At 38.5% G+C, this 144,179-nt stretch overlaps 1 protein-coding gene across 3 annotated transcripts; it reads left to right on the forward strand.

The window, feature by feature from the left end:
* Nucleotides 1–10,908: 10,908 nt before the first annotated feature.
* On the forward strand, nt 10,909–95,396 carry STAM (signal transducing adaptor molecule). Of its 3 annotated transcripts, none has more exons than XM_066384518.1 (14): nt 10,909–11,065; nt 42,222–42,306; nt 66,894–66,969; nt 67,051–67,146; nt 69,593–69,739; nt 74,843–74,933; nt 77,517–77,709; nt 78,947–79,041; nt 83,565–83,653; nt 85,776–85,863; nt 86,308–86,362; nt 87,320–87,473; nt 89,195–89,370; nt 94,106–95,396. In XM_066384518.1, the coding sequence occupies exons 2-14, from the start codon at nt 42,239–42,241 to the stop codon at nt 94,329–94,331; spliced, it is 1,554 nt and encodes a 517-aa protein (XP_066240615.1). In that variant the 5' UTR covers nt 10,909–11,065; nt 42,222–42,238; the 3' UTR covers nt 94,332–95,396. The 3 variants fall into 3 exon arrangements, with proteins under 3 accessions (XP_066240615.1, XP_066240613.1, XP_066240614.1); XM_066384516.1 differs by lacking the exon at nt 10,909–11,065 and adding an exon at nt 11,185–11,460; XM_066384517.1 differs by lacking the exons at nt 10,909–11,065; nt 42,222–42,306 and adding an exon at nt 11,185–11,460.
* Nucleotides 95,397–144,179: the final 48,783 nt, after the last annotated feature.

Consider the following 144,179-nt stretch of genomic DNA (forward strand, 5'->3'; position numbering starts at 1 on the left):
TACTTTTAAATGATCACCTAAAATATTTCATCAAACCTATAAACTGTTGCAAAGGTTATATTTTATGGCTATTTCAACAGCTTTATTAAGGTATAATTGACATCCATAATTTGCACATATTTAAATTGTAGAATCTGATAAATACTGGCATATATATATATTTATTGATACACTCATAAAACTATTGTCACTGTCAAAGTAATGAATTAGCCCATTAACCGCCCCTACCCCTCCCAGTATCCTCATATTCCTTTGGAATAGCAAGAAAATCCATCAGGCTATAAGTTAATTTTGTTGAAGTGTTTTTTTTTTTTTGTATTTCTCTGAAGTGAGAAGCAGGGAGACAGAGAGACAGACTTCCGCATGTGCCCAACTGGGATTCACCTGGCATGCCTCCCAGGGGGCGATGCTCTGCCCATCTGGGGTTTTGCTCTGTTGCAACCAGAGCCACTTTAGCACCTGAGGTAGAGGCCATGGAGCCATCCTCAGTGTCCGGGCCAACTTTGTTCCATTGGAGCCTTGGCTGAGGGAGGAGAAGAGAGAGATCAAGAAAAAGGAGAAGGGGTGGGGTGGAGAAGCAGATGGGCACTTCTCCTGTGTGCCCTGGCTGGGAATCGAACCTGGGACTTCCACATGCCAGGCTGATGCTCTACTGCTGAACCAGCCAGCCAGGTCCTTGTTGAAGTTTCTTTAAAAAAGAAATTACAGGCCCTGGCACGTTGGCTCAATGGTAGAGCGTTGGCCTGGCATGCCGGAATCCCGGGTTTGATTCTCGGCCAGGACACACAGGGGAGGCGCCCATCTGCTTCTCTACCCCTCCTCCTCTCCTTCCTCTCTGTCTCTCTCTTCCCCTCCTGCAGCAGAGGCTCCATTGGAGCGAGGTTGGCCCGGGCGCTGAGGATGGCTCTGTGGCCTCTGCCTCAGGCGCTAGAATGGCTCTGGTTGCAACAGAGCAACGCCCCAGAGGGGCAGAGCATCGCCCCCTGGTGGACATGCCAGGTGGATCCTGGTTGGGTGCATGCAGGAGTCTGTCTGACTCCCTCCCCGTTTCCAACTTCAGAAAAATAAAAAAAATAAAAAAATAAAAAAATTACATTTGTTTATAAAAATAGAGTTATTCAAGTTAACTATTTCTTTCATGAGCTGTAGTAGTTTGTGACTTTCAAGGGATTTTCTATTTCCATTAAGTTATCCAAATTGTAAGTATAAAGTAGTTATAATATTTCCTTGTTATCCTTTTAATATCTGTAGTATCTATAGTGATATAACCTCTCAATTATTTTTTATGCCTTGTCATACCACCAATTCAAGCAAAACAATATAACATGCTGCCACTTTTTATGGACTTCTCTCATTCTTCAGTCTGACTATATATTGATAGTTTTGTCGATTTTCCTTCTTCTTCTTCTCCCCCCTCCCCGCCTTTTTTTTAGAGGCAGGGAGAGACAGAAACACTGAGCTGCTCCTGTATATGTACCCTGACTGGGAAATTGAACTGGCAATTTCTATACTCTGGGATGATGCTCCAGAGCTATCTGGTCACGGCTTTCAATTTTCTTTTACTTCCTCAAAAAAACTAGCTTTTAACCTGACCAGACGATGCTGCAGTGGATAGAGCATCAGACTGGGATGCAGAGGACCAGGTTCGAAACCGCATGTTTGCAGGCTTGAGCACGGGCTCATCTGGCTTGAGTGCAGGCTCTCTGGCTTGAGTGTGGGATCATAGATATGACCCCATGGTCACTGGCTTGAGCCTAAAGGTCGCTGGCTTGAAGCCCAAGGTTGCTGGTGTGAGCCCAGAATCGCTGACTTGGGCAAGGGGTCACTTGCTCTGCTGTAGCCCCCCACCCCCACTCAAGGCACATATGAGAAAGCAATCAATGAACACTGAGGAGCTGCAACAAAGAACCGCAACGAAGAATTGATGCTTCTCATCTCTCCCTTCCTGTCTCTCCCTCTCTCTCTCTCTCTCTCGCTCTCTCTCTGTCACACACACCAAAAACAACAACAAAAAACAAGATTTAGTTTTATTTTTTCTGTTATTGTTTTTCATGTTTTCCTTTCTGATATTTATTATTTCCTGTGTTCTGCTTACTATGGGTTTTTTTAAATTTTATTTTATTTATTCATTTTTAGAGAGGAGAGAGAGACAGAGGGGGAGTGAGAGGAGAGAGAGACAGAGAGAGAGAAGGGGGGAGGAGCTGGAAGCATCAACTCCCATATGTGTCTTGACCAGGCAAGCCCAGGGTTTCGAACCGGCGACCTCAGCATTTCCAGGTCAACGCTTTATCCATTGCGCCACCACAGGTCAGACCCTGCTTACTATGGGTTTTATTTGCTTTTTTTTCCTGAATTCTTAAACTGAAAGCTGAGATAATTGATTTGAAACCTTTCTTTTTTTCTAGTATATATATATTTAAAATATTGATTTAACTACTTGTGGCACATTTTGACATGCTGTTTTCACTTTCATTTCACTCAAAATACTTTCTAATTTCCATTTTTATTTCTCCTTTGGGTTATTTAGAAGTGTGTTATTTAGTTACAAAATATTTGGGGACTTTTAAATATCCTTCTGTACTTATTAATTTGTTTTAGTCAGAGAACATACTTCATATGACTTGAATTCTTTAAATGTATTGAGATTTGTTTAACAGCCTATTCTCTATCTTGATAAATATGTCACATGCACTTGAAAAGTATATGAATTCAACTTTTTAAAAAAATTTTATTTTATTTTTACAGAGACAGAGAGAGAGTTAGAGAGAGGGATAGATAGGAACAGACAGACAGGAACGGAGAGAGATGAAAAGAATCAATCATCAGTTTTTTGTTGCGACACCTTAGTTGTTCATTGATTGCTTTCTCATATGTGCCTTGACCACGGGCCTTCAGCAGACCGAGTAATCCTTTGCTCGAGCCAGCAACCTTGGGTCCAAGCTGGTGAGCTTTGCTCAAACCAGATGAGCCTGCGCTCAAGCTGGCAACCGTGGGGTCTCGAACCTGAGTCCTCCGCATCCCAGTCTGCAGCTCCATCCACTGCGCCACGGTGTGGTCAGGCTGAATTCAACTTTTATTGGACAGTATTCTATTAGTTTCAATTAAGTCAAGTGGATTGAGTGTATTGTTCAAGTCTTCTACACTGATTTTCTGTCTACTTGTTATATCACTCTTGAGACAGGGGAGTTGAAATTTCCAACTATAAACATGGAGTCATCAATTTTTGTTTCATGTTCTTTGAAGTTCTGTTGGTATATGCAAAACTATATAGATTTTTCATCTTCACTTGATTATTTGACCCCATTTTCATTATAAAATGACATTCTGTATATCTGGTAATATTCTTTGATTTGAAGCCTACTGTGATATTCATATAGCTAATCCAGATTTCTTTTGATTAGTGTTTGCATGGTAGATCTTTATATACCACAATCTAGTTTTATATTTAAAGTAGGTTTTTTTATAGATAACCTGGTAATTTTTGTTTGGATGTCAGATATTGTACATCTATCTTCTCAGGTGATGTATATTTTTTGTTTTGTTTTATATTTTTATTTATTCATTTTAGAGAGGGAGAAGAGAGAGAGAGAGAGAGAGAAGGAGGGGAGGGGCAGGAAACATCAACTCCCATATGTGCCTTGACCAGGCTAGCCCAGGGTTTTGAACCAGCAACCTCAGTGTTCCAGGTTGATGCTTTATCCACTGCACCACCACAGGTCAGGCTCAGGTGATGTATATTTTTGTGTTCCAACATATCTCCAGAATCTTGCCCTGGAAACTCTAACAGCCATGGCCTCTCTGGACTCTCAGCTCTATTTCCTCTCTGGAAGACTGATGCTCTATACCATGGCCTGGAAAATCTATCCAGGCAGTGAGCTAGGTTACTTATGAGGCTCACGGCAGTGTGTTCCATCTCTAAATGATCACTGTCCTTCATTGCCTGATGTCTAGTATTATGGGAACTATTTTCCTTATATTTTGTCCAGTTTTTCAGTCAGGAGAACAGATCTATTCTCTGCTACTCCATCTGGTCAAAGACAAAGCCTGAAATATACATTCTTCTTATTTATTTATTTTCTTGACTTTAACACCGTTGTAATATTGAATAGTAGTGTGAAAATGGGCACTCTTGTGTTGCTGGTTATCATAAAAACACCATTTTCTTTTGCCATTAAGATGTTAGTGCATAGTCTTTTGAAGATGCCCTTTGACAGGTTTAGAAAGGTTTCTTCTTCTTCTTCTTCTTTTTTTTTAACAGAGACAGAGAGAGTCAGAGAGAGGGATAGACAGGAACAGACAGACAGGAACGAAGAGAGATGAGAAGCATCAATCATTAGTTTTTTGTTGCACATTGCAACACCTTAATTATTCATTGATTGCGTTCTCATATGTGCCTTGACTGCGGGCCTTCAGCAGAGGGAGTAACCCCTTGCTCAAGCCAGCGACCTTGGGTCCAAGCTGGTGAGCTTTTTGCTCAAACCAGATGAGCTCTCGCTCAAGCTGGTGACCTTGGGTTCTCAAACCTGGGTCTTCCGCATCCCAGTCCGATGCTCTATCCACTGCGCCACCACCCAGTCAGGCTCTTCTTCTTCTTTTTAAAAAATTTTTATTTATTGACTCTAATGAGAGAGATACAGGGACATGTTCCCGTATGTGCCCTGATGGGCATCAAACCTGCAACCAACTGAGCTATCCGGCCAGGGAAGAAGGGTTTCTTCTACTCTTAGTTTGGTAAGAGTTTTTAATCACAAAGACTTTTGAATTTTGTCAAATATTTTCCAGCACCTGTAAGATTGTCATATGGTTTTTCTCTTACATTCTGTTAATAAGGTGAACTGTGTTAATTTTCAAAAGCTAAAGTAATTTCGTATTTCTGGGATGCACTCTACTTGATCATGATGTATTATTATTTTTATATATTGTTATGAATTTCTATTTTAAAGGATTATTACATTTAGGTTAATGAAGGATATTGTTTGAAATTTTCTTACAATATTTTTGTTTGATTTTGGTATCAGAGTAATAAAATGGATAAAAAATTGTGGCCCTGGCCAATTGGCCCAGTGGTAGAGTGTTGGCCCGGCATGTGGATATCCTGGGTTTGATTCCTGGTCAGGGCACACAGGAGAAGCACCCATCTGCCTCTCCACCACCCCCCTTACCTCTCTCTTTCTCTCTCCCTCTCCTGCAACCATGGCTCCGATTGGAGCGAGTTGGCCCCTGGTGCTGAGGATGGCTCCATGGCCTCCGCCTCAGGCACTAAGAAGAGCTTGGTTGTTAAGCAACAGAGCAATGCCCCTGTTGAGCAGAGCACTGCCCCTCTTGGGCTTGCTGGGTGGATCCCAGTTGAGGTGCATGCAGGAGTCTGTCTCTGCCTCCCTTCCTCTAAAACTGAGAGTAGAAAAAAAAAGAACAAAAAAAAATTGTTCCCTCTTGATGTATTTTCTAAAAGATTTTGTATAGGTTTGATAACATTCCTTCCTTACAAGTTTGATAGAATTAACTATTGAATTCATGGGCCTGGATATTTTTGTGGAATGTTTTAAACTAATAATTTAATTTGTTATTGCTATGCATCCTTTCAGGTTTACTGTTTCTTCTTGACTGAGTTGTGGTCATTTGTATCTTTCAAATATATTTTTTTTGTACTTCACCTATGTTGTCATGTTTATTGGCATGTCTTTAAAAAGAATATTCCTTTATGAATGTTTTTTTTTAAAAAGATGCTCAACGTCTTTATTTTTTATTTTATTTATTTATTCATTTTAGAGAGGTGAGAGAGAGAGAAAGAGAAAGAGAGAAAGAGAAGTGGGGGAGGAGCAGTAAGCATCAGCTCCCATATGTGCCTTGAACAGGCAAGCCCAGGGTTTCGAACCGGTGACCTCAGCGTTCCAGGTCAACACTTTATCCACTGCGCCACCATAGATCAGGTTATAAATGCTTTAATATAACCAGTTTCCCCAAAAATAAGATATCCCTTGAAAATAAGACCTAGTGCAATTTTTTTCAAGCTTAGAAATATAAGGCCTCCCCTGAAAATAAGACCTAGCGCGTCTTTAGGAGCAAAAATTAATATAAGACAGTCTTATTTTCGGGGAAACAGGGTAGATTGTTGTACATGGAAATAGAGTCACAAGAAATTCTTGATGGAATTCAGAGTTTGGCTGGTTATGCTGATGTTTGTGATGACATGACTACAGTATATTAATAAATGTTGATTTTTTGTTCAACAATAAATGTGAATTCTTGTTCATGGAAAAATAAGACATCCCCTGAAAATAAGACCCAGTGCGTCTTTAGGAGCAAAAATTAATATAAGACACTCTTATTTTCAGGGAAACATGGTAATACCTACAATGTTTAAATTACAGAATCTATAGTCACATTGTTTCTTTCATTCATGATGTTAGCAATTTGTGTGCTCCCTCTTTATCTTTTAATATATTTTTTCAATCTTATTGATCTTTGTAAGGATTAAATTTTTTTAAATTTATTGATTTTAGTGATAGAGAAAGAGAGTGAGATGGGAACATTGAGCTTTGGGATGATGCTTTAACCAACCAACCTATACAGCCAGTGCTAAATTTTAGTTTAATTAATTTTCGCCATTGTTTTTATTTTGATTTGATATTATCTATATTATTTCCTTTTTCTATTTATCTGAGTTATTTTTTAGCTTCTTAAAGAGGAAGCATAGATCACTGATGTTAGATTTTCCTTTTGTAACTAATGTTTAATGCTTGAAGTATTCCTCTATGCTAGCAATTTTCAACCCTTTTCATCTCATGGCACATGTAAACAAACTAATAAAATTCTGTGCACAACAAAAAAAATATATTTTATTGCTGATATGACAAAAAATAGATATAATTTTGAATAATTTACAAAAAAAAATAACAACAGTAATTATCTACCCTGTTTGCTTCAATGTGACTTTCAAAAAAAAATCACGTTCATATACCTGTACATAAGAATTTGGGGTACCAAGAATTGACAAATCGGATGCAACCTTATTATGTAACATGATATGAGACAAGCACTACAAAACCAGGTGCAACTCTACCCAGGTCAGGGGCATCACCTGTATTTTTAAAGATGTTTTTGCTGATAGAGATATCTAGGCTGACAATTTGTAAGTTCAGGACTTGAAAAGTTACTGTTCCACTGTTATTTTTGATTTTGCATAGTTTGATTAGAAGTCTACTGTAATTTTTACTTTTATTTATTAATAATGTCTTTTCATTTTTTTTCTCTTTTTAAGTGAGGGGAGGGGGAGATAGGCAGACTCCTGCATGGGCCCCAACCAGGATCCATTTGGCAACCTCTGTCTGAGGGGTCGGAGGTTAAGAGAAGCAGATGGTTGCTTCTCATGTGTGCCCTGACTGGGGATCTAACCTGGGGCGTCTATACTATAAAAGGAATAAATTTCTGTTGTTTAAGCCACACAGTTTATGATCTTTTCCAACCTGATTAATATACCTACTTTTCTCCCAACCATTCTCCAAACCTCTGCTGAAATGATTTTTCTAGGACACTAATCTGATTGTGTCATTGCTATGAAATCCTTCAATTTCAGTCATTCAATACATATTTATTAACTCCTTCTGTGTGCCAGATAACCATTCTAAATGCTGGAAACATCACAGAGATAAGAGCTCTATGTGCAATAACCTTTTTTGAGTATATCCTATGAGAAGTACAATCATTAAGTAAATAATTTAATTAACTATATGATTACAAGTGTGCATATTAGTCTCCTGCCTTTAGGATTAAACCCTAATTCTTTAGTATTACATTCTTACTGAACTGGTCTCTGAGTACTCTGAGTACTTCCTCATCTCCTTACAGCCTTTTTTTTTTTTTTTTTTTTTTTTTGACAGAGAGAGAGAGAGAAAGTCAGAGAGAGGAATAGATAGGGACAGACTGGAAAGGAAGGGAGAGATGAGAAGCATCAGTTCTTTGTTGTGGCACTTTAGTTGTTCATTGATTGCTTTCTCATATGTGCCTTGACAGGGGGCTCCAGTCAAGCAAGTGACCCCTTGCTCAAGCCAGCAATCTTGGGCTGGAGCTGGTGAGCCTGTGCTCAAACCAGATGAGCCTGTGCTCAAGCGGGCGACCTCGGGGTTTTGAACCTGGGACCTCCGCATCCCAGTCTGATGCTCTATCCACTGCACCATCGCCTGGTCAGGCCAGTCTTTTTTCATACCCTCTACTTCAGTTTTTCTGATGCCCCATACTTTACATGGCTTCAAATGAGTAACTCTTTCTGCCTTTCCTGCTCTGATTCTATACCTTCTGTAAACCTCTACTCATATTTCATTTTTCAGAAGCCTTTCCTGACCCAGTGCCTGACTGATAATAGGTACATAATGAATATTTGTTAATGCTTGATTACTGGTCACCTCTATCATAGCCCTTAATGGTTTTAAATTTGTTCCAGATGGTTTCACTACATAAAATGACCCTGCACTTGGTGTCTTACAAATCAGAAATGTGGTCAGAGCTCCACAGCACAGCTCACCTTTCTTCTGCAGGGTCAGGAGGGGTGGCTCAAAGGCTGGGATTACTACACCTAAGCTGCAATCTTTTGAAAACTTACACACCTAACATGCCTGGAAATTGATGCTGGCAATTGGTTGAGTCATTGAGGTCATGAGCCAGAACTGCCACATGGGACCTGCTGTCTGTTTGGTTCCTCCCAGCATGTTGGACTAAGCATTTCAAGAGACAGGAAAAGGAAACTACCACTGGCAACCTCTGTGCTTCAGGACGATGCTCCGGGCTAGTATTTCAAAATTAAGGATAGAATTTAGTAAACACATATTACAGAAATATTTGAATGTGAAATTGATATATACTCTCTACAGCGTTTTTTTAAAACTATGGTAATACTAAAAGTGAAACTCCTGCAACTTCACTGTTTTAAGGGATAATAATGAAAAGCTAACCTCAAACTACAAACCCATTTCACTTTTTATATTTGGCTTACATGTTAAACATAACAATAATGTTAAAAAGTTTACATTTAAACATATTTATTTTTCATAGCTTATTACTCATTAAGCCCCCAAATAGCTAAAGCATACTTTAGGTCAAAATATATAGATAATGCTATCAAGAATAATAGTTGTTATTCCTTTACTATTCCCAGTGCTCATAAATTGATAATCAAGGCTTGAACTGTTTGAGCAAAAGCTTATTGCTGGCAACAGAATAATTTATCCTCATCACTGAACCACAAAGCATATCTAAGTGCATTTCAATAAACATTTGGCTGTGATACAGGGTGATTATAATAATGTTCCCGACTCTGCTCAGGAACATGAGGTGGACAAGTTGTCACCTGATTCTGTCAGCCCAGTAATCAAGAACCAGTTTTTGAGAGAGAATGCTCTGGTTCATATACCAATAGTGATGTTTTGGAAGAACTTTATGCTATTATAATGAAACACAAGCAAGGTTTATGGTACTGGCTCCTCAAAATGTTGAGAACCAGTGGTACATACTATGTTTTTTTTTTTACATTGTGTTTTTACTTTTTTTCTGCTTTTAAGAGAAAACTGGCACATCATGAAAATATTTGGAAAACATAACATGCATAAAGAACTAAAAACTCTCCCAAATCTTATCACTCAGAATCATGTCATAATATTCTCATGTATTTCTTTTCAGACTTTAAAAATCTGGGTTATTTTCTAATTCTGCATGATTTTGTAAACTGCTTTTAAAAACTGATGTATTTACGTCTTTCTAGGTCAGTAAAGTATCGATCTACATTATCACCTTTAATAACTTGGGAGTCTTTACATCATGTCTACTGTAATTTACTTGACCAATACTAATCATAACTATTGCTTATACTTATGTGTCGTTTACTATGTGCTAGGCATCTAAGGGTTTCACTTGTATTAATCCATTTATCTTCACAACCCTATTATTTTTCCTGTTACTTACAGAAGAGAGAACTGGGGCACCAAGAGGGTAATTTGTCCAATCTCTTAATGTTGGACATTCTAATGGTTAACAATGCTTTGATAATATAAGCAATGTTGTTATGAATATCTTTGTTCATTTTCTTAAAGAATGTCTTTAGACCAAATAGAATTGCTTGGTCAAAGGTGTTCACATTTCTAAAAGCTTTGGTTACATATTCCAAATATTTCCTTTACGAAAAATATATTAATTTACAGTAAATTCAACAATGTGAGTGTATGATTCCCTACATTCCTAATTGTTCTTTTAATGATAAAAATGTACCTAAATGCATTTTTACTTTTAGAAATGGAACTTCATTTTGAATGGACTTTTGTAAGCACTCTGTATACCATTAATCATACTAATATTGTTGTTGACTCTGTAAATATGTACATGCTACTTTTGGAAATGCTCTACTGTTTGGATATAATTTGCATAATTTCGATTCACATGCAAGATGCTCTATTCCAACAAGCACGCAGAATCTAGTTGATGCTCCTTAAAATTTCTACATACTTTTTATTGTTAAATAAATTTATAAATAAAATTACTAAACATTTTAAGTGAACAGAAATCACTAATCAATTTCTAGCTCCATATTTCTTTTTTCTTTTTGGTCGGTTTAGGAACACATTCTTGGTTGTGAAACTTATTTTCCGATCAACAGACCGCTTAGGGATTGCAGTGAGTACCGACGAGCGCCCCGTTCGGAGCTGGGCTTCAGGGGAGCCCGGGAGGGGCCCTCAGCTCAGCCCTCTCCGAGGGCGCCGCGCGCCCTGCCACTCCCCCTCCTTAGGGATTCCAGCCAGCCTGCTCAGCTCACATGACTTCAAGCATTTCCCGTCACCTCAGACAGCAAATTACTCATAGCCTTTTCACCTTGATGACTCCAAACAGGAGAATTCCCACCCCCTCCACAGAAACGACAGTTATGACAACCGACAGAGAGGAACAACAGGTCTTGCCGCACACAAACGCGACCCTTCCTCCCAGTCTCTGATTCACTCCTGGGGATGCTCGTCGGCCTCGGCGCGCCTGGAGGACCCTGTCCTCGGGAGACTGCCCGCCAAGGCCGAGGCGGACAACGTGGGTATTACTGCTACTCTCCTGTATGACTAATCAAAAGAGGAGGCGGGCGGAGGCGGTGCTTCGGCTGGGCCTGTTCTGGTGGGGCAGGTTCTGGTCAGGCAGCGCTGAGGTCACCCGGATTCCCGACAGGCTCCACGCGGGGGCTTTCTCGGTTGCTTTGCTGTTGCCGCCGCTACCGTCGCTTTCCCCGCTGCCGCCGCGGTCGCTGACGCTGGGTGAGACGAGGACCTGTCGCGGACCCGGTAGTGTCCGTGTCCGTTGCTGTTTTTGCCTGAGGTGTCTTCCTCTCTCCGTCACACCCTGACTCGCGTGGTGTCGACGGGGAGTCCCTGCGGACACCTCGGCACGCAGTGGAGATGCCTCTCTTTGCCACCAATCCCTTCGACCAGGATGTCGGTAAGAGCTCGTGCTGCCCCCGGTGCACTCGCCCCCGGACTGCAAGCCCGCTCTGCCCCGCGCTCTGCGTGCCTTCTGGAGCCCCTGGAGCCCCGGGCCAGGGCCAAGCTGGTCCCCTTAACCCAGGCTCCTTGAGAGTTCGGAGGAGGCTGTGGGCTTGGGGTAGCCTCTTTGGAAGAAATGGGACTCAGAGAGTTTGCCGAATGGGCCTTGAGCTGGGACCAGAGGTTTGGAAAGAAGTGCTGGAAGGGTTGCTGTTGAGAGCTTCGGAGGAACAGCCGGGTAGTATTTGGTATTGGGGGGACGGTGCTTCTGGAAAAAGGCTGAGAACTGAGGAGCATCGTCTAGGGTAGGATTATAAACCCTATCATGAAGTGTTTCCCTGGACAGATGTTAATTTAAGTGTCTGGAACTGGAAGAATGTTTTAGGTTAGGTTCCTTAAACAGGACTTTAAAAAATCTATTTTTTTACTAGCGGGAGGAGAGCCTCTGTTTAAGGCAGACCCCTAAGAAGCGTTGGGAGGTGAAAATGGCATAGTTGGCAACGGCTCAGAGGGAGTTGAGGACCTGAGCCACTGGACTGTCTGGTTTAGAGTAGGTCTCTACTTTAAAAAGTGTGGACGAGGATCTTGAATCTGAAAATGCTAATTTGTTTTTAACTTGAAATGCTATTTCTTTTTCTCTTTTTGGTTTTCTGAAGTATTGGTAGTAAGCACTGATCATACCAATTCAACAGATTAGTTTTTTAAAAAAATAAATCTTTTTTTGGTTTAAGGGTAACAACTACTGGAGTTTGGGTTTCCCGGAGGAGAATTTGGGGTGTTTGAATGTAGTTAGGAACTACCGTGGCACACAGGTGTGGAGTGAAAGCAAGCCAAATACCGTTTCCCTTAAGGCAGAATTAGTAACTATTTAAGAAGGATAAAGACAGCTTTAAATGGAAGTGCTTGTATATTTTAATTGTGAATAATGGGTGTCAGATTTTGCTTTTTGTAACCCTATGTCACAGCATATCGCTTAAGCTTGGAGATTGGGGCTAAGACTAGAAAAGGGTTCAGTCTTATATCTGCCTCTTCCTAGCTGGAAGTTACTTAAGTTCTTTGAGTCCCAATATCCTCATCTTTAAAGAGTGAAAAACATATTCTGTTTGTGATTAAATGGAATAATATGTGTAGAGGGCGTACTACAGTGCCTTTATACAGTAGGCACTTACTACATGATAGCTTTTTTTGTTTGAGTTTAAATGAATTTCCTGAATACTAATTGTGGATTCTACTTTAGAGATCACCAATAATACTTGTAAATAATTAGTTGGAGGCTCTGGCTGGTTTGCTCAGTGGGTATAGTGCCGGCCCCATCATGGTTTGATTCCTGATCAGGGCACACAGAAGAAGCTACCATCTACTTCTCTCCCTCTTCCACAACCAGTGGCTTGATTGGCTCAAGCAGTGAGGATAACTTGGTTGGGGTTGGTTGGAGTGAGACAGCCTCAGGTGCTAAAAATAGCTCTGTTGATTTGAGCATCTGCTGGAGCCTGGAGTTGATGGTGAATCCCAGTCTGGTACATGCGGGAGTCTGTCTCACTATCTCCCCTACTATCACTTAAAAATAATAATAATTAGTTGGAAATTAAATTTAATTTACTATACACTTAGCACACACTACTTTCAGGACACTGTTCAGTGACATAAAAAATAGAGTTACCGCCTGACCTGTGATGGTGCAGTGGATAAAGCGTCAACCTGGAACCTTGAGGTTGCCGGTTCGAAACCCTGGGCTTGCCCGGTTCAGGGCACATATGGGAGTTTGATGCTTTCTGCTCCTCCCCCTCCCCTTCTCTCTCTCTCTCTCTCTCTCTCTCTCTCTCTCTCTCCCCTCCCCTCCTCCCTCTCTAAAATGAATAAAGTCTTTAAAAAAATAAAATAAAATAAATGATACTTTAAAAAAAATAGAGTTACCAATAAGACGTAATTGCTGCTCTTAAGCAGTTTCACAATTTATGACATTAGTTTCTAGGGCAAATGCTTAAATAAAGCAATTTAATACCTGCTTCTTTTGTTTCCAGTATCTTTATCTAGCTTTTGTATGATGTAGCTTCCAACTACCCAATCATCTTTATATCCTACAACGTTTTCAATGCACATTTCCATTGGATTCAGATAAATTTCTTAAAGTCAGATCCTGTCTCACTCAGTACCTACAACACCCAGTTCACAGCAGGGTCTTTCTTGCCTTTATATGTTTGCCTCTGTTGTTTTTTCTACCTTTCTACATATCCTCATGAGTAAAGGCCTACTCAGAATCCAACTCATTATACCTGAATCATTTTCTGATTACTTTAGCCTAGGGTTTTTCAGTAGCAACACTATTAACGGTTTGGACCAGATAAATGTCTTTGTGCACTGTCCTTTGCAGTGTAAGGTGTTTAGCAGCATCCCTGACATATAACCACTAGATGCCAGTGGCATCCCCTCACCCAATAATGATTTAAAAGATTTCCAAAAATTGCTTAAGATCCCAAAGGCCCACAAAGTAGCTCCCAGTTGAGAACCACTGCTCTTGCTCACTGTAATCTATTCAAAACTCCTACAACACCTTTTGTCTTTAGTGTTATATTCTGTGTTAAGTTCCTTAATTATTTTATTGGTTGCTACATAATTGGTGCTTATAAATAGTTGTTGAATTGAGAATGTATCACTCCTGTTAGTAAATTTCTTGAATGTAGGAACTTTATTTTACACCAGAGGGCTTACTTTTTTTAAAAAAAATTTATTTATTGATTTTAGAGAGAGGAAAGAGAGAGAGAGAGAATGGGGAGGAGAAAGGGGAAGAATCAACTGGTAGTAGTTGTTTCATGTATGGGCCTTGACCAGGCAAGCCTGGGATTTTGAACCAGTGACATCAGCATTCCAGGTCGATGCTTTATCCACTGTGTGACCACAGGTCAGGCAAAGGCTTACTTTTTAAAAAATTTTTTTTATTTAATTAATTGTATTTACATAGATTCTAGGGTCACCCCGAATGCATCCCCCCTTCCCCCATTCCCCTCAACATCTCCCTTGTCCCCCTCCCTTCAGTGCCCTCCCCCCTTCCCTTCAGGTTTATCCCATCCTATCATCCCCTTTCCCTCTGTCCTCTTTTCCTCTGGTCCCTTTGATCCCTCCTCTGTCTCAATTCTGTTCCTCAGTTCACATTATTCCTTGGATTCCTCAAATTAGTGAGGTCATATGATATTTGTCTTTCTCTGCCTGGCTTATTGCACTCAACATAATAGTTTCCAGGTCCCTCCATATTGTTGCAAAAGGTAATATTTCCTTCCTTTTCATAGCCTCATAGTATTCAATTGTATATATGTACCACAGCTTTTTAATCCACTTGTCCACTGATGGACACTAAAGAGGACGTACAGATGGCAAATAGGCATATGAAAAAATGTTCAACATCACTAATCATTAGAGAAATGCAAATTAAAACCACAATGAGATATCACCTCACACCAGTCAGAATGGCGCTCATTAACAAAACAGCACACGATAGGTGCTGGTGAGGATGTAGAGAAAGGGAAACCCTCCTGCACTGCTGGTGGGAATGCAGACTGGTGCAGCCACTGTGGAAAACAGTATGGAGATTCCTCAAAAAATTAGAGATAGAACTGCCCTTTGACCCAGCCATCCCACTTATAGGAATATATCCCAAGGACACCATATCACCGACTGAAAAAAAGAAATGTACCCCCATGTTCATGGCAGCATTGTTCACAATACTGAAGATCTGGAAAGGCTTACTTTTTATAGTTGGTCAGGTTTTGGGTATTTGGATCAATACTCTTCTCATGATCCAAGTATCAAAATATCATGAAAGGTTATCTGAGAACACCCATCAGAGACTGCCAATAAATAGCCCTTGGAAAGAGTCCAGTTCAGTGGACTCTTTTTTGGGCCACGGACCGGTTTAATGTCAGGAAATATTGTCACGGACTGGCCTTTAGGGTGGGATGGATAAATGTATCACATGATTGAGACAAGCATCAAGAGTGAGTCTTAGACAGATGTAACAGAAGGAATCTGGTCTTTTAAATTTTTTTTTATTTTTCTGAAGTTGGAAACAGGGAGGCAGTCAGACAGACTCCCGCATGCGCCCTACTGGGATCCACCAGCACGCCCACCAGGGAGCGATGCTTTGCCCATCTGGGGTGTCGCTCTGTTGCAACCAGAGCCATTCTAGCACCTGAGGCAGAGGCCACAGAGCCATCCTCAGCGCCCGGGCCAACTTTGCTCCAATGGAGCCTTGGCTGAGGAAGGGGAAGAGAGAGACAGAGAGGAAGGAGAAGGGGAGGGGTGGAGAAGCAAATGGGCGCTTCTCCTGTGTGCCCTGCTGGGAATCGAAATCTTGTCATTTTTTTAAAATAAAACATCATTCAGACTTAAATATAAATAAAACAAAAATAATGTAAGTTATTTATTTTTTCTCTGCGGACCGGTAGCAAATGGCCCACGGACCGGTACTGGTCTGCGGCCCGGGGGTTGGGGACCACTGCTCCAGTGGACTCCCATGTTAAACTTTTTTACTAGAATAATATATAGAATATAGTATGTAGAATATGTATATTTATCAATATTCCTTCTCACTTTATTCATCAGTGAGTATGTCAGTGATATTAAAGTACTTCCACTAAATCATGTGATATAGTTATTTACTATTTAACATCAGTATATAGTCTCCAAAATTATCTTCTACTTTACTCATAAACTGATATGGTGAATCAGAAATTCATGAACAGATTTATGTAATAAAACATTTCATATAAAGAAGCAAAATACTGTCAATAACTTTTCCTTTGAATAAATGTCTGAACATGTTATTGGAATGTGAGCTCCATGAGGACAGGGATTTTTGTGTGGTTCAGTGTAGTGTGTCTGACACTAATAAACATTCAGTTAAGCAATTATTAAATAAATGAATCTCATTTTGATATTATATTTCTTGCGAAGTTCAACTCTTGAATTATAAAGATAACTTATTCCATCAAGCTTTTATTTCAAAGTCCCTAGTGACTTCCATCTTGCCAAATCCAGCGATCAATCACTAGGCCATTTCTTTCTTGATCTCTTAGCATTCCTCTTTGATATACTTTATTGACTTGGTTTCTAAGACAACAAATTTTTTCTGCTTAGCCTTTTTCAAAATTTTTTTGGCTTCTTTCTGTGACTTTCACAAGTCAAATTGAGCTTGGAGCTCAGATCTAGAACTTTGAAATTATTTTTCCCTTTAGAGTCTTAGAAAATGATTTAGCTTAGCTTTAAGAATTCTTTTTTCTTAGCCCTGACCAGATAGCTCAGTTGGTTAGAACGTTGTGCCAATACACCAAGGTGGTGGGTTCAATCCCTGGTGAGGGTACATACAAGGACCAGTGAGGGCATAAGTCAGTGGAACAACAGATTGATGTTTCTCTCTCTCTCTCCACCTCTCTCTCCTCCCCTCTTTTCCCCATCTCTCTTCTTTCCACACTCTAAAATTAACTTAAAAAATGATTTTTTAATTACATTTATTGGATTGACATTGGTTAATAAGATTATATGGATTTCAAATGTAGATTTCTGTGATACATGATTTGTATATTGCATTGTGTGCCCACCGCTCAAAGTCAAATTATCTTTTATTACCATATATTTGTATCCCTTTATCCTTTATTATTATTATTATTTTTTTTTACAGAGCAGAGAGAGAGTCAGAGAGAGATAGACAGGGACAGACAGCAATGGAGAGATGCGAAGCATCAATCATCAGTTTTTCGTTGCAACACCTTAGTTGTTCATTGATTGCCCTCTCATATGTGCCTTGACTGTGGGCCTTCAGCAGACTGAGTAACCCCTTGCTCGAGCCAGCGACCTTGGGTCCAAGCTGGTGAGCTTTTGCTCAAACCAGATGAGCCCACGCTCAAGCTGGCGACCTTGGGCTCTCGAACCTGGGTCCTCGGCATTGCAGTTCAACGCTCTATGCACTGCGCCACCGCCTGGTCAGGCTCCCTTTATCCTTTACTATCCCCCAACGCCTTTTCCTTCTGGTAGCCACCATACTGTTGTCTATGTCTAAGAGTTTCAGTTTTATATCCCGCATATGAGTGAAATTATATGTTTTGTGTGTGTGTGTGTGTGTGTGTGTGTGTGTGTGTGTGTGTTTACTTTATTGATTTTAGAGAGAAAGGAAGGGAGAGAGAAAAACAGGAACATCAATCTATTCCCATATGTGCCCTGACCAGGGATCTAATCAGCAACCTTTGCACTTCTGGACGACGCTCTGATCATTTGAGCTATCCAGCCAGAGCGGTTTTTTACTTTCTCTGACTTATTTTGCTTAGCATCATTTTCTCAAGGTTCACCCATGTTGCCGCAAATGGCACTACAGGAAGTTCCCAGGTTATGAAAGAGAGTCTGTAGGTTTGTTCTTAAGTTTAATTTATATGTAAGTTGGAACAGGTACATTTACCTGTTAAATGCAACTAGGACAGATGTTTGTCTTAACACAGTATTTATTTTTAGCTTTCTGTGCATATAAATACTTAAACATTTTCAAATTAAAAAAAAATAGATTTGAGAGAGAGATAGAAAGGGAGAGAGAGAGAGATGAGAGGCATCAACTCACAGTGGCTTCACTTTAGTTGTTGATTGATTGCTTCTCATATGTGCCTTGACCTTGGGGCTCAAACTGAACCAGTGACACCTTGCTTAAGCAGCGACCTTAGGGTTTCAAACCAAGGACCTTAATTGTCCCAGGTCAACGTTCAATTCACTGTGCCACCATTGGTGAGGCAATACTTAAACATTTTTAAATACAACTTTAAACAATCTGGATGATGCAGAAGATGATGGACTTGTTGGAGAGGATGGGACTGGTGTTAGAGACGCAGGGTTTTATTCTGCTGTTGGAGTCAGTTTCTTTTTAATTTTATTTATTTATTTATTTTTTACAGAGACAGAGAGTGAGTCAGAGAGAGGGATAGACAGGGACAGACAGACAGGAACAGAGAGAGATGAGAAGCATCAATCATTAGTTTTTCATTGCGCGTTGCAATACCTTAGTTGTTCATTGATTGCTTTCTCATATGTGCCTTGACCACGGGCCTTCAGCAGACCGAGTAACCCCTTGCTGGAGCCAGCGACCCTGGGTTCAAGCTGGTGGGCCTTTCCTCAAACCAGATGAGCCCGCACTCAAGCTGGCGACCTCGGGGTCTCGAACCTGGATCCTCTGCATCCCAGTCCAATGCTCTATCCACTGCGCCACCGCCTGGTCAGGCTGGAGTCAGTTTCTTAAAGTAACATCAAGGGAGGTTTGTACAAAGCTTTTCATTTTCTCATCACGAATGGCCCTGTAGCATCTCAGGCTTTCTGTGACTGTTCAGTAAACTCTGGTGAAACTCTGTATCAGGCAGGATCTTGTTCCTCTAATTTCTGCTTCAATGAGACAAAAAGCATCAGCTAACTCTTTTGCTGAACACTTTTTTGGTTCTGGAGTTTCTAGGTCCCTATTTTCTTTCCTAAATGCTGTCATCTGCTGCTCTGAGTTCCATAAGGTCTTCATTGGTGAGTTATTTGCCATGCGAGCCAAGTTAAGTAACTATGATATCATTTTCACTAATGTCCAACTGTAGTGATCACCAACAGCCCTTGTGTCACTCCTTTCGTAAGTATGAATTGTACGTAAGTCAGATGTTTGTAACTCGGACTTACTGTATTTCATCTTTCCTACGGCTGAATCATATTCCACAGTATATATGTACCATATCATCTTTATCCAGTCCTCTATTGAAGGACACTTTGGTTGTCTCTGTGTCTTGGCCATTGTGAATAGTGCTGCACTGAACATAGTAGTAGTGCACATGGTCTCTCTTTTTTAAGTATTTCTTTCTTGAGCTGTTGTTTACCAATATCTTCTCCCGTTTGGTTTGTTGTCTTTTTGTTTTGTTGGTTTCTTTTGCTGTGCAGAAACTTTTTAGCTTGATATAGTCCATTTTTTAATTTTTGTCTTTACTTCCCTTGCCTTTGGAGTCAAATTTGTAAAATCTCTAAGACTATAAAAAGTTTAGTACCTGTGTTTTGTGTAGGTTTTTGTTTTAGAGCTTATATTTAGGTCTTTGATTCATTTTGAATTAATTCTTATACATGGGTCACATTGTCTGATTGTTTCATTCTTTTGCATGTGGCTTTCCAGTTTTCCCAGCACTATTTATTGAAGAAGCTTTCTTTTCTCCATTTTGTTTTTGACTCCTTTGTCAAAGATTCTTTGCTTGTATACATGTGTTTTTAATTTTGAGCTCTTAGTTCTGTTCCATTGGTCTGTGTGTATGTTATTCTGTCAGTACTATGCTGTTTTGATTATTGTTGCTCTGTGGTTTAATTTGAAGTTAGATAGTCTGATTCCTTTGGCTTTGGCTATTTGGGATCTTTTGTGGTTCCATACACATCTGATGTTTTTTGTTTTGTTTCTCTAAAAAATGACATTGGGGTTTGTTTGTTTGTTTTGACATTGGGGTTTTGATGGGGATTACATTAAATCTGTATATTGCTTTGGGTAATATAGATATTTTAAGTAGGTTGAGTCTTCCAATCCATGAATACAGAATATCTTTCCATTTCATTGTATTTTTCAGTCTCTTTTAATAATGCTTTGTAGTTTTCTGTATGTACTTATTCCTAGGTATTTTATTTTTTTGATTGCAATTATTAAGAAATTGTTTCTTTCTTTTCTATTTCTGAAGTTTTATTGTTAGTATATAGAAAAGCAGTGTATATTTGTACATTGATTTTGTATTCTGCAACTTAACTGCATTTCTTTATTGTTTATAATAGGTTTTTTTAAAAAAAAAACACGATTTATTGATTTTACAGAGACAGGAGAGAAAGGAGAGCATGGAATGGGAAGTAACAACTCATAGTTGCTTCATGTTAGTTGTTCATTGCTTGCTTGCTGTATGTGCCTTGACCAGGGAAGCCCAGGGTTTTGAACCAGCAACCTTGGCATTCCAAGCCAAAGGTTTATCCTCTGCGCCACCACAGGCCAGGCTATAATGTTTTTTGAAGGAGTCTGTAGAGTTTTTTATATATAGAATCATGTCACTTGTAAAAAGTGACATTTCTTCCTTCTCAATTTGGATGCCTTTTATTTTTTTCTCTTGCCTTATTGTTCTGGCTACAATTTCTGGAACTGTGTAGAATAAGAGTGGTGAGAGTGGATATCCTTGTCTTGTTCCTGATTTTAGAGGAAAAACTTTCTATTTTTCATCATTGAGTGTGATATTGGCTGAGGTTCCTCACATATGGTCTTTATTATGTTGAGGTACTTCCATTCTGTATCCATTTCATTGAGTGTTTTAATCATAAGTGGATATTGTATCTTATTAAATGCTTTTCTGCATCTAAGGAGAAGATCATATGATTTTAATCCTTTGTTTTGTTGATGTGGTGTATCACATCTATGAAGTTGCATGTGTTGAATCATCCTTGTGCCCCTGGAATGAACCCAACTTGATCATGATTATTTTTTTAAATGTATTTTTGTATTAGGTTATCTAGTATTTTGTTTAGGATTTTTGCATTTGTAGTCATCAGAGGTATGGGTCTTTAGTGTGTGTTGTGTGTATGTGTTATCCTTGCCAGGTTTTGGTATCATAGTTATGTTGGCCTCATAAAATTCATAAAATGTGTTAGGAATTATTGCCTCCTCAATTTTTTGGAAGAGTGTGAGGAGAATAAGAATCAAATCTTATTCACTAGTGAGGCCATCTTGTCCTGGATTTTTATATTTTGGGAGTTTTTTTTTTTAAGGTGAGAGGAAATGAGATAGTGAGGCAGACTCCCACATGCACCCAGACCAGGATCCACCTGGCAATCCAGTATTGAGCTATTTTTTTTTTACAGAGACAGAGAGAGAGTCAGAGAGAGGGATAGACAGGGACAGACAGACAGGAACAGAGAGATGAGAAGCATCAATCATTTGTTTTTTGTTGCGCGTTGCAACACCTTAGTTGTTCATTGATTGCTTTCTCATATGTGCCTTGACCGTGGGCCTTCAGCAGACCGAATAACTCCTTGCTTGAGCCAGCGACCTTGGATCCAAGCTGGTGAGCTTTTTGCTCAAACCAGATGAGCCCGCGCTCAAGCTAGTGACCTTAGGGTCTCGAACCTGGGTCCTCCGCATCCCAGTCCGATGCTCTAGCCACTGTGCCACCGCCTGGTCAGGCGATTGAACTATTTTTAGCACCTGAGGCTGAAGCGCTCCATTGGAGCTATTCTTCCGGGTTTCACGGGAGAACCAGTTGTGTGTGGGAGGAAAAGGGAGAGAAGCAGATGGTCACTTCTCCTGTGTTTCCTGACCGGTAAGTGAACCGGGATGTCCATACACCAGGCTGATGCCACTGGCTAGGCCTTTTGGAGGTTTTTGATAGCTGTTTCTATTTCCTCACTGTGTATCGGTCTATTTAGTGTTTCCAGTTCTCCATGATTCAATCTAGGAAGGGTATATATTTCTAGGAACTTATCCATTTCTTCTGGGTTATTGAATTTGATTATTGAATTCAGATTCTGGAGCTACACTGCCTGAATTCATTTCCCAGGTTTGCTGCTACCAGTAATACAATTTTTTGTCTAGTTGCTTAGATATCTGTGCCTCAGTTATCTTATTTTTAATATGGAATATAGAGATAGTAATAGTTCTTAGTTTCTTTCTGCAGACTTGCTCATTTTTCATCATTACCCATTTACTGTTTCCCCATGTATAAGACACATCTTTTTTTCTGGAAAAAAAATTGGGGTCTAGGTCTAAAAACTGGGTGCATCTTATATAGTGGTTATATATATATATATATATTTTTTTTTTACTTGCATTTCCCACTTTTTTGCACTTGTTTTTGTGCTCATTGAAGACAGTGACTTGTCATCAGACACAGATGAGGACAACAATCTTATGGATGGGAGTTTTGACAGTGATGAGGAGTTGTGTGAATTTTATGATGAATAAAACTTGAGTTCAATAACTTTATGTACTACATTTTTTTCAAATTTTGGGCCCCAAAATTAAGGTGTGTCTTATACCTGGGAGCTTCTTATACATGGGGAAATACGGTAAGTAGATGGCACCATTGATATTTCCTGTCACTCATATCTATTGTCTAGGAGTCATCACTGATTTCTCTTTTTCCTTCACACTCCATATCCATTCTATCAGAAAGATCTTTTTGCTCTACTTTAAAAATATATCCAGAACCTCATTACTTCTTACCTCACCACTATTATCTCACTCCAGTCATCATTACCTCTTTCTTAGACTATGGCAAAAGTCTTATATTAGGCTTCTTTGTCATCTGTAGTCAGTTCTCATTTACAAAGGTCAAGGATCTTTGAAAGATGTCATATAATGTTACCTGCTCAGCACCCTCCAGGATCTTCCCATTCCACTTACAGGGAAGTGCAAATTCCTTATTGTGGGGCACTGTCAGCCCCCTTCCTCTGTCTCTGATGTGATTAGGATCTCTACTCTCTCTCATTCTAAGCCTTTTGGGTCTAACACTCCATGCTCTCTTCCCTGTATCTCTGTTGTGCTGTTTTCTTTGCCAGGGAGGGTCTTCACCACATCATTCAAGACTGTTCAAATTAGTTTCTAAGAGAGGCTTTCCCTAATTACCTTCTGTGAAAAAAATATTCATCTTTACCCACTCACTGTTACCTTGTTGTTGTTTTTTTTTAGTATTCAATTACCTGAGATTGGTTAGTTGATTGATGATTGATTGATTGTGTGGAATGTAAACTCCATAAGGATAACAACTTTTCATTTCTGTTCCTAGTACCTTAGGGACAGTGCCTGGTACATATATTTCTAGATCTCCAGTGTTGTATTTCTATTCAGTGTTCTGTTAGTACCTACAAAAAACTCAAATCTGTCAAAAAACTGAACTTACCATCCCAGTTTGGTTCTTTCTTCATTATTTGGTAATTTTATAATGTTCTAGTTATTTTGACTGGAAACCCAAGAGGCATTTTAAATCATTCCCCTGCCTCTGCTTAGTCATCAAGTTTTGTTTTTATAATAGTACATTTGCATTCCTGGTCAGATTACTTTGGACCAGTTTGTAGCCTATAGAATTGGACATATTTTTCCTTCGGTTTGCTTTGTCCACATGGCATCATCACACACCACAGCCAGATTAGTCTTAATAAATGTTAATTTCCCATTATTCTCCTGCAGTGTGGTGTAGTGGAAGGACTTTAGGCTTTAGGTTTAAATTGCAGCTGCAGCATTTGCTAGTAGTAAGTGGGCAAAGTATATACTTCGGCAAGTATAGAACCCTCTGCATTCCCTTTCCACCTTTGTAAATAGGAATAAAAATATTTACCTCATGAAGCTGCTATGAGTAACACTTAGAAAAACACTGACATTCTATTTTCTGGAGTTGAATATGCTTCAGATACCTTAAATTCAGCATGTTTCGAATCATATTCAAAGTTTAATTTCTAGTATGCTTTTCTTCTGTCCTAATGACTGGTTCCTTAGTTTACTTAGATATGTATGTCAAGAATGTGGGGGTCGTTCTTGACTTCTGTAGTTGTAGTTCTCTACATCCTAAACATATACTGTCTTCTGTATGCCAGGTACACTGAATGTGCCTTCAAGGATTTTGCTGTTGCTGTGGTCTGTATACTTTCTTTTCCTGATAGATTGGCTCCTTTTTAACTCATCAGCCCCCCTGTCCACTACTTTTCCTCAAAGCATATTTTATTCCTTGTTGGTTGTATGCCACTGCTTTTTCAGAAGTGGATCCTCCAGCCTGACATACTCTTCTCTTCATTAGTCCTCATTAGTGTTGTTTTAAGGAGTCATTGGATATGAAACAGTTAGCACATTACCTTGAATATAATAATTAATGGATACATTTTAGTTCCTCTTATAATGAAGTTTGAAATAGTGATGCCTTTGAATACTACTTGGATTGTGAGGAGTGGAATCAATTGCTATCAAAAGAAACTCGGGAGAAAGGTGAAAAAATCAGAATGTGGATATGTTAAATGTCTGCTATTCACTGGGTTGAGAAATTGTATTCATTGTTTCTTCTGTGCCCATTTTACCTATCATGTAAGCTATTCTTATTAATGCTTTTAGTTTTTAATTTCTGTTTTGTGCTTTTCTCTGAGATGCAACCATGCTGTTCCTTTGACACCTGTTTCTTTCTGACTAGTAGAGCTTCAGATTGCTTTTCTTTGTAGACATACTTTCCAGTTGTCAGGAGGGACAGGGAATTAGAAGAGACATTTTTGAAAAATTGATTCTCATAGTCTCAAAAAAGAGGGTAATTTCTTTAAGACTGCTTTCTTCATTGCCCATTTTGATGAGCATCTTCAAGCTGATTGAATGATATTTTTTTTCCTGAGCCTGAACATGGTAGGTAATCATCCTGTCAGTTTTTCAGCTACCTAAACCTTTGTTAGTCATAAATTTTGAGAAAAACGTAAATAAGCTGGTCAGACAAAAGTTTGTCAATCCATTTAGGCTAGTTAAATTTATATGAGGCTGTGTGAGTTATTTTCTGGACATTGCTAGGCAAATTTATCAGTCTCCTCTAATTGTGTAAGGATAATCTGAGGATAAAATGAGATCATTAAGAAGTTTTGAATCCTTTAGAAGCAAGTATTTTATTTTTGTCACTTTTCCCTTCCACACAAACCCTTTTTTACCTTAGAAAGTAAACAGTTTTGACTTAATTTGCTATTCACAAAACCATGTTGAACTGCTGCTAGTAGTTTATAGTCTTCTGATTAAAAAAAACAACTTGTTTTATAACAGAGGAATTTCCCTACTGTGCTTGCTGATCTTGAGGTAGCATCAATAAATGATGTTGACAGTTTTAGAGTTCTGAATAGGTTGCACTTCTGATCTGTATATATATGTTTGAGGAAGATACTGATACTGTTTATGTCTAGGAAGATAATGAAGGTAGATCCTGAGTATTCACATAATTATCTAATGGCTATATAAGACATTCCTGGATATGACTTAATTCAGGAACTTTAAAAATATACTTAGTTATGATAATAGGCAACTTTTATTTGATCAAACATAAGTGTGTCATTTCTAGTTAACTATTAAACATTAAGTTTTAATAAGCGTAGCCGTTATGCTTTTAAATAAGGTGATAGGTTTTAATTTTTAAGTATGTTCATTTATTTATTTATTGTATTTTTCTGAAGTGAGAAGCAGGGAGTCAGAGAGACAGACTCCTGGATGCGCCTGTCCGGGACCCACCCGGCAAGCCCATCGGGGGCGATGCTCTGCCCATCTGGGGCGTTGCTTCACTGCAACTGGAGCCATTCTGGCACCTGAGGTGGAGGCCATGGAGCCATCCTTAGTGCCTGGGCCAACTTTGCTTTAGTGGAGCCTCAGCTCCAGTGGAGGGGAAGAGAGAAATAGAGAGAAAGGAGGGAGTGAAGGGTGGAGAAGCAGATAAGTGCTTTTCCTGTGTGCCCTGACTGGGAATTGAACCTGGGACATCCACATGCTGGGCTGATGCTTTACTATTCAGCCAACCGGACAGGGCCATTAAGTGTGTTCTTTAAAAAAAAATTGTACACATCTTCTTTATCCAGTCATCTATTGATGGGCTTTTTGGTTGTTTCCATGTCCTGGCCACTGTGAACAATGCTGCAATAAACATGGGGCTGCATGTATACACTATGGAATACTACTCAGCCATAAGAAATGATGACATCGGAACATTTACAGCAAAATGGTGGGATCTTGATAACATGATACGAAGCGAAATAAGTAAATCAGAAAAAACCAGGAACTGTATTATTCCATATGTAGGTGGGACATAATAGTGAAACTAAGAGACATTGATAAGAGTGTGGTGGTTACGGGGGGGGGGGAGAGGGGAATGGGAGAGGGAAAGGGGGTGGGGAGGGGCACAAAGAAAACAAGATAGAAGGTGACAGAGGACAATCTGACTTTGGGTGGTGGGTATGCAACATAATTGAACGACAAGATAACCTGGACTTGTTATCTTTGAATATATGTATCCTGATTTATTGATGTCACCCCATTAAAAAAATAAAATTATTATAAAAAAAAATTGTACACTATGCTTTTAAAAATGTCTGTCAGTAGGGTTATAAATTAATTATTTAAAGGCACTAACAGATCAAAGTGAAACTGAAAATAATCCGTGTTTGTACTGCCTGTCACCACTTCAGCCAAATAAATAGAAACAGGGATTGAATCTTTTATGGGCGCTTAATTCAGATAGCCAGTGATATGAGGAGATGAGGGTTATGTTCCCATAGCCATCTTCCATCTCCTATCCTGAGCCAGCCTTTTATTTATAAGGGTAAGAAAAGGATAGATAAGCGTTTTGGAATTTCAAGGGAGAATAAATTCGATCATAGTCAAAGTTAAATGGATGAATATCAGCGGTGTTCTGTCCTTGGAGCACAAAGGCTTTGCTTGCAGAGCCCTGGGGCACAAAAGTGGCTTTCTTGCAGATCTCGTTAAGTCTTATAGGCACATTTAGGTATCCCAGTTCCTGGGACACATTTTTATTTGCATTAACCATTAAGCCTATTGATTATAACTAAAGCCATTATTATTTAAGCTAAAATTTTAACTCTTGAGTTCCCCCTATCAAAAGTAAACTTGCTTTCTTTTTCTAAGAAGTAAATATTAGACTGGAGAATATTGTTCAGGATCACTTACTCTGTCTTCTTGGGCTTCAGAGGGGTTGAGGGTAAATGGGTTAGGGATATGAGACTCAGTTATTGATAGAACACTTAGACTTGGAGTTGCTTTACATATAATAATAATTATTATTATTTGTGTGTGTGACAGAGACAGAGAGAGAGACAGATAAGGACAGACAGACAGGAAGGGAAAGAGATGAGAAACATCAGTTCTTCATTGTGGCACCTTAGTTGTTCATTGATTGTTTTCTCATATGTGCCTTGACTTGGGAGGGGGGACTATAGCAGACCGAGTGACCCCTTGCTCAAGCCAGCGACTTTGAGTTCAAGCTAGTGAGCTATGCTCAAAGCAGATGAGCTTGCGCTCAAGCCGGTGACCTCAGGGTTTCGAACCTGGGTCCTCTGCATCCCAGTCCGGTGCTGTATTCACTGCGCCACCACCTGGTCAGGCTACATATATTATTTTTTAAGGTAAGATTTTTCCATTAATGAGAATGCAGAATGGTAAAGAATTTGAATGGTCTTGATTTCCATTTCTTGCGGGAAGCCTCTAAATTCTTGGAATTTTCTGAGTGATAGGAGCATCTTATGCATGGTAGGTTCCTGGTACTTAGCATGGGGACTGGCCACTCTAGAAGGAATCTCCTTGTGATTACATAGTGGGGTCTTTGAGTCACATGATACCAGCTTTGCCAGAAGCAGGGAGGGGACTGGAGATAGAAATTCAGGAGGTCAGTCATGATTTAATAAGGAAACTCCAGTAAACACTCTGGAAACTAAAGCTCAGTTGAGATTCTTGGTTGGTGATAAGTGGCAAAATGGCGCTAGAATGTTGCCAGTGATTGGACCTCAGTTCAGCAGCCTCAGTACTTGAGTTCTGTCTAAGAAAGAAATCGGAACCAAAACTCAGATGCAAGCAGAAGTTCATTTAGAAAATCACAGAGGTAGAAGAAGTGAGTTGTGGAGGAAGTGAGCCAGCTGGGCTGCATGGGCTCAGGAAATAAGTTAGAGGCAGAAGAAGACCCCTTGGACCTTAGGAGAAAGAAATCAAACTGACAGGGCTAAAGGAAGAAGGGGAGGTGGGGTGGCGGGGAGAAAGAGAGCCTTCATCTTAAAGGGTATTTTTATTTAATTTTCAATTTATTGATTTTAGAGCAAGAGGAACGGGGAGACAGACAGACAGAAATAGCAATCTGTTTTATGTGCTCTGACTGGGGATCAAACTGGCAGTCTTTGCATTATCAGGGCGATACTGTAACCAACCGAGCTATCTGGCTAGGGCTTGAGGGTTTTTAAAAGTGGGGATTTCAGGGGAGAGTTTGGGAGAGGATGATTCATCAGCTTTCCAGGTGTGTGCTTTTAGGATTGTGGTCTCCACTGATTGGTCAGTGCTAGAGGAGGGGTCATATGTCATAGCAGCTGTTCCTGATGTCAGCCACAGTGTAGCTCTGTCTGGCATTGCTGTTTTTCTGGACCTGGACCTGAAACAACTGAGGCCTAAATGTCATTTCTAGCTTGATCAAAACTGTGTCTTTGGTCAGCAGACCTGAGGCTTTGTTTTTAAGATTATTTGATGTGGGCCAGAACTTCATTGTCCTGAGGTCTTAATGCTAAAGGGAGTGGTCCTGCAGGGGCTTTGTATGGGTGTCATAGGAGGCTATTCTCTGGCCCCCTTGTTTGCCTCTAAAGTGTTCTATCACGTTACTGTACTAACAGCATGCTATGTGAATAAGAGTCAGGGGAGGGTCTAAACCACATGACCGGTGATGTGAAAGGTCACAGGGTCTATATTGCATGCCCAGTGATAATGCCATGCGAGGAAAGGTCATCCTGGGAGTGAGGTTCTTGTTTTCTCAATTGTGTCCTTGCTATGGTCCTGGGACTTTCTGTTCTTGTGACATTCCATACCTGGCCTATTGTTCCTACTCTGTTCATTCCTGTCTAACTGCCTACTGCAGCAGTAAACTTGGATGTACCAGGAGGGTGATGCATCTGAGGGCACAGGAGATTTCCTGGCAACTGGGAACTTCCCAGGGCTAGCCCTATGCATTTCTTCATTGCCTGGTTCTGATTTGTGTCTTTTCTAATAAAACTAATCTTAAGTGCTTTCCTGAGTTCTGTGAGTTATTATAGTGATTTATTGAGCTTGAGGGGATAGTGAGAACCTGTGAATTCGTAGCCAGTTGGTCAGAAGTGCATGTGGCTTATTACTGTTGTCTGAGGTGAGGGGAGACTGGTTGAGTTTCAAGCTCTCAGCTGTGAAGTCTGCATTGACACTAGGTATCAGAATTACATTGTAGAGGTTTTCTGCATGGAAAAGTAAAAATTGAAAACCAGTGTAGTTATTAAAAGTTTCTATGTTTCTGTGACTTTTATAAATTCATATGGAAGTTACTAGTATTTATTGAACTCAGAGATTGAAAGCATGGATATTGAAAGAATTACCCTAAGCAGAAATCGGTATTATTTTTAAGGGGTTTACAATGTATTATGGAAGTTTGGACAGCAGCAGATAAATTTGACTCAGTTATCCTGTTTGCTCCCACTGAACAAAATTAAACACCATTTCGACATTTGGTTTCCAAGTAACCTATTTAGTTTACAGAGTAAACTTAGTTTTTCATATTTTCTTCCTTCTTTCCCTCTTAAAAACGGTTTTTATATATTGGCTATAGATTTTTTTTTTTTAAAGTCCAGCTCTGATAACATTATTTCTTTGTATAAAATTCTTTCTTAGCTGTCTGATGTTTTTTGAATTAATACAAACACTTCAACTGGTATTTTAGGTCTTAGAGTTTTCTGTATTTCACAAAGTGGTCTCTCTTTCAGCCAGCCAAGATTCTTCATTATACTTCTCTTCAGTTTTCATAACTTCACCCCTCACTGAATTCACTTGAATAGAAGCAGATTTTATTAGTAATCTTGCTTTCTTCTGTCTTAGTATAGCAAGACGAAGCCTTTTGGGATACTCCTTTACTCTTCTCCCAGGTCTTTATTCTCAATTTGTTTCAGGTTTTGCTTTTTTTCTGTGACTCCATTTTTATTTTATATTTAAGTCTCTGTTGGTTTCATTTTCTTTCCCTCCCTCCCTCCCTCCCTTCCTCTTTTATTTTTTTGCTGGTCAAGTTCTAAAATTACTTTTTAAAATTAAATTTATTGTGATAACATAGGTTAATATAAGATCATGTAAGTTTCAAGTGTACAACATTATAATACATCATCTGAATACTGCAATGTGTATTCATCACCCAAAATTTTAGTTTCCTTTGTCACCATATATTTAACCTCTTTTTCCTTCTTTTGTGTCAGTGAGTTTTTTGCTTGTTTTGTTCATTTGTTATGTTCTGTTTTATAGCCACATATAAGTGAAATCATATGGTTAACTTCCGACTTATTTTTCCTTGAATGATACTCTCCAAATTCACCCTTGTTGTTGCAAATGGCAGTATTTCATCTTTTCTTATAACTGGGTAGTAGTTGATTGTATATATGAACCACATCTTCTTTATCCAACCATCCATTGAAGGACACTTGGTTTGTTTCCATGTCTTGGCAACTCTGAATAATGCTTCAGTGAACAAAGGGTCCATATATCTTTACTAATAAGTGTTTTCAAATTTTTCAGGTAGATACCTAGAAGAGGGACTGTTGGGTCACATGGTAGCTGTATTGTTAATTTTTTCAGGAACCTCCATGCTCTTTTCCATAGTGCCTGTCCCATTTTACATTCCCACTTTTATTTTTTTTAGGGTGTAAATTGCCTCAGATTAGGCTTGGCATAGACTAGAAACTAAATTCCATTTTATTGTTATATTCCAAATTTTATATATTTTTGCAAATAAGTCACTATTAATATTAATTATTCTTACACAAGGAATTCATCTCTATAAATTACTGGCTTTTGTTCTGCATTAGGAGGTGGTAGGTGAGTAGGCATAGATACCCTTTCTGCTACTACCCATTGGTTATCACCCTCTGCTATCTTATTACGTACTTATTGTAGTTCTCCAGTGGCAGGAACTAGTGGGTAGGTATTGCTGTATCTGTTGGGGGTGTGATATGGATCAAGTATTGTATGCTTGCAAAAATTTGGTCAGCCTGACCACATGGTAGTGCAGTGGATGGAGTGTCGGTAACAATACAGCTACCATGTGACACGGAGGACCTAGGTTCGAAATCCTAAGGTCTCAGGCTTGAGCGTGGTCTCATCCAGTTGAGCATGGGCTCACCAGCTTGAGCACGGGGTCTCTGGATTGAGCATGGGATCATAGACATGACCCATGGTTGCTGGCTTGAGCCCAAAGGTCACTGGCTTGAGCCTAACGTTGCTGGCAATGGGTCATGTCACTTGCTCTGCTGGAACCCTTGGTCAAGGCACATATGAGAAAGCAATCAAGGAACAACTAAGGTGCTGCAATGAAGAATTCTTGCTTCTCATCTCTCTCCCTTCCTGTCAGTCCCTATCTGTCCCTCTCTCTGTCTCTCTCTGCCTCTGCCACAAAAATGAAAAATTTTGGTCAAAGTTGGCTGCTTTCTATTTTCTGCCTTTAAATTGGCTGTGACCTACCACCAGCTTTCAGTAGGTCAGAATGGAGAAATGAATGTTCTCTGTTGAACTATTGAATAGATAGCAGGACATTGATGGGAGCAGGAATTTCACCATTATATCACCAAGAACAGCTATTACAGATTAGAATCTTGGTATGAATCAGGTCTATTACAACTAACACTATTTCAGATAAAAATAAGTGGAATGCTAGGATCTTGGTGATGTTATCTTTCAGCATTTCTGCTCTTTGAATTATAGTGCTCTAGTCAAGACAATTTATCTTCTACTTATATAGCTTTTCTTTCAAAAGATAATGATTTCTTGGCCTGACCTGTGGTGGCGCAGTGGTTAAAGCGTCGACCTGGAAATGCTGAGGTCGCCGGTTCGAAACCCTGGGCTTGCCTGGTCAAGGCACATATGGGAGTTGATGCTTCCAGCTCCTCCCCCCCTTCTCTCTGTCTCTCCTCTCCTCTCTCTCTCTGTGTCTCTCCCTCTCCTCTCTAAATAAATAAATAAATAAATAAATAAATAAATAAATAAATAAAACTAAAAAAGAAAAAAAAAGATAATGATTTCTTCAAGTTTTATTTCCCTCCTACATAGGCTTTTGTTTCTAAGTTCTTTTCTTTTTACTGTTTTGTATTGGTTTCTTTGTCTTTTCTTTACCTTTCATGTTAGATTTTCTAATAGCTGACATCCTTAGTGGTCTGCTCATGGTTAACACTAGAGAAATAAGTAGCATGTTGGAAACTCTGGTTAGGCTTTTTTTTTTTTTTTTTTTTTTTTTGGTGGCAGAGACAGAGTCAGATAGGGACAGACAGACAGGAAGGGAGAGAGATGAGAAACATCAATTCTTTGTTGCGGTTCCTTAGTTGTTGATTGATTGATTTCTCATATATATCTTGACTGGGGGGCTACAGCAGACTAAGTGACCCCTTGCTTGAGTCAGTGACCTTGGGCTCAAGCTGGTGAGCTTTGCTCAAACCAGATGAGCCCGTGCTCAAGCTGGCGACCTTGCGGTTTTGAACCTGGGTCCTCTGCATTCCCAGTCCATGGCTTTATACGCTGTGCCACTGCCTGGTCAGGCTGGTTAGGGTTTTTTTTTTTTTTTTTTTACTTTGAACTTCATTATAGAGTGCTCTGGTGTACCATTTACTGTAGAACCTCTCTCTATTCCTTCATATGTCTATTTTTAGGTCTTTCCTCTTGGAACGACCAGAGAAGAGTCTTGTGATCCTTCTCTCTGAGGTAAAGTTATGAATGAAAATAAGGGGTGGAATATTTCTGAGAGGGCAGGTATTTGGAGGGGGAGACCCCAAGACCCTCCCCACCCCCATTCCAGGGTTTACCAGGACTCACAGGACTCAGCATATAGTCATACCCACAGCAATGATTTATTATAGTGCAAGGTCTCAAAGTACAATTAACGAAGTGAAAAGGCACATCGGGTAATGTCCAGGGAAGTCCTGCACAGGCTTCTCCTCTCCCAGTGGACTCACACAAGACATGCTAAATTCCCCCAGTAGTGAGTTGTTATGATATGTGTGAAATGTTTCATCTAGAGGCATTCTCTGTAGACTGAGTGTTTGGGGGTTTTGTTGGGACCTGATTATGTAGGCACTCTCTGCCTGGCACACACTCAAACTCCAGACTTACAGAAGGAAAGCAGATGTTCAGCGTAAAGCATATTGTTTGTACCACCAGTTAAAGTGCAGTGAGCCCACTATTCTCAGTTCTCAGAATGGTGGGAACCCTCCTGAAACTTGAATTTACCATATACCAGCCAATGCTTGTAAGCAGGCTTTTAAAAGGATGCTAGTCAGGCCTGTATGTTAACTTTTTTCTGTTCAGCAGGTGTCAGCATTCATGTAGTTGCATAATTCCTTTATTAATTTTTTTTTAAGCGTGAGAGAGAGAGAGAGAGAGAGAGAGAGAGGAAGGGAGATGAGAAGCATCAGTTTGTAGTTGCATCACTTTAGTTCATTGATTGCTTCTCATATGTGCCTTGACTGGGGGGCTCCAGCTGAGCCATGACCCTTTGCTCAAGCTGGTGACCTTGGGCTCATGCCAGTTAACTTAGGCTTTAAGCCAGAGACCATGGAATCATGTCGATGATCCCATTCTCAAGCTGGTGAACCTGCGCTCAAGTTGGTGAGCCTGCGCTCAAAGCCAGTGACCTCGAGCTTCCAAACCTGGGACCTCAGCATCCCAGGTTAATGCTCTGTCCACTGCACCACCTCCAATCAGGCAGCATTCTTCATTTTATACTTCTTTTGATCTCTAGTATTTCTCTTTGATTCTTTTTTTTTTTTTTTTTTTTTTACAGAGAGAGGGATAGACAGGGACAGACAGGATCGGAGAGATGAGAAGCATCAGTCATCAGTTTTTCATTGCACGTTGCAACACCTTAGTTGTTCATTGATTGCTTTCTCATATGTGCCTTGACTGCGGGCCTTCAGCAGACTGAGTGACCCCTTGCTTGAGCCAGCGACCTTGGGCTCAAGCTGGTGAGCTTTTGCTGAAACCAGATGAGCTGCGCCCAAGCTGGTGACCTCGGAGTCTCAAACCTGGGTCTTCCGCATCCCAGTCTGTCGCTCTATCCACTGTGCCACCGCCTGGCCAGGCTCTTTGATTCTTTTTTTAGAATTTCCATTCTACTTACATGGCCCATTTGTTCTTGCATGTCTCATTTTTCCATTAGAACTCTTAGCATGTTAATCATAGTTTCAAAAATTCCTGGTCTGATAATTCCTGCATCCCTGCTGTGTTTGAATTTGGTTCTGATGTTTGCTCTGTCTCTTCAGACTTTTTTCTTTTTTTTCTCATATAAATGTGCCTGGCTGAAAGTTAGACATGATGTATTAGTAGATAAAAGGAACACCAGCCTTTAGTAGTCTGATGGGAAGGTGTCAGTGGAGAAGCATTCTATATTCCTGTGATTAGGTTTCAGTCTTGTAGTGAACCTCTGCCACTGGAGTATGAATTTCTCACATGATTGTCAGTACCCCCTGCACCCCCATAGGTGGACCAGGGAGGCCAGAGTGGGTTGGGGCTGGGTATTTTCCTTATCTAGGTGGGTTAATCTCTGGTAAAACCCTAGTTGGTTAGGGGGTCGTGAATAGTTTTTCTTGAGAGTAGTGGACCTTAATTAAGAAGAGAATGAGATTCTAGTGTCTTTCAAAATGGTTACTGTTCTCCTGTCCCTGCTGAAAAAACAAGGACACTTTTCTTCTATAAAACTTGGCAAAAGTGTAGGGCTTTCCTGTGACTGGACCTCTCTGGAGTTTTGACTCACAGACTTTATACCCACTTACTTTCCAACAGTTTGTTAGAGTTTAAATTTTCATGTGCTGGTACTGGTTTTTGGTGATGTTTCTGCTTATGTATTGGTTTCTAAGTTGTGACTTTGTTTATCTACCTATCTGTGTTTCTAATTTTTTTTGTGTGTGTGTGTGTTTCTGATTTTTGAGGGCAGCGATTTGCCCTGTTGAGCTTCTTTCTGAAGGAGCTGAGAAAAGTTGTTGACTTCTACTTTTTTAGTGTACCTTGTTAGAATTGAATGGTGCCTTTTTAAAAAAAATTTTTATTTAGACAATTAACTTGAATGAGGTGACATTGGTCAACTAGAGTACATAGATGTAGAGAAAACGAGTGGTGACTTCTAAGCCCTTTCTATGCTGGACTGGAAACTGAAAGTAATTCCTTATTTTTGATGCCTATTCTCAACTATGTCTGGTGTCTCCTTGTCTAGAAAAACTTTGCTTTATCTCCAGAGAATGAACCTTCACTCATTTTTGTAGGTGGAAGAGAGATGGTTGCTAGAGCTCTTGAATAAGGAAGGCAAAATAAGGACCTACCTCCATTTCAAACAGCATTCACCCATTCCACCTGACTTTAGGTCTTTATTCTTCACTCTCACTTTCAGACTTCCTTTTGCTACCAATAAATGAATTTTCTAAAAATTCAGTGTTGTAAAACAGGCTGGCTAAAGCTTTTTTCTTACTGCCAGTGTACGATTTACCTTTCTTTAGGCTTCTTAGTGGATTACCATATATAAATTCTTATGTAGCTTTTGAGGTTTGTCATTATTATTGCTTTTTATGTTTTCCCTCTCTTAATGTTTTTAATTTTTCAAGTTTTATATTTAAGGGAAATAATTAGTTAAAACTTATTTTACTTTTGTTCATTTCTCCCTTATCAGAACCCAAAATCTGTGCCTAGTCATGTTCCTTTGCTGACAAGTAGAGGGAAGAATTATTTGATAAGGAAAATATTTCTTATTTTTTTGTCTTTCTATGCGCAGAGAGATAGACCTGTATATATACTGCTCACAAATATTAGGGGATATTTTATAGCTTTATATTCACTTTGAAATATCCCCTAATTTTTGTGAGCAGTATAATTTTTTTAATAAAGAAATTAATGGCTTATTTTTTTTTTATAAATAAAATTTTATTTTAATGGGGTAAAATCAATAAATTAGAATACATATATTCAAAGAAAACATTTCCAGGCTATCTTGTTATTTAGTTCTGTTGCATACCCATCACCCAAAGAGAGATTGTCCTCCGTCACCCTCTATCCAGTTTTCTTTGTACCCCTCCCCCTCCCCCTCCTCTCTCCCTCCTTCCCTCCCCCCACTCCCCGTAACCAACACACTCCTGTCCATGTCTCTTAGTCTCGCTTTTATGTCCCACCAATGTATGGAATCCTGCAGTTCTTGTTTTTTTCTGATTCACTTATTTCACTCCGCATAGTGTTATCAAGATTCCACCATTCTGCTGTAAGTGATCCGATGTCATCATTTCTTCTAGTTGAATAGTATACCATGGTGTATATGTGTCCCATCTTCTTTATCCAGTCTTCTATTTTTTTTACAGTGATTAAGAGCCTTTAAGCAAACTCTTGGCCAATACAGCAAGAATCCATAAAAGAGTAGTGTCCTTAACATGTTCACCAAGTCCAAGTTGGCCCCATCACCATGCCAAATCCCTGAAAAATGCAACCCAACCACAGTTCAGTCTGTTAGGAGCTGTCACGGAGCAGGAGTCCAGGAAAAAAGTCCACATCCAGGAAAAGTCCGCATGGCACTGGAGTTGTCACCATTCTGTACTTCGCAGCTCATGTCCAAGTCCCAATGACTGCTGCTTCTAGCTGGTAATGGTTCAGGTAGACTGGAAAAGCCATTTGCAGCATGTGTGGATATGGAGTTTCTGTTCTCTTCTGCCTGGAGAGATGAGACCAGGTTGCTTTTCCCTGGAGCTCTGCGACTGTGGCATGGTAAAGAGAACCTTGGGATACACTAAGCTGGGTGGCAAAGGTAGATTCATAATAGAAGTTGGCAAAAGGGGGAAAGAGAGCTCTAAATTAGGAGTAGGTCCCAGCCTGAATTATGCGTGGGGCATTGAGGTAGGAGGGATAAAGGAAACACTATATATTAAGCAAAGCAGCAGAAAATAGGACTATCAACACCCACAACAGAGATCTTTGAGGGAAGAATAAAAAACCTGACTATTCAGGCAAAACATAGTTAAGTGGCCCTTGTGCAAATGAGATCAGTTTACCTGCTTCTTGGAAGAAATACCCTAGGCTCGTCCACAGTGTCGTAGATGGGGCCGACGGCCCTGGGTACCTTCAGCCTTCAGTGGCAAACCCCAGCTTTCTGGGCAAGGTTAGGTCATAGGTGGCTGGAGCAGGGCTGGAAGAGACTTAACCCTCCCTTAGGGGAGCGAGGGGGAAGCCTACCTTCCAGTGTCCCTGTTTCCTCACAGCAGAGGCATGTAAGCCTGGCAGGCTTTAGCTCAATGACCTTCCTTTCCATTATTGAAGCAGGACCCAGATGGCATCCTATGAGACCCCTTTGGGGCGTTGGAGCCTTTAAGGGTGTATCCTAAAAGCTGGTAGTTCCCCTGATCTCTATTGGGCTTTTTCTGCCTCTAGGTATCTTAAAAGCCATGCTCAGAAGATCTCGCTGAGGGGTTTGAGGATCCCCATCTGCCTATATAAATCTTTTCCATATATCTGGAGCTATTTGGAAAAAGACAAAACAGTGTTATTAGCTGGATCTAATAAAGAAGGTAGTAGTTGGCAGGCGAAAAAGATTTGGTGTCTCCTGTTCATCAGCATTCCAAAGAAATGTAAAAAAAATTTTTTTAAGTAAAAAACATGATATGGTAGACCTATAGGAGTTCCAGGATGTGACTACCCCCTCTTAAATTTTTTTTTTTTAAATTGACCTTAAAATGTTTGCTGAGTACACTTTAATAATATCTTAACTTTAAAGATTGTAAGCATGACAAAATACAGTAAATGCTTCTGCTCCATATGCAGGAGCATTTTCAGTTTAGCCAGTTTAGGAAATCCAATAATAAAACAATGCATACAGACAATGAGGTATAGCATGCTTAGCAGCCTCTCCTGTTCTGACAGAGGTTACTATAGATCCGGAATATGTATCCACTGTAATGTGATCATACGACTGTTTGCCAAATGAAGGTATATGAGTAACATCCATCTGCCAAAGTTCTCCTGGTAGGGGTCCTTGATGGTTATGAAGGGGCAGTATAGGACCCCTTGGACAGGATTTCCCAATCTGCCGTGCTGTTTCCCAAGAAAGTTGAAACTGTTTACACTGGGCTGCAGCATTCTGGTGATGACTAGTATGAGACTGACTTGCTCGGTCTGTCATGGTTGCTCCATATAATTTCCTTTTGGGTAGCTTGATCAACAAGGGCATTCTTAGGCCCTGGCCGGTTTGCTCAGTGGTAGAGCACTGGCCTGGTGTGCAGGATTCCCAGGTTCAATTCCCAGTCAGAGCACACAGAAGAAGCGCCCATCTACTTCTCCACCCATCCCCCTCTCCTTCCTCTCTTTCTCTCTCTTCCCCTCCCGCAGCCAAGGCTCCACCGGAGCAAAGCCACCCCAGGCAATAAGGATGGCCCCATGGCCTCTGCCTCAGGTGCTAGAATGGCTCTGGTTGCAACAGAGCAACAACCCAGATGGGCAGAGCATTCCCCACTGGTAGGCATGCCAGGTGGATCCTGGTCAGGCTCATGTGGGAGTCTGTCTGACTGCCTTCCCATTTCCATCTTCAGAAAAATACAAAAAATAAGTAAATAAAAGAAAAAATATAACCAAAAAAAAAAAGGGCATTCCCTTGTGCTAGCTCCAGGGAGCATGGAGTGAGCTTGAGTATGTCCTATGAAACATGGAGCTCTATGTTGACATATAAGTCTTTGAAGAAGGAGGAACTGCTGAGATAGTTTATCAGCATTTGTCCCTAAAACAGCAGTCTTTATAGTGGGAACACCATACGTAAATATTTGCTGTCTGTCTATAGATTAAGGGGGGAATATGGCAAATACTGAAAAGCCATGATCTTTGTGCCCCTCCCCTCCTCCAACCCCCTCCCTCTCCTCCCCCCACCCTGTAACCCCAACACTGTTGTCCATGTCTCTGAGTCTCATCTTTATGTCCCACCTATGTCTGGAATCATATAGTTCTTAGTTTTTTCTGAATTACTTCTTTCGCTCAGTATAATGTTATCAAGGCCCATCCATGTTGTTGTAAAAGATCCTATGTCATCATTTCTTATGGCTGAGTAGTATTCCATAGTATATATACACCAAAGCTTTTTAATCCACTCGTCCTCTGATGGACACTTGGGCTGTTTCCAGATCTTTGCTATTGTGAACAATGCTGCCATAAACATGGGGGTACATTTCTTCTTTTGAAACAGTGCTATGGTGTTCTTGGGGTATATTCCTAACAGTGGTATAGCTGGGTCAAAAGGCAGTTCGTTTTTTAATTTCTTGAGGAATCTCCATACTGTTTTCGACAGTGGCTGCACCAGTCTGCATTCCCACCAGCAGTGCAGGAGGGTTCCCTTTTCGCCACATCCTCGCCAGCACTTATTCTGTGTTGTTTTATTGATGAGCGCCATTCTGACTGGTGTGAGGTGATATCTCATTGTGGTTTTAATTTGCATTTCTGTAATGATTAGTGATGTTGAACATTTTTTCATATGCCTATTGGTCATCTGTGTGTCCTCTTTGGAGAAGTGTCTATTCATTTCTTTTGCCCATTTTTGGATTGGATTGTTTGTCTTCCTGGTATTAAGCTTTACAAGTTCTTTATAAATTTTGGTTATTAACCCTTTATCAGACACAATGTCAAATATATTCTCCCATTGTGTAGTTTGTCTTTTTATTCTTGTTCTGAATTACTTTGAATATTTCTTGCCATTCCCTTCTGGCCTCTAGTGTTTCTGTTGAGAAGTCAGAAGTCATCCTTATGGGGGCCCCTTTGTAGGTGACAGTCTTTTTTTCTCTAGCAGCTTTTAATATTTTCTCTTTATCATTTAGCTTTGGTATTTTAATTATGATGTGTCTTGGTGTTGGTTTCTTTGGGTTTCTCCTTAATGGAGTTCTGTGTGCTTCCTGAACATGTGAAATGTTTTCCTGCCTTAATTGGGGGAAGTTTTCCGCTATGATATGTTTAAACAAAGTCTCTATCCCTTTTTCTTTCTCTTCTTCAGGAACCCCTATGACGCGGATGTTATTTCTCTTCATGTTGTCACAAAGCTCTCTTAGAATTTCCTCAGACTTTTTGAGTCTCTTTTCTTTTTTCTGCTCTACTTCCGTGCCTTTATTTATCGTGTCCTCTAACTCGCTGATTCGATTCTCTGCTTCATCCATCCTGCTTTTAATTCCTTCCATTGTATTCTTTATTTCAGATATTGTATTTTCATTTCTGACTGATTCTTTTTTATTATTTCAATGTCCTTTTATATATTTGTTATCTCTTTAGGTTTTTGTAATGGCCGTCTATGGTTGTTCTAATATTTTTGAGCATCCTAACAATCGTTATTTTAAACTCTGCATCTGGTAGTTTGGTTATATCTGATTCACTTAGGTCCTTTTCTGGGGATTTCTCTGGAAGTTTATTTGTGTTGTATTTCTCTGCCTCCACATTTTCTCTTCACGGGAGTGGCTGTGATCACGCGCTCGGGTGCAGAAGCGTTGGTGGCCTTGGCCTTTGGCCTGCTGTTTCCGGGCTTTTGCTCTGCCCTTGCAGGAGGAGCCTGCTCGATGAACGACTGCTAGCCTTGGCTCTACCACCAGGCAGGACTGCTGTGCCCAAGCTCAGCTCAGTAGCGGAACTCCGCCTCTTCTGGGCTTTTTGCCCCACCCCCGCGGGAGGAACCGGCTACCAAGTCAGACCTCAAGCCTGGGTTGCATGGGCAGGGCAAGGCTGTGCTCCTGTGCCCTTGCTCAGGGGCTGGTCTCCACCCTTTTCAGGGTTCCCGCCCTTCTCCTGCAGGCTGGATTACAGGCTGCCAGCAGCTGAGCTTGATCGCTTTTGCACGCCCCCTTCTCCCCAGCTGGGCAAGATTGAGCTCACACCTGAGCCCAGTGGTGGCCAGCTGGCTTCCACCCCTGCCAGCAGAACCGCCCGCCCTCCGGCGAGCCCTGTGCCGCGTGGGTGGGGGCGTTGCAGCTCGGACCCTAAGACTCACTACTGTAGACCCAAAAGCTCCCTCTTTCTATACGACTCTGCTCTGAATGCCACGGGGGAGCTTGTTTGGCTGCTCTCCTGCTTCCCTTTGCTGGTATTGCAGTTTCTGGGGGAAATACTCACTTCAGCTTTGGGGAGTGACTCGTCCCAGGTGTTAGGGTGGCTCTGTCCCAAAATGTTTCTCCCTGTGCCTCCTAGATTACACTCTCTTCCTGTTACTCTGGTCCTCTCCTCTCTCCCCCTGTCCCCAGGAGCCCCGGGTGAGTGGTTGTGGGAGAGATGATTTGCGTGGTCCCTTTAAGAAGGATCCTGGGTCTGAGAAATCAGACTCTTTCTCACAAACAGTATCCTGACTTGTTTCCAGCTAAATACTGTCCTTACGCCTCTTCTGGGCTCTGGGGCTGCAGGCTGGGACTTTGTTTCTGGGGCTCAGGACCCTTCCCTCTCTGCTAAACTCACTTCCTGCCAGGCGAGTCTCTCCCAGCTGCCGTTCGCTCCGGGGAGCTGGTCAGCCCTCTCCGCGTTTCTGCTTTTTCTACCAGTCTCGGTGTGGCTTCTTCAGTGTTCCTTGGTTGAAGAGTCCTCTTAGTTTAGTCCAAAGTTGGTTTTTCCAGATGATAGTTCTTAAAATTAGTTTGTAATCCACTTTGGTTCTAGGAGGTAGATGTTGGTACGTCCGCCTACTCCAGCGCCATCTTGTCTCTCCAATGGCTTATTTTTTATACTGAGTAACAAACGACTGAAATGTGAATGGGGAAAAGAACTGATAGGTAATAAAGGTGCCCCTCCTTCCTTTTTAAGATATATGGACTTGAACATCACATTAACAATTAATATTAACCAATAATTGCTGGCAATTATTATGATTTGTTTTTCTCATCTGATTATACTGTTGTTTTATGATTTGAATCTGATTATTTACCTCTTAAAGATTTTTTGAAAATAATATTTTTACAATTTCTTTTTATAATGTACAGAGAAAGCAACCAGTGAGATGAATACTGCTGAGGATTGGGGTCTCATTTTGGATATTTGTGATAAAGTTGGTCAGTCTCGCACTGGGTAAGTGTTGCAGAGTTTCAAAGGATTTTTATTCATATTTCCTTTTTATTAATATGAATAAAACAAAGGTAAGAAGGCAGAGCATATTACAGTTATACTTCATTTTAAAGAGAATGTTTTTCCTAGAAAGTTTTGGAGACTCATTCTATTTAGGTTACTTCTTATGACCAGTTAGTATTAAATGACTGATAAAAATGTTGCTGTTTTAATCACACTCTTTTCCTCCAGAAATCTAGCTTTTTTCACTGATTTTAAAATCATTAGGGATTTCTCAGTTAAAAAATTTGGTGGTCATTTCTAAGTTCTTTTCTTTGTCGCACCTGAAACATTCTACCTTGCTGATCAGTGACTACTGAAAGAGGCACTTTAAGAAAATAGAATCTTAAACTTTTTGGCATATGGGCTTTGGGGAAGGACAGTTCAGTGAGTGGATTAACTGATTTATAGATTAATGATTTTAATTCCTGGGCTAATAACTATTAGAAGTTATTTCTGACTTCATGCCCCACACATGTTGTCTTATTCATGTATTTTCATGTGAAAAATGTTAGGGAGCACTGCTGTATTACACTTGATTCTTCTGGTGGCGATCTTAACCTCTGATGTACCTTCTTTGACTGTTCTTCCTTCCCTTCTTTTTTTTTTTTTAATTTATTTTTTACAGAGACAGAGAGTGAGTCAGAGAGAGGGATAGACAGGGACAGACAGACAGGAACGGAGAGAGATGAGAAGCATCAATCATTAGTTTTTCATTGCATGTTGCATCACCTTAGTTGTTCATTGATTGCTTTTTCATATGTGCCTTGACCGTGGGCCTTCAGCAGACCGAGTAACCCCTTGCTGGAGCCAGTGACCTTGGGTCCAAACTGATGGGCTTTTTGCTCAAACCAGATGAGCCCACGCTCAAGCTGGCAACCTTGGGGCCTCGAACCTGGGTCCTCCGCATCCCAGTCCGACGCTCTATCTACTGTGCCACCTCCTGGTCAGGCCTTCCTTTCTTAGTATAGGTAGTTTCTTAGACTTTTATTGTTTCATTTTTCCCCCTAATACTATTTTTTCTTAATACTTTTTCTTTTGAAAACTGACAACTTTCAGGTATCTTTGTGTTGGTGACATTTGTATGTTCAGTTCTAATATTTCTTACCCAAGAACTAGCTAGTCCTGTGGATACAGTGTTATTTCTGGGTTATCATCTGGTATAAAGCCTCAATATCACCATCTATAAATCTGAACTTTCCCTCCTTTGTTTCCAGTGTCTGTTAATGAAAAGATTATTTCAAATAAATATTGCCACATTTATTTTGCTTCCATAATATTCCTCAGAATGTTGATGCTATAAAGTCTCCTTAGTTATAAAGTTCTTGAACATGGCCAAACCAGGTTGGAGCAGTTTGTCCTCAGCTTCTTTTTAGCCCTTCACTTTAGACCTTTTTGCCCCCTAATGTGCTCCCTCTGTCAGGTTTCCAAAAATGTGGCCTTATCCACTCCCTCTGTTGTCTTTATATTTTAGTATACTAAGTCTTGTTCTTTCTGATCTTTTTAGTTCCTTAATATAGTAAAAATTTGAGTAGCTATTTCGTGCTATATATCTATTCCTTTTTCTGTATTTCGATTGACCTCTACCCCCACCTATCCCCCTTTACTTGAGACATTCTTTACCACGCTTAGATTTGTGAATTCACCTTCTGACATTTCTTTCCACCTCCACCTCTTATATCCAGTTGCCATATAAAAACTGTGACCATGTTACTCTCCTTCTGTACTGAATTGTCCAGCCTTCTGCCTATGAATCGTTTATTTTCCATTTACTTCTCTCACATGCATCACTCTTTTGAACTCAAGCATTTGAGTTGACATTGCTTTTCTACCTTAGTTTAGTGCTTTTGGTCATTCTATTCCCTCTATTTCTGGAGTATTTTATTCTATCATTTCGTATATCTGTGTCTAATATCCTTCCAGACCCAAGATAGATACTGTTTCTTCCACAAAGCTTACCCCCTTTACTGAAAATCATATTATGGTTCTTTGAATCATTAAATCACTATACCAAAACTGTTTTTTTGTTTGTTTTTTTGTTTTTTTACAGAGGCAGAGATAGACAGGGACAGACAGACAGGAACGGAGAGAGATGAGAAGCATCAATCATCAGTTTCTCATTGCGACTTCTTAGTTGTTCATTGATTGCTTTCTCACATGTGCCTTGACTGTGGGCCTTCAGCAGACCGAGTAACCCCCTGCTAGAGCCAGCGACCTTGGGTCCAAGCTGGTGAGCTCTTTGCTCAAGCCAGATGAGCCCGCGCTCAAGCTGGCAACCTCGGGGTCTCGAACCTGGGTCCTTCTGCATCCCAGTCCGACGCTCTATCAACTGCGCCACCACCTGGTCAGGCTACCAAAGCTGTTTTTATTTTTGTTTTTTACAATAGTAATTTATATCTATTTAGTAGCCTTAGATTTGTAGAATGAAAGGTCCATGAATTTTTGTTGTCCAGAGTAAAGAAGCAAGTATTGTAGACAGTGTGGTCTCTGGAGTGAGACTGCCTGGGTTCAGATCCTAGCTGTTACTCCCTAACTGCTTACACTGACTAACTTACCTTTTTAGTAAGCTAAGTAATGGAAATAGTATCTTCTTCATAGGAGGCTTGTTTTTGAGTATGAGATTAGTGTATATATATTTGTGTATGGGATTAGTGTGTGTATATATATAACCATATAAATATATTTATATGGTTAAATATAGTGTTTATAATAATAACTGGCACACAGTTAAATGGGTGTACCTCTGCCTGTTTTTGATTAAAGTCATCTTTTGTAACAGTTTGTTGAGAAGTAGGTATCAACCTCGCTCAATCCTTATGTATTTTGTAGATAAAACTTTTATCTAGCATTCCAGTTACGAAGTTCCTTCTCTTTTTTTCACTCCCTTGGTTTTCTTTTATCTTTACTTTGGTGTTCTTCATTTTGTAGGTAATTTAAAAAAAAAATTTTTTTTAGAGACAGAGCAAAAGTCAGAGAGAGGGATAAATAGGGACAGACAGGAACGGAAAGAGATGAGAAGCATCAACCATCAGTTTTGCGTTGCGACACCTTAGTTGTTCATTGATTGCTCTCTCATGTGTGCCTTGACCGTGGGCCTTCAGCAGACTGAGTAACCCCTTGCTCAAGCCAGCGACCTTGGGTCCAAGCTGGTGAGCTTTGCTCAAACCAGATGAGCTCGCTCTCAAGCTGGCAACCTCGGGGTCTCGAACATGGTTCCTCCGCATCCCAGTTCGATGCTCTATCCACTGTGTCACTGCTTGGTCAGGCTGTAGACAATTTTTATTATAATTTGTTTGGTTGCTTGACATGAAAAGACAAAATGCCTTTCATTACTAGAAATAGTCCATATTTTTCTAGTTAAAAAATAATTTGTAATGCATCTGAAATTTTATATGATGTATAATGAAAATAAAGGTATCAATTTGTTTTTCTTTGTTAACATTATTATACTAGAACATGTTTTTCTTTTCCCTAAATTTTCTTACAATGAGAACTTTTTAAGATCTACACTCTTAGCAACTTTCAAATACCATCAAGTATTCTATTATTATTTTTTTTTTACAGGGACAAAGAGAGTCAGAGAGAGGGATAGATAAGGACAGACAGACAGGAACGGAGAGAGATGAGAAGCATCAATCATGAGTTTCTTGTTGTGGCACCTTAGTTGTTCATTGATTGCTTTCTCATATGTGCCTTGACCAAGGGCCTTCAGCAGACCAAGTGACCCCTGCTCAGCGACCTTAGGTCTGAGCTGGTGAGCTTTTTTTTTTTTTTTCTTTTTTTCTCAACCCAGATGAGCTCGTGCTCATGCTGGCGACCTCGGGGTCTCGAACCTGGGTCTTCCACATCCCAGTCTGATGCTCTATCCACTGCACAACCGCCTGGTCAGGCGAAATACCATCAAGTATTCTAAGTATACTCACCATGCCATTTATTACATCCTCAGAACATATTTATCTTATAAGTTTGTACCTTTTGTCCATAATCACCCATTTTGCCCTTCCCCCAAGCTATCCTGTGTTTCAGTGAGTTGTTTTATTTTCCATGTATCAGTGAGCTCTTACAGTGTTTGTCTTTATTTATTATTATTATTATTTTTTTTTACAGAGACAGAGAGTCAAAGAGAGGGATAGATAGGGACAGACAGGAATGGAGAGAGATGAGAAGCATCAATCATCAGTTTTTCATTATGACACCTTAGTTCAGGGGTCAGGAACCCATGGCACGCGAGCCAAATGTGGCTCTTTTGATGGCTGCATCTGGCTCGCAGACAAATCTTTAATAATAATAAAAAAAATAATAACGTTAAAAATATAAAACATTCTCATGTATTACAATCCATTCATTTCCTACTGCTCATGTTCATGGTTGCGGGCGGCTAGAGCTAATCACAGCTGTCCTCGGGACAACACCAAATTTTTATTGGATAATGTGTAACATACATGGGTCATTGTATGGCTTTCATGGAATTACATTTTAAAATATGTGACGTTCATGGCTCTCTCAGCCAAAATGGTTCCCGACCCCTGCCTTAGTTGTTCATTGATTGCCCTCTCGTATGTGCCTTTACCGTGGGGCTACACCAGACCAAGTAACCCCTTGCTCAAGCCAACGACCTTGGGTCCAAGCTGGTGAGCTGTGCTCAAATCAGATGAGCACATGTTCAAGCTGGCGACCTCAGGGTCTTGAACCTGGGTCCTTCGCATCCCAGTCTGACGCTCTTTCCACTGCACCACCGCCTGTTCAGGTATGTTTGTCTTTATTGATTCATTTCACTTAGCATTTATGTCCTCATGGTTCATCCATATTGTCCGCATACATTTAAGATATACTAATTTATAGCTTAAACTATTTGTATTTTTTTTTTAAATCCAGTATCGAAAGGTTTAGATACATGCTTATTTTTAATTTTTAAAAATTTAGACAACATACTCTCTCAGTATATTCTTTAATATTTCAGTTATCCTTTGGGGATTTTAATTGACATCTTAAATCTATAAGTTTACTTAGGAAGTATTTTCAACTTTGCTATTTTAGATAATAAGGGGTGGTTCTATTTGTCCTTTTAATTATTATATATTCTTTTTCTCATTCTCTTTTTTTCCCCCTTCTACTTCCTTTTTATCCTCTTAGCAGTTATGGCTTGCTAGTTCCTTTAAATCTTCATTAAATTAATTCCTAAGCATTTATTTATTTGTACAAAAGCAATATTTCTTTATAGCATTTGTTAACAACTCCCCAATAAATTCAATAAAAATAAAATGTAAATAGTTACATTATGTAGCCAAACATTCGAAAGCTAAGAATAATAAGCCAGATAATAAAGGAAACCAGTGTTGTAAAATGGATTGGGGAGAAAATGAGTCGAGTGAAAAAAGATTTAAACTAAAGCTTACCTAAAATATTGAAGTGTACAAGAAGTCAATCCAGTATGTACACAGAATCAGTTGGTTTCCGATCTGATGTAGGTTAGCCCAGACTCTTGAACTCTGTGTAAGATGGCCTGGGGGAACAAGCAAATAAACCTGGCAGAAGTCCCCATAGATACAACATACCCTGTGCTAACAAACAACTAAAACAAAACCACAATCGTTTAGAAAGGATTAAATGATTGTAATACCATTCTAATATTATGAAGTTTTTTAAAAAAATGTCAAACTCTCCATATTTATTTCTTTTTAAAAATTTTTTATTAATTTTAATTTATTAACATGGATTCAAGTGTCCACTCAATATACTCTTTCACACCCTACCCTCTTTGCCCCCTCCCCCTAATTCCCTCCCTTTTTTCCTCTGGGATTTGCTATCCTGTTATCTGTGTCTATGTGTTATGTATAAATAATTTCACTAATCCCTTTACCTTCTCTAATCCCATCCTCTCATCCCGCTTCCCTCTTACTGCTGTCCCTCTGCTCCCTGTGACCCTGCCTCTGCCTCTATTCCATTCCTCAGTTCACTTTGTTCATTAGATTTCACATATAAGTGAGGTTATATGATATTTGTCTTTCTCTGCCTGGCTTATCTCACTTAGCATAATAATCTCCAGGTCCATACGTTCCATCGCAAAAGGTAAGATTTCCTTCTTTTTCACGGCCACATAGTATTCAATTGTGTATATGTACCACAGCTTTTTAATCCACTTATCCACTGATGGACACTTGGGCTGTTTACAGATATTGGTTATTGTAAACAATGCTGCAATAAACACGGGAGTGCATGTCTTCTTTTGAATGAGTGATTTGGAGTTCTTAGGATATATTCCTAAAAGTGGGATAGCTGGGTCAAAAAGCAGCTCCATTTTTAATTTTTTGAGGAAACTCCATACTGTTTTCCACAGAGGCTGCACCAGTCTGCATTTCCACCAGCAGTGCAGGAGGGTTCCCTTTTCTCCACATCCTTGCCAACAGTTACTGAGTGTTGACAAGTTAATGAGTGCCATTCTGACAGGTGTGAGGTGGTATCTCATTGTAGTTTTAATTTGCATTTCTCTGATGATTAGTGACTTAGTACTGGTTTGGTTGTAATGAATTCCTTGAGTTTATTTATTTTTTGTCTGGAAAGCCTTTTATTTCTCCTTCAATTTTAAATGATAGCCTTGCTGGATATAGAAGTCTTGGTTGTAGGTTTTTGTTTTGCATCACTTTGAATATTTCTTGCCAGTTCATTTTGGCCTCAAGTGTTTCTGTTGAGAAGTTGGATGTCATCCTTATGGGGGCTCCTCTGTAGGTAATTAACTGCTTTCTTCTTGCAGCTTTTAGTATTCTTTCTTTGTCTCTTAACTTTGGCACTTTAATTATGATGTGTCTTGGTGTAGACCTCCTTGGGTTGTTCTTTAATGGGACTCTCTACACTTCTTAAACTTGTGTAACTTTTCCCTTCATCAATTTAGGGAAGTTTTCAGCTATGATTTCTTCAAACAGGTTCTTTATTCCGTATTTGTTCTCTTTTCCTTTAGGAACCCCTATGATGTGGATCTTGTTTCTTTTCATGTTGTCACAGAGCTCTCTTAGAGTTTCCTGTGACTTTTTGAGCCTCTTTTGTTTTTGCTGCTCTGCTTCCCTTTTTTTCACTTATCTTGTTCTCTAAATCACTGATTCAAGCCTGACCAGTCGGTGGCACAGTAGATAGAGCGTTGGACTGGGATGCAGAGGACCTGGGTTCGAGACCCCGAGGTCGCCAGCTTGAGCGCAAGCTCATCTGGTTTGAGCAAAAGCCCACCAACTTGAACCCAAGGTCGCTGGCTCCAGCAAGGGGTTACTTGGTCTGCTGAAGGCCTGCAGTCAAGGCACAGCCCGCGGTCAAGGCACATATGAGAAAGCAATCTGAACAACTAAGGTGTTGCAACATGCAATGAAAAACTAATGATTCATGCTTCTCATCTCTCTCCGTTCCTATCTGTCTGTCTCTGTCTATCCCTTTCTCTGATTCACTCTTTGTCTCTGTAAAAAATAAATAAATAAATAAAATTTAAAATTTAAATCACTGATTCAATCCTCTGCTTCATCCAGCCTGCTGTTGATTCCTTCTAGTGCAGTCTTCAGTTCTAATATTGTATAAATATTTGTCATTTATGTCTGGTTCTTTTTTATGATTTCAGTGTCCTTTTCGATGCTTGCTATCTCCTTTTTTAGGTGCTTATTATGTCCATCCATTGTTGCTCTAAGATCCTTGAGCATCCGAAAATCATTGTTTTAAAATTTGCATGTGGTAGTTTGGTTTCTTTCATCTCGCTCAGTTCTTTTTCTGGGGATTTCTCTTGTTGATTCATTTGAGTTGCATTTCTCTGCCTGCCCATTTTGTCTGTGTATTAGGTAACGCTGTCTGACTGAACTTTTTGTGGTGTCTTTATGAGGAAGATGGGCTCAGTGGTACTGACCTCCAGGCCACCTGTTTTCCTTGTTCTAGCAATCTTTCTTGAGGGTACTATTTTCCCTCTTGTTGTATTTGAGTATTGAATGCAGTTGGTACTTTCATGGCTACAGTATCCTTTCAGGTGGGCTGGCTCTAAAGGTCAACCTTGAGGATGTGTATTACACACTGTGCAATGTCTGTCCTGTTGGGCGTATTTATTCTCCACAGTGTCTGGTGCCTGCTAGGCTCCATCTTTGGGCATGCTGATTGTATAGCTAGCTGAGTCTAGGGTTGGTGCTGTCAGCCACCCACTACCAGTTGTGTTGGTTCTAGATCTTCTTGGGTTGGCATCAGCTGTTGTTTGTAACTCACTGTGGGCTACCTGTCTGCAGGTACTTCACTTTTCTGTTTGTGTCTGCATTTTCTGTGCCTGGGTAGTGTGGGAGGTGCCAACCTTTGTATAAGGATCAGCTTCCTCCTGCTTAGAAATGACAGCAGCTCTGTAAAAGCATCTAGCTCTGTAAGATTTTTCTCCACTTTCCAGCTGCTCCTCCTGATCTTGCAGCTGCCTGGTCTTCCCACAGAGTCTTCTGTATTAAGACTGTAGTGAGGGCTCAGACTGGCCTCACCCAACCAACCCCTCTACAGGTTGCACGCTTGGTGGGTTAGGGCAGCTGAGCTTGGGAATATGTTAGTGGAGCCCCCTACTTCAGTGGACTCTTGGTCAGGAGCTCAATACAGGGAATGTGGCCCCTAGTCCAGAGCCTAATCCCTCAGCCACTGCTGGATACTCAAATTTTATTTCTCCCCAACAAGGTGAGCAGCAGGTTCAGATTGAGTGTGGCTGACAGTCCCCTCTGCAGAAGTTCTTACAGCTGGTGAGACCCTGGTCTCAGGGAGGAAGATTTGAGAGAGTCCTCTCCTGGGGTTGACTGTACCCCCCCCCCCGCCCCCAGAAAGTGGCTAAGCCCCTTGGCCAGATCCAACAATAGGTTCACAGCGACCCACATGTTAAATATCCATGCTCCAAGCCTCTCTCCTTTCCCCCTATGGAATCTTGCACAGCAGGGCAAAATATACAGTGCCCTGGCTGGCTGGCTGTGAAGCTCCACCCTATTTGATGTACATGAGCCACTGCAGGTGCTGATCACAGAGAACAGAACTCGCCTCAGCTGGGCCATGTGTGAGGAGCCCTTCCTTAGGATACCGCTCTAGCAAGGGTCTTTAGGTCCTGAACCGAAGCTCTCCACAGCCGGCCCCTGGATGTGCCAGTCCTGGCCCTCCCTGACGGAAGCCCGGCACAGACTAGTAGGAGACACTGCCCCTGACTGGCCCTCAGCAACCTTGGAGCTACAAGCAATCCAGAGTTTGTGGCTGCGTCTGCTGGGCCCAGGTGCACGTAGAAGTACCAGCTGTACTCCTAGGCTGGCTTTTACCCACACTGCACCTGGGGTAAGGTCCACATAAAAGGCCAAGTTTTCTTGAGTCCCACCTCCTGCAGCCTCTGTCTGCTTGTTGGGCTTGGCTGCTGAATAACCCTCTGGTAGAATCTAGAGCCTGTGGCAATTCAGGGATTAGGAAGGGTGGTGGGTATGGCTTTACCCCTCAACCCCAGGTGTCAGTCTGTCAAGACTTTTTCACAGACCTCAGTAGGATGTGGCCTCTGAGACTCAGAGGTGTGGTCTGCCTGCAGTCTGGACAGTTTTCCACAGAGTCTGTGAGGTGTAAGCACCAGTCTTAGACTTGGGAGCGTGCATGGGATTAGGGTGAGCTGGGCAGGTGAGGGAGTGGAGCGGGGGGGGGGGGGGGGCGGCGGCATGGGAGGAGCTCCAGCTTAAACACCAGAAAACTGAGTCATCAAAGGGACCTCTGCTTCCTGGCCTCTCATAACAACCCAACTCCATGACTGGGATAGGAGTGATTCCCGCTGTTGGAGCAGTTACTTTTTACCCCAGGCTGATGCCACTTGGGACTGCTCCACCCAAGAAAGACTGCTATATTGGAGAATGACCCAGGGGTTCCAGTGGCCATCCCCCAGTATCTCTCCCTGGGCCTCCAACTTTACACTCTCATGCAACTGTCATCCTCTCAGCCCTCCCTCCACCGGTTCCCGGATAAGTTGCTGTGAATGAGATTTTCTGTGTAGGCCCTTTAAGATGGAGCCTTTGTCTCTGAGAGCTCAGTCTCTTTCTAGCAGACAGAAACCCTGCTTCTTTTCACCTCCAAATGCTGTCTGGGCACCTCTTCTAGGCTTTGGGGCTCTGGGACTGGGGCTGAGGACCCACACCTCTCAGAGTGACCCTCCCTGCAGTGAGAGTTCCTCCGGACCCTCATCCGCTGCTCGCGCCTGGGAGTGGACAGCCCTTTCTGCATCTCCACCCTTCCTACCAGTCTCGGTGTGGCTTCTTCAGTGATCCTTGGTTATAGACTCCTCTTTGTTTAGTACAAAGTTAGTTTTTTAAGAGGATTGTTCTTAATTTAAGTTGTAATCCAATTTGGTCCTGGGAGGTGGCAGTTGGAATGGCTGCCTACTCTGTCACCATCTTGGAATCCTCCATATTTATTTTTATTGTGATTTCTTTTTAAGAATATTTTACATATGCATTCTCACATTATGACTTTTAACAGACACTTGGGATATTTGCCTTCCTGGATCCTTTTCTCCCTAAAAAAGTGATAAAAATATTTTATGATTGCATTGTTATAAAGACAAGTATATTATACATCAAAATGTTTTCTTTTACCTAAGTTCTTTATTTTCTTTTAAAAAATCAAAATATTTTTGTGGGCTCCTAAAATTATTGTGAACCTTAGGTATTGCTTATTCGCTTAAGGATAGTATTACAGAATTAAGTTCTATATTATCAGGTCAACTTAGTAATAGAAAATGTTAAGGTTCATTTTAGGTGAGCAATGAAGTGTGGAGTTCCTAATGTATCATTTATTTTTTCATTTATTTTATTGTAAAATATACATAACAAAACTTATCACCTTAACCATTTTTAAGAGTACAGTTTGTTACATTTGGTATGTTTGTATTGTTTTGCAATCATCACCACCATCCATCTCTAGAACATTTTATCATCCCCAACTGAATCTCTCTACCTATTAAACAACTTTCTATTCTTTCCTCCCCAGCACCTGAAAACCACCTATAGTTTGTTTTTAATCTTTTAAATAATTTTATAGTTAATGTATATGGAAAACTTATGGATGTCTATTTGGTTTATGCTATCTAGGAACCTAGATATACATTTTTAACGGTGGGTTGCTGATGGTAGCATAAGAATACTGAACAGTATTGTAGTTTTTCAGAGAGGTATTCTAGATACCTTATATGCTTTAGGGGAAACTGAGATGTGTAATTCGTGTGAGAGAGGAAAGGGGGCATGAGTTTTCCTGAGACAAATTAGATAGGTAAGTTAATATTCAAGGCACTTATGGATTGGAATGCACTTCACAAGGTTATTTTTATAGAGATTAGTCGAGATTTTTTTAAAAAAGTATTACCTTTTGGTGTTAATCTGTAATTTTATAAAACATACAGATCTATTTAAGAGGGCTGATTTAGGGGTGGTGAAAGGAATTTAGGAAAGACATTTTTCTTTCAGGAAGATATTTTTTTAATCACAATGATTTGAAACCAGCAATATATTGTAGAATTATTTAATGCATAAATAATATTAAATCTTTCTTCCCTAATGAAATAATTTTAAAATTCCTTTGGCCACCTCCTCCTTCTTTTCCTTCTTCTTTTTCTTCTTCTTTTTGTTACAGTCATCTGTTTTGGAGTTCTGGCAGTTTGGAAATATTGTCAAGGTTTAAGGGGAAATAAAGAGCCATTCTTGTGAAATTTTCTTTAGTCAGAACTATGACCTGGAAACCTGACTCCCAGTGGTGTTTTGAAAATCCCTCAATTCTTCCTCTTTTAAAAAATCTTACTGTTCTGTTCTTTATATCTCACATACATATGTGTGTTTTTGTTGATTTGAAATTAAATTATGCTATTTTTAAATAATAAAAATGTTTTGTTTTAAAAGTAGAGACATATTCACATGGCTCAAAAATGGAAATAGTTTAAAAAGATGAATGTTGGCAAATCTAAAACCTATCCCTATTTCCCTCCCCCAACCTCCATAGGAAACCACTTCTGTTTCCTTTATATTTTTCCATTGTTTTTTCATACAGATATGAATATATTTCCCCATTCATAAATAGGCATATTGTATATACACTATTATACATTTATAATTCCTTAATACATCGTGTCAGCCTTAGAAATGTATTTCTTTTAGTATCAATATTACATTGGTTGTAAAAATTGACACATTTACAATTAATTTGCTAGTTTAGCATCAGTTTTGATTAGTGGCATGCGGAATATTTAATATACTTTAATACTTACTAATTATAATTATTTAATAATTTCAAATTATATCAGTTTTAGGAAACCTAGTAGATGTAATTGCTTCATATAGGTAATAGGGTTTGGTTTTTGTGTATGTGTTTTTTTAAACCTGAAATGTTTGAATATGCTGGACTTAAACCTTGAGAAACATTCTGAAATTATTTTTCTGACTTCCTAAGATATTCACATGATTTTTAGTGTGCAGTTCCAGTGTATGAGTAAATACTGAAAAATGGCTAGCCAGTGAGGTCATATGATGGACTGAAAAATCTCTGCTTATTTAGAATCAAGAGAACTTTCAGAATGATAGTAGCAGTTTTCGTAACAAGTCTTCACATAATAAAAATAGCCTTTGTCTATTTTGATTGTTTATACTATATGTAAAAAATGTCAGCGTAGGTATTGCTTATCTGCAACAAAGTTAAAGTTTTATAATTAACAGCTAGATTAATTTGTACTGTTTTATATCTTAACTGTTTTTGCTTAAAGTAAGTTGACTGAAGGTGGAAAACAACTTTTTCTTTATTTGGCTAAAGGATCTAGTTAGCTTATAAGTTTTTTATTTATTGAAACAAAATTAGAAAGATAAAATTGTAGTTATTAGTTAATATTTTGTGAAAAATATAAATATAAGCCTTTTGGCAAGAGTTTATTAAAAATATTTTTCATTGATCTCTATTGTCCTGTTCTGGACCTAGACTGTGACTTTTTCTTACATTCAACTGGAGGTTGATAGAATACTGTATTCCTGGTTTTTTAAAAATTTATTAATTTGAGAGAGAGGAAAGAGAGAAAGATTTGTGTTTCATTTATTTATGCATTTCATCGGTTGTTGTATGTGCCCTCACCAAGGATCAAACCCACAGTCTTGGCATATCGGGATGACACTCCAATCAACTGAGCTACCCAGCTAGGACCATATTCCTGATTTTTTTTAAGGGAAAAATAATCTCTGACCCATATGTCTTCAAGGTGGAAGGGCAGCATCAGGGAGAGAAATAGTTCTCTTGCAATATATGTTTTATTATAGTCATGTCCTCAATTGTGGGCCTTAATTTTCAGACTTTTAAGTGGTCTTTCAAGAAGAATAGCCAGCACTTATTGACTGCTTATTATTTGCCAGGTCTTGTTTTAGTCCTTTATTAACATTTTATTTAATCAGAGCAGCTCTGGGTACTGTAGGTTTTTTTCAATTTACAAATGATAATCTAATCCATATTTGGAATTCTTTAATATAATTTAAATTAGGGGAAGAGTTCTACCATGAATAAATTTTAAAGGACTTTTTGTGAAGCCTGATTTTGATTTCCATGTCTTTTTTACTTTCTTAACATCACGGAACTATAGTAGTTGGTTTCATTCTGTTTGCATCATATATATATATATTTTTTTATTTTTATTTTTTTTTATTTTTTTTATTTGACAAACAGTGAGTAGTGGCTGGGCATCCTGCTTTTCGTATACAGTGGTGAATAAAGCAAGCACGGCCTTTGCTGTCAGTTGTGGTAACAGTCTACTAGTAGACGATAGAAATGACGATGTAAACAGATCATGGGCTAAGTAGATAACAAGCCTGGTGCTTTGGTGGAGAATAGAATGAGACCTACTTAGATTTTTCAGGGGAGGACTGGTGTGAGGCGATAACATTTTTGCAGTGATTTTCAAGTTGAGAAGAAAGAAACAGCTGACCCTAGGCAGAGGGGATAAGCATCTCATCTGCATGAGTGCTGCAAGGTAGAGAACACTTGTGCTTTCTAAGGACCTGAAAGATATAGAGTGGCTGAAGCAGAGGTGAGTTGCCCTAAATGAACACAGAGTTGGGTATAAGAGAGGAAGTGAGTTAGAAACGTAGAAGGTTGTAGTTGGAATGATGGAAATTGTCATTATAGAGGGATTTCAGTTATTGATCATGACATAGTCTAGGTTATGATCATGACAAATTAATAATAATAAAGTGGGATAAAAGTAAAAAAGCCATGATATTGGATGCATCTCTTACATCATTATTAAGATCTCTGAGCATTAAGGCAGTAATAATTGGAAAGAGTGACAGTAAGCTAGGAGTTAAAATCATTGAGATGAGGTTTTCTAAAGGGATTGAAACAAGAAGATAGTCTGACATTATCAGAACTGGACTGTTTGGGGAAAGAGGAGGGGAGAATGATTTGAAAGTAGCAAAGGGATCAAAGAGGACCCGTATATACCTTATTTAATGTAGGTACAAGCATGTGAAGACAAAAAACTACCACTTGAAAAACAAACAAACAAAAAAACTACCACTTGAGATGGCTGTAGGAGTAGTATCTATCCTCCTTAGAGAGCCACGTTTCTGTAGAACACAAGGACCAAGGCTAGGGGCTTTTGTTGATAGTGGGCTGTGAATTCTAGAGGATACAGCCAAGAGGTTTTAAAGTTGGTAATGGTTATGCAGAGTTGTTTAGTGATGGAAAGAAGATAGTCTAGAGCTTCTTGTAGGGACTGGTATAAACAAGAATAACAGGCTGTGTTCTCAAGTACTCAGTTACCCAGAAAGATAGTCAAGACTCTTTTAGCTTCTGCAGACAGTACCTGGAGGCCTGGAAAGGAGAGTGGTTAGAGCTCTCTTTTGAACCCTTACCATAAAAGCGGAGAGGTTTGCCTAACCAGGCGGTTGCGCAGTGGTTAGAGCATCATACTGGGACCTGGAGGACCCAGGTTCAAAACTCCGAGGTCCCTGGCTTGAATGCGGGCTCATCTGGCTTGAGCGGGGGCTCACCAGCTTGAGCGCGGGGTTGCGGCTTTAGTTTGGGATCATAGACATGAACCTACGGTCTCTGGCTTAAGCCCCAAGGTCACTGGCTTGAGCAAGGAGTCACTCACTCTTCTGCAACCCCTGGGCAAGGCACATATGAGAAAGCAATCAACAAACTAAGATGCCGCAACTAAGAATTGATGCTTCTCATCTCTCTCCTTTCATGTCTGTCTCTGTCTTCCCTCTCTCTGACTCCCTCTGTCTCTGTCAAAAAAAAAAAGAAACCATCAAACTTTTTAAGTTCCTGTACCTGTGGTTTCAATTTTGCATTTAAGTCTTTGATGTATTTGGAATTCATGCTGTTATGTAGCGTGAGGTATCACTTTAACTTGATTCTTTTCTGTTTGGCCACCCAAAAGTTACAACATCATGCTGTAAATAGTGGTCTGGTTCCTTTCTGATTTGAAATACTGCATTTATGTGTTACATTTCTGTATATATTTGTACCTATTTTTTGAATTTACTCTTTTGTCCTATTGTTATGTGTATTTATGTGCTGTTACCACATGGTTTTAATTATTAAAACCTTATAATACTCGGCCTGACCTGTGGTGGTGCAGTGGATAAAGCGTCAACCTGGAACACTGAGGTCGCCGGTTCAAAACCCTGGCTTGCCTGGTCAAGGCACATATGGGAGTTGATACTTCCTGCTCCTCCCCTTTCTCTCTCTCTCTCTCTCTCCCCCCCTCCTCTCTAAAAAGAATAAATAAAAAATAAAAAAAAAACCTTATAATACTCTTTTAATATTTAGCAGGTCTAGTTTTTCTTCAGTGATTTTTTCCTCCAGAGTTTTTCTAGATAACTCTTGCCCCTCTGTACTATCCCAGATAAACTTTGGGATTGATTTGACTAGTTTAAAAACAAACCTGTTTCTTTTTAAATTGACTTAGTTTTAAATTAATAAATTGCCTTTATAATATTAAATCTTCCTTTTCGGGAGCATAGCATATCTTCAGTTTATATATTTTATTAATATTTAAAGTTTTCCTCTAAAACTTGTACAATTTTGGTAGTTTCTTATAAGGTATGTTGCCCTTTTTGTTACTGTTTAAGTGGAGTCTTTAACTGGTTGTTTGATGGGAATTTTTTTGCTGATGTATTAGATTGTATTATAACATCTGTGTATGCAGAAGAGAATGACCCGTTGTAAGGGGCACATTGAGATAATGATTCAAGAGAAAGTGGGGAAAGTAGCAGGAGCCATGTTCTTGACTAAGGAATAGAATCTGATTAGATTTTACTTTTCCATCTTTATATGCTCTAGACAATGATTTTACTTTAGCATTTTAGTAGATATAATTTTAAAAACACCATATATTTTATAGAATGGGACCTATAGAATTGTAGTACTGTAGAGATCATTTCATGGATGAAACTAATAAAGTCTTGAGATTTTAATGTGGCTTGTAGTAGTAGTAGAGACAAAATTAGAAGTCAGGTTTTTTACTCCTAGTTCTGTTTTTTTTCTCACTTCTCTGTGCTGTGTCCTTCAGTGCCTATAATGAATGAACAGTTATTTGAAAGTTAAAATAATGAATAAAAACATGCCAATTTTATAATGAAGTTTTTAGTGATTCTTATTTCTCTCATGCTTTATATTGCATGGTATTTTGTTTGACTGAAATATACCTCAGTGTTATATAGTCTGGGAAATTCAAAATATCATCATGCTGAATTTAAGTATGTGGTGACTGTTACCTACCCTTCCATAATCTTCAATGCTTAGTATGTAGATGTTAGTTACCTTCTTTTCTGAAGTCCTTGGGATCATGAACTTTTTTATTTTTTTATTTTTTTTCTACTGGTGACATTGGTTAATAAATTATATAGGTTTCAGATGTGCAATTCTATACTACATCATCTGTATATTGTATTGTGTGTTCACCACCCCATATCAAGTGTTCTGACATCACCATTTATTTCTCCCCTTACCCTATTTTGCCTCCCTCTATGCCAGGGGTCGGGAACCCATGGCTCACGAGCTAGATGTGGCTCTTTTGATGGCTGCATCTGGCTCGCAGACAAATTTTTAATAAAAAAAAAACGTTAAAAATATAAAACATTCTCATGTATTACAGTCCATTCATTTCCTACCACTTGTGTTCATGGTTGCGGGTGGCTGGAGCCAATCACAGCTGTCCTCTGGGAAACACCAAATTTTTATTGGATAATGCGTAACACACACGGGTCGTTGTGAGGTCAGGAAGTAAACTTCCCTCCTTTTAATCAAGTAGTCAGCTAGCTAATTGCAGAAACCCTTTTGACGAAGGTGGCTAAAAGAAAAGAAGATGAAGAGTATTGTACTTTTCAGCAGGAATGGACAGAGGAATTCGCCTTTGTGGAGAGAGCAGGTTCTGCAGTGTGTCTAATATGCAATGATAAAATTGCATCGATGAAACGGTCAAATATAAAGCGGCACTTTGACACATGCCATGCTACATTTGCATCGAAATATCCAGCGGGGGACAGCAGGAAGAAAGCATGTCAAGAGCTACTGTGCAGAGTGCAAGCTAGTCAGGAGCAGCTCCGTGTTTGGACCCAACATGGTGACTGGAATTCAGCTAGCTTTGCTGGTGCTTTAGCAATTGTGAGAAATGGAAAGCCATTCACAGATGGGGAGTATGCCAAAACATTCATGCTTGATGTTGCCAATGAACTTTTTGATGACTTTTCGGATAAAGACAAGATAATCAAACGAATAAAAGACATGCCTCTGTCGTCAAGAACTATTCACGATCGTACCATCATTGTGGCAAATCAAATTGAGGCAACACGAGTGAAGGACATAAATGCAGCACCATTCTTTTCTCTCGCTTTGGATGAGTCAACAGACGTAAGCCATTTATCCCAGTTCAGCGTGATTGCAAGGTATGCTGTTGGTGACACACTACATGAGGAAAGTCTTGCTGTTTTGCCTATGAAAGAGACAACAAGAGGGGAGGATTTATTCAAGTCTTTCATTGAGTTCGCTAAAGAAAAAAATCTACCGATGGATAAACTTATTTCGGTGTATACTGATGGTGCTCCGTGCACAGTGGGGAAAAACAGGATTTGTAGCGCTTCTTCGTGAACATGAAAAGAGACCCATCCTAAGTTTTCACTGCATCCTACATCAGGAGGCACTTTGTGCTCAGATGTGTGGCGAGCAGCTTGGTGAGGTGATATCGCTGGTCATTTGGGTGGTCAACTTTATTGTTGCCGAGCTTTAAATGATCTCCAGTTTAAAACACTGCTGGATGAAGTGGGAATAATTATCCTGGTCTGCTTCTTCACAGCAATGTGCATTGGTTGTCAAGAGGGAAGGTGCTCAGCTGTTTCACGGCTTGTCTGAGCGAAATCCGAACTTTTCGTGAAATGAAAAACGTCAAGCATCCTGAGTTAGCTAACGCTGAGTGGCTCCTGAAGTTCTACTATCTTGTGGACATGACTGAACATCTAAACCAGCTCAATGTGAATATGCAAGCAGTGCAACAAGCAGTGTTTGCATTTGAAAACAAGCTGTGATTCTTCATCGCTGACATTGAAACAGGTCATTTACTACACTTTGAAAAACTGGGAGAATTTAAAGATGCATGCACAGCAAGTGACCCTGCTCAACATCTTGATCTCCAGCAGCTAGTGGGCTTCACATCTAATCTCCTGCAGCCATTCAAAGCACGCTTTAGAGAATTTCATGAGCGCACTTGTCTTTTTAAGTTCATCACCCATCCACACGAGTGTGTAGTGGACAGCACCGACCTGAGTTACATCCCGGTGTCTCTGTCAGAGATTTTGAGCTACAAGCTGCTGACCTGAAGGCCTCAGACATGTGGGTGAATAAGTTCAAGTCACTGAATGAAGATTTGGAAAGACTTGCATGACAGCAAGCAGAGTTGGCGAGCAAACACAAGTGAGGAGAAATGAAAAAACTTCAACCCGCCGACCAGCTGATTGTCAAAACTTGGAAGTGCTTCCCATCACATACCACACACTGCGGCATGTGAGTATTGCTGTACTGACAGTGTTTGGGTCTACGTATGCATGTGAGCAGTCTTTCTCACATCTAAAGACTGTTAAGACCAACCTATGATCACATTTAATGGATGGAAGTCTCAACCCCTGCATGAAGCTTAACCTCACCATGTATCAACCAGACTACAAAGCCATCAGCAAAACCATGCAGCACCAGAAGTCTCATTAATGGTAAGAAGTACTTTATTCATCATTGGTTAGCAACAGCATAACAACATTATTAAAAAGAATTCAGAGACTTATTGTATACTTTAAAAGTGTTGGTCTTACATAAAATGCACACATTTACTTATATTTAGTGTTTAACATATTGTATGGCTCTCATGGAATTACATTTTAAAATATGTGGCGTTCATGGCTCTCTCAGCCAAAAAGGTTCCTGACCCCTGCTCTACCCTACCTCCTTTTCCCTCTGGTATTCGTCTGTGAGGTGTTAACTCGTTTTACTTGGTTCCTTTACCTTTTCCATCCATCCCCCAACAGCCCTTCCCTCTGACAGTTGTCAGTCTGTTCTCTGTCTCTATGAGTCTGTTTCTATTTTGTTTATTTTGTTTATTAGATTCCACATACAAGTGAAATCATATGATATTTGTCTTTCTCTGACTGGTGTATTTCACTTAGCGTAATATTCTCCAGGCCCATCCATGCTGTCGCAAAAGGTAAGATTTTCCTTCTTTTTTCGACCATGTAGTATTCCATTGTGTAAATGTACCACAGCTTTTTTTTTTTTTTTTTTTCATTTTTCTGAAGCTGGAAACAGGGAGAGACAGTCAGACTCCCGCATGCGCCCGACCGGGATCCACCCGGCACGCCCACCATGGGGCGACGCTCTGCCCACCAGGGGGCGATGCTCTGCCCATCCTGGGCATCGCCATGTTGCGACCAGAGCCACTCTAGCGCCTGAGGCAGAGGCCACAGAGCCATCCCCAGCGCCCGGGCCATCTTTGCTCCAATGGAGCCTTGGCTGCGGGAGGGGAAGAGAGAGACAGAGAGGAAAGCGCGGAGGGGTGGAGAAGCAAATGGGCGCTTCTCCTGTGTGCCCTGGCCGGGAATCGAACCCAGGTCCTCTGCACGCTAGGCCGACGCTCTACCACTGAGCCAACCGGCCAGGGCTGTACCACAGCTTTTTAATGCATGCATCTAACTGGTGGGCACTTGGACTGCTTCTAGCCTTGGATATTTTAAATAACGCTGTGATGGACATACAGGTGAATATGTTCTTTAGAATTAAGTGTCATGGTTTTCCTCAAGATATATTCCCAGAAGTGGAATTGCTGGTTGTTTAAATAGCCAGATAACATTATTTGTCTATTATGTTCATGTTCCATCAACCATCACATAAGAAATGCCTACTATACAAGCTCAAAATTGAGAATTTGATAGTTCTACTCAGTGTTTCACCCTTATTCTTCTTCTTGTGTTGTATAGACTGTGTTTTATGTGATTGTGTATTATAAATCAGATAAGCATTTTGAGTATTTGAATATGCCATTGAATATATAGTTATTATTCATTCCAGTTCTGATTTATTTCCCACATTTTATATTGGAGTTCCCTTACAGAACATATTTATACTTACTTCATTCAGCAAATGCATTTATTTATTTATTTATTTATTTATTTATTTATTTATTTATTTATTACTTACTTACTTACTTACAGAGACAGAGAGAGGGACCGATAGGGGTAGACAGACAGGAAGGGAAAGAGATGCGAAGCATCAGTTCTTTGTTGTGGCATCTTAGTTGTTCATTGATTGCTTGTCCATTGATTGCTTTCTCATATGTTCCTTGACCAGGGGGCTTTAGCAGAGCAAGTGACCCCTTGCTCAAGCCAGTGACCTTGGGCTCAAGCCAGCCATCGTGGGCTGTAAGCCGGCTACCTCAGGGTTTCAAACCTGGGTCCTCCACATTCCAGTCCAGTGCTCTGTCCACTGCGCCACCACCCAGTCAGACTCTTGTTCTTTTTTAAAAATTTTTATTTATTGACTTTAGTGAGAGAGATACCAGGTTTGTATGGAACCATAAAAAATCCCGAATAGCCAAAGCAATCCTAAGAAAAAGAATGAAGCCAGAGGTATCACACTACCTGACTTCAAATTATACTATAGAGCTATGATAATCAAAATAGCATGGCATTGGCAGAATACCGACATACAGACCAATGGAACAAAATCGAGATCCCAGAAATAAAACCACATATATATGGACAAATCATCTTCCACAAAGAGCCAAAAACATACAATGGAGAAAAGAAAGCCTCTTCAATAAATGGTGCAGAGAAAATTGGAAAGCCACATGCAAAACAATGAAACTTGACTAGTTTGTCCCCTGGTACAAAAATTAATTCAAAATGGATCAAAGACCTAAATATTAGTTCTGAAACAATAAATTGCATAGAAGAGAACATAGGTACTGAAGTCATGGACTTTGGCCATAGAGAAAAATTTATGGTTTGACCCCAAAGGCAATGGAAGTAAAGACAAAAATAAATGAATGGGACAATATCAAACTAAAAGCTTCTGCACAGCAAAAGAAAATGACAACAAAACAAATAGCCAACTAAATGGAAGATGATATTTGCAAACAGCAGCTCCGGTAAAGGGGTTTATATCCAAAAAAAATATATAAAGAACTCTCAAAGCTCAGCAGCAAACAAGCAAACAATTTAATTAAAAATTGAGGAGAGGCCATGAATAAATACTTCTCCCAATGGGGGGGGGGGGAGAAAAAAGCATTCATTTGTTCCACTTAGTTTGCATTCATTGGTTGCTTCCTGTATGTGCCCTGACTAGGGATCGAAACTGCAACTGTGGCATTTCAGGACAACATTCCAGCCTACTGATCTAACTGGACAGGGCCAGTACATTAGGCTCTTTAAGTGGAAACTTCCTAGTAGGAAGTGAAACGTCCTAAGATACAGAAATCCATTTTATGCTAATTTTTCTCTAATATTAAGAAGGATTTTCCCCGTTTTTATCACAGTGTTTTGGTAATTGTTTTTTCCATTCTTTTTTTTTATTTTGGAGACAGAAAGTCAGAGAGAGGGATAGATAGGGACAGACAGGAACTGAGAGAGGTGAGAAGCATCAATCATTAGTTTTTTGTTGCGACACCTTAGTTGTTCATTGATTGCTTTCTCATATGTGCCTTGATCGTGGGTCTTCAGCAGATGGAGTAACTCCTTGCTTGAGCCAGCGACCTTGGGTCCAAGCTGGTGAGCTTTGCTCAAACCAGATGAGCCCACTCTCAATCTGGCGACCTTGGGGTCTTGAACATGGTTCCTCCGCATCCCAGTCCGGAGCTCTATCCACTGCGCCACTGCCTGGTCAGGCTGTTTTTTTCTCTCAATGAAATTTCCTAGGATAATTATTCTTACTGGCCAAATTTTCCAGGGCACAATAGAATTCCAATCCCATGATAATGTTTTTTCTTTTTTGTGTATATTTATATTTACGTATTTATTTCACAAATGATAAAATTAATTCATTGTTTTTTAGTATATTCAGATGTATGTGTAACTGTCACCACTAATTTAAGAGCATTTATCACCCACAAAGAAACCCTGTGCTCCCTAGCACTTCCTCCCATTCCCACCTCTCCTTAGCCTCAGAAAACTACTAATTTACTTTCTATCAGTATGGTCTTACCTATTCTAGATGGTTTGTATAATTGGAATCATACATTATATGGGTTTTGTGACCAGCTTCTTTCACTTAGTGTAATGTTTTCATGGTTTACCCAAGTTGTAGTATGTGTCAGTACATCATTCCTTTTTTATTTTATTTTATTTATTGTAGTAAAATATAACATGAAATTTACTATTTTAACCATTTTTAAGTATAAATTCAGTGGCATTTAGTACATTTACCCTGTTGTGCAAGCAACACTACTGTTTATTTGCAAAACTTCATCATCCAAACAGAAACTATCTGCATTAATAAGAACTCTTCATTCTCCCGTCCCCCTAGCCACTAGTGACTTCTATTCTACTTTCTGTCTCTGTGTCTTTGCCTGTTTTAGGTATTTCATGTAAGTGAAGTCATATAACATTTGCCCTTTTGTGTCTGGCTCTTCAGCATATAGCTCTCACTTTTTGCTCAGCCTTGTGAAGTTTTTAATCTATGCATGCCTGACTTTTCCCACAGCAGACCTAAGTGGACCCTTGCATTTGCCATATATAAAACTCTTTCTTCATACAATTCCTTCTACTTGCTCCCTTAAATTTTAGCTCTCTAGCCTTCTGGATACTGATTTCTGACCCAGCTCAGTGAGATCATCATTGTCTTTTTTTTTTTTTTTTTTTTTTTTTGGTGGGCCATTAGCTTTAATCCTAGCTTGCACCCAGCGGGCAAGAAATATACACAGTGGGAAAACACTTCCCTTTCTATTCAGGGCTCCCAAAGCCACTGACTTAATCTGGGTTTCTAGAATCAAAGGTTTCTACCTCACCAGTCTTATTCACCTCTGTTCCCCATCTCCTTCTCTCTGCATAAACTCTGCACAAACTGGCTTCTCCTTCAGCACTCTGCCATCTTGGCTGCTTCTCTGCTCCATGTGGCCTTTCTCTGCTCTCCTCCAGCATGGGCTCCTCTGCCCCATTTTATAGTGTAGAAATCAAAACCTGTGATTCTTTCTCCAGTGGCTGCTCCATTTCCAAGCAAATCTCACGAACCAGATCGGCTTCCTCCGGTGCTTGCTCCAGCTCCAGGGTCTGCATCTCTTTCTCCCATGTTTGTTCCAGCTCCTTCCACTGCTCAGTTTGCAGGTCCCGGGCAGCCTCTTCCACAAAGCTCTTGGTTTCCTCACGCATGGCTGTAAAAGTCAGCTAGCCTTTGTTCCCCATCTCCTTCTCTCTGCACAAACTGGCTTCTCCTTCAGCACTCCGGCCATCTTGGCTGCTTCTCCTCTCCTCCACGTGGCCTTTCTCTGCTCTCCTCATCATTGTCTTCTTCAGGTCACCTTCTTTGTACTGAGATCCAGGAATTGCCTTAGGCAGAAAGCTAGTTAGTATTGGTATCTGGAAAGTGCCCCTAGATGTTGAAATGAAGGTCTGGTTTATCTAGTTTATATTCCTTCTTAGAGATCATCATTATGCACTGCCTGTGGTCTTGCATACTTAAGTTACTGTGATACATATTTCACATATTTTTCTAGTTTTGTAATTATTTCTGGCAAGAATATAAGTCTGGTTCCACTTATTCCATCATGACTGGAAGTGGAAGTTGATCTACCATTTTATTTTCAAAACTTTTTTCATTCAGAATTAGCCTAAAGTGCCTAATTTATGATAGTTATGAAGAGAGTCTGTTAATCTTGTTTGAAAAGTATAAAAGAACTTGTAAGTATCCAGTTTTTCAACTGTATTAATAAAAAGTAAACTTTTTTGCCATATTCTCCATTTTGTATAGTCTGTTGCCTATTATAGTTAAGGGAGGAAAAAAGTTGGATGTACTACTACTAATTGATTGTTACATTTCTCGTGTTTTAGACCTAAAGATTGTCTTCGGTCTATTATGAGGAGGGTGAACCATAAAGATCCTCATGTTGCTATGCAAGCTCTGACTGTGAGTGATTTGATTTTAGGTTCTACCAAAAAATTACCTGCTGAAATTGAGCCCTTTTAACTTTGCAATTTATGCTTTTAGCTTCTAGGAGCATGTGTATCAAACTGTGGCAAAATTTTTCATTTAGAAGTATGTTCAAGAGATTTTGCTAGTGAAGTAAGCAACGTATTAAACAAGGTAAGGAACATTATACCTAGAAGTGAATTAAGACAGTCTTTTTCCTTTAGTGTGTTGTATTCTTCAACCCTTCATATTTTTAATTACAAAAGATTAGTCTGTGCTTTTGTTTTTTTAATTCTTTCTAGGCTTTATCTTTCCATTATATGAGTAAATGTTATGTTTTGCTGAAGAGACTACCAATTTATTTAACTCCAAGAGTTGGTTTTTTCAAGCCATATTACAGTATGTTCAACACTCTTTTCTTCATCATTCCTTTCATCTGATAAGTAAATATAAATATATATGTTTCTCTTTCTGATTAAATAATACCTGTTTATTTTTAGGGACAGCATTTATAACCATTTTTGTAGCCATAGAAGAATTTTCCCGATTAGAAGTTAGAAGTGTTCAGAAATACTGCCAAAATACTACACTGTTGAATTTCATCTTGATATGACCTGACCATCACAGGATTTTAACATTAGATTCTCTACCTAACAATGTAGAATAAAGAATTCAAATCTGGGCCCAGGCCAGTTGGCTCAGCGGTAGAGCGTCGGCCTGGCGTGCGGGGGACCCGGGTTTGATTCCCGGCCAGGGCACATAGGAGAGGCGCCCATTTGCTTCTCCACCCCCCCCCCCCTCCTTCCTCTCTGTCTCTCTCTTCCCCTCCTGCAGCCTAGGCTCCGTTGGAGCAAAGATGGCCCGGGCGCAGGGGATGGCTCCTTGGCCTTTGCCCCAGTCGCTAGAGTGGCTCTGGTCGTGGCAGAGCGACACCCTGGAGGGGCAGAGCGTCGCCCCTGGTGGGCATGCGGGAGTCTGTCTGACTGTCTCTCCCCGTTTCCAGCTTTAGAAAAATACAAAAAAAAAAAAAAAGAATTCAAATCTGGCAATTTAAGGACTTTAAAAGATTTGTTACTAAATGATATGTGAGTTTTCCCAGTAAAAATTTGTGCATTCTAAATGTTATTATTTCTTGCTGTTTTTCATGGGTGGGGGTTATAAAATATAACAAGAAAAAAAATTTTAAGGGTTAAAAGGGAAAATGCCTTTTTGGAAAAAATAAATATTTTCAAGTTTTTGTAGATGACAGTACAGAAATGAAATAATTTAAAATTCTGTACTTGTCAAAAATGATTATGTGATCATTTTTCCTGTTTTTTGCTTTATTAAGTTATATTCAGGTATTTTCTATTAGTTAGTAACCATTCTTTTAAAGTCCTTAATATCTATCAAAATGTACCACTATTTATGATGGGATTAAAATATCTTCTGTAATTCAAGATATGGCACTCAAATTTGTACTTAGTAGCATGAACAAGTATTTTGAAAAGCAAACACATATGAGGGAGAAAGGACTTCTCTTTATTCTTCAAATGTTTTTAGAATAAACATTGGTTTTATACTTTAGGTGAGTTATTATTTTATTATTATTAATATTTACAGAGACAGAGAGTCAGAGAGAGGGATAGATAGGCACAGACAGACAGGAATGGAGAGAGATGAGAAGCATCAATCATTAGTTTTTCGTTGTGACACCTTAGTTGTTCATTGATTGCTTTCTCATATGTGCCTTGACCACGGGCCTTTGGCAGACCAAGTAACCCCTTGCTCAGGCCAGCGACCTTGGGCCCAAGCTGGTGAGCTTTGCTCAAACCAGATGAGCCCGTGCTCAAGCTGGCGACCTCGGGGTCTCGAACCTGGGTCCCCTGCATCCCAGTCCGACGCTCTATCCACTGAGCAACCGCCTGGTCAGGCAGGTGAGGTGTTATTTTAAAGAAATAAAGTTTCTAGGTATAATGACATGCACCACTTCAAATCAGACCTTAAATAATTAAGCAACTTGGGGAAAACACATAGTAGTACACAGTAAAAGTTAGGGATTAGAAATAAAGGAACTGCAACATTCACTGTTTCCAACTTAATTTTTATAATATTGGTCTACAAAAAACAAAACAAATTACTTTTATCTTCCTGATGTATAAAGTTTGCTTAGTTGCATAATACTCTGAAAAGTTCTCTTTCTGACCTTAAACTTAAAAATAAGTTTTACATATTTAATGTTTGAATTTGATGTGAGGTATTTATGATGGTATCTTCTTGTTTGTTTTTTTTTAGTTTGAAAATAAATTAGTTTATTTTTAATAACGATTTAAAGTTTTTTATGTACATTATATAGCTGGGGTAGTTTGTGATTTAAAAAGTGGTCTGCAGCACTATGGTTTTCACATTTAAGATACCTATATTAAATCATTGGCCAGGAAATCACTACTCTTATTAACTTTCAAATTTTTTGTTAGTAAAACTTTCATGAAAACAATCACAGGAAAATTAAATAACAAAATCATTTAAAATGACTTAAAATTCAAGCAGATTTGGCTATTGCTCTACTAGCTTATCATAAATAATCATAAGTTAATTATTTCCAAATCAAATCTTACTAATTTTTTTCTCTTATTTTCAGGGTCATCCCAAAGTTTGTGAAAAGTTAAAGGCCCTTATGGTTGAATGGACAGATGAATTTAAGAATGATCCACAGCTTAGTCTAATATCAGCAATGATTAAGAACCTTAAGGAACAAGGAGTTACCTTTCCAGCTGTTGGCTCTCAGGTATTTTGTGAAGTTTTGTGTGCACTACAGTTTGTTTTTATAAAGTAGTCATGTTTAATAAAATTCCTTTTTGTTTTTCTCCAAACCCAGGTAGCTTTTATTATTTAGAAGGAATTTTTGTTAATAATCTTGCATTTAGAGGCGCCAGAAAAATTTAGTGGAATATTAATGTGTTCCAAATTCTATTTTCTCACTGTTTCATCTTTTTTATAAATGATTTACTTTCACATTTTGCAATTAAAATACTTTTAAATTTAGTTTTAATAATATAGATAGAATTACTTCATTATATTAGGCAATACAATCTTGTTAACTTTCTTTCTGTTATAATTTTATCTAGAAAGAATGACAGCTAAAAAATAGGGATATCCTCAAAATTTAAGGATGAGTTTAGAGGTTCTTTTGATTATGAAATTTAAATACCTGTATTAAAAGTGAGAAGGAGATATAAGGGGTCAATGGGAAGAGAAGTCTCTGAAGTATTTTTTCCCTTAATAAAAAATGACTAGTACATTCATCTTTTTTCTCTCTCCTGTTAAATATAATTGACTGAAAGGCTTAACTTTCCTTTGCAAAAAAAAAGGAATGAGACCAATCTCTAATTTATTTCATATGAAAAAATGAAAGGATATCTCTTTTATTCTTTTTCTATTCTGGGTAACAATCCTATAAGGGGCTTTAAAATGTGTGCTAATTTACTATACTGTCTTTTCCCTACTATATACAGATGGGAGTAAAATATGAGTGGTTTAAAAGCATGAGCAGAAAAGTCTCAAGTTATGCAGGGCTCAAGTTCTGGGTGTGACCACTTCAGGGACTCATGAATTGATTCATCCAGACTTGTCTAGACTTTCTTCCCAAGACACAATTAGTTTATCTCTATGCTCTTGAACTATGAAAAACCAGAAATATACTTTGAAAGAAGGATATTTTTCTACTTACTTGAAATTTGACTTACGAATAGTTTTATAATAAATTATAGCTTTTAGAAGTATTTATTCATAATTGAGAGCTTTTATTACTCAGAATAATTTCTAAAATCTGTATAATTAAGGAATAATTCTGTGTGGAATAATCCAAGAGTCTTATAACAAGTTTCTTGGCAATAGCAGTGTTCAATTATCACAGTAGATTCACTACAGAGAGCCAAGGAGTATAGATGCTTAGTATAATTGGCGACTTCTATACTCCAAGAACCTATTCTAGAGCTTGTTACTCAAAATCTGTTTTGTTGACCATCATTCATCACCACCTGGAAATTTGTTAGAAATGCAGCATCTCAGGTACCTACCAGATCCATGGGTTTATTATCTTCATTTTAACAAATTTCTTCAATGATTCTGTTTCCACATCAAAGTTTGAGAAGCGCTGCTCTAGAGTATAACTTTCAGTGCAGTGAAAACTGCATATCCATCTACACAGGGGCTTGTTATTATATGAGAAAGAAGATGAATTAATGATCTGTTTGATATGTAATATAGTTTTGCTTGGTTAACCTAGAATCTCAGATAGTTGTGGCAACAGCAGTAGGGATTCTCTAATTTAATCCCCTCATTTTACAGATGAGGAAACTGAGACCCAGAATGGTTAAGTGACTTGCCCAGGGGCCACAGCTTGTAGTTGACAGAGCTGGAAGTAGAACACAGGCCACCTGACTCTCAGTCCAGTGTTCTTTCCACTACATGATCCTGTCTTCCATTTGATATAGAGGTTAGTGTACATGTGTCTGTCCGGACTTGGCTTCAAAGGACAAGAAGTGGAGTGAACACTGGCAAGAGCATTTATTTATTGGTTGGCATAGTTGTTAGGTTACTTTCCTGTTCAGATGATTTAGGACATAGATCAGCTATAGTATAGTTAAGAGTTATTTTTCTTTTCATCTAGATGTTATAAAATATGAAAGCTCATTTAATTATAGTTACTTTTAGCCACAACAAATACATAAAATCCATATAAAGTAAAATATGAAGAGGTATTGTGATATTTTTATAGTAGTTTCTGAAAAGTGTATCATTGAAAACCCTGTTTGTAAAGAACTTCATGTTTAATGAAAAAATGTGTCATCTAGCATGAATTGTAGAAGTCTCTCTAGATTTTGAGGTCACTTGGTTACGTCCTTACAGTTAGGCTAGATCTTTGCTAGCATACCTAACAAAAGCCTTTGAGAATATAAGAATTTTAAAAGTAAATTATTGATTTTTGAGAGAGAGAGAGAGAGAGAAACATTGATTTGTTTTTCCACTTCTTTACGCATTCTTTGGTTGATTCCTGTATGCACCCTGACTGGGGATGTAACCTACAACTTCGGCACATTGGGACGACGCTCTAACCATTTGAGCTACCTGGCCAGGGTGAAAATATAAGCATTTTAAAATTTGTTTCTCCATCCAAGTACAGAAGAAAATAATATACAAATATTAAGAAAAGTCAGACTTTAGTCACCTAATTTATTGTTATGCTGCTCTGATTTTTTCCCCCAAAGATTTGAGAGAGAGAGAGAAAAGCATCAACTTGTTTAATTTAGTTGTTTCATTTAGCTGTGTACTCATTGATTGCTTGCTGTACGTGTCCTGACTGGAGGTCAAACCCGTGACCTCTGACAAGCCTGGCCAACGCTTTATCCACTAAGCTACTGGGCCAGGACTGCTGCTGGCTCTTTTTTTTTTTTTTTTTTTAGCGTTAAATTTTGACATAGATATAAAAGTAATGCAACACTGCTACTGTATTTGGCTACCTAATAAGACAAGTGTCATTGCTACACTTAGAACCTGATAGTAACTTTGAAAAGTGTGGAGTTCAGCAATGCAGGGCTGAATGCAGCTTATTCTTCACTTCCTTCTGGACCAATACAGATTTCTTCATTGACCACAAAAGATCAATGTCTGTTTTGTGAAATTCACCAAACTGTGACAAGATTTTATATATTATGAAAAAGATTGCCTCTGACCAAACATACCTTTAGTTTTTAGTCATATAATGATTAGAACATTACAAGAAATGAATCAGAATTGAAAGTGCTTTAAGTTATGTTTCGTTAAATATAAAAAGCTTTTTTTTAATCAGCTTTTCTAAAAATAAATGCCCTGTGCATTTTGTTTGATGTTATAAATATACTAAGTGAAGAATGTAAAACTATTTTACTTTAAAAATATAAAAAATAATATTAAAAATAGTATTTAAAATATTTTGCTTTTTATTTCCTCAATAACTTAAAAATTATAATTCCATTTTTATTCATTGTCATGGAAATCACAGTATATATTTGTAACTTTTTACAATCTCTTTTGAGTTAATATAAATATATTATTTCATGTAAAATGTAGAAACCTTGCAGCAAGTTTGGGTTTACCTACTCCCCACTTCAGCATCCTTTATGCTATAGTCATCTTATGTGTGACATACATTCTCCTACATACATTATAAATCCTGGAAGACAGTGTTATACTTTGTGTTTTAAACCCTGAATGGCCCCATCTTCTCTGATTTTGGAAATTGCACGTGTTAATTTAATCCTCATAACACCCTGTAGTGTATAGGAGCTGTTATTCTCATTTTGTAGATGAGGAACTTGCACAAAGAGGTCAATGTACCTAAGACCATAGGTTTAGAAGGTGGTGGAGCTGGCATTTGATCCCATGTTTGTCTGACTCCACAACCTGCATTCTTTTTTTCTTTTTTAATTTTTATTGATTTTAATTTATTGTGTTTACATAGATTCAAGTGTCCCACCGAATATATCCCCCAACCCCCTTGTTCCCCTCGACACCCCCTTTGTCCCCTCCCCCCAATGCCTTCCCATCTTCCTTTCATGATTTGCTGTCCTGCTCTCTATAATGCTGTGTTATGTATATATAATTTCACAACCTACATTCTTAAGTAGCCATATCTTGGTACCTTGTTTGAAAATGTCATCAGAGGAACACAGGAAAGAATGCTTAATTAAGGAACTTAGGGATGTTTCACTGAGCAAGTGATATTTTAGCTGTTTACTGACTAATGAGTTGAAGCTCAACGGAAAAATGTGGATGGAGTAAAAGGAGCCAGAGTGGGAGATATTTTAAGTAGAAGCAAATGCATGTCAGAGGTGTAAAAGTACCAGTATGGAGTCTGATTTGTCTTGATTGCCATGGAAAACCTAAGAAGCCATTGAGGCTTAAAAGCTTATAATTCCATAAATGTGAATCAATTTATGTATTTATTTATTTGTATACTCCCTTATTTACAAAATATGCTTAGCTAGACAGTAATACATTCCCAGAATTACCTAACTTTATTTTGGGTTAGCAAATAGTATAATTTTATCAGCATTTATATTGGTATATATAAATCTGGGTTCCTAAAGATAACATCCTGATTTTTGATCTGGCAGTATGCATTAAAATACTCCTTTTAATATTTTAAAAATTTAAAACTGTCTTTTTAAAATTCTCACCCATCTCCCTCTCTCAGCTCCTTTTCTTATTTAACATTTTTTTAAATATTTTTTTTTATTTAATTTTTTTTTTTTAAGTGAGCAGAGAGGAGTAGAGACAGACTCCTGCATGTGCCTAGACCAGGATCCAACCAGCGACTTCCATTTTGGGCCGATGCTTAGCACCTAAGGAGGAGGCTCCGCGGAGCCATCCTCAGCACCCGGGGCCAGTATGCTCAAATAAATCGAGCCATGGCTGCAGCAGAAGAAGAGTGAAAGGGAGAGAGGAGGGGTAAGGGTAGAGAAGCAGATGGGCACTTCTCCTATGTGCCCTGACCAGGAATCAAACCTGGGACTTCCACACACTGGGTCAATGCTTTACCATTTAGCCAACTGGCTGGGGCAAAATACTTTTTAAATCTCTAGTCTTTCTTCTTTAGTTTGCATACTGTCTTTCTCTTTTGAGTTTAACCTCTTTACACAAATCTGTGACAGTGTTAATAGGCTGTTGGCTCTAAGTATCCAATTGCTCTCTTTTCTCCAATTCTAATGCTTCTTCTTGGGTGCTCCAGTTGTATTTCTTTATTCAGAAGTTTTAGATTGACAAGAAGGATCTTATATCTTTGTAGATTAGGTGGGGTAGGAATGTTTGAGATCAACTCTCAAATGTTGTGTTCCTTTTTTTGTCTTAGGCTGTTGAACAAGCAAAAGCAAGCCCAGCTCTAGTAGCCAAGGATCCTGGTACTGTGGCAAACAAAAAAGAAGAGGAAGATTTGGCCAAAGGTATGTCTTTAAGTCCCTGATGGTAGCTAAAAGATGGGTCTCTTACTTAATATTATTTTCCTCTGAGAGATTTTTAAAATATAAGAGAAAAGACTTTGCAGTTAAAGCTGAAATCTACTTTGTTCCCCTCCTCAGTATTCTCCCTCTCCTCTCCTGAGACAACTGCTACCATGTATGTCCTTTTAGTCAACATTTTTATTATACAATTTACCTATAAATATCCATAAATAGTACCAAATACTTTCTGTGTCCAACACAATTTTTTTTCATAAATACTATACTGTAGGTACTATCTACAACTTATTTTTTTATGCAACATTTGAGATCTATTTATTATCAGATATAGTATAACTTATGTTTATTTGTTTTAACTGCTGTGTAATATTCCAGTATACTAATAAATACATACTGTAATTTATCTTCCTACTGATGGACATTTGGGTTTCTGGTTTTGATATTTACTGTAACAAGTATGCCACATTGAATATCCTTGTACATGTTCTTGTGTGTGTTTGCATGTGTGTGTGCGCCTATTTTGTGTGACTAAAAGTGAAGTATTTATTGTTGGCTCATGGGGTAGACACGTCTTCAACTTTGCTAAATAGTTTTATTTTTTCCTCGTCATCAACAATATATGAAAGTTGTTACTATTTTTAACCTCCTGACAACATTTGGCATTGTCAGAATTTTTAAGTGTTATGAATCTGATAGGTTCAAAATTATTTCCTATTATTTAAAATTTTATTTCTTTTAATACTAGTGAGGTTGAGTTTTCTTTATTTTTGTATTTTTATTAGCTGTACTGGTTATCTCTTTCTATTGATTCAATTTCTTTTTTTTTTTTTTTTTTTTTCATATTTTTCTGAAGTTGGAAGCAGGGAGGCAGTCAGACTCCTGCATGTGCCTGACCGGGATCCAGCCGGCATGCTCACCAGGGGAGCGATGCTCTGCCCATCTGGGGCATTGCTTTGTTGCAGCCAGAGCCACTCTAGTGCCATGGAGCCATCCTCACAACCCAGGCCAACTTTGCTCCAATGGAGCCTTGGCTGTAGGAGGGGAAGAGAAAGAGAGGAAGGAGAGGAGGGAGGGTGGAGAAACAGATGGGCGCTTCTCCTGTGTGCCCTGACCGGGAATCGAACCCGGGACTTCCACACGTTGGGCCGATGCTCTGCTGCTGAGCCAACCAGCCAAGGCTGATTCTTTTTTTAAAAAACATAATTGGTTATGGTCAGTAGCTCAGGGTATAAAGTGTCAGCCCAGTGTATGGACATCCTGGGTTTGATTCCCATCAGGGCACACAAGAGATGCTACCATCTGCTTCTCTCCTCTTCCATCTTCTCCTTCTCTCCCTCTTCCCCTCCCACAGCCAGTAGCTCAATTGATACAAGTGTTTCCCTGGGTGCTGAGGATAGCTTGGTTGGTCCAAGTATGTCAGCCTCAAGTGTTAAAAATAGCTTGGTTGATTTGAGCATCGGCCCAAGACAGGTTGCCAAATAGATCCTGGTTGAGGCATATACTGGAGTCTGTCTCACTATCTTTCCTCCTCTCACTTAAAATAATATAATAATAATAATATAATAATCATGTAGAAAGTCTTTATTTTGGATGCTATCTTTTGCCAGTTATATCTGTAGTAGATATCTACTCTTGATGTTTGGCTTAAACTTTAAATTGATAATGGTGTATTTATTTATTTATTTATTTATTTTCGATAATGGTGTATTTAATTGAACAAGTTTTAAATTTTGATGTAGTCAAAAGTTTTGCTTTTATTTTTGCTTTTTTATGTCTTAAGATATTTTTTCGTACCTCAAGATCCTAAAAGATACTTTCTTTTCTTATAATAGTTTTAAAGTTTTATTTTCTCATTAGGTCTTTTATTAATCTAGAACAGAGGTGGAGGGAAGAAGGGGTTAAAGGTTGATTTGAAAGCAAGGTAATTCCTGTGATTACATGGCAAAGCCTACATGACACATGGTGATGGCCTGCATTGGGGGAGAAGTGGTGGAGATAGAGTAGACACATTTGAAATCTATTTGGGGAAATTTTTAGGTGAGACTATACTGTAGTTATTTTAAATTTCAACTCTTAGACTGATTGTACAAGAATTATATTTGCAGCAATAAAATACAGGTTCTCAGCTATACTACATTTGAGGCTCTCGTTTAGTAAGTCCCCAGTGAGGCTTGAGACTCTTCTCAAGTGATTTAGATTATCATTTTGTAAACTTAAGCTATAGGAATACATAAAAGATAAAAGAAAATATATCTGCAGTTAAAGTTTTAAAAATGGATGTGAATATTTATATCTTTTTATTACCCAGAATTATTTCAACTGTATTCATTCAGTAAAAATAGCCATCATGCTGTTCAATTTTTTAAATGTTTTTGAATTTTCTGTTGTGAATGAATGGAAAAAATTGATGAAATGATATATGTTCAGATTATTATGTCAGGATATATCCTAGTTTCCAGATACACTTTTGAGAAAAGAATCCTTTTTACCTTCAGATATTTTTTTATACTTCTTTGGAATATTGGATATATTAACACTTTGGGTCTTTTTAAACCCATTATTTTCTAGCCATTGAGTTGTCCCTGAAGGAACAAAGGCAGCAGTCCACCACTCTTTCCACTTTGTATCCAAGCACATCCAATCTCTTAACTAACCACCAACACGAAGGCCGAAAAGTTCGTGCTATATATGACTTTGAAGCTGCTGAAGATAATGAACTTACTTTTAAAGCTGGAGAAATTATTACAGTTCTTGATGACAGGTGATTTAACATTCACATAAAAATATATGACATATTTTGTGTTTCAAATTATTCCTGTTGGATGCTTTCAACAAATGCATTTGAAAAAATATTGACCCAGGTATTTTCTTTGTATCACAGTTGGTTGCTTTGCTTATGTTATACTGGCTGGATTCTTATTTTGTAATTTAATTTTTTTCTTATCTATTTAAATAGTTTTAATTTTTTTTGTAGACCTAGTTTAATCTGTTCATTTCTGGTGCCATCTAATAATATAAATTGTTAAATTAATAAAATAGTTAAGATTTTACAAAATATACAAAATATGTATATGTATTTATGAAATTTGTGAGAACTACAGAATATAGTGAATTTATGTATTGCTTGTATTTGTTTGGAACAAATTCATTTTACATGAAATTACCATATTTTTTGCTCCATAAGATGCACTTGACCATAAGACACACCTAGGGTTTTAAGGACCAAATGGTGTGTTAAAATATTTAATAAAATACGGTATATACATTTATTTACATTATGATGGGGAGGTAATTCAGAGCATCTGTCTTTTTTACTACAGCTCCATACATGAAAATAGTTACTGATAGTGAAGTACCAAACTTTTCTAGTGGTTTTGAAAAACAATTCAAATAGATTTATAGTCATTTCTATATCATAGTATAATATGATTTCTTGAGTGGAAGAAAAGGAAGTTACTTTTGAGCTGTTTTGCTGTATATTACATAAAACTTTGATTATTCATTCATTCATTCAAAAGTATTGAGAGCTTGCTAGCTTTTCTTATACTAGACACTGGGATACAGTTGTGATCATGGATATGAACTTGGAAGTGTGCTCCTTATGAGTGTTTGGTGCTATAAACAATGTCATCTGTTGTCTGTTTTCTTGTGAGGAAAGATTTGCTGATATGCACTAGATAGCACACTGCAAAGGATTCTCATATTGGAGCCCATGAGCCTCCTGAAGTTGACAGTTAAGTGCAGGTATCTCTTTTTTTTTTTTTGGAGAGAATTCAGAGCCTTATATTAGATCCCCAGAGCATTCACCAGCCTTCCAGAAGATAAAGAACTGTGTGTTTAATAACTATTTTCTCTGAGGCCTCATCTTTTATTTGTAATAATGATACATTCATTTCATTCAAATCTGGAAATAATGTAAGTTAAACACTACAAAAGGGAAAGATTCATAGAAATAAAAATCTTTTTTGTAGTCAAATATTCTTTTTTGTTCCTCACAGTGATCCCAACTGGTGGAAAGGTGAGACCCATCAAGGCATGGGGCTATTCCCCTCTAATTTTGTAACTGCAGATCTCACTGCTGAACCAGAAATGAGTAAGTATTTTCTAGTCTGTCAATGGATGGTAATTGGTAATCCTTTTCTTAATGAAAGTTGAGTAAACTCAACTTTCTAGAGTGGGGGCTTACAAATGTTAGTGCCTTCAGGAGTTTATTTAAATGCAAGTTCCTGGTCAGTAAAATATTTAACAGAAATTATCTAAGAATTGCAATCATTTGTCTACCAAGATGATCTTTAGAGAGACTATGGACTATTTTAAAAATATATATATATATATATCTGTATACCTACACATATGTGTATATATGTGCTGTTGTGAAAATGCACATTAAAAAGTGTTAACAGAATGTATGCGTTGTGCATTTCCATTACTGTCAGATGATCTAAGTGACAAATGCAGTGTAACCTCATGGAGCACTCTTCCTATTTAAAGACTGAGACCATTTCTCTAGTGTTCTAGCCTCAAACTTGGAAGCTGTGGCTTCTGGCAACATTAATAGCTTTCTTAAACCCTCAGGTCAGATCTTCAGAACCAGCCATGACTAATCATATAAATAGTTTTTTGTTTGGTTTCCAAATCTTTGCTGACTAGGAGAAGTAAACTAGAAAGTGGGGCCAAGCAGGAAGCGATATTACTAACAGGCATAATAGTTGCAGGAAATGTTAACTGGTGGTAGCCTATCAAAATATTGCTATACCATTGACTATATTTTTTCATAATACTCTTTTTTTTTTTAATGTAAACCATATTTATTTTATTATTATTATTATTATTTTTTGTATTTTTCTGAAGCTGGAAACCGGAGAGACAGTCAGACAGACTCCCGCATGCGCCCGACCGGGATCCACCCGGCACGCCCACCAAGGGGCTACTCTCTGCCCACCAGGGGGCGATGCTCTGCCCCTCTGGGGCGTCGCCTGGGGCAGAGGCCAAGGAGCCATCCCCAGCGCCCGGGCCATCTTTGCTCCAATGGAGCCTCGGCTGCGGGAGGGGAAGAGAGAGACAGAGAGGAAGGAGAGGGGGAGGGGTGGAGAAACAGATGGGCGCTTCTCCTGTGTGCCCTGGCCAGGAATTGAACCCGGGACCTCTGCACGCCAGGCTGATGCTCTACCACTGAGCCAACCGGCCAGGGCTCATAATACTCTTAATTAATCTTCATAATGATGAGTGTGAATCATCAAGATTGAGTCAAAGCTTCCTTCTGTTTAAGGAAACATGTTTTAGTCTAGAAAGATTTCTATTAGTGATTGGAATTTTTAGATTTAAAGAGTTTTTAGGTATAAGTTGGTAAACTATAGTTATCTGGCAGGATATCTCAGCTTATCTCATCTGTCTATATAATGACTTCTAGAAGGAATCAAAGTTATCAACTGCAAGAAGCTTAGGTCTTTTTAGTTTACAAGAATTTTAAGAATGGATCTTTGTCATAGTCATCTTTTTATTTCCAACAGCACCAAGTACTGAATCTTACCAGAATGTAGATTATATAATGTCTGCCAGAAAGTTCTGTCCGTTTTTGGAATAAAACAAAATACAAATTTTTCTTACCGTCAATAAACTTTATTAAATAATAAAACTGCCATTATTATTAATGGTTTCTTGCCAGCGTGAGGGCAATTTGTATATCCCATTTTTGAAAAATGTTTTATCTTTTGATGTGAAAAATTTAACCAGTGCTTGTTTGATATCTTCTTCATTTTTGAATTTTTTGCCCTTCAAAAAATTTTGTAAGGACAAAAACAAGTGATAGTCGGAGGGTGCTAAGTCTGGGGAATATGATGAATGCGACAGACATGCTTCTGTAGCATTTCTTCCTTGTTGAAATTCGTAAAAATTACAGTGGCGTAAATGAACTTTATCAGTAGCCATGGGTACACTATGGCTTCACACATAAGACTAACGTGAATGAACTTTGTTTTAGTTCATTTGCTACGTCAGTATGTATACATTAAGTGATAAAAATAGAGAGGCACACATGCGCCAAATAAACATGTGCTTACATGTTGAAACTTGTGATAGAAACGGACAGAACTTTCCGGTAGACCTTATATATATATGAATATTTATACAATAAATGATACAGAAGAGTATACATAGAGAGATGTTAACAATAAAGAGATACTTTTCTTTAAAAATGTAAGAATGCTTCTCTTTCAAGAGAAGGCTTTTACAACAAAACATAATTACAAATCTTTGATAAATGATGCCCTCTCATAGTTTTTACCAAGAGAGCGGGACAGAGACAGGAATGGAGAGAGATGAGAAGCATCAACTCTTCATTGCGATACCTTAATTGTTCATTGATTGCTTTCTCATATGTGCCTTGACTGGAGGGCTACAGCAGACCGAGTGACCCCCTTGCTCGAGCCAGTGACTTTGGGCTTAACCTGGTGAACATTGCTCTAACCTTGCTCCAACCTCGATGTTTCTAATCAGGGTCCTCCGCGTCCCAGTCGGACGCTCTATCCACTGCGCCATCACTTGGTCAGGCTTATTGTTATTTTTATAGAGACAGATTCCTGATATCCATCCCTTTATTGGAATTCTTTTTTGTTAGACCTCAAAAATATGTTGTAGAACCTTTTTTGAAGGGCAGTGCATATTGCATTGACTTTTAACCTGGGCTGATGGTGGTAGGTTTTGTTTGTTTTGTGTGTGTGTGTGTGTGTGGGGGGGGGGTGGTTGGATTTTCTTGTCCTGAATCAACTGTTGGAAAGCATAGGGTAGTCCCGGACTTTTCTGTTCAGGATGAGATCCAAGTGCTGATGAACATCATGTAGCTATCTCATTTTTTTCCCCGTTATATTTTAAATTCCCATTGCACTTTAGATGAGGATTCCAACTCATATGTTTCGCTCTGGACCCACATGAAAAAGAAACAGAAGAAACAGAATTTATGTAATATAGTTCTCGAATTTGGAAATGGAGTGCTAGTGTGATCCTCATAGCATCATCATTTATGAGGAAACAGAAACCACTTCATTTAATGTATCAAGTAGAAATACCTGGCCTCCTAGCTTGTTTTTGTTGTGGAGATGCAATTAGATATTATGAAAGCACTGTCTTTTACACATGCAGTAAAATATTTTAGATATGTGCACACACAATATATAGATACTCATGTGTACATAGTAATGGTATCAGTTCCTATAAGACAAAGCACTGTAAATTTGTGCATGGTCAGCTGTTAGGATGTGAAGCCTACCGTGTGTCTCTTATGCATAGCAGACAATTCTGCTCTCTCAGCTTTCTACTTGTTAATAGCTCAAAATACAAAAAGTAAAAATATGTGTAACAAATGTCTCCTTTTCCCCAAAGAAAAATTAAATCAGCTAAAACTGTTTTGTTTTGTTTTTTATATTGGAATTTTGCTTTATAAATGGGATGAAATTCCATTTTATATGGGATCACACAACACAGGATATAGAAGTGATGTGACTTCTTGTTCTCAGAGGTAAAATCGCAGACCAGATTCCAGTAGTGTGAGCTCGTTGAACCAGATAGATTGGCATTCAAATCCTGGCATTGCCATTTATTAACTTTCACTTGTGGAAGAATTTATAATCTTTCTTAGCCACTATTAACTGCATTTATAAAATGGGCATGTCTCAGTATTGTATTGTAGATTCACTGGAGGAAATGTAATATGCATTCCATTAAGCACATTTAATAATGTAATAGATATTATTACCCTTCCTTAATTTTACCCCTTGCCCACCCTCCTTTCATCTTGATTCTTAATATTTTTACAATATAAATACTGGTTTACCATGTTGATACAAGGATGAAAAATTCAGAGAGAAAGTTCATTTCTGTTAAGCTGTTGGTATTCTTTTGGAGAAGATTAATAGCTATGTTAATCATATTCTGATATGTACTAGTTAATGTTATATTAACTAGATTTTTAAAGTTCGCTTTGTTGAGCAAGAGAAATACGTATTTCTGGCCATTGGTTTTATGGATTCCTTAACAATCATTTTTCATTGCAAAGAATATTGTAACTAAAAGATACAGGCTTATGTAATGGAAAATTCAGATCCCTGCTAAGGCTGTTATAAAGGTCTTGACTGACCTGGATGTCATTCCCTTAATAAGTCTGAGTGACACACTAGAAAACATATAGTTGATTTTCAAGTCATTGCATTGAAATAGTATGGCCTAGGAAATGAAATTTTTTTAAAAAATAGATAACTTAAAAAGATTTATTTTAAATTGCAGAGTTCATTTATGCCATTGTGAAATTTTGCTTTCTGTTCACCAGTTTACTAAACTCTCTTTTGTAGTAGGTGATTAATCTTTGTTTCAGAACTATACCTCTTATTTTAGTAAAGTATCTTTTATGGAAAATATAAAATCTTTATAAGAGAAAATTAAGAAATCTTGACATGAAGTAATAGTCTGTCATTATTGCCTATGTTTGCAACCTCATTCTTTAAATTGAATCTCTCGTCTTAAGGGGAACATAAAAAAGAACTCAAATTCTCTCTTGAAACTTAGTGTTCTCAAATAAAAATTAAGTGTATTATAAATAAAAGGTAAATGTTGTATGTTTCACAGTAAAAACAGAGAAGAAGACGGTACAATTCAGTGATGAGGTTCAGATAGAAACAATAGAGCCAGAACCGGAAGAAGCCTTTATTGATGAAGTAAGTGATTTCCTCCATAGAGTGGTTCATACTTAGTATTGAAGTTGAAATGTTTTTGTCTTAAAAAAATTATTCAATTACTGCATGTATTTCTTTATTATAAAAATAAAAGCAGTATAGTCCCATTCTTACCATGTCGGCACATGTAGTTGTACCTCATTATTTTAAATTTCTGCTCAATATTTTATAGAATGGATATGTCATGATTTAACTATTCTGTTGTTGGACACTAAGGTTGTTTTCAGGGGTTTTTTTGTAGTGTTTTTGCTATTACAGACATTTCTGAGATTTTGGGGGAATTTTAAAGAATGTGTAACATTTATTTATTTTTTGGGGGGGGGGTATTTTTCTGAAGTTGGAAACAGGGAGGCATTTAGACAGACTCCTGCATGCGCCTGACCAGGATCCCCGGCGATGCTTTGCCCATCCGGGGCGTTGCTCTGCTGCAACCAGAGCCATTCCAGCGCCTGAGGCAGAGGCCACTGAGTCATCCTCAGCGCCCTGGCCAACTTTGCTCCAATGGAGCCTTGGCTGCGGGAGGGGAAGAGAGAGACAGAGAGGAAGGAGAGGGGGAGGGGTGGAGAAGCAGATGGGCGCTTCTCCTGTGTGCCCTGGCCGGGAATTGAACCCAGGACTCCTGCATGCCAGGCCGATGCTCTACCACTGAGCCAACCAGCCAGGGCCTAACTTTTATTTTTAAATGTCTGTTTAATGCTCTGGAAATTACATTCTTGGTAACATTTTAAACTTATGATGAAAAGTGAAATGTCATCTTTACAATTGTGAATGGACTGATAGGTTGTAACCTTCTCTTAGGGGAGCCAGAGGCAGACAGTTTGAAGAGCTCTTTTAGAGAAATAGTTTGTTGGAGACTGTGCTAGGAGCCAGGTATCCAACTTGATACGGGAAAGTTAATTTGTGGATTGCAATACATAAGAAAATGCATGTAGGGCCTGTATAGGGGTCTATTAAGAAACCTTATTTCTCTAATAGGTAATTTCAAATTGGGAGTAGTATTCTGTGAACATAACAAAAATATCCATGTGTTAGTTGCTCTCACTCTCATTTTAACCTCCCACTCCCACTTTTTTTTTTTTTTTTTGCTGTAGGCAAACTTTTCTGATGTGTGCCTTCTGTTTTGGATTATTTAAAGTGAAAATTGTGAATCTTTTACATTGAAAAATAGTATCCATTTCAAAATATAAAATTTTTTTGACTTCAGAAGTTTCTTTTATGCTGTGACACTTTCACTCTAATAATTAAACTTTCAAACTGTTCTTTTATATAGTTTTTGTTTTGGTTTAAATAACTGCTTTGAATTGGTAGTCTTTACATTATTTACTTTATGTACCTATGTTTTAGCATAACCACGTAAAAACCATGCATGGAGAAAAGTTTTTAATTATTACAGTGGTATTTTTTATACGTGAGATCTATAATTTGATTTGTTAAAACCCTACATGTACATATGTACTTATGTATAGAGGTATTTCTGTAATGATGCTTTCATCAGTTCCCTTGGTTATTATAAATGATTTGGTAATATATAGATTTAAGTCATTGCCTTGAGATGCCTTCCAGCCTTTCCCACATAGGAGAATAGAAAAATCATAAACTGACACATTGGTGGAAAGAAAATGTAGACTAAGCCCTTACTCCTCTATTTAGAAAGAGAACATCTATAATATAGCTGAGGTATGCCTTTCTAAAACAGCTGGTGCATTCACCCTGGGGAAGAATAACTGAGTTGTTAGTAGTCATAAATAATGCCATCTTGAGAGAGAGGTTACACTTGTCAGCATGTCAAATCTACAGCTGCTTTAAAACAAAGTGAAATTCACTACCATGACATAAGAGATTGAAGAACTTACAAGTTGTCAGTGTAAATGTGGCTCTCTCTTTCATTTAAGAGAATCTCTGTTGGCAGGTTCAAAAATAAGTAGATTGAGCTTTCAAGGCTCTGGATTCACATGGTACTTAAAGAAAGTTCACAGATACTAAATACATAACAAAATCTGAGTCCATATCTGTGAATTACAAAAGTTCTCTATTCATTATCTAATTAGCAGAGAGAATATATCACGGTTTGTTGCTTTCCACATTAACTATTTAATTCCTGTAGGACAAAATGGACCAATTGCTACAGATGTTGCAAAGTACAGATCCCAGTGATGATCAACCAGATCTTCCAGAGTTACTTCATCTTGAAGGTAAACCTTGTTTTTCATTTACTTTGCAAATAAAGGATAATTAGAGGTTATAGCTGCTGTTCTGTTTCAGAGTGGTTTATATTTAAATAAAATTGAGAATGATATAAAAAATGTTAACATTTCTCACTCTTCTGTGACCCAGTCTCTCATTTATATGCCATTTAAACCTTTGGTAGAATTCACATTTTTATACTTTTCTTCCAAATTAAATATTCAAAATACTCAAATATTTTTTTTCAACAGTTGAGAGTGTTATAAAATAAATAATTGATATTTTAATATTTTTGAGGTCAAGAAAATCTTGGGTTCTCTGAACTGAAGTTTATTAATAATTTTTATTATTTCCAATTATATCTTGTAATTCTTTAGTTATATGAATATCAAGTCAGAGATTTGCTTTCTTTGATGTGTTTTCTTATATTTCTTCAAATCTTGTCATATTAGCAATGTGTCACCAGATGGGACCTCTCATTGATGAAAAGCTGGAAGACATTGACAGGTGAAAGAGCATGCGCTCTCTATTGTGCACCTTCTTCCCTGAGGTTCTCTGTAAACTGGATACTGGGATAGAGCTGCCATTTTATTTTATTTTATTAATATTGTTTATTTTCTTCTGTTTTTAATTTTTTAAGTTCTATTTTATTTATTTATTTATTTATTTATTTATTTTTTAAGTGAAAGGAGGGTAGATTGGCATATTCCTGCATGCACCCCCACCAGTATCTACCTGACAACCCTTGTCTTGGGCCACTGCTCAAATCAGATGAGCTATTTTTAGCACCTGAGACTGACTTGCTGACCATTCAAGCTATCCTCAGTGCCTGGGGTGATGCTCAAACCAATCAAGCCCCTGGCTGCAGGGGGTGGGGGAAGAGAGGAAAAGAAAGGGGAGAGGAAGAGGAAGAAGGAGAGAAGCAGAGGTCGCTTCTCTTGTGTGCCCTGACTGAGAATCAAACCCAGTACATACATACACCAGGCCAATGTTCTATCCACTGAGACAACTGTCCGGGGTCTGGTTTATTTTTGTTTTTATATACTTATTTTCTACTAGATGTGGGAATTAGAATTAGACTCAACTCTCTTTTTTTTTAAGTGAGGATTTATTTGACCTTCAATATATTAGTCTTTTGGAAAATAAGAGTTAACTATTATAATCATGTTTGCTATAAATAGCATTACCAGAGCCCAAATGACCCATCTGTTATTATCTAGGGAAACGTAGACATTTAGGGAAACCTAAATATTGCAGAGTAAAGTCAAGTATAGTAAGCTCTCCCAGCACAGTACCTAAGTCTTAGTTTTGATTGCCCTGCAGCTAAAATATAGGAAATTTTCTGTCACAGGTTAAATTTTTAGTAGGGTCTACTTGTTCCACCTTTTGTTATTTTGATAATGTCTTAGAGCATTGTATTATTTAAATAGCAGTTATGTTTCCAATTATTGTATAATATTTCAGAAAACACTCAGAACTGTCAGAACTTAATGTTAAAGTGATGGAAGCACTTTCACTGTATACCAAGTTAATGAATGAAGACCCAATGTATTCCATGTATGCAAAATTACAGAATCAGCAGTATTATATGCAGTCATCTGCGGTTTCTACTTCTCAGGTAAGCTTTAAAAAACGCAAGTATATCTTTTCAAATTCTCATATATATTTGACATTATTTGGAATAGCTGTGTTTTTGTAAAATATGAAACTTTCTAAAAGTAATATTTGAATAAAAATAGATTTTAAAAGATTTTTTTATTTGACAAGTACAATGTATAGTATACAATTTACCAATAGTTCTTTTTAAAAAATATTGTATTTCTGCAGGTGTATGCATCACAGTCATCCATCAGGCTTTTTGAAAAACTACAGATGCTTTGGTTCCACCCCCGACCTATTGAATCTTAATCTTCAGGAGGGAGGCCCAAACATCTGTATATTTCTTAAAGCTTTATATCTAATTCTCTGGTTAAATAGTGATTATTACTGAGTTCTTCTGAGTACCTGCTGTTTGTGGTTTTACACTGAGCTGCTTTCATCTGGACTCCCCCCTTCCCTTACATAGCACATGTAATGCAGTCAAAGCCCTTGTCCTCTCCATCTCAGGCAGCTGTTGGAAGAGTTCCTTTCTCACAAACTCGGTAAGTTCAGGGGACAAGGAGTAGTCAGCCAGGCACTCCATTTATCCATGGGAGTGGCACAAACATTATAGAGGCTAGTTGTTTTCTTTACGCATGGTCCATTTTCTCTGAAATGAAGGGCTATAACCCTAGAGAGGAGCAGCAAGGCCTGAATAGTGTGTGGCTAGATGACACTTGCTCACAGATTTTGATCTCAGTTTGGTCCAGAAAACAAGCCCTTCAAGTTCAGTTTGCAAAACAAAAATACTGCTTTTATGAGCACTGAGATAGTTGTCATGAGGATCTTTTGGATTCTGATGCTTGGTGATGCTTTTAGGTTCTTAGGAGAAGAGCTGCGGTGATTGTCTTGTCTCCTGATGATTGTGAGAGAGCCTGCAGGGAGTGGATTCTCTTCTCAAACGTGAGATAGAGGAATCAAATAAGCAGTACAGAAAACTAGAACATGGTGTGTGATTTAGACTTTGGAGATTTAAGATTTCAGTCTCTTCAGAGTCAAACAAGTATAGTTTCAGATGTAAGAGTAAGTAAACAAGGGCCCAACGACCAAATGCAGCTTCCCATCTGTTTAAATAAACTTTTTTTGGAACACAGCCTTTCTCTTTTGTTTATGAAATGTTTCTGGCTGCCTTCAGTATGGGTCAACTTTAGTACTTGTGACAGAGACCATATGGCCCAGAAAGCCTACACTATTTACTGTCTGGGCCTTTACAAAAAGATTTGCTGAATGACCTTTGCTTTATAAAGGTAGTTTGCTCTGTGTTCAGTAAAGTTTAATTTAGGAAATCTAAATTATATAGAAACAAAACGCAGTCGATTGATGTAAAAACAAGGAATTCAGAGATACTTCTTAAACATCTTTTGAGGTTCCTTTAAGGAAAGTACTTAAAATATCAACATGGAGAAAGATTATATTAGTATAAAATTTTAAGGTAAGTTCCTTTACTGCTTCTGGGTAGAGATAAACATGAGTTTAGCCAATGTTTAAGAATAAAAATCATCAGAAGTCAGCTTCACTAAAAATATTTTCTTAAATGCCTGTTAACAGAAGTAACTATAAAAAACGATTTCAGGGATGTAATTATTATTATTATTATTATTATTATTATTATTATTTTGTAACTGAATGCCCCTACAGAGATTTTGGCATATCTGTTAAAATCTTAGAAAATCTAATGTGTGTTATCATGAACTGTTCTAGGTGTATCCAGGGCCTCCTCAGAGTGGTGCTTACCTGGTTGCAGGGAGTGCCCAGATGAGCCATCTCCAGAGCTACAGCCTTCCCCCAGAGCAGCTGTCTTCTCTCAGCCAAGGCGCAGTTCCACCATCTGCAAGCCCAGCCCTTCCTAGTCAGCAGACGCAGGCTTCCTACCCTAAGTAATTTGATTATTGACAGTCATTTGGGGTTAATACTGTTAAAATTCTTAAGTGCCCTTGATCATCTGGAACCGTGAGAACTGGATAAGAGAACTCCAGAACACATGTCATCACTGATAGCAGATGGTTAGCCCTGTTTGTGGTGATGAGTGGGTTCTACAGGAGCCCCTGCAGGATAGCAGTGCTAGCCAGCAAGCCAGTCCTCTCTGACTCATCGAATTGCTTTTTCTGGTTCTGTCATAATTTGTTCTTGAGTCTATAATGGTATTTGCTAAGGACTTTAATGAAACTCAGATTTGATAACTATTGTTTTCCTCAAGTATAAAATAGCTTTTATACTTGTTTTTGTTATCATTATTTCAGGATATATGGTTCTGGGCTATCTCTTAAAGATATGTATTTCCTTCACTTTGCTGTGTGTTGGAATTTAGTATATACCACAGCAAGCAGAATCATTTGAAGACAGATGATGCAAGAAACTAGTTGCCCCTGTGGTTCATGGGGCAAGTATCTGAATATAAAATGACAGGCATTTACTTATAATGCTCTCTATCATGTAGTTAAATGATTAAATATTATATAATTTAAAATACATAAATTCCTGTCTGCTTCAGTGTGAATCTAAGCTGAAGTCTTGCCCTCAAAACAAAAGTAGGCTTAGAATTCATCAGTGTGTAATTCTAGAAGTCATGATATTCTGACTCATAATAGAAATTTCTTGAGGGCACAGGCACAAAAGTTTCTAGAATCCTTTTCTTCGGTTTTGAAGTTGCCAGGAATGCTCCTATACTTCCCTTACTGTTGTAGTACTAATCCTTAAAAGAGTCACACTCAGAATGCTTAGGGATTTGCAAACTTTACTTTGTGGTCACATCTAGTATCGTGAAATGATATTTAAAAAGAGGGCAACGAGGAGGCTTATTAAATGGCATTAAAAAACAGGGTTCTTTCTACTGAAAGTAGCTCAGAAAAAGAAAGGTGTAGCTTTTCCTGTCCTAAGACTTTTTATTTTAAGTTGAAATTTGGTAAAAATGAATACCCTTACTTGGAGTAAAGCAAACAGGTAGAGAGCAGCTATTGTTTAAAAAGTAGCATACTGCCTTAAAAACCAAATACAAAGCGAGAATAGGTAGGTATTGTGACCAGTGGTGGCGCAGTGGATAAAGCATCAACCTGGAAACGCTGACGTTGCTGGTTCAAAGCCCTGGGCTTGCCTGATCAAGGCACATATGGTAGTTGATGCTTTCTGCTCCTCCTCCCTTCTCTCTCTCTCTTTCTCTCTCTCTCCCCCTCTCTTTAATGAATAAATAAAATCTTTAAAAAAAAAGAAAAATCAGCCAATGTGCATGAGGTATGTAGGAACCTCTTAGATATTTTATTGTCTTCCAAAAGTGCTGCCTCTTTCCCAGCTAGTCAGTTACTGTATCACATGCTCTCTAGCTACCTTGTTCTTGGAGATTACTTGAGACCCATTCTTAGTTCAGGGCCTTGTAAATGAGAGAATCATTTGGTAGATGTTTAAACATGCCATGCTCTAGAGCTGTAACACCTTGTTGCTCTCCTCTGGGGGTTGTGCTGTCTGTCTGCTTCTGCACTCCAGATGTGAAGTACCTGGTGCAGGGTCTGCACTATATTCTGGAGCCTGACTACTGATACACTGTAGCTATTAATATCTCCTCTCAAGAGACACTTGTGCACTTCATCAGGCGCTCCCTGTAGAGCATTTCCTTGACATCTTTAGCCCTCTTTGTCTGGCTAATTCCTACTTATTTGTTCTTAGCTTCATCTTTACTAGAGCACCTTCCCACCACTTCAACACTGTTCTGCTCTCTTGCTGTCAGAGGACCCCAGCACACTGTGGACTGTCTTGTGATCACCTTTAGACTTGTCAGTATCCCTACTAAGCTATCATGTCTCGAGAGTTGGAGCCGAATTTCTTTTACCTTTGTGTTTATACTGTGTAGCACAGAGTTTTATACCTAGTGGAAACTCAGTAAATATTTGATAAATTAATGTTTAAGGTGGGAATTTAAAAGACTGTGGTTAGGCCAGTGAGATGTATTTTTAAATTCTTTAAAGTCTTCACAAAGGCTTTCAGGCAGTTTTAAAAAGGATTTATAAATGTATAACTTAATATATAAGAACAGTTATACAGTGTGGGATAAAAATATAGTAGAATGTGAGAGTTTATTCTTGTATTATTATTTATTAATGTATTTTTCATATAAACAACTGTATTTGACTCAAGCTTTCTAATTCTAAATCAAGGTCAATATGTATTTAGTTCTGCTTATTTTTTAATCTGGTCATTAATTTATTTACTCTTGAGTTATGTGAGTTCTTGATATATTTTGGATGTTAACCCTTTATTAGATATATAACTTGCAATATTTGATTTCTTTTGCTGTTCAGAAGTTTCTTAGTTTAAACTCTTTGCAGTTCCACTGTTGATTTTTGCTTTTGTTGCCTGTTCTTTTGCTATCCCATACAGGAAATCGTTGCCTATATTTTCTTCTATAGGTTGTATTTCAACTCTTACATTTAGACCTTTAATCCATTTCAAGTTTTTGTGTGTGTGTGTGAATGGTGTAAGACAGGAGTCCAGTTTCATTCTTCTGTATGTGGTTATCCAGTTCTCCCAGGACCATTTATGGAAGAAACTATCCATTCTTCATTGAGCATCCTTGGCTCCCTGATCATATTAGTTGACCATTAACTTAAAGATTTTTAACCTCAATATGCTTACTGGCTAGGAGAGGCAACCATACAAATAAATTATAATTATATATAAATTACAAATAAAGGTACTTGCAGGATGCTTTAGGAGCCTCAACATTAAGGGAAGATTTCCAAGAAAATATGCTCAAGCTCTGTTATTCTTAGCTGAGAGTATAAAAAGATTTTCTATTATGAGCTAATGTATGGCATTCAAAAATGGGGAGTTGTGAAAACACATGTTACCAAAGGATTAAAGTCTGTGGTGGGAGCCATGAAAGATACACTTTATCTTTCAGAGCAACACATATTGAATGATAATGTGTGACACCATTAGGCATTACTTAAGTGGCTACATTAGTTGATGGAATGTTGCAGTAAAAGACCAGCACTTATAATGATGAATTGTTTAATCTGTGCAGGGTGCAAGAGCATTGAGTTTACCAGTAGTTGATTTAGAAACAATCTAGCAATTGAAGAAAAGTTTATAAGTAGGCAATACTTTAAAAATTACCCATTTTATAGTTTGTTTTACATTTTTAATAGAAACGTGGGAGGAAATCTCAATGGTAAAGCTGTTAGTATTTCTCTTTATATAGCTAAACTAGCGTCTTAGTCATGGTAGGAACTCAGATATCAGGCTGAGAAAGGGAAGAAAGGAAGCAGAGGCAACGAGTCAAGACAAGTCTGAGGGAACTTTTTGGTGGCATGGGATAGTGCACAGTGGAGTGCGCCTTGCCCGGGAGCACTGACAGCGGATGGGTTGCAGCAGGAGGGAAGGCACAGCGTGGGAATGCGTATGCAAACCAAGCCTTGAAATGTGGTGGTGGGGTATATTTTCAGGGAAATAAGAGAAATGGGGTTACAGGCTTTCATCTCCCCTAGTCTACCAGAACTGCTCTAGTCAAGGACTGATGATTTCCATACTGCCAGATCCAATGTGGTCATTTGGTTTTTGAAATACTTTCTTCACTTGACTGTGACCATCTCTCTTTGTTTGGCTTTTACCTTACTGCCACTCATCAGTTTTCTTTGCTTCTCTGTCTTCCTGATTTCTGGGTGTAGGGCTCAAAATATGGACTGCTTTTTCTCTGTAGTTATTTCCAAGGGGATCTTACTCAGACCTATGACTGAATACCAGGTGTGTGCTCATGACTCCCAAATATGTATTTCTAGTCCTACCTCTCCACTGTCTCCAGACTTGAAGAGCTGACTGTCTCTTCATGATCTTTTCTGGTGAACCCACTAGATACTTCACTTGGTATATCCAAAACTATACTTTGATTCTCTCCCCAACTTTACTGTGGTCCTTATCTGCCATCTTTGGCCCACATTGAGCTTGTTATAATGTAAGTTACATCACATCATTCTTATGTCCAGACTCAACCAGTGTCTTTCCATCTCACTTACATATAATCCAGACTCCTTAATATGGTCTGTGAGGCACTGTGCGTTCCATGGCTCCTGACTCCATTTAATTCTGCTGCTTTGTCCTCTCCTCCTTGTTCATTCTGCTGCAGTCATCATGGCCTCCTTTCTGGTCCTTGAGCATGCCTGGCATTTTCTCTTCTCAAAGGCTTCTGTGCTTGCCATTCTCTTTGCTTGATCAGCTTGTTTTCCTGTATACTATAATCGGCATGATACCCTCTCTTACTTTTTTCAGGTCTCTGCTTAAATTTTTCCTTCTCTGAAATGCCTTCTCCTGCCACACTGCGTAAGCCAGAATCTCGTCTCAGGAACTCTTGGTCCCACTCTGCTTTATTTTTCTTCATACCAGTTATTACTACTTGACATATTACAAATTTATCATTTTTGAATGTAAGCTTCATGATGGTGGAGAATTTTTTTCCTTCTTCTTTTTTACTATATCCTAATACCTAAAGTAACATCATATTTGGCATATTATGGGTATTTAAAATAAATATTTACTGAATGGATGTTTAATATAGATAAGAATAGCTTTCTTATCTCTAAGCGTTATGTAAGTCAATATTGATTTGAGTATTTTTCCCTTCCACAGCTCAATGGTCAGTTCTGTTCAAGGAACTACATATTCCAGCCAGGCTGCAGTGTACAGTCCTCCTCCTGCTGCCGCTACTGCTGATGTCACTATATACCAGAACGCAGGAACTAGTGTGTCCCATGTGCCAAACTATACTTTAACATCCTCAACACTGCCTCAACCAGGAGGCAGTCAACAACCACCTCAGCCCCAACAACCATATTCTCAGAAGGCTCTGCTATAGGATTTGGGAGTCTTCTCTGACCTGCTAAATGTCGTTGACAATGTTATAAGATTCTTGGATATCTTAAAGTTTGTTTATCCTCAGCTTATAGGAATCTGTCTTGGTCAGCCGGTTCAAATATTCAAGAAAAGTAGAAGTCTTCAATTTGCACCGACTAAATTTTTAGAGGTTCTCCCCTCCCCCCTGCCTTCCCCAGAGGAATGAAACTACTTAAAACATTTAATTCCTTTCATAATATGGAAGACTTGATACAAGATTCTTTGTCTCATAAAATTACCTGGTCTGCAAAAAGTCAAACTTACAAAAATTGTTGTGGCAAATGTTGTGTACATATATGCTGTGTAACTTCATTAGTGGCTATTTTGAATCACAGTGGTGATCATGTGAATATATTTAACACTGTTAAATTAATTTACATTGCTATTTTATTTTAATCATGAACAACTACCACGTTTCATAATGTTTTGTGTAAATTAAAGATAATTACACTGTCCTTTTAAACTGCAAGAGAACAAAGCTGTAACATATTGACATGAAGGCACTCATTGTCACGTTTCAGTTTTATATTAAACTGAACTTCCCTTTGATTGTAAGCTAAACATGTGCATTATGCTTTCTGTAGCCTCTACATACTACTAGCTGTCATCACACCAGCATACAGTAGCTACATTTTTGGTGCAGTTATAGCCAGTGATGTTCCCTTTTAAACTTTCACATTTGGCATGATATTTCAGAATATTGTGGGACCACGAGACAAAATTAAGTAGGATCATTATATCTTATTTTTAAAGAAATAATGTTGATTTACCTTTTCCTAGTTGAAGATAGTAATTAGGTTTGTAAACTGTATACTGTGTTTATTGGTGGCAGTGACACCAAAGATAGAGGCAGCGGGTAGAAAATTTAAACTGGAAAGGAACTGAATAACACTACACTTTCAGAGTCACTGGAATTATTTGGGATATAAAAAAAATGATTCATTTGTCTTATCCTACTACTAGTCTTTTAAATATGTCTTTAACACATTGTATCCTTTACTTCTTCATTAAAATGGATATAAGCAGATGTTTCAAAGTAATCAATATTCCTGGCTTTACTTAACAGTTTGTATGTTTATTCTTCTATTTCAAAACAGATTATGGGGCTGCTCTCAACTTTTTAAAGTTTTAGTGGAATTCTGTTGGCTTCCTTTTCAGGAATATTTTTCAATGGATACTTTTTTTTTAACCCACATGAAATATGTTTTCCAGTGACATTTTAATTTCCTTCAATATTTAAAATTTCCCTGGTTGTGTTGTACTGTTATTTAATATTTAACACTACTATTTAAACAATTAAAAAATTGAGTTGACATAATATTAAATGAACTGATTTAACAGATTTTACACCATAAATGAAAATTTAATTTGTATTTTCTAAGACCATTATAATCAGGTAACTGTCTTCTTTCCCTTTGACAAATGATTCCATCTTTGGCAAGGAATCTTAATGGTGACCAAGTTACAGTTGCAAATTCAAAGTACCGTCTTCAACATAAGTGTTTTACCCTGGTGTTGTGTTTTTCTGACTTAAGAGTATGTTGCCCTCCAATAGAAATTTTAAAATTTGAATTCAAACTTTACATCAAAAAAAATTTAATATGTTGTTTTTTGATAAACATTGCCAAATAGATCATAGTCTTTATTTCAATTTGAGTATTCTAGTTTAATTGATATACTTTTTCCGTCATATTGTATTTTTCTCTGTCTTTTAATGAATTTCTATTTACCAGTGACAAATGTATCATTTTTCCATTTTATTTTAATATCTATCATGTAAGATCAAGTACATATTCTCTTATTTGCTTTTTACCCTGTAAGAGTCAGAGACTGGTAAAGTGAAGAAAAGCTACCCTTATTAGAATGCTGTACATTTCTTTACCTATTATATTAGTATACTTATAAAGGTTTTAGTGGTGAATACTTAAAACTGATACTATATTAGTTTGTACTTTTCATATGTTAGCTATAGAAATGCCAGATGGGAAAATTATAATGAAAAGGAACCACTGGGTTTTCAGTCTTTTAGATGACGTGGTGAGGACAGAAATAGGAAAGGACCAGTTAGGAGCAGAACAAAAACAGTGATTTTGTTCTGAGACCAGCATACATGTTATACTTTCAAAAAAGTCTTTCTTTAATATATAACAGTCCTTTTTTTAAGGAACAGAATTATTTGTAAAATGAACTAACTATAATGTGAATTTCTGTGAAGCAAATTTTCTCAGTTTATTTTCTTTATAAAGTTAGTGTTCATCCATAAACAAGTGACATCTAAGTGGGAAAATTCAGTTCACTTACTATCTAGCATAATAACCAACATACCCCATGCCAGTTGAATGTAATAATATAGCAATGCCCTGAACCTACTAGGAGCAATATATTACATACTTCCTGTGATTTTACAGTCCTTTCTAACTCTGCTCCCCTTTGACCATTACCTGTCTTTCTGTCAGGGACCGTGTTATGTGCCTAGAGATTCTCTTCTTTATTAAAGCTTCAGGCACTTTGTTTCTGTACCTCTTAATTTTTGTAAAGTGCTTAATAGACCACTAATATTCTTTTCTGATATACTTTTCATATATGACATATATAATTCAGCTTGAAAATATCTTGAGTCCAAAGCTTCAAATTTATATAAAACATATTAGTGCCCTATATGAGAAACTATGCAACTATTAAAACTATATAAATTATATTCTAAAATGAGGTCCATTGATATAATTTGGTCAATTTTTTATCTGTTTAGTATATGAAGATCAGCTTTCTTTTTTTCATATATTTCCTTGGTTTACTTACCAATTATACTAATACTTATAGGTTTTTATTTATTACATAATTGTTTAAATTTTTCATTCTTGTATAATTTTCTAATTAAAAAATAGTAACTGCTTGTACCCCTTAGAATAAAATATATAGGAGAAACTTACCTAAATAGATTATTAAAGGCCTATGTTTAGTCATCTTTTATTTTAGAATCATGGTTTGATTAAGTGTTCTTGTCAAGTATCTAGATTATTTTATATACTATATGTAATGACATATGCCTCCCTGGATTTTAAGCAAAGCTGTCTTGAGTTTTATGCATTCTTTTTTTAGTATGATTTTCCTTTAAAACTATAAAACTTAGTAATTTTTTTCTGAAGTTTTTCAGGCTTCAACAATATTTTTTTCTCATGATGTTTTAGAGCATTTTAAATCTCAGTATTTAAAATTTCAGAATTCCTTGCTTAACTAAACTTAATGTGTTATGGTGATAACTGATGGTCTTACTGAACTTAGATGATTTCCTGACTCTAGCTTATGCTACTCCTTCCCACTACCATCATTGTCTGTTTGCTGCTTCTTACAGACTCATAGAATTCCTGTTAAGGATTACATATTAATAAGAGTTGGCAAGCCCCAGGACAAAAGTTAAAGGTACTGGTTTTAATGATCTTTTGGTGGTTGAGAGTTTTAAAAATAGTTTGATCTAGGCCCTGGTTAGTTGGCTCAGTGGTAGAGTGTCGGTCAGGCATGTGGAAGTCCCGGGTTCAAATTCCTGGCCAGGGCACACAGGAGAAGCGCCCATCTGCTTTTCCACACTTCCCCCTCTCCTTTCTCTCTGTCTCTCTCTTCCCCTTCTGCAGCCAAGGCTCCATTGGAGCAAAGTTGGCCCGGGTGCTGAGGATGGCTCCATGGCCTCCACCTCAGGTGTTAGAATGGCTCCAGCCACAATGAAGCAATGTCCCAGATGGGCGGAGCATCGGCTCCTGGTGGGCTTGCCTGGTGGAGTCCAGTTGGCGCATGCAGGAGTCTGTCTGACTGCTGACTGCCCCCCCACTTCTAACTTTGGAAAAATACAAAAAAAAAGTTTGGTCTATTTTTAAAAAAGTAGTATCCAAGTATCTTGATCTGATACCTTCATCAGTAAACAAATATTTTTGAGTATATAGCCTCAAACTATGTATGAATACATTTACAAACTATACAAGTTCTTTATAAATATTGTACCTTATAAAACATACCCCCCAAAAAATAGAAGTCTTAACAGGGTAGATGAAAAAATTATTAATAGAAATTCAAGCCCTGGCCAGATAGCTCTTGGTTAGAGCTGTACTCCGAAGCACAGAGGTTACCGTTTCTATACCTGGGCAGGGCACATATAGGAACAGACTAATGTTTCTTTCTCTCTCCCTCTTGCTCTAAAATTAAAAAAGTAAAGAAGAAAAGAGAAAGAAAAGGGAGGGGGGGGATGAAGAACAATTTACTCAACTCTTCCTTATCCCTGGTTCTTTTAGTCTATACCCTAAAATGTGTATATACTCAATTTGGGGACCACTGTTTTAGATGTTAAAGTTAAACAGAGAAAGGGAGTAAGATATTACTAAGGTGGCCCCTTGAAATACCTGACGTTGTAAGTGGTGCTTTTACCAGTAACATTTTATAATGATAATTTTCAGACCTACAGAAAGATTGAAAGAATGATGCATTGAACACCCAAATACTCTTCATCTAGATTCACTGATCATTAATATTGTCACATTTGCTTTGTATCTTTCTGTATGTTTATATATACAATGTACATGGTGATGTGTGTAGATGTGTCTGTATACACACATTTTATTGTGTGAATAGACAAGTTATAGACATTGTATCTATAAGGATAAGTACATTCTCCTCTGGATAAGTACATACATCTAAGGAAATTAGCAGTAATTCTTTAATGTCTGTGAGAAAATATCCCCAAACTTGTACTGTGTATATATTTTTAAAAATCTAGGAATATATATACTACATTTTTATGTCCCTTTATTCTCTGTTAATCTAGATTAATCTTGTCTTTTTTTCCTCTTTGTGACATTGACTTTTTAAAACACTAGTTAACTTGTAGAATGTCCCATATTCTTGATTTACTCTTCTTTCTTTATGGTGTTAACACGATACTCTATTCTTATTATAATCTCTTTATTATAACTTAATCCTAGAAGAATTACAATCAGAACCATATTATATATGATTAAAAGCAATAAATATTAATTTTTCAGGCTCATAACAAAACTACATGTTACTCTGTATGACAGATTGTGCTCGGGCCATTGTCTATTGTAGATCAGCACAGTTTTGTGTTCTTCATTTCAAATTGCATTCAGAGTCACTGAAGAAAAATTGTGCTTTAAAAAAAATTAAATAAGCTCCTCTTTCCCCCATTAAAATCCAAATCAGCTTTTTTCAAGCTTTATTCATTGACCTGATTCACTCTGGCTGACTTTTAGGTGTTTTCAGAAATGTAGTCAACAATTACAGAATGTTATTTTTGAATGCATACATTTTGGCATGTTTGAAAAGACTTCTCATTATCTTAATAGCCGTATCTTCTAGTAAGATGTTGAAATCACTGAAGAGGAAGGAAAGTTCTTTCTTTTTTAAAAGTTCTAATTGTTACTTCTTTTCCTTGAGTGGATTACAAAATTGGAATCAGGCTGAGTAAAATTTATGATCATAGTCAAGTTAGAAACAGAGGCAAGTTATAGTAATGTTCACTATTAGGCTATTAAATACCTAGTTTAGGTCCTTATATTTCAGTTGGTTAATGGTGTGGTATTTTTTTTAATGGAATAAATGTACCTTTTTTCTTTTGTGGCAGGATATATGAAGTTTCTTAAGTGCAATAATTACATATTTTGTTACTTTATATAAAGAAATATATAAACAGTTCAGAACTTATTCAATTCATTATGTGCAATATTATCTATTAGCTAGTTTAAATGCCAGGTGTTATTAAACAACACGTTCATAGCTTAGGGAGGAAAGGGGTTGAGGACCTCATACTGAAACTTGAGAAATGATTTCTAGCCTACTTCCTGAAAGTAAGCGGGGGATAGTTCTTTTCTTCAGAACCAAAAACACAGGGGAAGAAAACCTATGTACTGTTTTGGAATTTGTTTTTCTTCCTCAGAGAAAAGACTTAAACATTAAATACCTCTGGTGATCTGTAATTTAAAAATATAATAACACATTTTAAAGGAGTTGCTAAAAATAACCAAATAAGTAGTTATCAAGACTACGGGTCAATTCACTTTATATTTACCAGAGGCTTCTTTATAACAAGTTCATTTCTATAAATGATGATGGCACATATTAAAAGGGTTTCATTCATTTGCAATATAAAGTGTATCAGTTTGTGACCACATAGGTTTGTTGTAAAGAAAGCAAGGTCTAAAATCTCAATTACATTGTAGAGGTTTACTGGGGTTCTATTTTATGAAGTGGAAATTTTAGTTAATTGCCTATTCAGAGAACTGAATTTTAACCCAGACATGTTTTGTCAAAAGAATATCTTGCTAGATATATGATTGTGGGTAATTGATCAATCTTACTGGGTTTCCTACTTATTTATAAACTGAGGTGGTTCATGTAACATGGTCCTTTGAAGCTTGCAGAAGTTCTGTGTTTCAGATTCTCTGCCTCTGTACCTTAAATGTCCCCGCCATTCCATTCAGCCTGAGTAACTCACTGCTGCCAGTGAAGTGACCCTTTCATAGCTTAGGGAGGAAAGGGGTTGAGGACCTCATACTGAAACTTGAGAAATGATTTCTAGCCTACTTCCTGAAAGTAAGCGGGGGATGCTTTATTTTCAGGAGTAAACTCGTGAGCCTTTGCTCAGTTTGAATGACCCTACCAGGAACATCTGCACTCAAGGTAGGAGTACATTGATAATACGTTCAATTTCTTGGTACTGATTTGGGAGAAAAAATAATCACAGCTCTGAAGCATATGTTTTGGAATATTGCTTCAAACTAAAGGAAATAGGTGGCATCAGACTATATGAAATTTTATTGTTCTTGTTTTATTGTTCTTGATGTTCTTGTAGGCAAATACTTTTGGTCTTAACTGACCTGAATGGAGGCAATGTACTACAGCCATCCTTAAGCTGCTTTGCTTACTAAGTAAGTAGGTTGCCTGAGGTGTTAGAAAACTGGAAACTTGTAGTTTCCATCTTTGGTACTGGCTAAGAGAGTCTTCTAATATTCCAATAAGGTGCAAAAGCAGCATCGGCACTTTTTTTTTCCCCACCACAAATATTTGGCCTGGAAAAAAATGCCATTATAGCAGCGGTTCTCAACCTGTGGGTTACGACCCCGTTGGGGGTCGAAGGACCAAAACAAAGGGGTCGCCTAAAGCCATTGGAAATAGGTTGAGAACCGCTGCATTATAGGTTGTTTAGTTTCAAGTTACAAATAAAAATAAAAACTAGATAGCCAAAGAAAGGTTAGTTTTTTTCTAATCAACTTTTTTTTCTTATGTCAGTTAACATGTATTCATTATTTTACATAGTTATAAAAACAGTTGCTAGAATAAAATATTTTTAATTTTTCTTGTTTGCACTTTCGAAAATTAGATACCTTACTGGCACTAAAAAAATTCTTTGCTAAATTAGTTTGTTATGTAATGGAATCTAATAAAGAAGGCTTATTTTGTGTATTGAATAAAATAGGTAAGCTTTTTTTTGTAGAAGGGGAAAGGCAAATTTTTTTCCAACTATCACTGGTGTGTTCTCCTTTTATAATCAGGAATAGTCATTACCTTTTAGAATATTTTTTGCTATCTCATAATTATTTAAAGAATACAAGCAGTCCCCAGGTTACAAACAAGATAAACTCTAGGTTTTTTTCTTTTTCTTTTTTTTTAGATTTTATTTATTCAACTTTCAGAGAGGAGAGAGAGAGAAAGGGAGAAAGGGGAGGAGCAGGAAGCATCAACTCCCATTATGTGCCTTGACCAGGCAAGCCCAGGGTATTGAACAGTCGTAGGTTTTTTTCTTAAGCTGAATTTGTAAGTTGGAACAGATGCTTGTCTTAACACAGTATTCAATTTTACCTTTCTGTGCCTATAAGTACTTGAACATTTTCAAATACAACCTTAAACAATCTTGGATGATACAGAAGCTAATGGACTTGTGGGAGAGGATGGAACTGGTATTAGATAGTCAGGGTTTGATTCTGCTGCTGCAATTAGTTTCTTGAAGTAGCATCAAGGGGGGTTTGTACAGAGCTTTTCTTTTTCTCATCGTAAATGGCCCTGTAGCATCTCAGGCCTTCCTTAGCTGTATGGTAAACTTTGGTGAACCTCTCTGTATCAGGCAGGATCTTGCTGTTCTAACTTTGCCATTCCTGCTTCAATGAGATGAAAAGCGTCAGCTAACTGCAGAAAACTTTTTTGGTTCTAGAGTTGGCAGATGCCTGTTTTCTTTCCTAAATGCTATCATTTGTTGCTGTAGTTCCATAAGGTATTCATTCATTGGTTAGTTCTTTGCCATGGGAGTCAAGTAACTCATATCTTTTACACTGATATCAAACTGCACTTGATTACAGATAGTCTTTATGGTGCTCCATTCATAAGTGCGAGTTGTACATAAGTCAGATGTTTGTAATTAGGGGACTTAGTGTAATTCTAAGAGTGAATACTGGTTGGGTTTTAAAAAACAACAACACCCAAAACAAAGTACTTTGTATATGTCATAGTAAAGACAAATTTTGCGGTTCTGCAGTTAATGTTTTTTCTTTTAAAGATTGCTTAGACACTTGACCAGATGGTGGTGCAGTAGATAGAGCGTCTACCTGGGACGCTGAGGACTCAGGTTCAAAACCCTGAGGTCACCAGCTTGAGCACAGGCTCATTTGCCTTGAGCTCAGGCTTACCAACTTGAGCCTGGGGTCATAGACATGGCTCCTTGGTCGCTGTCTTGAGCCCAGATGTCACTGGCTTGAAACCCAAGGTCACTGGCTTGAGCAAGGGGTCACTGGCTCAGGTGGACTCCCCTGCCCCAGTCAAGGCAAGTATGAGAAGCACCCAGTGAATAAGTAAAAGTGTTGAGGGAGGTATGCTAGTGGATTCTCTTCAGGTTAAGTTAAATATGTATTTGAAATATGAAGACTTCTGGCCCTGGTGGTGTAGCTCAGTTGATTAGAGTGGGGACCCAGTTTGCCAAAGTTGCATGTTCGAACTTTGGTTAGGGCACATTCAAGAATCAGCCAATGAATGCGTAAGTGGGACAACCTATTGATGGTCTTCTTTCTGTCTCTTTTTGTCTCTTAAATCAATACATTTTTTAAAAAGGTTCAAGTGTCACTAAATTAAATGCCTGATCTAATTTACTGTGCTTAATATCTTTTGAAAGTCATAGTTCTGTTTTTTAATTTAGTAACTTAGAGCTTATTAATCAAATGCTGCTTATAACTCATTTTTTTTCTAGATAGTTATTCCAAGAGCTATTTGAGAAATGTAAAATTCTATACAGAATGCTTAAAATTAACGCAAGAGAATCCTGCACACTGGCGCTGTGTTTTGGCAGATAACTTGTATTTTGGATTTGAAATATAATTTTGATGAACTGGAGCTCATAATAGAATACAGTGAATTTTGCATTAATGCACATCTATGTTGTAAGTATCACTGTTGTGCATAATTGTCAAATAAAAGCCTTGCGGCTTATGGGGAAAACAGAGTTAGAGGCACAAAAATAAAGATAGAAACCTAATAAGCAGTTTTACACAAGTTAAATGGTTATTAAATACTTGGATATTAAAATAAATATGGCACTTTACCTTGAAAAAGATGTGAAGTGAGCCTCTGGAAGTGGGTGTTGGAAAAGTATTTTGTGAGTTGTTGTGAAGGTGGATGGAAGGACTGCTGAAATTGGAGGTCAGTGTGAGACCTGGAAGTGGTGAATTTGGTTCAGCCTTGACAGTGAACTGAGTGAGGGTGCAGGTGGTGGTATGAGGAGGTGCGTGTGTGTGTGTGTGCGTGCGTGTGTCCTGCACAACTCAGTTCTGCTGGGTGTAGTTTTCTACCTTTCACCTAATGTTTCTCCTGGATGTAATTTATAAATACACTGATCTGCGTTTTGCTGATACTGTTTACGAGTATATCAATCTCTTGCAATGTGTTTGTGTTTTCCAAAATCTGTTACATCAAACTGACTCTTAAGTTATTCAGAGATGGGGAAAGAGTGACTACTCACCTTTTGTGTGTGTGTGTGTGTGTGTGTGTGTGTGTGTTTTTCTGAAGTTAGAAGCGAGGAGGCAGACAGACTCCCACATGCGCCCTATTGGGATCCACCTGGCATGCCCACCAGGGGGCGATGCTCTGCCCATCTGGGGCGTTACTCCATTGCAGCCAGAGCCATTCTAGTGCCTGAGGCGGAGGCCATAGAGCCATCCTCAGTGCCCAGGCCAACTTTGCTCCAATGGAGCTGTGGCTGCAGGAGGTGAAGAGTGAGATAGAGAGGAAGGAGAGGGGGAGGAGTGGAGAAGCAGATGGGCGCTTCTCCTGTGTGCCCTGACCAGAAATCGAACCTGGGACTTTCACACACCGGGCCAACACTCTACCACTGAGCCAACCTGCCAAGGCCTCACCTTTTTTTTTTTTTAGTTTTCCCCACAGCCCACATTTATTTCTAATTTTAGAATAAAGTATCTTTTTATTTTCAAGCAGTTGACAAGAATTTAGGACATCTAGGACATAAAACTTTCTTATCAGATCTGAAAGTATCCCAATTAAACATGTGAGCACATTCAAAAAACTATGTATTTTGTTTAAATGCTGTGAACCAGTGTGGCTAGTAATTCCAGGTTCTGAGTGGGAATGGCGTGGAATTAAGAAAATACACTTAAAGAATAAAAGGATGGGTTCGGGAGGGCAATTGCTGCTGGCAAGAACAGAGGGAGCTCAAAAACCACATCTTGCTTTATTTATAGGTAAAGGAGGCCATTAGCAAATCAATGAGATCTCTGATCACGTTTTCAAGGCAACCCAAGAATTTTACCTTGTGCAGAAAACCCCCACCATACGTATCATCTTAACTTCACACAAAGAAGAAACTTGCCTCCAGTTTTTCTGGAGGACATGAGGGGTAGGATGAGTACAAACGAATTGAGCATCACAGCTTAACATGGAGGTGTGGGGAAGGGCTTAGCCTTTTGCAACTTAATTAGGCAAGTGAGGTGGGGGGTTGGGCAGACTGTTAGCTTACAGCCAGCTCCCCATACCTCTGTCCCCCAAAAATCTAAACTGCTAAAGCCCTGTTGGCTTTTTGGTCCCCAACATTTAAATATAATCTATGAGAAATTATATGCCTCACAATCCTGCCCTCCCCTCTCCCAAAAGGAAGAAAGAAAAGAAAATTAAGGATAATCATCATTTTCTGAGTTAAATGAGCATAGCCATTATGTCATTATTTTTATTGATTTTTGTTTGTTAACTATTGGTTTATTTCTTCATTTGGTTTACTTTTGAGAATGTACTTTTGAGACTTTTAAAGTATACTCATTGCTTTCAAATATTTTACATGTCATAGGACTAAATAGTGTTGGTATTCCTTTAAATATTTAAATACCTTTACAAGTCAGAAAATTTGAATGCACATTATGTACAAATTTTATATCAACAGGTAAACTTAAGAAATGAGTATAAGAGAAACATAACAATGAGGCCACTTGTGTCAAAATTTGATATACATTATGAGGTCTTTTACATGTCATGCCTAATTTATATGTTCCCTGAGCTTATTTGTGACCTAGTACTGGGAAGTATTTGAAGGACTAGGCTGAACCCGGTGATTAGGGTGCCAGGCTAGTATCTAAACCAGGGGTCTCAAACTCGCGGCCCGCGAGTTTGAGACCCCTGATAAACCCAAATGTAGCATTGAATTAGTGGTGTGTTGCTTTATAGGAAGATGCACTCAAGAGTCTAAACTTAGATTGCCCAAAGCATATCTCCTAATTCTGATTGATGGGTTCTGAGCCTTCCATCTGCTGTGGGGCTTATCTCATTTCAACCCTCAGAATACTCAGTCTAGGCCATTCTTTTCTTGGTGGTTGCCTTCTGTTGTTTTTGAGAGCTCCACAGATGAATCTATCTATCGCCCCCCCCCCCCCATTGTTTTCACAATTTGGAGCTTCAGATTACATTTCTTCCTTACCTGACCCATTGGAGGGCTAAAGCCTCACAGCGCCTCCCTTTATTCAAGGCTCTTTTTTTTTTTTTTTTTTTTTTTTTTTTTTTTGGTGGTTCTCCTACTACATCTGGAAGCACCAAGGCTGAACCCAAACAGACAGGCTAATTTGATGTCTATTCAAGATGGTAATCCTTAAATTTGTTTACCTCAACTTCACAGAGAAGCTATGACTTGTGTACTAACCTAGGGAATCCAAAGTCCTTATCCATCCTTAAAGAGTAGTTTAGCAACCACCTGTTGTGGGAACATGGCCTTTGGTGGGAGGGGGATGGTGGTGAAAGGGAAGTGTCCTTCCTCCTCACCCCTAAGTACCTTACCAAGCCATCTCTCCCTGTAGTGCCCTTTCTGTGGATTTCAAAGTAAATACAATATTTTCATTTCCTTATGAGTCCAGCAACTTCAAGGCATGTTAAATCAGCTCAGCTCCAGGAAGCACCAAGGTAAGCTTGTTCCCATGTTCTGTATTGCTTTTCATTCATACTTGGGGAAAATGGCAAGTGTATAAAAGAATGAAAGTTAATCAGAAAAATATACCCTTTTCTTGACATGTAAGAGTTAGAGGAAGAGAGTCTAATGAAAAAGAAGCAGTCTCTGCTTCTCTCTCAGACTCTCTGGTTAGTCTAGAGACAGAAGGCAAGCATGGGGTGGGATCTCAAAGGAAAGGCTTGGAAAGAGGTTTTTAGAGCCTAAGAGAAGCCATTCTTTTCTGGGTGGTTGTCCCTGTATGTGGTCAGTGATGTTGCTCCCCCAATCTTTGAAAGTAAAATAAGATTACCCCTTGCGATTAAACTGAAAGATTAATGAACCACATTAGAGAAACCCGCTCCATAAGTAAGTACATGTTAAACACTGTAGTTTAGCCAGATACAGTCAATGTGTTTTATTTTGCAGAGATAAAAAAATTTTTAATGTTACATATGACTGAAAGATTGCCCATGAAAAATACAGATTTTGACTTCTTGGAAAGAAAGATGATCAAATAATGTGAAGCCTGGATTATTCTCACAGCTGGCCATGCCCTCTGGTTTGTCTCTGTTTTTTGCAACTTTTCAGCCACTGTCAAAGAGAAGCAGGACCAGGCACTAGTTGAAATGAATCAGAAACTATGGCAATACAGTGAAAGTGGCCTCAGCATAGAACTGGGCTCAACTTTAAATACAGAAAACACAACTACAGATTTTTATAGCTGAGGAGCAGAATAAGGGGGTCTGTAGATAGGAAATTACTTAGAGGAAACAGCAAAGATAGTGGGATTCTTGCTGTGTTCAGGCCAAGGTGATACGATATCAAGGAGTGGGCAGGTGGATTCTTGCTAAAACTGGGCTATTCAGGCTAGGCAAGGATGGGCACAGGTTGGGGCCTAGCCGAGATGGGGTGTAGAGGAGCCTGACCAAAGTTTGGTCAGGGAGAGCATCTTGTCCCACTTCCCTCATTTTTACCTGACTTCCTGGAGATATCTGAGGCTTTGATTCCGGCTTTACGAAGGGGCCCTAAGGCTGCACTGTCCAGTTGGACTGTGGAGCACTTGTAATAGGCTAATGCACTTAAGGAACGGAATTTTAAATCTTTTTAAAATTTAAATTAAATTTACAATCTGAAGCAGTGTAAAGATAGCTTTCCTGTTAACATAACTCATTTTGGTAGGACTAGTTCACTGTAACCTTTATTGCATCACATAAAGTAGTGTTGTTGTAATGTGTTTCGGTAGTTTAAAAAATTGTTTTAATGTAGCTACCAGGAAACTTACATCACATATGTGGTGGTTCCAATTCAATTCCCATTGGACAGTGTTGATCTGAGGCTTCCAGGGCCTGATCATATAATTCTAAAGAATATGCCTGGCGTGATGTGGCAGATAGACTCGGGAGTGCATACCTGCGTGATTCCTTCCTGTTGATGTTCATGAAAACTTGCCAAAAACTAAAATAGTGTATACATGAAAGGTAGAAATTGGAGATCATTTTCCACAGTTCTTGCATGTTTCAGCACATCTAGCAAATAGAGGCACTGTTTTTTCTAAACTATTTTTTCAAGATATTTATATTGCAAACAGCCTTGGGAGATAGATGTGTCTCCCTTTGGAGCAAAGCACAAGCAGGCTTACAAAACTCAGGGTTTCTCTTTGCAGCTCCCTGCCTGTGCAGGTGTCACCTGACCATATCTTACATTTCTGTGCTCAGGCAACTGGCATGAGAAAAACGCTGATATTTTAGCTAGTGCTATAAATAATACAGTTCTTAATCTTGGACCCATGTGTCTTGTGTCTCTATCAGCATTCATGGAATGGTGCAGAGCTAACTTTTTATCTTGCAAGTAAGGTAAATCTCAGAGTCTTCATAGGACTTGGAGTCATGTTAGATAAAAGTAAAGTCAAGACATTAATTCTAGTGGAACAGAGATTAGTCCATTCATGACTGAACGTTTTCCAGAATGGATTGGGTGCCCATATGTTTTTCTAGTCAATAGAAAAAAAAAAGATTTTTATTTGTTTTGTTGTATAAGATCACTCCGTTTCTTTCTAAAGCATCCTGTATCAATGAGCGGGTCTTCCTTAGGAGTGAGGTTATCTGGGGCAATGATACCTCCTATACTGCCTTATTACATTAACTTCTCCTGGGCTTTGGTTATATCATCTGTAAAACTATAGACTTATGTCTCTAAAGGTCATTTCTAGCTACTGCGCTTCCAGGCAATGTAAAAACATTGCTTTAATTTTACTTATTAATAGGTACTTACATTGTTCTTACTGTGAGACAGACAACTATTATAAATGCTTTTCATATAGCTCACTCAAACTGGGGTGATGTTATTGAGGAAAATGAGGCAGAGAGTTTAGACATTTGCTCAAGGTCATCTAGCAAGAAAGTGGCATAGCTGGGTTCAAACCGAGGTAAAGTTTATTCTCATCCAGTGGGCTGTACTGCTCTCTGCTTGTCATTGAAAAACTTATTCACTCTACTGTGAGAACTCTGAAAGCTACAAGGAAGAAGGAGAGTGAGGCAAGTCCCTGCTCTCTGGATCTTCACACTAAGAGAGAATTTAGTACTCTGTGTGTGTCTTCCACAGGAGGACTCCATAGTAATCATTTGTATGTGAGAATGACTCATTAGAATGTAAAATCACCCTGACCAGGCAGTGGTGCAGTTGATACTATGTTGGAGTAGGATGTGGAAGACCCAGATTCAAAACCTCGAGGTTGCCAGCTTGTGCATGAGCTCATCCAGCCTGAGCATAGGGTTGCTGGCTTGAGTGTGGGGTCATAGGCACGACCCCATGGTTGCTGGCTTGAGCCCAAAGGTCACTGGCTTGAAACCCAAGGTTGCTGGCTTAAGCTCAGGAACACTGGCTTGAGTGCCTGACCTGTGGTGACACAGTGGATAAAGCGTCGACCTGGAACGCTGAGATCGCTGGTTCGAAACCCTGCACCTTGTCTGGTCAAGGCACATATGGGAGTTGATGCTTCCTGCTCATCCCCCATTTCTCTCTCTCCCTCACTCCTCTCTAAAATGAATAAAAAAATAAAAACAACAAAAACACTGGCTTGAGCAAGGGGTCACTCGCTCTGCTGTAGCCCCCTGATAAAGGCACATATGAGAAAGCAATCAATCAGCAACTAAAATGCCACAATGAAGAATTGATGCTTTTCATCTCTCTCCTGTCTGTCCCTATCTGTCCCTCTCTCTGACTGTCTCTGTCAAAAAAAAAAAAAAAGAAAGAAAATCATTCATCTTCAGGTTAAGTAGTTGGTTCCAGAGTTTAACTGATTTAAGACTAAATAAACCTTAACATTCTAATCTAGTGGCTATGGAGACATAATTGGGCAAAGGACCAACTTGATGCCAAAGATTAATAAAATTATGTATAGAAATTAAAATAGTTATGCTGAATCATTTTTCTAAAGTTTTATTCAACCCAAATCTTTTCTCTATGTTAATATGAACTTTTTGAAGATACTAATGAGATCTTTTTTCATCTTTGCATCTATATTGAACATAGAACAATATTTTTTTTAGTATATTCACTTAAGTGATAAGTGAATGATCAGTTCAATTTTATTGTATGCAGGATGGTTCTCCAGAGAGCTCTATGGATCTGTCAGGGCCCTGGCAGGAAGTGGAGTTACTCAGGAGGTTCAGCTGAACAGGCTTCTGTAAAAGAACTGATTGCTGAAGACGAAGGGGACAAACGAGGGATGTGGAAGCACCTGCTACTCCCATAACTCCTAGGCCAAAAGGGGCAACTGTCTGGGATTACACAGCAACTGTATGGGACCCAGTGGGAGCTGTAATTCCTAGAGGAGGGTCAAGGTGACAGCTGTGACTGGCATAGCAGCCAGGACAGAGGGACAAGGGGATAAACATCCCAGTGTCTCCTGCTGCCTTCTGACTTGCCAGTCCTCTCATTGTATAAACCGAACTAGACAAATGGAAAATAGCCAGCGTGCTTGAACCTTATGTGCATGTGTCTTAGTCCATTCAGGCTGCTAAAAAGACTACCATAGACTGCCTGGCTTATAAACAACAAAGGTATTTCTCAGTTCTGGAAGCTAGGAAGTCCAAGATCAAGGTGCTGCAGATCCAATGTTGGGTGAGAACCTACTTCCCGGTTCATACAAGACTCTCTTTTCACTATAACCTTAAATGACAGAATGAAGGGGTAGGCAGTTCTCTGGAATCTCTTATTAGGACACTAATCCCATTCATGAGGGCAGAGCCTACTCACCTCCCAAAAGCCCCATACCTAATACATTGGTGGTTAGGATTTTGACATGAATTTGAGAGGGACACAAATGTTTATTCTATAGCAGGATCAAAGCATGCATTGTCATTTAATACAATTTGATTCACCACCTGTGAAAATACTAAAATATTCCTCTATCCATTATCATGCATATTTTCAGAGAAGACAACCTGTTCTAGGTGTTTTCCAGTTGTTAAAGATTAATGTTACTAAGAATTTATATAAAATACCAAATTTAAATTATCAATAGGTGTTGCTGTGGAGATTAAATCCTGAAAAATCTAAAATAAACATTTAACTGAAGGTTCTGTAGGATTCACAAGAGAAATATCCAAAGAAAGAATTAAATGAAATGGAAGCAACCAAACTACCAGACACAGAGTTTAATATAATGGTTATTAGGATGCTCAAGGATCTTAAGAGTAGGAATGGATGATCTCAGTGAGAACATAAAGAGATAGTAAACATTAAAAAGGACATTGAAACCGTAAAAGAGAACCAGTCAGAAATGTCAAGTACAGTATATGAAAAGAAGACTGCACTTGAAGGAATTAACAGCAAGTTAACTGAAGATTGAATCAGTGACTTGGAGGACAATAGTGTAAGCACAGAAGCAGAACAACAACAAAAAAAAAGAGGCTCAAGAAGGCTGAGAAAACTAAGAGATCTCTTCAACAGCATCAAGTGAAACAACAGCTGCATCTAAAGGGTTCTTGAAGGAGAAGAGAATTAACAAGGAATAGAGAACTTGTTTGAAGCCATCATAGCTGAAAACTTGACTAACTTGATGAAGGAAAAAGTCACACAAATTTAAGAAGCACAGACTCCCATAAAGATGAACCCAAGGAGCCCACACCAAGGCACATCATAATTAAAATGCCTGAGATAAAGAGATAAAGAATACTAAAAGCTGCAAAAGAAAAATCGATTACCTACAAAGGAGCCCCCATAAGTCTGAAATCTGACTTCTCAACACAAACACTTCAGGCCAGAGGGTTTCAAAGAAATATTCCAAGCAATGCAAAACAAGAACCTACAACCAAGACTACTGTATCCAGCAAAGCTATTATTTAAAATTAAAAGGGAAATAAAGAACTTTCTAGATTAAAAAAAAAAAAGGCTAGAGTTCATTACCACCGAACCAGGACTATATGAAATGTTAAAGGGCCTGCTATAAGAAGAGGAAAGGAGGAAGCAAAAAGAGGATTGTAAGCTTAAAGAATAAAATGGCAGTAAATAAGTACATATTAATAACCTTAAATGTAAATGGATTAAATGCTCCAAATAAAAGACAGTGATATTTCTGATGAACATAGATGCTCAAATCCTCAACAGAATATTAGCGATCTAGATCCAGCAATACATTAAAGAGATCATACACCATGATTTAGTGGGATTTATCACAGGGAGACAAAGCTGGTACAGTATTTGCAAATCAATAAATGCGATTCATCACCTAAACAAAATGCTAAAAATCACACAATCATATCAATAGATGCAGAAAAAGCATTTGATAAAATCCAGCACCCATTTATGATAAAAACTCACAAAGTGGGAATACAGAGAACATACCTCAACATCATAAAGGCCGTATGTGACACCGACGATTAACATCATACTCAATGGACAAAATTTAAATGCAATCCCCTTAAGATCAGGAACAAGGCAGGGTGTCCCCTTTCACCACTTTCTTTTTCTTTTTTAAAATTGATTTTATTGTGCTTAATAGATTCAAGTGTCCCACCGAATATATCTCCCTCCCTCTGCCCCTGTGTTCCCCTTGATACCTCCTTTGTTCCCTCCCCCTTTCCCTTCAAGATTTGCTGTCCTCTCTATAACGCTGTTATGTATATATAATTTTAATAATCTCTTTCCCTTCTCTGATCCCATCCTCTCCTCCCCTTTCCCTTGGATCACTTTCCCTCTGGTCCCTTTGAACCTGCCTCTACCTGTATTTCGTTCCTCAGTTCACATTGTTCATTAAATTCCTTATGTGAGTGAGGTCATATGATATTTTTCTTTCTCTGCCTGGCTTATTTCACTTAGCATAATAGTTTCCAGGTCCATCCATGTTGTCTCAAAAGGTAAGATTTCTTTTTCACAGCCATGTAGTATTCCCTTGTGTATATGTACCACACCCTTTTAATCTACTCATCCACTGCTGGACACTTAAGCTGTTTCCAGATCTTGGCTATTGTAAACAATGCTGCAATAAACATGGAGGTGCATTTCTTCTTTTGTATCAGTGATTTGGTATTCTTAGGATATATTCCTAAAAGTGGGATAGCTGGGTCAAAAGGCAGTTTTAATTTTAATTTTTTGAGGAATCTCCATACTGTTTTTCCATAGTGGCTGTACCAGTCTGTTTTCCCACCAGCACTGTAGGAGGGTTCCCTTTTCTCCACATCCTCGCCAGCACTTATCATGTATTGTTTTATTAATGAACGCCATTCTGACAGATGTAAGGTGGATCTCACTGTGTGCTTTTAATTTGCATTTCTCTAATGATTAGTGATGTTGAACATTTTTTTATCTGCCTGTTGGCCATCTGTATGTCCTCTTTGGAGAAGTGTCTAATCAATTCTTTTGCCCATTTTTTGATTGGGTTGTTTACTTTCCTGGTGTTGAGTTTTACAAGTTCTTTATAAATTTTGGTTATTAACCCCTTATTACACTTATTGTCAAATATGTTCTCCTATTGTGTGGTTTGTCTTTTTATTTTGTTCATATTGTCTTTAGCTGTGCAAAAGCATTTTAGCTTGATATAGTCCCATTTGTTCATCCTGTCCTTTATTTCACTTGCCCGTGGAGATAAATCAACAAATATATTGCTGCGAGAGATGTCAGAGAGCTTATACTGCCTATGTTTTCTTCCAAGATGGTTATGGTTTCACAACTTACATTTTAATCTTTTATTTATTTTGAGTTTATTTTTGTGAATGGTGTAAGTTGGTGGTCTAGGTTCATTTCCTTGCAAGTACTGGTCCAATTTTCCCAACGCCATTTGTTAAAGAGACTGTCTTTACTCCACTGTATGCTCTTACCTCCTTTGTCAAATATCAATTGTCCATATAGGTGTGGGTTTATTTCTGGTTCTCTGTTCTGTTCCATTGAACTATATGCCTGTTTTTATGCCAGTACCAAGCTATTTTGAGTACAGCGGCCTTTAGTATACCTTGATATTAGGAAGTGTGATACCACTCACTTTATTCTTTTTCAAGATTGCTGAGGCTATTCATGTTCTTTTTTGGTTCCATATAAATTTTTGGAACATTTGTTCTATCTCTTTGAGTATGCCATTGGTATTTTAATAGGAATTGCATTGAATTTATAGATTGCTTTGGGTAATGTATGTAGATATTTTAATGATTTTTTTTTCTATACATGAACACGGTATATGCTTCCACTTGCTTGTGTCTTTCTTGATCTCTTTTATCAATGTTTTATAATTTTCTGAGTATAAGTCTTTAACCTCCTTGGTTAAATTTACTCCTAGGTACTTTACTTTTTTTGTTGCAATAGTGAAGGAGATTGTTTTTTTCATTTCTCTTTCAGACAGTTCATTGTTGGTATATAAAAGTGCCACTGACTTCGGAACATTAATTTTATATCCTTCCACCTTGCCGAATTCATTTATCAGGTCCAGTAGTTTTTTAACTGAGACTTTAGGGTTTTCTGTGTATAGTATCATGTCAGCAAATAATGATAGTTTTACTACTTCTTTTCCAATTTGGATGCCTTTTGTTTCTACATGTCTAATTTCTATAGCAGGACTTTCAGAACTAGGTTGAATATGAGTGGTGAAAGGGGGCACCCCTGCCTTTTTTTTTTTAACTTAAGGGGCTTGCTTTTAATTTTTTCCCATTGAGTATGATGTTGGCTTTGGATTTGTCATAGATGGCCTTTATCATGTTGAAGTATGTTCCCTGTGTTCTCACTTTGCTGAGGGTTTTGATCATAAATGGGTGCTGCATTTTATCAAATGCTTTTACTGCATCTGTTGATATTATCATGTGGTTTTTTCCCTTCCTTTTGTTTATGTGATGAATCACATCGATTGATTTGCAAATATTGTACCAGCCTTGCCTCCCCAGAATAAACCCCACTTGATCATGATATATGATTTTTTTCATGTATTGCTGGATCTGGTTTGCAGATCCAGCAATACATGAAAAATATATATATTTGTGTGTGTGTGTGTGTGTATTTTTCTGAAGTTGGAAACAGGGAGGCAGTCAGACAGACTCTCACATGCACCCGACCGGGATCCATCCGGCATGCCCACCAGGGGGCGATGCTCTGCCCATCTGAGGCATTGCTCTGTTACAACCAGAGCCATTCTAGTGCCTGAAGCAGAGGCCATAGAGCCATCCTCAGCACCCGGGCCAACTTTGCTCCAATGGAGCCTTGGCTGTGGGAGGGGAAGAGAGAGACAGAGAGGAAGGAGAGGGGGAGCGGTGGAGAAGCAGATGGGTGCTTCTCCTGTGTACCCTGGCTGGGAATCAAACCCGGGACTCCTGCATGCCAGGCCAATGCTCTACCACTGAGCCAACTGGCCAGGGCCTGGTTTGCTAATATTTGTTGAAAATTTTAGCATCTAAGTTCATCTGGGATATTGGCTAATGGTTTTTCTTCTTTGTAGTGTGTTTGTCTGGTTTTGGAATGAGAATTGTGCTTGTCTCATAAAAGGAGCTTGGAAGTCTTCCCTCCTCTTCAATTTTTTGAAATAACTTGAGAAGGATAGGAGTTAGTTCATCTTTGAATATTTAGTAAAATTCGCCTGTGAAGCCAACTGGCCCAGGACTTTTGTTCTTTGGGAGTTTTTTGATAACTCTCAATCTCATTTAAAGTAATTGGTCTATTTAGGTTTTCTGATTCTTCCAAATTGATTTTTGAAAGATTATACGTTTCAAGGAATTTGTCCATTTTCACCTAGGTTGTCTAATTTTTTGGCATACAGTTTTTCATGGTATTTTCTTACAATCCTTTGTATTTCTGCTGTGTCAGTTGTTACCTCTCCACTCTCATTTCTAATTTTATTTGAGTCCTCTCTCTCTCTCTCTCTCTCCTTTTTTTTTTTTTTTTGTGAGTCTGGTTAAAGGTTCATCAATCTTGTTTACCTTTACAAAGAACCAGCTCTTGGTATCATTGATCTTCTGTATTATTTTTTTTTAGCCTGTATGCTATTTATTTCTGCTCTTATCTTTGTTATTTCCTTCCTTCTACTAGCTCTGGGCTTTGTTTTTTGGGTTTTTTTTCTAGTTCTTTTACATGTAAGGTTAGGTTGTTTATTTGGGCTTTTTCTTGCTTCTAAGGTATGCTTGTAATGCTATGAACTTTCCTCTCAAGACTGCTTTTGCTGTGTCCCATAAATTTTGAGTTGTTGTATGTTCATTTTCATTTGCTTCAAGGAAATTTTTTATTTCTTCTTTGATCTCAATGTTAGCCCATTTGTTATTTAATAACATGCTGTTTAGTCTCCAGGTGTTTGAATGTGTTTTGGTTTTTCTGTTGTAGTTGATTTCTAGTTTCATGCCTTTGTGATCAGAGAAGATGCTTGATATGATTTCAGTCTTCTTAAATGTATTGATACTCGTTTTGTGTCCTGGGATGTGGTCTATCCTAGAGAATGTACCATGAGCACTTGAAAAGAATGTATATTCTGCTGCTTTAGGGTGAAAGGTTCTGAAGATATCTATTAAATTCAGTTGATCTAATATGTCCTTTAAGTCTGCTATTTCTTTGTTAAGTTTCTTTCTTGAGGATCTATCCATTGATGTTTGTGGGATATTGAAATCCTCTACTATTATAATATTGCTGTTGGTCTCACTCTTTATGTCCATCCAAATCTGCTGTATAAATTTAGTTGCTCCTATATTAGGCACATAGATATTTATAATGGTTATATCTTCCTATTGGATTGTTTTCTTTATCATTATGTAGTGACCTTCTTTATCCTTTAGTATAGCCTTTGTTATAAAGTCTATTTTGTCAGATATAAGTATTGCTACCACAGCTTTTTTTTCATTTCCATTTGCATAAAATATTTTTCCCATTTCTTCACTTTCAGTCTGTGTGTCTCTTTTGTTTTGAGGTGGGTCTTTTGTAGACAGTTTATGTACAGGTCCTGTTTTCTTATCCATGCAGCTACCCTATGTCTTTTGATTGGAGCATTTACTTACATTTAAGGTTATTATTGATATGTAGTTGTTTATTGCCATTTTATTCTTTAAATTTACATTCTTCTTTTTCTAGATTTTTTTCCTTTCTTTAATGTTTACAACAGGCCCCTTAAAATTTTTGCAGCATTGGTTTGGTTGTAATGAATTCCTTGAGGTTTGTTTGTTTGTTTGAGAAGCTTTTTATTTCATCTTCAATTTTAAATGATAGCCTTGCTGGATAAAGAAGTCTTGGTGGTAGGATCTTGCTTTGCATTACTTTGCATATTTTTTTGCCATTTCTTTCTGGTCTCTGGTGTTTCTGTTGAGAATTCGATGTCATCCTTATGGGGGCTTCTCTGAAGGTGATTGACTGCCTTTCTCTTGCAGCTTTTAGTAGTCTTTTTTTATCCCTTAATTTTGGCATTTTAATTATGATTTATCTTGGTGTAGGATTCTTTGGGTTCCTCTTTAATGGGACTCTCTGTGCTTTTTGAACTTGTGTGACGTTTTCCTTCATCAATTTAGGGAAGTTTTCAGCTATGATTTCCTCAAGCAGGTTTTCTATTCCTTGTTCTTTCTCTTCTCCTTCAGAAACTCTTATGTTGTGGATGTTGTTTTTCTTAATGTTGTCACAGAGCTCTCTTAGAGTTTCCTCACACTTTTTCAGCCTCTTTTTGCCACTCTGCTTTTTTGCATCCATTTATCTTGTCTTCTAAATCAGTAGTCCCCAACCTTTTTTGGGCCACGGACCAGTTTAATGTCAGAAAATATTTTCACAGACCAGCATTTAGGATGGGATGGATAAATGTATCACATGACTGAGACAAACATCAAGGCTGAGTCTTAGCAGTGATGTCAGAGAAATGGCACTGTGAGGAACGCGACCGACAAATTTCCCCAAAATTTCAACAAGTTCATCAACCAGAGACAGAAAAACCTATCCTTGGAGCATCCAGGAGTTCCACACACTGAGGGTGAAGTGCCATTGACAAGACCACCCTCAGATGCCATTAAGAAAAACGAAATCGAATATCATGGATACAAAAGATAGAGAAGTAGCACAGATAGATGTGGAAAAATCTATGGAGAAAAAACTTAATATATTGGAAACCTTGGAGCTAAGTGACAGATAATTTAAAATAGAAATTCTAAAAATACTCAGAGATATACAAGAAAACACAGAAAGGCAATTTAGAGAGCTCAGAAAACAACTCAACGAACACAAAGAATATATTACCAAGGAAATTGAAACTGTAAAAACAAATCAAACAGATATAAAAATCTCAATTCATGAACTGAAAAATGAAGTAACAAGCTTAGCTAACAGAACAGGCCAGATAGAAGGTAAGATTAGTGACATAGAAGACGAGCAACTTCAGGCACAACAGAGAGAAGAAGAGAGAGACTCAAAAATTAAAAAAAAATGAGAAAGCCCTACAGGAATTGTCTGACTCCATCAAAAAGAATAACATAAGAATAATAGGTATATTAGAGGTAGAAGAGAGAGAAAATGGAATGGAGACTTTATTCAAACAAATAATAGAAGAGAACTTCCCAAACCTGTGGAAAGAACTAAAGCCTCAAATTCAAGAAGCAAACAGAACACCCAGTTTTCTTTCTTTTTTTTTATAAATAAATTTTTATTTTAATGGGGTGACATCAGTAAATCAGGGTACATATCAAAGAAAACATTTCCAGGCTATCTTGTCATTTAGTTCTGTTGCATACCCATCACCCAAAGAGAGATCATCCTTCATCACCCTCTATCAAGTTTTCTTTGTACCCCTCCCCCTCCCCTCTCCCTCCTTCCCTCCCCCCCACCTCCCATAACCACCCCACTCCTGTCCATGTCTCCTAGTCTCGTTTTTATGTCCCACCAATGTATGGAATCCTGCAGTTCTTGCTTTTTTCTGATTCACTTATTTCACTCCACATAATGTTATCAAGATTCCACCATTCTGCTGTAAGTGATCCAATGTCTTCATTTCTTCTAGCTGAATAGTATACCATGGTGTATATGTGCCCCATCTTCTTTATCCAGTCTTCTATTTTTTTTTACAGTGATTAAAAGCCTTTAGGCAAACTCTTGGCCAATACATCAAGAATCCATAAAAGACTAGTGTCCTTAACATGTTCACCAAGTCCAAGTTGGCCCCATCACCATGCCAAATCCCTGAAAAATGCAACCCAACCACAGTTCAGTCTGTTAGGAGCTGTCAGAGGGAACAGGAGTCCAGGAAAAGTCCTCATGGCACTGGAATTGTCACCATTCTATACTTTGCAGCTCATGTCCAAGTCCCAATGGCCGCTGCTTCTAGCTGGTAATGATTCAGGTAGACTGGAAAAGCCATTTGCAGCAAGCGTGGATATGGAGTTTCTGTTCTCCTCTGCCTGGAGAAATGAGATCAAGTTGCTTTTCCCTGGAGCGCTGCGACTATTGCATGGTCAAGAGAACCTTGGGATACACTAAACTGGGTGGCAAAGGTAGATTCATCATAGAAGTTGGCAAAAGGGGGAAAGAGAGCTCTAAATTAGAAGTAGGTCCCAGCCTAAAATATGAGTGGGGCATTGAGGAAGGAGGGATAAAGGAAACACTAGATATTAAGCAAAGCAGCAGAAAATAGGACTATCAACACCCACAACAGAGATCTTTGAGGGAAGAATAAAAAACCTGACTATTCAGGCAAAACATAGTTAAGTGGCCCTTGTGCAAATGAGATCAGTTTACCTGCTTCTTGGAAGAAATACCCTAGGCTCGTCCACAGTGTCGTAGATGGGGCCGACAGCCCTGGGCACCTTCAGCCTTCAGTGGCAAACCCCAGCTTTCTGGGCAAGGTTAGGTCATAGGTGGCTGGAGCAGGGCTGGAAGAGACTGAACCCTCCCTTAGAGGCACAGCCTACCTTCCAGTGTCCCTGTTTCCTCACAGCAGAGGCATGTAAGCCTGGCAGGCTTTAGCTCAATGATCTTCCTTTCCACTATTGAAGCAGGACCCAGATGGCATCCTAGGAGACCCCTTTGGGGTGTTGGAGCCTTTAAGGGTGTATCCTAAAAGCTGGTAGTTCCCCTGATCTCTATTGGGCTTTTTCTGCCTCTAGGTATCTTAAAAGCCATGCTCAGAAGATCTCGCTGAGGGGTTTGAGGATCCCCATCTGCCTATATAAATCTTTTCCATATATCTGGAGCTATTTGGAGAACGGCAAAACAGTGTTATTAGCTGGATCTAATAAAGAAGGTAGTAGTTTGCAGGCGAAAAAAATTTGGTGTCATTAGCATTCAAAAGAAATGTGAATTTTTTTTTTTTAAGTAAGAAGCATGATATGGTAGACCTGTAGGAGTTCCACGATATGTCTACCCCCTTTTAAGTTTTTTTTAAATTGACCTTAAAATGTTTGCTGAGTACACTTTAATAATACCTTAACTTTAATGATTTGTAAGCATGACAAAATACAGTAAATGCTTTTGCTCCATATGCAGGAGCATTTTCAGTTTAGCCAGTTTAGGAAATCCAGTAATAGAACAATGCATACAGACAATGAGCTATAACATGCTTAGCAGCCTCTCCTTTTCTGACAAAGGTTACTATAGATCCGGAATATGTATCCACTGTAATGTGGACATACGACTGTTTGCCAAATGAAGGTATATGAGTAACATCCATCTGCCAAAGTTGTCCTAGTAGGGGTCCTTGAGGGTTAACTCCAAATGAAGGGGCAGTATAGGACCCCTTGGACAGGATTTCCCAATCTGCTGTGCTGCTTCCCGAGAAAGTTGAAACTGTTTACATCGGGCTGCAGCATTCTGGTGATGACTAGTATGAGACTGACTTGCTCAGTCTGTCATGGTTGCTCCATATAATTTTCTTTTGGGTAGCTTGATCAACAAGGGCATTTCTAGGCCCTGGCTGGTTGACTTGGTGGTAGAGCATTGGCCTGGTGTGCAGGATTCCCGGGTTCGATTCCCAGTCAGAGCACACAGAAGAAGCGCCCATCTACTTCTCCACCCCTCCCCCTCTCCTTCCTCTCTTTCTCTCTCTTCCCCTCCCGCAGCCAAGGCTCCACCAGAGCAAAGCCACCCCGGGCACGAAGGATGGCCCCATGGCCTCTGCCTCAGGCGCTAGAATGGCTCTGGTTGCAACAGAGCAACAACCCAGATGGGCAGAGCATTCCCCCCGTAGGCATGCCAGGCGGATCCTGGTCAGGTGCATGTGGGAATCTGTCTGACTGCCTCCCCATTTCCATCTTCAGAAAAATATAAAAAATAAATAAATAAAAGAAAAAATACAACAACAAAAAGAAAAGAAAAAAAAAGGGGGGGATGCACTCCCTTGTGCTAAAGCTCCAGGGAACATGGAGTGAGCTTGAGTATGTCCTATCAAACATGGAGCTCTATGTTGACATATAAGTCTTTGAAGGAGGAACTGCTGAAATAGTTCATCAGCATTTGTCCCTAAGACAGCAGTCTTTATAGTGGAAACACCATAAGTAAATATTTGCTGTCTATAGATTAAGGGGGGAATATGGCAAATGCTGAAAAGCCATGATCTTTGTGCCCCTCTCTTCCCCCAACCCCCTCCCTCTCCTCCCCCCACCCTGTAACCCCAACACTGTTGTCCATGTCTCTGACTCTTATCTTTATGTCCCACCTATGTCTGGAATCATATAGTTCTTAGTTTTTTCTGATTAACTTCTTTCACTCAGTATAATGTTATCAAGGCCCATCCATGTTGTTGTAAAAGATCCTATGTCATCATTTCTTATGGCTGAGTAGTATTCCATAGTATATATATACCAAAGCTTTTTAATCTACCCGTCCTCTGATGGACACTTGGGCTGTTTCCAGATCTTTGCTATTGTGAACAATGCTGCTATAAACATGGGGGTGCATTTCTTCTTTTGAAACAGTGCTATGGTGTTCTTGGGGTATATTCCTAACAGTGGTATAGCTGGGTCAAAAGGCAGTTCGATTTTTGATTTCTTGAGGAATCTCCGTACTGTTTTCGACAGTGGCTGTACCAGTCTGCATTCCCACCAGCAGTGCAGGAGGGTTTCCTTTTCTCCACATCCTCGCCAGCACTTATTCTGTGTTGTTTTATTGATGAGCACCATTCTGACTGGTGTAAGGTGATATCTCATTGTGGTTTTAATTTGCATTTCTCTAATCATTAGTGGTGTTGAGCATTTTTTCATATGCCTATTGGCCATCTGTGTGTCCTCTTTGGAGAAGTGTCTATAAATTTCTTTTGCCCATTTCTGGATTGGATTCTTTGTCTTCCTGGTATTAAGTTTTACAAGTTCTTTATAAATTTTGGTTATTAACCCCTTATCAGACGCAATGTCAAATATATTCTCCCATTGTGTAGTTTGTCTTTTTATTCTGTTCTTATTGTCTTTAGCTGTGCAGAAGCTTTTTAGTTTGATAAAGTCCCATTTGTTGATCCTGTCTTTTATTTCACTTGCCTGTGGAGACAAATCAGCAAATATATTGCTGCGAGAGATGTCAGAGAGCTTACTGCCTATGTTTTCTTCTAAGATGCTTATGGTTTCACGGCTTACATTTAAGTCTTTTATCCATTTTGAGTTTATTTTTGTGAGTGGTGTAAGTTGGTGGCCTCGTTTCATTTTTTTGTAGGTAGCTGTCCAATTTTGCCAACACCATTTGTTGAAGAGGCTTTCTTTACTCCATTGTATTTTCTTACCTCCTTTGTCAAATATCAGTTGTCCATAGAGCTGTGGGTTTATTTCTGGGTTCTCTGTTCTGTTCCATTGATCTATGTGCCCGTTCTTATGCCAGTACCACGCTGTTTTGAGTACAATGGCCTTATAATATAACTTGATATCCGGAAGTGTGATACCTCCCGCTTTATTCTTCCTTTTCAAGATTGCTGAGGCTATTCGTGTTCTCTTTTGGTTCCATATAAATTTTTGGAATATGTGTTCTATATCTTTGAAGTAAGTCATTGGTATTTTAATCGGTATTGCATTGAATTTATAAATTGCTCTGGGTAATATAGACATTTTAATGATGTTTATTCTTCCTAACCATGAGCATGGTATGTGCCTCCACTTATTCGTATCTTCCCTGATTTCTTTTATCAATGTTTTATAAATTTCCGAGTACAAGTCTTTAATCTCCTTGGTTAAATTTATTCCTAGGTACTTTATTTTTTTGGTTGCAATGGTAAAGGGGATTGATTCCTTGATTTCTCTTTCTGACAGTTCATTATTAGTGTATAAAATGCCTCTGATTTCTGAGTATTGATTTTATATCCTGCCACCTTGCTGAATTCATTTATCAGGTCTAGTAGTTTTTTGACTGAGACTTTAGGGTTTTCTATATACAATATCATATCATCTGCAAATAATGATAGTTTTACTTCTTCTTTTCCAATTCAGATGCCTTTTATTTCTTTTTCTTGTCTGATTGCTGTGGCTAGGACTTCCAGAACTATGTTGAATAAGAGTGGTGAAAGGGGGGACCCCTGCCTTGTTCCTGATCTTAAGGGGATTGCTTTTAATTTTTGCCCATTGAGTATGATGTTGGCTGTGGGTTTGTCATAGATGGCCTTTATCATGTTGAGGTATGTTCCCTGTATTCCCACTTTGCTGAGAGTTTTGATCATGAATGGGTGCTGGATTTTATCAAATGCTTTTTCTGCATCTATTGAAATTATCATGTGGTTTTTCTCCTTTCTTTTGTTTATGTGATGAATCACATTGATTGATCTGCGAATATTGTACCAGCCTTGCCTCCCACGAATAAATCCCACTTGATCATGGTGTATGATTTTTTTCATATATTGCTGGATCCGGTTTGCTAATATTTTGTTGAGGATTTTTGCATCTAAGTTCATCAGGGATATTGGCCTATAATTTTCTTTTTTTGTGTTTTCTTTGCCTGGTTTTGGAATCAGAATTATGCTCGCCTCATAAAAGGAATTTGGAAGTCTTCCTTCCTCTTGAATTTTTTGAAATAGCTTGAGAAGGATAGGAGTTAGTTCTTCTTTGAATATTTGGTTGAATTCACTTGTGAAGCCATCAGGCACAGGACTTTTCTTTTTTGGGAGTTTTTTGATAGCTGTTTCATTCTCATTTGTTGTAATTGGTCTGTTTAGGTTTTCTGATTCTTCCAGATTGATTTTTGGCAGATTATATGATTCAAGGAATTTGTCCCTTTCATCTAGGTTGTCTAGTTTTTTGGCATACAGTTCTTCATAATATTTTCTTACAATATTTTGTATTTCTGTTGTGTCAGTTGTTATTTCTCCACTCTCGTTTCTAATTTTATTTATTTGAGTCCTCTCTCTTTTTTTCTTGGTGAGTATCGTTAAAGGTTCATCGATCTTGTTTACCTTTTCAAAGAACCAGCTCCTTGTTTCATTGATTCTCTGTATTGTTTCTTTAGCCTCTATGTCATTTATTTCTGCTCTGATCTTTATTATTTCCTTCCTTCTAATAGCTCTGGGCTTTACTTGCTGTTTTTCTGTTCTTTTAGATGCAGGGTTAAGTTGTTTATTTGAGCTTTTTCTAGCTTGTTGAGGTATGCCTGTAATGCTATAAACTTCCCTCTCAGGACTGCTTTTGCTGTGTCCCATAAATTTTGAGTTGATGTATGCTCATTATCATTTGTTTCTAGGAATTTTTAAATTTCTTCTTTGATCTCAATGTTAACCCATTCGTTATTTAATAACATGCTATTTAGTTTCCAAGTGTTTGAATGTTTTTCAATTTTTCTATTGTGGTTGATTTCTAGTGTAATGCCATTGTGATCTGAGAAAGTGCTCGATATGATTTCAATCTTCTTAAAGTTGTTGAGACCGCTTTTGTGCCCTAACATGTGGTCTATTCTAGAGAATGTTCCATGAGCGCTTGAAAAGAATGTATATTCTGCTGTTTTAGGGTGAAAGGTTCTGAAGATATCTATTAAATCGAGGTGATCTAATATGTCCTTTAAGTCTTCTGTTTCTTTGTTAATTTTCTTTCTTGAGTATCTATCTAATGATGTTAATGGGGTATTGAAATCCCCTACTATTATAGTATTGCTGTTGATCTCGCCCTTTAAGTCCATCAAAGTCTGCTTTATATATTTAGGTGCTCCTATATTAGGTGCGCAGATATTTATAATGGTTATATCTTCCTTTTGGATTGCTCCCTTTATCATTATGTAGTGACCTTCTTTATCTCTAACTATGGTCTTGGTTTTATAGTCCATTTTGTCTGATATAAGTATTGCTACCCCAGCTTTTTTTTCATTTCCATTTCCGTGAAATATTTTTTTTCCATCCTTTTATCTTCAGTCTGTGTGCATCTTTTGATTTAAGGTGTGTCTCTTGTAGACAGCATATGTATGGGTCCTGTTTTCTTATCCACACAGCTACCCTATGTCTCTTGATTGGATCATTTAATCCATTAACATTTAAGGTTATTACTGATATGTAATTGTTTATTGCCATTTTTTTTCTTTAAAACTGTATTCCTCTTTTGCTATATTCTTTTTTTCCTTTGATCTGTTTACAACAGGTCCCTTAGCATTTCTTGCAGCCTTGGTTTGGTTGCAGTGAATTCCTTGAGGTTTTTTTTGTCTGTAAAGCTTTTTATTTCTCCTTCAATTTTAAATGATAGCCTTGCTGGATAAAGTAGTCTTGGTTGTAGTTTCTTGTTCTGCATTACTTTGAATATTTCTTGCCATTCCCTTCTGGCCTCAAGTGTTTCTATTGAAAAGTCAGAAGTCATCCTTATGGGGGCTTCTTTGTTGGTGATAGTCTTTTTTTCTCTAGCAGCTTTTAATATTTTGTCTTTATCATTTAGCTTTGGTATTTTAATTATGATGTGTCTTGGTGTTGGTTTCTTTGGGTTTCTCCTTAATGGAGTTCTCTGTGCTTCCTGAACATGTGAAATGTTTTCCTGCCTTAATTGGGGGAAGTTTTCTGCTATGATATGTTTGAACAGTCTCTATCCCTTGTTCTTTCTCTTCTTCTTCAGGAACCCCTATGATGTGGATGTTATTTCTCTTCATGTTGTCACAGAGCTCTCTTAGAGTTTCCTCAGACTTTTTCAGTCTCTTTTCTTTTTTCTGCTCTGCTTCCGTGCCTTTATTTATCATGTCCTCTAACTCGCTGATTCGATTCTTTGCTTCATCCATCCTGCTTTTAATTCCTTCCATTGTATTCTTTATTTCAGATATTGTATTTGTCATTTTTGACTGATTCCTTTTTATTATTTCAATGTCCTTTTTTATATTTGTTATCTCTTTATTTAGGTTTTCATAATGGCCATCTATTGTTGTTCTAATATCTTTGAGCATCCTAACAATTGTTATTTTAAACTCTGCATCTGGTAATTTGGTTATATCTGATTCACTTAGGTCCTTTTCTGGGGATTCCTCTTGGTTTATTTGTGTTGTATTTCTCTGCCTCCACATTTTCTCTTCACAGGAGTGTCTGTGATCACGTGCTCGGGTGCACAAGTGTTGTTGGCCTTGGCCTTTGCCCCGCCCCCATGTGTGACTTTATGCTCGCTCCTGAGGGCACTGGTGAGCACCTTTGCTCAGCTGCGGGTCTCCGCCTGTTTCCGGGCTTTTGCCCTGCCCTTACAGGAGGAGCCCACTTGAGGAACGGCTGCTAGCCTTGGTTCTACCGCAGGGCAGGACTGCGTGACCCATCTCAGCTCAGTAGTGGAACTCCACCTCTTCTGGGATTTTGGCCCCACCCCCGCAGGAGAAGCCGGCTACCAAGTCAGACTGAAATCCTGGGTTTCACAGGTGGGGCAAGAATATGCTCCTGTGCCCTTGCTCAGGGGATGGTCTCCACCCTTTCTGGGGTTCCCGCCCTTCTCCCGCAGGCTGGATTACAGGCTGCCGGCAGCTGAGTTTGACCACTTTTGCACGCCCCCTTCTCCCCAGCCGGGCAAGATTGAGCTCACACCTGAGCCCAGTGGTGGCCAGCTGGCTTCTGCCCCTGCAAGGAGAACCGTGCTTTTGACTTCTGCTGCCGCCTGCCCTCCAGCGTGCCCTCAGCCGCGTGGGTGGGGGCGTTGCATCTTGGACCCTAAGACTCAATACTGTAGACCCAAAAGCCCCCTCCTTCTATGCGACTCTGCTCTGAGTGCTATGGGGGAGCTTATTTGGCTGTTCCCCTGCTTCCCTTTGCTGGTATTGCTGTTTCCGGGGGAAATACTCACTTCAGCTTTGGGGTGTGACTCATCCCAGGGGTTAGGGTGGCTATCTCTCAAAATGTTTCTCCTTGTCCCTCCTAGATTACACTCTCTTCCTGTTACTCTGGTCCTCTCCTCTCTCCCCTTGTCCCCAGGAGCCCTGGGTGAGTGGTTGTGAGAGAGATGTTCTGCGTGGTCCCTTTAAGAAGGATCCTGGGTCTGAGAAATCAGACTCTTTCTCACAAACGGTATCCTGACTTGTTTCCAGCTAAATACTGTCCTTACACCTCTTCTGGGATCTGGTGCTGCAGGCTGGGGCTTTGTTCCTGGGGCTCAGGACCCTTTCCCCTCTGCTAATCTCACTTCCCGCCATGCGAGTCTCTCCCTGCTGCCGTTCGCTCCGGGGAGCTGGGCAGCCCTCTCTGCATTTCCGTTTTTTCTACCAGTCTCGGTGTGGCTTCTTCAGTGTTCCTTGGTTGAAGAGTCCTCTTAAGAGACCAGTCCGAAGTTGGTTTTTCCAGATGATAGTTCATAAAGTTAGTTTGTAATCCACTTTGGTTCTGGGACGTAGATGTTGGTACATCCGCCTACTCCAGCGCCATCTTGTCTCCTTATTTTCCCTTTTGACTTCTCAGTTTTGAGAAGGAATAAATGTCCTGCATTATTAAAGTGTGCTTTTGCTGGATTTTCTAACCTGAAGTGCACAGTGCCCTAGCTGACACACTGGCCTTCTACTCTGGCCCTTAAGTAGCACTGCTGCTATCTATGATTGACCATAATCTATCTGTGTCTCCCTGTCTGCTTTATGACTCCGTCACGGTCCGTCTCCAGATCCACCCAGTTTTCTTAACCACAACAAACCTACTCCAAGACACATCATAATGAAAATGACACAAATCAACAACAAAGAAAAAATTCTCAAGGCAGCCAGGGAAAAGAAGAATACAACATATAAAGGAAAGCATATTAGATTATCATCAGATTTCTCAGCAGAAACTCTACAAGCTAGAAGAGAGTGGACCCCAATATTTAAAGCCCTGAAAGAGAGGAACTTTCAGCCAAGAATACTATACCCATCAAAGTTATCCTTCAAATACGATGGAGAAATAAAAAATTCACAAATACAGAAAAGATGAGGGAATTTACCTTCAGAAAACCCCCACTCCAGGAAATACTAAAGGGGGTTTTCCAACAGATTCAAAGAACAAAAGAAAACAAAACCACAAGTAAAAGCTCTACCAAGAACACAATTAAACCAAATTTAAACTGTGACAGAAAAGCAAAAAAAGGGTAGAGGACGGAGATTAACAGTAGCAAAGGACGATGAAGTGCAGAAACACTCATAAGATAGGGTACTACAATGAATATGGTAGGTACCCTTTTTATTACTTAATGGTAACCACCCTTGAAAAAACCACCACAGAAGCACTTGACTTTAAAAGGGTAGCAACAGAAGAAAGAACTATGGAATACAAACAATCAAAAACAAATGATAGAAAAACAAAAGAGAAGAATCAAACAAGTTACAAAACTAACAGAAAGCACTTTATAAAATGGCAATAGGGAATCCACAAGTGTCAATAATTACACTAAATGTAAATGGATTAAACTCACCAATAAAAAGACACAGAGTAGCAGAATGGATTAAAAAAGAAAATCCAACTGTATGCTGCCTACAAGAAACACATCTAAGCAACAAGGATAAAAACAAATTCAAAGTGAAAGGCTGGAAAACAATACTCCAAGCAAATAACATCCAAAAAAAAAAAAGCAGGCGTAGCAATACTCATATCTAATAATGCTGACTACAAGACAGAAAAAGTACTCAGAGACATAAATGGTCATTTCATAATGATTAAGGGGACACTGAATCAAGAAGACATAACAATCCTTAATATATATGCACCAAACCAAGTAGTACCAAAATATATAAGGCAGCTACTTATTGAGCTAAAAACAAAAACTGACAAAAATACAATCATACTTGGAGACCTCAATACACCGCTGATGGCTCTAGATCAGTCATCCAAACAGAGAATCAATAAAGATATATTCGCCTTAAACTAAACACTAGAGCACCTGGATATGATAGACATCTACAGGACACTTCATCCCAAAGCGACAGACATTTTTCTCTAGTGTACATGGAACATTCTCAAGAATTGACCATATATTGAGCCACAAAAATAACATCAGAAAATTCAGAATAATTGAACTTGTACCAAGCATATTTTCTGATCATAAACTCTTGAAAGTAGACTCAACTGCAAAAAAGAGGGAAAATACCCACAAAAAATGTGGAAACTAAACAACATACTTTTAAAAAATGAATGGGTCAAGGAAGAAATAAGCACAGAGATCAAAAGATATATATAGATAAATGAAAATGACAGTACGACATATCAGAATCTCTGGGATACAATGAAAGCAGTATTAAGAGGGAAGTTCATATCACTTCAGGCCTATATGATTAAACAAGAGAGAGCCCAAGTGAACCACTTAACTTCACACCTTAAGGAACTAGAAAAAGAAGAACAAAGACAACCCAAAACCAGCTGAAGAAAGGAAATAATAAAAATCAAAGCAGAAATAAATGAAATAGAGAACAGAAAAACTATAGAAAAAATTAATAAAACAAGGAGCTGGTTCTTTGCAAAGATCAACAAAATTGACAAACCCTTGGCGAGACTCACTAAGGAAAAAAGAGAAAGAACTCATATAAACAAAATCCAAAATGGAAGAGGAGAAATCACCACAGACATCATAGGTATACAAAAATTATTGTAGAATACTATGAAAAACTATATGCCACCAAGTTCAACAATCTAGAAGAAATGGATAAATTCCTAGAAAAATACAACCTTCCTAGACTGAGTCATGAAGAAGCAGAAAGCCTAAACAGACCAATTAGGAGGGAGGAAATAGAAAAAACTATTAAGAACCTCCCCAAAAGTAAAAGTCCAGGCCCAGATGGTTATACTAGTGAATTCTATCAAACATTCAAAGAAGACTTGGTTCCTATTCTACTCAAAGTCTTCCAAAAAATTGAAGAAGAATCAATACTTGCAAATACATTTTGTGAGGCCAACATAACCCTCATACCAAAACCTGGCAACGATGGTACAAAAAAGAAAATTACAGACCAATATGTCTAATGAATACAGATGCTAAAATACTAAATAAAATACTGGCAAATCGAATACAACATATTAAAAAAATAATACATCATGATCAAGTGGGATTCATCCCAGAATCTCAAGGATGGTTCAACATATGTAAAATGGTTAACGTAATACACCATATCAACAAAACAAAGAACAAAAACCACATGATCTTATCAATAGATGCAGAAAAGGCATTCAATAAAATACCACAACTTTATGTTTATGACACTCAACAAGATGGGTATAGAAGGAAAATATCTCAACATGATAAAGACCATATATGATAAACCATCAGCCAACATCATATTAAATGGCAGAAAACTGAGGACTTTTCACGTTAAATCAGGAACAAGACATGGTTGTCCTGTCTTTCCACTCTTATTTAATATGGTGCTAGAAGTTCTGGCCAGAACAATCAGACAAGAGAAAGAAATAAAAGGCATCCATATCGAAAAGAAGAAGTAAAGATATCACTTTTTGCAGATGATATGATCCTATACATCGAACACCCCAAAGACTCCACTAAAAGATTACTAGAAACAATAAACCAATACAGTAAGGTCGCAGGATACAAAATTAACATACAAAAGTCCATAGCCTTTCTATATGCCAATAATGAAATATTAGAAAACAAACAAACAAAAAAATAACCCCCTTCACGATTGCAACAAAAAAATAAAATAAAATACCTAGGAATAAACATAACAAAGAATGTAAAGAACCTATATAATGAAAACTACAAAGCATTGTTAAAGGAAATCGAAAAAGATACAAAGAGATGGAAAAATATTTTTTGTTCTTGGATAGGAAGAATAAATATAATCAAAATGGCCATATTACCCAAAGCAATTTATAAATTTAATGCAATTCCCATCAAAATTCCAATGACATTTTTTAAAGAAATGGAACAAAAAATCATCAGATTTGTATGGAACTATAAAAAACCCCGAATAGCCAAAGCAATCCTAAGGAAAATAAATGAAGCTGGTATTACAATACCTGACTTCAAACTATATTATAGAGCCATGACAATCAAAACAGCATGGTATTGGCAGAAAAATAGACATTGAGACCAATAGAACAGAATAGAAAGTCCAGAAATAAAACCACATATATATGGTCAAAGAATTTTCGATAAAGGGGCCACCAACCCACAATGGAGAAAAGAAAGCCTCTTCAACAAATGGTGCTGGGAAAACTGGAAAGCCACATGCAAAAGAATGAAACTTGACTACAGCTTGTCCCCTTGTACGAAAATTAATTCAAAATGGATCAAAGACCTAAATATAAGACCTGAAAGAATAAAGTACATAGAGCATTAAAGAGCATTTTATGAATTTGACTCCAAAGGCAAGAGAAGTGAAGGCAAAGATAAATGAATGGGACTACATCAGACTAAAAAGTTTTTGCTCAGCAAGAGAAACTGACAACAAAATAAACAGACAGCCAACTAAATGGGAAATGATATTTTCAAACAACAGCTCAGATAAGGGCCTAATATCCAAAATATACAAAGAACTCATAAAACTCAACAACAAACAAACAAACAATCCAATAAAAAGATGGGAAGAGGACGTGAACAGACACTTCTCCCAGGAAGAAATACAAATGGCCAACAGATATATGAAAAGATGCTCATCTTCATTTGTTATTAGAGAAATGCAAATCAAAACTATAATAAATACCACCTCACACCTGTTAGATTAGCTATTATCAACAAGACAGGTAATAGCAAATGTTGGAGACGCTGTGGAGAAAAAGGAATCCTCATTCACTGTTGGTGGGAATGTAAAGTAGTACAACCATTATAGAAGAAAGTATGGTGGTTCCTCAAAAAACTGCAAATAGAACTACCTTATGACCCAGCAATCCCTCTACTGGGTATATACCCCCAAAACTCAGAAACAATGATATGTAAAGAGACATGCAGCCCCATGTTCATTGCAGCATTGTTCACTGTAGCCAAGACATGGAAACAACCAAAAAGCCCTTCAATAGAAGACTGGATAAAGAAGATGTGGCACATATACACTATGGAATACTATTCAGTCTCAAGAAATGATGACATCATATCATTTACAACAAAATGGTGGGATCTTGATAACATTATACGGATTGAAATAAATAAATCAGAAAAAAACAAGAACTACATGATTCCGTACATTGGAGGGCATAAAAATGAGACAAAGAGACATGGAAAAGAGTGTGGTGGTTACTGGGGGTGGGGGGAGGGGGGTCGTTGGAGGGAAGGAGGGAGAGGGGCACAAAGAAAACTAGATAGAGGCTGACGTAGGACAATCTGACTGGGTGATGGGTATGCAACATAATTGAATGACAAGATAACCTGGACATGTTTTCTTTGAATATATGTACCCTGATTTATTGATGTCACCCCATTAACATTAATAAAAATTTATTTATAGAAAATAAAACAAAACAAAAAACATGCCTTTGTACAAACAATCATAAAGACAGCACAGCAGGAATTTCAGCCTCAGGCTCGCCAGCACAGTAGCTTGGAAGCAAATGAGTTCGCAATCAGTTCTGTTGCTTTGCTTTGCCCTAAATGAAGTGTTTTATTTAGTAAAATGGAACTAAAAAGAGCAAAGAGATGTTTGAACTAAAGACTGTATATGACAAAGAAAAAAAAAAGAGTGAGTCTTAGATGGATGTAACAGAGTGAGTCTGGTCATTTTTTAAAAATAAAACATTATTCAGACTTAAATATAAACAAAACGGAAATAATGTAATTTATTTATACTTTCTTTGCGGACCGGTACCAAATGGCCCATGGACCGGTAGTGGTCCACAGCCTGGGGGTTGGGGACCACTGTTCTAAATCAATCTTCTGCTTTATTCAGCCTACTTTTAATTTCTTTTAGTGTAGTCTTTATTTCTGATACTGTATTTGTCATTTCTGACTGATTCTTTTTTATAATTTTAATGTCCTTTTTGATTCTTGTTATCTCTTTATTTAGGTGCTCATTTTTTCAACCCATTGTTGCTCTAAGATTTCTTTTTTTAATAATTTTATTTTTTTAATGGGGTGACATCAATAAATCAGGATACATATATTCAAAGATAACAAGTCCAGGTTATCTTGTCGTTCAATTATGTTGCATACCCACCACCCAAAGTCAGATTGTCCTCTGTCACCTTCTATCTTGTTTTCTTTGTGCCCCTCCCCAACCCCTTTCCCTCTCCCATTTCCCCCTCCCCCCCCCCGTAACCACCACACTTTTATCAATGTCTCTTAGTTTCACTATTATGTCCCACCTACGTATGGAATAATACAGTTCCTGGTTTTTTCTGATTTACTTATTTTGCTTCGTATCATGTTATCAAGATCCCATCATTTTGCTGTAAATGTTCCAATGTCATCATTTCTTATGGCTGAGTAGTATTCCATAGTGTATATGTGCCACATCTTCTTTATCCAGTCATCTATTGATGGGCTTTTTGGTTGTTTCCATGTCCTGGCCACTGTGAACAATGCTGCAATAAACATGGGGCTGCATGTGTCTTTATGTATCAATGTTTCTGAGTTTTGGGGATATATACCCAGTAGAGGGATTGCTGGGTCATAAGGTAGTTCTATTTTCAGTTTTTTGAGGAACCACCATACTTTCTTCCATAATGGTTGTACTACTTTACATTCCCACCAACAGTGTATGAGGGTTCCTTTTTCTCCACAGCCTCTCCAACATTTGCTATTACCTGTCTTGCTAATGATAGCTAATTGAACAGGTGTGAAATGGTATCTCATTGCCGTTTTGATTTGCATTTCTCTAATAACAAATGAAGATGAGCATCTTTTCATATATCTGTTGGCCATTTGTATTTCTTCCTGGGAGAAGTGTCTGTTCACGTCCTCTTCCCATCTTTTTATTGGATTGTTTGTTTGTTTGTTGTTGAGTTTTATGAGTTCTTTGTATATTTTGGATATTAAGCCCTTATCTGAGCTGTTGTTTGAAAATATCATTTCCCATTTAGTTGGCTTTCTGTTTATTTTGTTATCAGTTTCTCTTGCTGAGCAAAAACTTTTTAGTCTGATGTAGTCCCATTCATTAATTTTTGCCTTCACTTCTCTTGCCTGTGGAGTCAAATTCATAAAATGCTCTTTAAAACCCAGGTCCATGAGTTGAGTACCTATGTCTTCTTCTATGTACTTAATTGTTCCAGGTCTTATGTTTAGATCTTTGATCCATTTTGAGTTAATTTTTGTACAGGGAGAGAGACTGTAGTCCACTTTCATTCTTTTGCATGTGGCTTTCCAGTTTTCCCAGCACCATTTATTGAAGAGGCTTTCTTTTCTCCATTGTGTGTTGTTGGCCCCTTTATCAAAAATTATTTGACTATATATATGTGGTTTTATTTCTGGACTTTCTATTCTGTTCCATTGGTCTGAGTGTCTATTTTTCTGCCAATACCATGCTGTTTTGATTGTTGTGGCCCTATAATATAGTTTGAAGTCAGGTATTGTAATACCCCCAGCTTCATTCTTTTTCTTTAGGATTGCTTTGGCTATTCAGGGTTTTTTATAGTTCCATATAAATCTGATGATTTTTTGCTCTATTTCTTTAAAAAACGTCATTGGAATTTTGATGGGAATTGCATTAAATTTGTATATTGCTTTGGGTAATATAGCCATCTTGATTATATTTATTCTTCCTAGCCAAGAACAAGGTATATTCTTCCATCTCATTATATCTTTTTCAATTTCCCTTAACAATGGTTTATAGTTTTCATTATATAAGTCCTTTACATTCTTTATTATGTTTATGCCTAAGTATTTTATTTTTTTTGTTGCAATTGTGCAGGGGATTATTCTTTTGAGTTCCTTCTCAGTTGTTTCATTGTTGGCATATAGAAAGGCTATTGACTTCTGTATGTTAATTTTGTATCCTGCGACCTTACTGTATTGGCTTATTGTTTCTAGTAGTCTTTTTGTGGATTCTTTGGGGTATTCGATGTATAGGATCATATCATCTGCAAAAAGTGATACCTTTACTTCTTCTTTTCCGATATGGATGCCTTTTATTTCTTTGTCTTGTCTGATTGCTCTGGCTAGAACCTCTAGTACCGCATTAAATAAGAGTGGAGAGAGTGGACAACCCTGTCTTGTTCCTGATTTAAGGGGGAAAGCCTTCAGTTTAGTGCCATTTAATATGATGTTAGCTGATGGTTTATCATGTATGGCCTTTATCATGTTGAGATATTTTCCTTCTATACCCATTTTGTTGAGAGTCTTAAACATAAAATTGTGTTGTATTTTATCGAAAGCCTTTTCTGCGTCTATTGATAAGATCATGTGGTTTTTGTTCTTTGTTTTGTTGATATGGTGTATTACGTTAACCGTTTTACGTATGTTGAACCATCCTTGAGATTCTGGGATAAATCCCACTTGATCATGATGTATTATTTTTTTAATATGTTGTTGTATTCTATTTGCTAGTATTTTGTTTAGTATTTTAGCATCTGTATTCATTAGAGATATTGGTCTGTAGTTTTCTTTTTTTGTGCCATCCTTGCCTGGTTTTGGTATGAGGGTTATGTTGGCCTCATAAAATGTGTTTGGAAGTATTGCTTCTTCTTCAATTTTTTGGAAGACTTTGAGTAGAATAGGAACCAAGTCTTCTTTGAATGTTTGATAAAATTCGCTGGTATAGCCGTCAGGGCCTGGACTTTTATTTTTGGGGAGGTTTTTAATGGTTTTTTCTATTTCTTCTCTACTGATAGGTGTGTTTAGGCTTTCTGCTTCTTCTTGACTCAGTCTAGGAAGGTTGTATTGTTCTAGGAATTTATCCATTTCTTCTAGGTTGTTGAATTTAGTGGCATAAAGTTTTTCATAGTATTCTACAATAATTCTTTGTATATCTACGGTGTCCGTGGTGATTTCTCCTCTTTCATTTTGGATTTTGTTTATATGAGTTCTTTCTCTTTTTTCTTTGGTAAGTCTTGCCAAGGGTTTGTCAATTTTGTTGATCTTTTCAAAGAACCAGCTCCTGTTCTATTAATTTTTTCTATAGTTTTTCTGTTCTCTAATTCATTTATTTCTGCTCTGATTTTTATTATCTCCTTTCTTCAGCTGGTTTTGGGTTGTCTTTGTTCTTCTTTTTCTAGTTCCTTAAGGTGGGAAGTTAAGTGGTTCACTTGGGCTCTCTCTTGTTTGTTCATATATGCCTGAAGTGATATGAACTTCCCTCTTATCACTGCTTTTGCTGCATCCCATAGATTCTGATATGTGGTATTGTCATTTTCATTAGTCTTTATATATCTTTTGATCTCTGCACTTATTTCTTCTTTGACCCATACATTTTTTAAAAGTATGTTGTTTAGTTTCCACATTTTTTGTGGGTATTTTCCCTCTTTTTTGCAGTTGAATTCTAGTTTTTAGGCTTTATGATCAGAAAATATGCTTGGTACAACTTCGATTTTTCTGAATTTGCTGATGTTGTTTTTGTGGCCCAACATATGGTCAATTCTTGAGAATGATCCATGTACACTGGAGAAAAATGTATACTCAGTCACTTTGGGATGAAATGTCCTGTAGATGTCTATCATATCCAGGTGCTCTAGTGTTTTGTTTAAGGCCACTATGTCTTTGTTGATTCTCTGCTTGGATGACCGATCTAGAGCTGTCAGCAGTCTATTGAGGTCTCCAAGTATGATTGTGTTTTTGTCAGTTTTTGTTTTAAGATCAATAAGTAGCTGTCTTATATATTTTGGTGCTCCTTGGTTTGGTGCATATATATTAAGAATTGTTATGTCTTCTTGATTCAGTGTCCCCTTAGCCATTATGAAATGGCCATTTTTGTCTCTGAGTACTTTTGTTGTCTTGTAATCAGCATTATCCGATATGAGTATTGCTACACCTGCTTTTTTTTGGATGTTATTTGCTTGGAGTATTGTTTTCCAGCCTTTCACTTTGAATTTGTTTTTATCCTTGTTACTTAGATGAGTTTCCTGTAGGCAGCATACAGTTGGATTTTCTTTTTTAATCCATTCTGCTACTCTGTGCCTTTTTATTGGTGAGTTTAATCCGTTTACATTTAGTGTAATTATTGATACTTGTGATTTCCCTATTGCCATTTTATATCTTGCTTTCTGTTAGTTTTGTGTCTTGTTTGATCCTTCTCTTTCGTTTTTCTATCTTTTGTTTTTATTTGGTTGTATTCCATACATCTTTCCTCTGTTGCTATCTTTTTTATCTCATGTGCTTCTGTGGTGGTTTTTTCAATGGTGATTACCTTTGAGTAATGAAAAGGGTCCCTACCCTGTTCATTGTAGCGAACTATTTTGTGAGTACTTTTGCACTCCATCGTCCTTTGCTACTGTTAATCTCCATCTTCTCCCCCTCTTTCTTTTTGTTGTTGTCACAGTTTAAATTTGGTTTTATTGTGTTCTTCTTGGAGCTTTTACTTGTGGCTCTGGTTTTTTTTTGTTCTTTGTATCTGATTGGAGAACCCCCTTTAGAAATTCCTGGAGTGGGGGTTTTCTGATGATAAATTCCCTCATCTTTTCTGTATCTGTGAATGTTTTTATTTCTCCTTCATATTTGAAGGATAGCTTTGATGGGTATAGTATTTGTGGCTGAAAGTTCCTCTCTTTCAGGACTTTAAATATTGGGGTCCACTCTCTTCTAGCTTGTAGAGTTTCTGCAGAGAAATCTGATGATAATCTAATGGGCCTTCCTTTATATGTTGTATTCTTCTTTTCCCTGGCTGCCTTGAGAATTTTTTCTTTGCTGTTGGTTTGTGTCAATTTCATTATGATATGCCTTGGAGTAGGTTTGTTGGGGTTAAGAAAACTCGGAGTTCTGTTTGCTTCTTGAACTTGAGGCTTTAGTTCTTTCCACAGGCTTGGGAAGTTCTCATCTATTATTTGTTTGAGTATGTTCTCCATTCCATTTTCTCTCTCTTCTCCCTCTGATATACCTATTATTCTTATGTTATTCTTTTTGATGGAGTCAGATAATTCTTGTAGGGCTATCTCATTGTTTTTAATTTTTGAGTCTCTTTCTTCTTCTCTCTGTTGTGCCTCAAGTTGCTTGTCTTCTATTTCACTAATCCTCTCTTCTATCTGACGTGTTCTATTAGCTAAGCTTGTTACTTCGTTTTTCAGCTCGTGAATTGAGTTTTTCATCTCTGTTTGATTTGTTTTTATAGTTTCAATTTCCTTGGACATATATTGTGTTCATTGAGTTGTTTTCTGATTTCCCTAAATTGCCTTTCTGTGTTTTCTTGTATATCTCGGAGGATTTTTAGGATTTCTATCTTGAATTCTCTGTCATTTAGCTCCAAGGTTTCCAATATATTAAATTTTTTCTCCATAGATTTTTCCTCATCTAGCTGTGTTACCTCTCTTTCTTTTGTATCCATGATATTCGATTTTCTCTTCCTTAATGGCATCTGAGGGTGGTTTTGTTGATAGTATTAATGAGATTTAATAAAGAATAAAAAGTTTAAAAAAAATAATAAAAAATAAAAAATAAAAAAGAGTTTTTTTTTAAAAAATTAATAATGAAATAAAGAAAAATAAAATAAAATAAAAATTTTTTAAAAAGGAAATTATCCCCCCCTCCTTTTTTCCTCTCCTCTCCTCTCCTCTCCCCTCTCTCTTGAGAAAATCTTGTGGTGAACTGTGAATTATAACAAACAATGCCTGTGATGGAGGGCCTGAATTGAGGAAAAGTAATAAAGGGGCAAAAAAAAAAAAGAAAAAGAAAGAAAAAAGAAAAAAGAAAAAAAAGGAGCGTATGGACCCACAAAAAGCAAATAAGGAAAAAATTTGGGTCAAGAATAAAATGATTTGCTTTTAGGTGTTGGTTGTCTAAGAGTTATGATGAGAGGAATAAGAGGAAAATGGAAAAATGGGGGGACAAATTAAAAAATTACTATTGTATTAGTGGAACAAGAACTAGATAAAATGGAGAGCCAGGGATGGGAGCACTGCTAGTGAGTTAAAAAGGTGAAGTAAAAACCCCCCAAAATGCCAGAAACATAAGTTTGAGTCCCAGATAAGATAATTTGTTTGTTATTGAGGTTTGAATGAGAGGAGATGTAAAGGAGAAAGGAAGAAACTAATATAGAGGGAGAAAAGAAAGAGAGAGAGAGAAAAAAAGAGGGAACCACTAAAAGAAGAAAAAAGAAAGGAGAGAGAGAGAGAGAGTTAAGGGTTTTGGAGTGCAACCCTCATAGAGAGAAAGGAAGAGAAGAGAAAAGATAATGGGAGATGTAACACTTATGGGTAGTGTAGTTCAAGGAGAGGAGAGAGTAAGACCGGCAGAGAGTTAATCGGCCAAATTGGAGGAGGAAAAAAAGTATCAAGAATGAAGATAAGAGAAACAAACGAACAAATATAATAAAATGGGATAGGTTATAAGGTCTGCAGATTATTCTTGATTTTGAGAGGTTATCTTCTTGCTTTTATTTTCTCTCCCTCTTCCTGGTCGGTGACTCTGTACCCCGGGTTCTGCCCCTTTGGCACGCTCAGGTAGAGGTTTGCAGTTGATAAGTCTCTATGGCAATGTCATGTATTGTGCTTTAGTCTCGTTGGCAGTCGAGGCTCATTAGCATTTATAGGCTCCGACAGTGAGAGAGTCCGTGTTCCTGGAGCCTTTCTCCTAGTCTTTCCTTCCTCAATTAGTAGCCTGATAATCCAGCTATGGGGTTGCTGCTGCCTCTGCCTGGATAGTAAGAGGCTCAAAGAGCTGGCAACTCCCCACTCTATTTCCACTCAGCACAGGGCTCTGGGTAAGGCTCAGTCAGTCAGAGCTGCTAGCATAATCAGGTGGGCTTTCTGCCCACTCAAAGACCTCTGGTTCTGCCACTCTGTCTGGCAACACAGGCGGGCGCCCACTTCCGGGGCGCTTGGAGGAAACTCTCATTCACTGTCTGCGCGCGCAGACCAGGATATCTGGCTAGCAGTCTCACGCTCTGAGTGAAACACCCAACCGCAGTGAAAAGTTGCAGCGTTGGAATTGAGTCTCACTCCGTCCCCGTGCGCGGCTTTTGCAAGGCGCTGGGGCGGCCCGAGATTCCGCTTTGGCCCACACAAAGGCCCCTGACTCTGCCCCTCTGTGCGATAACATGGGCGCGCACTGCCGAGGCACTCGGAGGAATCTCTCATTCACTATCTGCGCACGCAGACCAGGATATGAGGCCGGCCGCGTTTCCCTCTGAGTGAAACCCCCTCCAGCACGGAAAATCTCCACCGTTGGAATTAGTTCTCACTCCCTCCCATGCGTGGCTTTCCCAGGGCGCTGGGGCTGCCCAGAGACTCTGCCCTTGGCCCACAGAAAGGCCTCTGACCCTGCCTCTCCGTGGGGCAACATGGGCACCCACTCTCGGGGCCTAGGAAGAAATCTCTCGCCCACTAACTGCACGCATGCCGACCAGGAGACCGGGTAAAATGGCCACCCCGCTTGTCTTTCTTTGTTTGGGTTTGGCGCGAGTGTTAGCTTGTATTGCCCGGGTTGCCACAGGATCAGTTTTTCCTCGGCTTGGATCTCCGTGCCACAGCCTGGTTCGGCCGTTTGTGCCGCGGCCTGGATCTATTCACCCCCTTTGCGCGCCTCAGTTTCTATATTCACAGTTACCAGAGAAAGCCGCCCTGTTTAGGTTAGTGAGGAAGGCGGAGCATTTCTTATTCCCTATTTCCTTCGGGGTTTGGTTATATATTTAGCCAATTTTTCACTCGACCATACCTTTGGGTGTATTGCGAAGCATCTGGAGGTTCCAAGTATAGGTTTTTCTGTTTCTGGTTGAAGATCTTGTTGAGTTTTGGGGGAGATTTATCGGTATCGCTTCCTACCCCGCCATTACTCTGACGTCATCTCAAAATTGATGCTCTAAGATTTTTGATCATCCTAAGAATCATTATTTTAAACTCTGAATCCCGTAATTTGGTTATTTCCATCTTATTCAGTTCTTTTTCTGGAGATTTCTCTTGTTGATTCATTTGGATTGCATTTCTCTGTCTTCCAATTTTGTCTGTATGGACTCTACCTTTGGGTGTGTTGTTTAGCTAGCTAAGTCTAGGGTTGGTATTGTGTGTCTAAAATTTCAAGATGTGTTGTTTCTAGATATTTTTGTTTGGCTTCAGCTTTTGTTTGTAATGTTCTGTGGGCTACTTGTCTGCTTTCACTGTTCTTTTTGCTATTTGTGTTCTAGTTTTCTATGTCTTAGCTGGATCAGGTGTGAGGAGCCCTTCCTTAAGATGTCACTCTAACAAGGGTTGTTAGGTCCTAAACTGATGCTCTCCATATCTGGCTGCTGGATGTGCCCACCCTGGACCTTCCTGGCTAGAACCAAGGAAGATCAGTGGGGGTCGCTGTCTATGACTGGCCCTTATCAACCTTTTTGGAGCTACAGGCGATCCAGATCTTGTGGTTGTCTCTGCTGGGCCCAGGTACTGTTGTAAATATCAGCTGCACTCCTAGGCTCGTTTTTATCTACCTTTGGCCTGGGGGAAGTTTGTTTAAAAGTTCAAGTTCCCCTGAGATCAGCTAACTGTTGCCTCTTATTGCTGGCTAATTGTTAGGCTCAGTATTGTAATTCAGAGATTAGGTATAGTATTGCATGTGACTTGACCTTTAACCTCAGTTATCACTCTATCCAGACTTTTTTTCTATTTTATTTTATTTTAAAATTTTTTTTTAGCCCTCAGAAGGATGTGGCCACAGGAGTCCAGGGGGTGTGGCCACTGTGTTCCCTGTGTGTGATCTGTCCACTGTCCCACCACCACTACTGCCCCCACCTGGGGCGTTCAGGCTCGGGAGCTGCCGGCACTGACCCTCTGCTATAGTCACCACAGACTCCGCCACCACTCTCGGGCTCCCCCCACATTTGTTGTGGCTTCTGCCACCGCAGGCAGGCTTACAGTAGTGCACTTGGGCTGTAGCCGCAGCTGCCCAGGCCTCCCCTGCCGCGGGCTGGCTTGTGCATACACACTACAGTTGCCCTGGCCCCTGCAGGCGCACATGCCACCTCGGCCTGCCTGTCCTCTGACAAATACTTAACAGTTTTGGGGTGGGGGCAGTGTGGCTCAGACCTCAGCATTCCCTACCTGTGTTACTGACGTGTTCCCTGCTCCTAAGCGCCTCCTTGCTCTGATTGGAGGAGGAGAGGCTCTGGTGGGCAGGATAATTTCTTCCCTTTGCTGGTGTTGCTGATCCCAGGAAGAATGGTCACTTTAGATTTGGGGAGTGACTCAGCCCTGGGGGTTAGGGTGGCTGTCCCTCAAAATGTCTCTTCCTGTGCCTCTGAGATTACACTCTCCTCTGGCAACTCCAGACCTCTCCACACTCCCCACTTCTGGAACCCCAGATTAGTGGCTGTTAACCAGGTTTTCTGCATGGTCCCTTTAAGATGGATCCTGGGTCTGAGAGTTCTGTCTCTTTCTCGCAAACAGTATCCTGGCTCTTTTCTCAGCTAAATACTGTCTGTATGCCTCTTTTAGGCTCTGGGGCTCTAGGCTGGGGCTCCGGTCCTGGGGCTGAGGACCCACAACTCTCCAGGCAACGCACCCCGCCGCGAGAGTCCCTCCAGGCCACTGCTTGCTCCTTGGAGCTGGGCAGTCCTTTCCGTGTCTCTGCCTTTCCTACCAGTCTCAGTGTGGTTTCTTCGGTGGTCTTTGTCTATAGAATCCTCTTAGTTTAGTTCAAAGTTGTTTTTTCAAGATGATTGTTCTTAATAAATTAAGTAGTAATCCACTTTGGTTCTGGGAGATGGGAGTTGGAATGTCTACCTCCTACGTCATCATCTTGCCGCCCCTCCCTTTCATCACCCTTATTCAACATAGTACTGGAAGTCCTAGCCACAGCAAACAGACAAGAAGAAATAAAAGGCATCCAAATTGGAAAGAAAGAAGTAAAACTGTCTTTGTTGGCTGACAACATTATACTGTACATAGTATATGATATGATAAAAACTCAGCAAAGTGGGAATACAGGGAACATTTCTCAACATAGTAAAGGCCATTTATGACAGACCAACCACCAGCATCATACTCAATGGGCAAAAACTAAAGGCAATCCTCTTAAGATCAGGAACAAGACAGTGGTGTCCCCTTTCACCATTTTTATTCAACATAGTACTAGAAATCCTAGCCGCAGCAATCAAACAAGAAGAAGAAATAAAAGGCATCCAAATTGGAAAGGAAGAAATAAAGCTAATTTTCTGACAACATGCTACTATATATATAAAAAAAACCCTAACGTCTCCACCAAAAGACTACTAGACCTGATAAATGAATTTTTCAGAGTGGCAGGATATAAAATTAATATTCAGAAATAGGTGACATTTTATACACCAATAATGAACTGTCTGAAAGAGAAATTATGGTGAAAATCTTGTTTACTAGTGCAACAACAAAAATAAAGTACCTAGGAATAAATTTAACAAAGATAGTAATAGACTTGTACTCACAAAATTATAAGACATTGAAAAAGGAAATTGAGGGAGATAGAAAGAAGTGGAAGCATATACCTTGTTTATGGATAGGAAGAAGTAACATTAAAATATCCATACTACCCAAAGCAATCTATAGTTACAATACAATTCATATTATAATACCAATGGGATACTTCACAGATG

The sequence above is a fragment of the Saccopteryx leptura genome, chromosome 5 (genome assembly GCF_036850995.1).
Source record: "Saccopteryx leptura isolate mSacLep1 chromosome 5, mSacLep1_pri_phased_curated, whole genome shotgun sequence".
NCBI classification, from domain to species: Eukaryota; Metazoa; Chordata; class Mammalia; order Chiroptera; family Emballonuridae; genus Saccopteryx; species Saccopteryx leptura.

Excerpts from the sequence above, each read along its gene's own strand:
- STAM (XM_066384516.1), top strand. The coding sequence starts at position 11,421 with ATGCCTCTCTTTGCCACCAATCCCTTCGACCAGGATGTCG. Across the intron at positions 11,461-42,221 it reads TCCCTTCGACCAGGATGTCG|AGAAAGCAACCAGTGAGATG; the intron begins GTAAGAGCTCGT and ends TATAATGTACAG. Across the intron at positions 87,474-89,194 it reads CTGCGGTTTCTACTTCTCAG|GTGTATCCAGGGCCTCCTCA; the intron begins GTAAGCTTTAAA and ends GAACTGTTCTAG.